Raw genomic sequence first — 144,179 nt, 5'->3', positions numbered from 1 at the left:
TATACCTGTTCAGGGAGTTCTGTTGGTCTTCATAGATGCCACAGGAAGGAGGGGGTGAGGCTGGGCTTCACTCTTCTCCCTTCCTATGGTTTTGTGAGAATTGGGATCAGGTCTGGGCTGCAATGCAATATGCACAGTTGCCCAGCCTCCAGCCCAGGTCCTTCCTCTGTGCACTGCCAGGCCCAAATCAGCCACTCAGTCTCATGGTGGACAGCATGAGTCAATCTCAGGTACACTGTTCCAGTCACCCACTCAGCCTCTGGGTGCTCAGTGTGAGATAAGCTAGGTGCATGGTTCCACATAGGGTGAACACAGCTCAAATCACCCTCAGGTGAGCCAGCCTCTGTTCGAGAATTCCTTGCAAAGCAGCTTCCCACTGTTCTTAACAAGCACACAGGTTTTCACACAGCCCAACTTTCCAATTCTCCAGGGACTATGATCTGACATGGCCCAACTCCTCCCTTCTCCAGATGTTTCCTGGCACCTCAGTTTCTCTGGTGCTGATGTCCAGAGTCCCAGTGGAAGTATATCACCACTGTGTGTCTCCTACTTTCTCTCTATTCCTCCCAGTGACTTCCATCATCCAGGTCCCTTCTGGTGTCTGGCCGCCCTCCCTGCTCTGGTAGAGGAGAGAGCTGGTGATCTGCCTCTCCTCCCTGTATCCTGCAGCAGGTGCTGGGCAGGGGGCCACAGCAGCCTAGGTCCCTGAGCAGATCCCAGGGACCTTACAGTCCCTTAGCAATCTCCTCACCATCTGTTTTTCAATGTCCTGTACAATTCTGGCCTCCAAACTTCTTATAAGCTGGGATTTCATTGGCTGTTCATTCTGTTCCTCAGAAGATTGGCTAGGTGTTCCAGCTAGGCACAGGGAGAATCGGGCTCACCTATCTCGCTGCCATCTTCTCGCTCATTTCCTATTTTACTTATTAAGTGGAGGAAGATGTGAATCACATGTGGCTGTGTAAACTTAAAAGATAGCATTATCAAGCATAATGCCAAGGGCAGCAATGAGGGGTATGTGTAAATGTCACTCCCCTCAGCCTTCTCCTGAAGCACTGTGTACATATTCCTGTGAGTTTTAGGCAACTATTCTTTCACTTTGGGCAATTACTTATTTGTTCACCTGTCTCCCATAAATGACTGACTTTCCAGAAGGCTTAAATGATGTCCTGGTATTTTTTTTTTCTGCACCCGATGGAGTCCTAGGCAAGTAACAGGTACTCAATCAGTATTTGTAGAAAGATCATGAGAATGATATTCATAAACATAAATGGCTGGCATTTACTAAGTGCTATTGAGTCAGTGTGTAACATAAACCATCTCTTATATGCCTCACAACACTGCTATAAGGCAGTGTTCTTATTTCCCTCATCTTACAGATGAGCTCTCTGATTAACTCTCAGAGAATTTAAATAATTTGCCCAAAGGCACAGAACTCTGATGAGATAGAGCTGGGGTTTCAAGGCAGTCAGTGCACTGAATATGCTTCAAGCTATAGACCACACCTCTGACTGGATTTTTCTTATTTCAATGGGTTTTGGTCAATCCTGATGTTATTTCCATGGTTCCTCACTCTACATACAAAACAATCCTGCTGGACAGGCCCAAACATCTGGCCAATGGGACCTAGACAGAGCTCCATCTGGAAGACATCAGCAGCTCTCATGGGTCAGCTGCAAGGGATTTCATTTCAAATGATCCAATACATTTCCTCTGCTTCCCTCTCACAGACGAATTTGTTGGCTGCACTATTCTGATAGCTGAGAGGTGAAGTGTCCATTTTGAGGACAACTTAATCTCAGAACAGTGGGTACCCAAGTGCTGTTTGCTATTATTGAAGTATAGGTTCCCATTTCCAACCAAATCTATGTCAGAAACATTTGAATTGCTTCTATGGGTTCTGCGTATCTGTGCAAGCTCAGAGTGGTCCTAATTCTGAAAACATTCTTTTTTTTCTATTCATTTAAACAATCTTGAGGTACATTGTTTCATTTCAAAACAATTTTCTGATTTCAAGGCTGATAATTATAGGGTACATATTCCCTCTGTGTCCTACAATCTGACCATGAGCCTAAAAATTGGAGAATCAGATTGCCACAAATCCCTTAGGCAACATCAGCCACATCCTCATACTTTGCAGAGAGGCAAAATTAGAGTGGTGGGACAATTAGAACCATAACAAGGTTTTTCATTCCTGTTCCATTGTCATAACTTGTAGTTATCAATCCTGACAGAAAATCTCAATTGATTTCTTAATAAAATATATTCAGGTTCTTTTCCCTCAAGATTCAGGGACTTGAAAATCATCAAAGTGCACATCTTTCTTTCCCCACTCTTAATAGTAATACTTGTCTTGAATTTTATGTTTTAACATTCAGGAAACAAAACAGCATAAAAATTTTCTAAGCAGCCAGGGAAGCATCTCCAGAAGTTCTCCAAAACTTGCTTATATAATTAGGAAGAAGAACTGTGTTAAGAACCAAGTGCTCTGCTCTACCTATGTAATAGCATGTTGTTACATTTTTAAATTCACATGATTTTTTTGTTACTATAATTATGCAATTTCTAAAGTAATATAATTAAAGAAATGATGTGACTTCAGTTTTCATAGTAAAATTCTAGGTGTTTCATAAAAATTAAAATTGTTGTATACCATGTATATAAATGTAACTTATATTTTTCATGTGATAATATGATGAGTGTTTCCATGTCAATCAATATCTTTTTAGAGCATCAGTCACAGATGTTACAGACATTCAATTAGAGAGGTGAATTAGTATTTATTTTGTTAATCTGTTGTTGGAATTAGAGTTTATTTCTAATTTCCCCTTTTTAAAAATAATAAAGCAAGAAAAATCTTTGTGTAAATACATATTATACACACATGCACACACACACACCTCTTAGTTTATTTTCTAAAAACAAATTCTGGAAGTGTATTTGTCAGATCAAAATGTATGCTATAAATACAGAGTCTGGCACAAATAATGCCCTCTCTTTTGTTATGAAGGCTTTTATTACAAAATCATAAGCATGTAATTCTGTAACATAACAATATCACACTCAAACACACTATAGGACATTTTAGGTGAAGTATTCAAATTAAAACTATAAATTGTTATACCTATATTATCACCTTACCAACCACACTCAAGCAGGTGTAACTTCTGCTGGACCCTATGTATGTATGTATGTGTGTGTATACATGTATACACCATCTAAAATATTGTACCAATCTATGCAAACAACATCAAGTCAACTCCAATTTTTAAAATGAGAGGAATAGTTGCATAGATAAATTATTTTATACAAAATTTATTTAAAATAAAATTTAACAACTGGCTATCACATAAGTGCACCTGCAACAAAAAAGGCAATAGTATCTAGTTTTCTTAGTTTATCATATGGCTATCATGTAAATGCACCTGCAACAGAAAAGGCAATAGTATCTAGTTTTCTTAGTTTACTACTTTAGAACTTAATGACATAGGGTAGTCTGTATTCTTTTGTGTCCTAGAAGTAAGCACATGTGAAGTGGGGTCAGTGTTTATATGTGCAGGTGTGGGTTGGGACTGAGGTCTTTATTCTCAGTGAGTTGCACTCTTTAGTACTGATAGTGTCTTTACCATCCTGATTTTCTAATGCAGGATACTTAGTGATTCTTGGTTAACGTGCCTCAAAATTATTAAGCAAGTTTAACTTGAAAATGTCATTATTGGGAAAGTTCAGGCTAAAAACATTCAGATGTGTATTTAATAAATTAAATGTCTTGTTATAAAAACTCCTTAGGCTTAGAAAAGTTTTGACTCATCCTATTTATTCATGCATGCATTTAGGAGGTATTAATTCAGTGCCTACTGGGTAGCCAGTGGTGAAATAAATAGATATTATGCCTGCCCTTATAGTCACTATAGTAACTATAGTATCAGAAATTTAACAACTCCTAGGAAGTACTGTGAACTTCTCTGACTAAGTGTGTTTTGAAAGATGAGTAATTAACAGGATCAAAAAATAGAAGCTCTGGAAGCCCCTCCAAAATTTAAGCAAAGAGTTATTAATCATATGACACAATTCCACTCCTAGGTATATGAGGTCTGTCTGTATAAAACCCAGCCATAGTTAATGTAGTGAGAACAGTTTTTGTGACATTGATGTAAGCTGACAACCAAGGAGAGTAGACTGGAATGGCCGTGCGTGAACAATGAGTTTCACTGTACCAGTCAGTGGGGGCAGTAGATGCCATTGAGTGAGCATGTGTACTGTGTGGTCATCACATTAAAAATGACTGAGTGATTAGAGCAACAAATCACATCAAATTTTGCATTAAGCTTGAACATTCCTCTGCAGAAATTATTCAGATGATTCAAAAGGCTTTTGAGGATGATGCAATGAATGCAGTGCAAATAAAAGTGTGGCACAGATGCTTCAAATATGGTTGAAAATCTGTTGAAAGTGATCCATGTTCTAGAATGCTTGTAGTGAGTAGAACACCTGAGAATGTTGAATGTGTACAGGCTGCAATCAACAAAGACTGGTGACTGACAGTGTGAGAACTAGAAACTTATCTGGGGATTCCCAAAACTACTGTGTCTGAGATTTTGACTCAGGATCTTGGTATGAAATGTGTCATGACAAAATTTGTTCTGTGGCTTCTGCTATCAGAGAAGAAGGAACATTGTGCTGCAGTTGGGTGAACTGTGTGAGGTCCCAAGGTGCTTAATTTGAAGGGAACTGAGACATCATTGTCCTATGTACAATGTTTCTTGTATCTTCTTTAATAAATGTCTCTATTTTTCATATTGTATGGCCAGATACTTCCTGGACAGACCTAGTATACCCAAGAGAAAGAAAAGTGTATGTCCACAAAAAATCTTATATGCAAATGTTCATAGCAAAATTGTTTGTAATAGTTCAAAGGTAGAAACAACTAAAATTTCCATCAACTGATGAAAGGATAAATAAAATTTATTATGTCCATACAATGGAATATTATTCATCCATAAAAACAAAATGAAATATTGACACATGCTGCAACACAGGTGACTCTTGAAAGCAATATGCTAAGTGAAAGAAGCCAGACACAACAAGGCTTGCATTTTATAATTCCTTTTATAGTAAATGTCCAGAATAGGCAAATCTATACACACAGAAAGTAAATTAGTTGATTATCTGGACTTGGAAAATGCAAATGAAGAGTGACTTCTTACAAATATAAAGTTTGTTTAGGAGGTGATGAAAATGTCACCAAAATAATCGTGGTGATAGTTTGCACAACTCTGTGAATATACTAAAAAGTATTGCATTGTCCATTTTTCAGGAGTGAATTGCATGTTATGTGAATCATATCTCAATAAAACTGTTATATTTTAAAAAATAGAAACTCTGGGAGATTCATTAATTAAACTCAAATTCATTAGTTAAGTAAGGCCTGTGGAAAAAGCAGAAGTTGGTTTTCTCTGCCTTGGGCTCCCTAAAAACTCATTTTCCTGTGGAAAAATGAAAATAAAAGTAACCAAACTTTATTTAGTTAAGTCACTTTATTACGTGTGAAAAAACAAGTCAGCCTAATATATTATTGATCAGTTCACCTTATTTCTTACACATTTTTCCTCATTTTATGCTTATATTATATCATAACACAGAGAAGGTTAAGGTGCAGTCACATAACTTTAAAATGTATAAAGGCTTGTACAATGTACAATAATCCACATTATGCTTCCAGAAGATGTTCAGGAGACTTAGGCTGTTAGTGAAGCTTCTAACATAAGATAGCAACCTCACTTTTCCTTTGAATTTGTGTTGCTAGTGACTGCCATATAAGTACTGACCAATAAGCAACAGTGACTGCGTCTACATTTTAATTAAATACTGAATCATGATTCTTCTAAAGTAGAAAAAGTTTCCCAAACCACTGTTTAGATTTTTAAGGTAGAGTTTATTAAATAACTAATTATAATGCTGGAAGGTGCAATTGTACTACAAATTAGGTTCTGAGAGAGGAGATCAACTCCAAAACAAAAAGCACGGACTATTGATATAAAATCAGTATGGTGTAAGAACCTTGGGATGAATTAGAAGGTCCTCCTAATACTAAACCAACTTTTTGGGTTCTTTTAAACTTATTGTGTACTGTTATAGGACATAGATATTAAATGACTTTTTCAAGTTGAGGAGCTAGAGGTCATCCTTGCCAAGACCTCAACTGGATATGGTTCTGTATTTGAGGTTGAAGTGACATTCCTTTTGCACTGTTCTAGGATTTTTTTCTCTATGCTTTTCTTTTAAGATGAAAAATGTAAATTGATTTTTCTCATGACAGAAAAATTCATACAAATAAACAGGAAGAAAATGTACTATAATATAGTGAAATAGTGGTCATCTACAGTTTAAAATAACACATTTTCCAAATTTTCTGCAATGAAATTTGATTATATATGAGTCAGACAATAAAAATATGTGTTCTTAAATTCATCTAGGAAAGTCAATTTATTATTACCTTCCCATTTCAAGATAGCATCTGTAACTCTAGTTTTTCTAATGCCCTGAATCATTTCTCATTTCTTACATCATAGAGCATGGATTTTGGAATCAAACAAACTAATGTTTAAATCTCTACTTTGGCTTCCAAGAAAAGAATTAATGTAAGATCCTGGCTCTTGATGTCAAAACCATCTCTGTAGGTGAAGCACAAACAGGTCAGGAGTTGATTGCTCTGAGATGTTAAAAACTGTGAAAAACTCATGGAGAGAAAAATATGGAAGGGAAAAGAAGCAAGCAGGAGCAAAAGAGGACCAAGTACCTGACTGGAGAAAAATGAACAGGACTTCTGAGGAAAGCAAAACATTAACTCTGGCTCTGGGATGAGCAGAAAACATTGATGTCAGTCTCTGTATACCTGTATAGGTTTCCTGCTTGAACTATACCCCACAGTGAGATAGTCTATATAGTGCTACAATGGTAGTACTATGCTTGTCAAAAGATACAGAATGTACAATACCAAGAATGAAATCTAATGAAAACTATGGACTTTGGGTGATAATGATGTGTCTGTATACCCTCATTGATTGTAACAAATGTACCAGTATGGTGGAGGATGTCTATGATTAGGAAAGTTGTGGGTGTATAGAGATGGAGGTACATAGGGACTCTGTACTTTCCACTCAGTTTTGCTAGGAACCTAAACTATTAGAAAATAAAGTTTATTAATTAAAGAAGAAAGGTTTATCACAATTATCTGAAATAGTTTAGTACCAGAAAAATCTATCAATTTAATTCATCCTACTGAAGAAAGAAAAATGGGCCAATGGAAGAAAGATCATTGTATTATCTCAATAATTATAGAAAATATTACTAACTTTCAATGCCTAATTATGATAAAATTCTCAAAAAGGGATGGAAGGATATTTTTATCTGATAAAATCTATTTCAGACAGGTATAATAAACATCAATTTTAATTAATAAATATTAGATATATTATTTTTTTAAAGATTATTTTATTGTTCAGGTACAGTTGTCTATATTTACCCCCAACCTCAGACATCCCTCCCTTCCTCCCCTGCTTCCACCCGCCATTGGTTTTGTCCATGTGTCTTTTATCATTGTTCCTGAAAACCCTTCTTCCCTTCCCCCCATTATCCTCTCCCACCTCCCCTCTGGTTACTGTTAGATTGTTCTTAATTTCACTATCATGGTTATATTTTCTTTGTTTGTTTGTTTTTGTGATTGGGTTCCACTTAAAGGTAAGATCACATGGTATGTGTCCCTCACTGCCTGGCTTATTTCACTGAGCATAATTCTCTCCAGTTCCATTTATGCCGTGTAAAGCGTTGGAGCTCCTTCTTTCTTTCTGCTGTGTGCAATTCCATTGTGTAAATGTACCATAGTTTTTTAACCCATTAATCTACTGATGAGCGCTTACCTTGCCTACAGCTGGTGCAGCTACTGTGGGAAACAGTATGGAATTTCCTCAAAAAACTGAAAATGGAACTGCCTTTTGACCTGGCAATTCCACTACTGGGATTATATCCTAGATATATTCTTTTAAGGTAGGGAACCACTTCCTAAAGGTTCTGGCCAAAACAATAAGACATGAAAAAAAAGTAAGAGGCTTAAGAATTGAGAAGAAAGTAACAGAAATATTTATTATAATATAATTATTTAAATAGAAACCCCAGCAGAATTAAAACATTTATTATCTATTGTGAGTGTAAATCAAATTGACAAATATAAGGTCAACTTTTAAAAATTAATGACCCCTTTTAATACTAATAATAACTCAATTAAAAACTTAATAGAAGGTTTGCTTCACAAAAATAACAGCAACTACAAAACACCTAGGAATTAATTCATCAAGAAAGTGTGGATTTTTAAAAATTAAGTAAATATAAAGCCGTATTAAAAGACCTAAAAAACACCTGAATAGATAGATAACTACAGACCACGTCCATGGATAGGAAAATTTCACATGATTCAATATCAAATCTCAAATTAACCTGTGCATTCAATGAAATTCTAGGCAAAAACTCAAGCAGAATTTGTTTAATAAACTTGGAAAAGGGATTTCAAAGTTGATGTAAAACTAAATGTGCTGATTACATTATCCATATTTTGAAAAAAAAAGCAAAATGGTAAAATGGTCCCAGGGTTTGGAGATGGTGTAGGCAGAATACTTGTTCTATAAGTTACTAAGAAATACTAAAAAAATGATTAAAAATGATGTGTTATTGGCATAGGAACAAACAGAACACATACAATAAAATAGAGGATGTACTATACATGGGAACTGTTATAAAAGTAATACTACAAGTCAAATGATAAAATATGAATTGTTTAGTGAAAATTCTTTTTGATTAAATATTTATTGTTTTTTTTCCCATTTCCATTTAGTTCCCTTATACCCACCTCCACCCAGCAATCATCACACTGTTATCCATGTCTGTGAGTACTTTTTCCTTTTTGCTCAGTCCCTCCATTTCCTCATCTCCCCCTACTGCTACTTGTCATCCTTCTTTCCATCTATGAATCTCTCCCCATTTTCCTTGTTAGTTCAGTTTGTTCATTAGGTTCCACATGTGAGTGAAATCATATGGCATTTGTCTTTATCTGACTGGCTTAAATCACTTAGTGTAATTTTATACTGTGGAAAGCAATATGGAGAGATACCTCAAAAAATTAAAAATGTATCTGCCTTTTGACCCAGTTATCCAACTTCTGGGTACATATCCAAAGGAACCCAAACACTAATTTGAATGAACATAATCACCCTTATGTTTGTTGCAGCATTATTTCCAGTTGCCAAGATATGGAAGTCAAGTGTCCATCAATAGATGAGTGGATGAAACAACTATGGGACATTTACACAGTGGAATACTACTAAGCTGCTCAGTGAAAATTCTTAGGAATACTGACTTACTGTATGAAGAAAAAGAGAACTCATTACACAGTGATATCTTGGTGAATTAAATGTGGAAGGCAAAATACAAAACTTGGTAGAAGAAAATGAAGAAGACTATTTTTATGTCTTTTGGATGAAAGTTTATAACTTGGTAGAAGAAAATGAAGAAGACTATTTTTATGTCTTTTGGATGAAAGTTTATAACCCAGATCCAAAAGTCATAAATTTTTCATAATAAAAAATTGATGAATTTTAGTATACTTAGTAAAGATTATTTTTAAGGAGGGAATCTTAGACAAAAATAGCAAATGGATAACAGCCTAGGAAAACGTGTAATGCATAAAACTTAATTTTGCAATATAAAAGTAACACTTGAAAATCAACACTAAAAAATAGAAAACTTCACAGAGAAATAGATACAATTTAAATACAGGCAATGCAAACAAGGAGAAATCCAAATGGCTAGCAAGTGAATGGAGATATGCTTAATGCCTATAATAATTAGTAAAGCATAAATTAAGACCATAATTAAATAAAACCTTACATCCATCACAGTGGCAAAAATTAGAAAGTTTATCATACCAATGAGGAGAAATGAGGAAAACGTTAATCCCTGTGCTTCATTGGTGAGAGTCCATATTTTCATAGCCACTGTGGAAAAGAATATTTTGTCTTGTGATTCAGAAATATTTTCCTGAAAACAGGTCTTCAAAAAACTGGTTATAATATGTTATATACAGGGTTGTTTGGGAAGTAAAAGTAGTGATTTGGAGAAATCTAAGGATATCTGGTAAAGAGCAGTTGACAAACATGCTATGCAGCAATCAGAAGCAATAAACTATAACTTTCTGATCACAAAACCATGTAGGATTAAAGAAGTAAAAAGAACAATTTTTTATATATCACAGCAATATTTAGATAATTTAAAAATATACATTAAAAACTATTTTTGAGGAAACATATATATCCAAGGAGCTACATAAAATATTAAAATGGTGGCAGCAGAGAATAGAAAAATATTAAGAAAATAATGAATAAAGCACAAGAGGAATCTTGTTAAACTGATAATTAATTGTTGTGTATCATGAACTGAACAACAATATGAACTCAAATCTCAGTACTTAAGGACAAAAAAAAAATCCAAGTTATTGCTCCACACTTTGTGGCTATGTTCTTCAAGGCTAACTCACTTAACCCTTCACAGCTTTAATTTCCTGATAAGAAAAAACTGATTAAAAATAACTACTTCATTCTTTAAATTAGTATTAAATGAGATAAAGTGTAATGATCTCTTAGCACAGTGCTGGGACATGGTAAATGTCAGTGCGTGCCAGCCATTGGGAGGCTGCCCATGTGACTTACTGACAGCACAGAGTCCTTTGTGCTAGGTAGGCCTGTTGTTTTCAGGCCTGGAGTCACTGCCAGATAGCTGTGAATTTGCTCAAGTTATTTATACTCTGTAAGCCACAGGTCTATTCTCTGTACAATGGGCATAGAATAAAAGTTGTGAGAACCACGAACAGTGCATTCAGCCTCCTGTAACAAAAATTTCACAGGCTTAAATGGCAGAAATTTATTTTTCACAGTAGTAGAGACTAGGAATTCTAAGATCAAGGTGTCACCAAATTTGGTGTCTGGTGAAAACCTGCTTCCTGGTTCATAGATGGCTGCAGTCTTCTCATTTTGTCCTCATGTGAAGAAAAGGGGTGAGGGAACTCTTGGGGGTCCATTTTATAAGAACATTAGTCCCATTCATGAGTGCTCTAGTCTTCTGTCCTAATCATCTCCCAAAGGCTCCACATCCTAATGCCATTAGATGTTAAGATTTAACATATGAATTTAAGGGGAGGGCAAAACAAATATTCAGTCTATAGTAATCATTCACCATAAATTTAAACAAAAATTTTGTTAAGAGCTAGCACAAAGTAAGTGCCCAGTGAAAATTTATTTTTATTATTTGTTATTAAAAGTTTAAGACTTGAAAATTATATGTAACCTATCCATGTGGTAATGGTGAATGTAGCCCAGCCCCTGATTCGGAAAACCAGAGAAGAGTACATTGGCACACAGGAAATGAGCCCATGGTTAGGTTTTCCTGTGGGGAATCAGGCCTGCATTGTACCTAGGCTGCTTTTAAGCTTGCTTTTTCCTAAATCTCCCTCACCCTGAATTAAGGCCACAAATGTTTACCGTATATCTTTAAAGTAACTTCCTAAAATCTATGCTAAACCTCCCAAGTATGGAGTGTAACCAGTTCAACCACCTTTCCCCTTGCATTTTCAAATATACTTTTCTTTGAAGTAATTAGCAACATCCTTTCCTTTGTTATCTGTAAAAGGTAACCATCTAAAGCGAACCTGTGCATAGTAAATGAGGACCATCCTCAATCTAATGTACCCAGAAAAGCAATAAACATCTGTCCAGGCAGGGGTCAGGGCCCTCTCTCACTGAGACAGCAGCTGTGCTGTTCCTTTTTCTCCACAGAGCTTCTGTAGTCTATGTGAATTTGTTCATTGCAGCCATAACACATGGACCCCACTGGCTGGAGTCCACATCAGAAAATTAGGTTCAGCTAAACATTTTATTCAGGTGATAACAAATAAAAATGACAGCAAATCAAGCTGTTTAATTTTTTATTTATCCAATCCAAAAGTTCTCAAGTTTTTAGTCTCCTTTACAGTCCTAAAAATTGTCAAGGACACCAAAGAATTTCTGTTTATGTGGATAATATTTATCAGTATGTACTAAATTAGTGATTTAAAATAAAATGTTTAAAATATTTATTTATTAATTCAGCTAATATAACGAGAAACCCATCCTGTGCTAACAAAAATAGTACATTTTTGTATATTCTTATAGTATAGTATATTTTGTATATTAAAAATATACAAAAATATACAAATATAAAATGTAATATAAAATATACAAAATAGTATATTTTGTATATTTTTGTGTTTTTGTATATAATAGTATGTTCTCACAAAAAAAATAGTGAGAAGAGAGGTATCATATTATGTTTTTCCAGACCTCTTGTATCTGGCTTAATAGAAAACAGCTGGGATCTTATATATGCTTCCCTTTTCAGTCTGTTGTGATACGTTGTTTCAGTTGATGTGTGTAAAGAGAATCCACACACACACAGATATGTAGTTGGAAATTAGGAATATTTTAATAGCCTTCATATAATTGTGCTTATTCTTCTATGATGTTATACAAAAATGTTATTATATGGTAGTTTCTTAAAAGATAGATGCAGAATCTGCAACTAATGTAGAATCTGAAATTATATTAATAAAATTTTATTTTCTGTTAGATTGGAACTCATTGATCTAATTGATAATTTAAATCAACATTTCACCATTTGTGATTCTGTAGCATCATGCATTGGTCATTTGGGAAATATGAATTTACTGAGTTAATGTTGACATATTTCATTAAATAGTATCAAAAATTATTTGTTATTACCTTCATATCTCATCTGAAAACTCTTTAAGTGTTGGGAAACTGTCTAGCTCATTGTAGCAAATACACATTTTATAAATTTCTAATTTTTTTGTTGAAAGCTCAAATTTTGTCCTTAACAAGTATTGCAGTTGTTTTCCTTGAACTGAAAAGTTTATTTTTGAGAACATGTCTACCACATACCTAAACGAATAACCAGTGTTTCTCTTCCAGGTGTTCTTTTAAATAAAAGGTTTTTTTTATGAAAAAAAGTAACAGCTTCAGTTAGCAACTCATTCACACAAGTTCTTTTTTTCTGAGACAACCATTGTATGTCAGTATGTGCCAAAAGGCTTTATGAATACCTCCCATTTCATCACACAGAATATTTTTTAAAAGTATTCAAATATTAAGAGATATAAATCAATAATTTATAGCATCATCAAGGACATTTTGAATTGGTATTTTTTTAATTGCGTGTGGTACTGAAGAGTATGATTTGGTGCCAGTACCTTAATTCATGCTACAGGGCCAACAGCCCCTTTTAAAATATTTTTTAAAGATTTTATTTGGTCCTGGTTGGTGTGGCTCAGTGTACTGAGCATGGGCCTATGAACCAAATCATTGCCAGTTCAATTCTCAGTCAGGGCACATGTCTGCATTGCAGGACAGGTCCCCAGTAGGAGGCGCATGAAAGGCAACCACACGTTGATGTATCGCTCTCTTTCTCCCTCCCTTCCCCCAAAGGAAGGAATATATAATTTTATTTTTTTTTATTTTATGTATTTATTTTTAGAGAGAGGGAAAAGTAGACTTCTGTTTATCTTTTTTTAAATAGTTGTTCTCTTAGAGTTGTTCCACTGTTCCCACATTGCTCTCCCCTGCCCTATGCAACCCCTGCTCCCACAATCAATCCCCACCCTGTTGTCCATGTCCATGAGTCATTTATACTTTTCCTTTAATCAGTCCCTTCCTCTTCTTCCCTCCCTTATTCCTTTTTGCTTCCCTTTTGGTCCTTGTCAGTTTGTTCCTTGTTTCCATGCCTCTGCTTTTATTTTTCTCATTTGTTTGATTTGTTCATTAGGTTCCTGTTATAGGTGAGATCATATGTTATTTATAGATCATATGTTATTTATCTTTCACCACCGGGCTTATTTCACTGAACATAATGCTCTCTAGCTCCATCCATGCTGTCATGAAAGGCAGGAGTTCCTTCTTTCTTTCTGCTGCATAGTATTCCCTGGTGTAAATGTACCATAGTTATTTGATAACTCATTTACTGATGGGTACTTACGCTGTTTCCATCACTTGACTAATGTAAATTGTTCTGCTATGAACATTGGGGTGCATAGCTGCTTTTGAATTGGTGTTTTAGGATTCTTAGGGTATATTCCCAGCAGTGGAACTGCCAGGTCAAATAGCAGTTCCATATTTAGTTTTTTGAGGAAATTCCATACTGTTTTCCACAGTGGCTGCACCATCTGCATTCCCACCAAAAGTGCACTAGAGTTCCCTGTTCTTCATACCATACCAGCATTTGTTGTTTGTTGATTTGTTAATGATGGCCATTCTGATTGGTGTGAGGTGGTATTTCACTATGGTTTTAATTTTCATCTCTTTGATGGTTAGCGATGTTGAGCATCCTTTGTCTCTGGGCCTTCGTATGTCTCTGGGCCTTCTGTATCCCTTCCTTGGAGAGGTGTCTGTTCAGGTCATTTGCCCATTTGTTTTAATTGGTTTGTTTGTCTTCCTGGAATTGAGTTGTATGAATTCTTTCTATATTTTAGAGATCAAACCTTTGTCCAAGTTATCATTGGAAAATATGTTTTCCCATAAAATTAGTTCCCTTTTCATTTTGATGATGCTTTCTTTACCCATGAAGAATCTTTATAATTTGATGTAGTCCCATTTGTTTATACTTTCCTTTGTTTACCTTACTCTGGCAGGGGTGTCCAACCTGTGCCCTGTAGGCTGCATGCAGCCCAGGATGGCTATAAATGGAGCTCAACACAAAATTATAAATTTACTTAAAACCTTTTTTTTTTGCTCATCAGTTTTTGTTAGTGTTTGTGTATTTAATGTATGGCCCAAGGCAATTCTTCTTTTTCCAGTGTGGCCCAGAGATGCCAAAAGGCTGGATACCCCTAAGAAATGTATCAGTGCAAATATTGCTATATGGGATATCTGAAGTTTTACAGCCTATATTTTCCTCTAGGACTTTTATGGTGTCATAGCTTATGTTTAAGACTTTTATCTGTTTTGATTTATTCTGGTTATAGTGTAATTTGGTTATCTAGTTTCATTTTTCTGGAAGTACTCTTTCAGATCTAATGAGCACCACTTTTGAAGAGGCTATTTTTACTCCATCTTATGCTTCTGCCCCTTTGTCAAATATTAACTGACCCTAGAGACATGGGTTTATTTCTGAAATTTCTATTCTATTCCATTCATCTATGTGTCTTTTCTTATGCCACTATCAGACTGTTTTGATTACTGTGGCCTTGTAATATAGTTTGATGTCGGGTATTGTGATCCCTTCTACTTTGTTCTTCTTTCTCAAAATTGCTGCAACTATTTGGGGTTGTTTTCATTCCATATAAGTTTTTGAAATATTTGTTCTAAATCTGTGAAATATGTCATTGGTATTTTAATAGGGATTGCAGTGAATCTATATATTGCTTTGGGTAGTATGGACATTTTAATGATGTTGATTGTTCCAATCCAAGAACATGGTATATGCTTCCATTTGTTTGTATCTTCCTTAATTTCTTTCATCAGTGTTGTGTAGTTTTCTGAGTACAGGTCTTTTTCCTTCCTGGTTAAGTTTATTCTTAGGTACTTTATTTTTCTTGTTGTTGTAGTAAATGGGATTTTCATCTTTACTTTTTGTTTCTGATATTTCATTGTTGGCATACAAAATGGCTTTGATTTCTGAATATTGACTTGTATCTCACTATTTTGCCAAATTCATATATTAGCTGGAGTCTATTCACTTATTAGCTTTTTGATGAAGTCTATAGGATTTTCTATATACACTATCATGTCATCTGTAAACAATGACAGTATTACTTCCTCCTTTCCAATTTGGATGCCTTTTATTTAATTTTCTTGTATTATCACTGTGGCTAGAATGTCCTGTGCTATGTTGAATAGAAGTGGTGAAAGCAGGGACCCTTGATTTCTTCCTGATCTTGAAGTGTTAGCTTTTAGTTTTTGCCTATAGAGTATGATGTTGGTTGTAGGTTTCTCAAACATGGCCTTTAATATGTTGAGATATGCTCCCTCTATTCCCACTTTGCTGAGCATTTTCATCATAAATGGATACTGTAATTTATCAAATTCTTTTTCAGCATGTATTGATATGATCATGTAATTTTTGTCTTTCATTTATTTATGTGGTATATTATGTTTATTATGTGCAAGTGTTATACCATCCTTGCATCCCTGTAATGAATCCCACTAGATCATCCTGTATGATCTTTTTAATGTACATTGAATCTGGTTTGTCGGTACTTTGTTGAGGGTTTTAGCAATTATGCTCTTTGGTGAAGTAGGCCTGTACTTTGCTTTCTTTGTTGTGTCTTTATCTGGTCTTGGGATCAGGATGATGCCGGCCTCACAAAAAAGAGTTTGGGAGTCCTCCCTTTTCCTGAATTTTTTGAACTAGTTTTAGAAGGATAGGCGTGAGCTCTTCCCCAACTGTTTGGTAAAATTTACTGTTTAAGCAGTCCTGCCAAAGGGTTTTATGTGCCAGGCATTTTTTGATTAATGCTTCCATTTCATTGTTATTGGTCTATTCAGGCTCTATGCTTATTCTTGACTCAATTTTGGAAGATTATATATTTCCAGAAATGTATTCATTTATCAGATATCTTAACATAAATATAATTGTTCATAGTAATTCCTATGATTATTTGTATTTCTGTGGTGTCAGTTTTAATTTCTCCTGTTTCATTTCTGATTTTGCTTATTTGGGTCCTCTTTTTTTTTTCCTTGATGAGTCTGGCTAAGGCATGTCGATTCTGTTTATCTTTTCAAAGAAACAGCTCCTGGATTTATTGATCTTTTGAATTTTTTTGCCTCTATGTCATTTAATTCTGCTCTTATCTTGATGTTTCCCTTCCTTCTACTCACTTTGCCTTTTTTGTTGTTGTTCCTCTAGTTCTTATAGATAAGGTTATACTGTTTACTTGAGATTTTTCTACCTTTTCTAGTTAGGCCTGTATTGCTATGAACTTCCCTTTTAGGACTACCTTCATTGTGTACCATAGGTTTGGGGCTGTTGTGTGTTGACTTGTATTTACTTCCAGTAACTTTTTTTTAAAGATTTCATTTATTTATTTTTAGAGAGGGGAGGGAGGGAGATAGAAAGAGAGAGAAACATCAATGTGCGGTTGCTGGGGGTTATGGCCTGCAACCCAGGCATGTACCCTGGTTGGGGATTGAACCTGCGACACTTTGGTTTGCAGCCCGTGCTCAATCCACTGAGCTATGTCATCCAGGGGTTACTTCTAGTAACTTTTTTATTTCTTCCTTTATTTTGTTAACCCATTAATTATTTAATAGCATGTTATTAAATCTCCATTAGTTTGAATGTTTTTGAGTTTTTTCTTTGTGGTTCATTTCTACTTCTAGCCATTGTGATCTGAGAAGATGACTGATATGATTTCAATTTTCTGGAGTTTGTTGTGGCTTATTTTGTGACCTACCATGTGGTCTATTTTTGAAAATGTTCCATGTGCATTTGAAAAGGATGTACATTTTGCTTCTTTGGGGTGAAATTCTCTGTATGTATCAATTAAATTCATTTGATCAGCAGTGTTGTTGTTTTTTTCAATGTCACAGTATCCTTGTTGATTCTGTACTTGGAAAAATCTACCATGATTGGCAATGGGGCGTTACAATTCCCTAGTATAACTGTGTTGATGTCGATATCTTTCTTGAAGTCCTCCAAGATTTACCTTATATACTTTGGTGCTCCTATATTGGGTACATATATGTTTACAAAGGTTATAGCTTCTTGATGGATTGTTCCCTTAAGTATTTTTTAAGAATATTTATTTATTTATTTTAGAAAGAGGGAAAAGGAGGGAGAAAGAGAGGGAGAGAAAGAGCAGTGTGAGGTTCTCTCTTGCATTCCTCCTATTGGGGACCTGGCCTGCAACCCAGGCATGTGCCTTGACTGAGAATCGAACTGGCAACCTTTTGGTTCTCAGGCCAGCACTCAATCCACTGAGCCACATCAGCCAAGGCTCCCTTAAATATTATATAATGTCTTCCTTTGTCTCTTTTTATGATCTTTGTTTTGAAATCTATTTTGTGTGATATGAATATTGCTACACCAGCTTTTTTTTCCATATCATTTGCTTGGAATGTTTTTCTATCCCTTCACTTTGAGTCTATGTAGATCTTTTGTTCTGAGATGGGTTCTTGTAGGTAGCATATATGTGGGTATGTTCTCTTATCCATTCAGTTACCCTATGTCTTTTGATTGGAGCATTTAATCCATTTACATTTAGGTTATTATTGACAGGTACTTATTCATTGTCATTTCCCCCCTTTGTAACTGTGTGTGCCTCTCTCTCTCTCATCTCTATCTATCTCTATCTCTATCATCTCTATCTCTATCTATCTCTATCTCTATCTCTATCATCTCGCTCTCTATCATCTCTCTCTTTTTCTTCATCTTCTTAAAGCAATCCCTTTAGCATCTCTTGCAATGCTGGTTTGGTGGAGAGGTGTTCTTTTAGCCTTTTTTTTTTTCTCTAGGGAACTCCTTATTTCACCTTCCATTTTAGATAAGAGTCTAAATTAGTCTTGATTGAAGGCTTTTGCTTTTCATTACTTGGAATATTTCTTGCCATTCCTTTCTGGCCTATAGTGTTTCTGTTGAGTAATCAGCTTCTAGTCTTGTCAGAGCTCCCTTTTATGTTACTAGCTGTTTCTCTTTTGTTGCTTTTAATATTCCCTCTTTGTTTTAAATTTTGTCATTTTTATTATGATATGTCTTACAGTGGGCCCCTTTGGATTCATCTTGATTGGGACCCTCTGTGCTTCCTGGACATGTGTGACTTTTTCTCTCATTAAATTAGGAAAGTTTTCTGTCATTACTTTTTAAAACAGGTTTTCTATTTCTCCTTCTCCTTCTCCTTCTCCTTCTCCTTCTCCTTCTCCTTCTCCTTCTCCTTCTTCTTCTTCTTCTTCTTCTTGTTCTTCTTCTTCTCATTCTTCTTCTTCTCCTATGCTATAGATATTATTATGTTTGATGTTGTCCTACAGATCCCTTAAACCCCCTTCAATCTTTTTGAGTCCTTGTTCATTTTGTTGCTCTGTCTGGGAATGATTTTTGACCTTATCCACCAGCTTGCTAATTTGATTCTCTGTGTCATCTAGCCTGGTTTTAATTCCTTCTACTGTGTTCCTCAACTCAGAAATTGTATTCTTCATTTCCTCCTGGCTCTTACTGAAGTTTCTATGTCCCTTTTCATGGTGATATAGTTTACAGTAAGTTCTTTGTAGTTTCCTTGTAGTGTTTTGTAGTTTTCACTGAGCTCATTGAGCTTCCTTATAACCATTATTTTGAACTCAGTGTCTGATAGTTTACGTGCCTGAATTTCATGTAGCTCTCTTTCTGAGGATTCCTCCTTTTCTTTCAATTGTGTGTTGTTTCTTTGCCTATCCATTTTAGGTACTCTTCCTGTTTGTTTCTGCTTCTTAAGTTGATGTTTTTTGACACCCTGCATTGTGTGACCTTCTTTGCTAAGAGACCTGTGTGATTCAGTGGTGCAGTGTTCTTGATTTCCTGAACTTGATGCTCTTGGGATGCCCTTTATGCCATTTATATTAGCTCTTTAGTGTAATTGGGATTTGATTATTTTTAAGTCATTTTTTTGTGGGGCCTTCCCTATAGCTGGTTGACTAAGAGTTGTTTCACACATCACATCCTGTGTGCTGTTGTTCAAGTACTGCCAGAGCAAAACCACACAGCCCAGGAAACAAATCTACACCCACAATCACAATATCAACAATGAACTAGTATTGATAAGAGTGTAAAGAGATTACAACTATTACAAGAAATAAGAAATGAATATAAGATGACTCACTGAAAGGAAAATAATTTTGAGAAAGTAGAAGGAGGAGTTTTAAGAGTAGGGAATTGGGGCAAGGTGAAGAGAGAAATTAGGTAAAATTTACATCATCAATAAAAATGGAATAAAGGAAGCAGAATGGAGCAAGAGAAGGGAAGCATATAGTATTAGGTTTAAATGGACATTAAAAACATATAGTGAGAGAGAGAAAGAAAAAGGAAAAAATAAGTAAATAAATTAAAAATAAGAACAAAATTGTAGAAAAAGATCTGCTACTGCACTACCAATAACAAATGAGATAAGATTAATATAGGTGGGAATAAGAGGGAAAAAAGACAGAAAGAAAAGCTAAAGAGATGTCTAGAGGAATGGGTAGTGATTTTGTGATGATAGAGGGAGAAGGAATACTATTAGTGAGGTATGAAAACCAGGCTAAGATCAGGAAAAATTAAAATTTGAGGTCAAAAAAGAAAGGGCAGGAGGAAGGCAGAATACAATAGGAGAAGGCAATGGTAATTTGATATTTGAAATATCGAAACAGTGGAGATTTAGACCTAAAATGGAAGAAATGCAACGACCACTGTATCCACAACCTATGAGAAAAGACTGATAAAGGTAGAGAGAGAACAAAGTTATTTTTAAGAGCATGTAGAAAAATGTGAGATGACCAATGACAAGAAAAACTGTTTTGAGAGGACAGGGGATGGGAAATATGAATGTGGAATTAAAACACGTTCTTGCAAGAGAGAAAACAAAATTTAAAACAAAAACTAAAAGAGGAAAGAAGAAGGTAAAATGGGGTGACAGGAGGAGAAAGATAAGAGATTTCAAATAAACTATAATGTAAAGCTAGCAACTCACTATGCACAAACTTGAAGGACAAGAAAGGACTGTTAGAAAGCTATACCAGAGATAAATATCATAAATCATGAAGAAGACTGTGGTGGAAATCATCTTGGTAGCATTTAGTATTTACCACTGTTTTTTCTTTCTTGATCCACCTCTGGTGATATCAGATGGTGTCCCAATCTGGCCATAGGCAGCCCATTCAAGACTATGAGGGATCTACAGTCTATGGCTGACTCCTTCAGGTCTAGTCACTCTGTAATCAGCAGTCAGGCTTAAGCACCTCAGAGTGGGGCAGAGTAATTCCTGTGGGTGGGATACTGTTTCCCCTCAAGCTGATGTCCCTCAGTAGGGAGTAGTCTGCCTGAGCAAGATGGCCCCTGCAGTATAGGGGATGACTTAACACCAGGATTCTAGTGGCTGCTCTCTCAGTTCTCTCCCCAAAGCCATGGGCATTGGCCCTTTAAAAGGTTATTTGTGACTCCAACAGTCTGTACCTGGCAGAGAGAAGCCCTGCCACTTTTCACAGCTGGATGTTATCTGGGTTATTTTTGGGCTATGGTACTGTAGGCTGGGGTGCTCAGGTTGGGGTTTAGAGCCCTCACTTCTCAGGGGGAACCCCCTGGCCACTGAAATATTCCTCTGGCACTTCAGCTACCAGCTGTGGGAGCTCAGCCATCCTTCTTGCATCTCTGCACTCTGTACCAATCACGTTGTGGTGAAAATGTTTCTTCTCTCTGTCTGTGGTTATAAGACTTCTCTCCTGCTATTGTTCAATTGTTTATTCTGGGTGATTTCCCTGCAATTTAGTTGTAATTCCAGATTGGCCCTGGGAGGAGGTTTGTGTAATTTCTCCTTACTCTTCCACCGTCTTGGATCTCTCCTAGAATTTTCTTTAATGAAGATTTATTATTTATAAGCTCAGTTTTTGTTTATCTTAAAATGTTTTCATTTCATCCTTGTGATGGACAGACTGCAAGGTGATCCCCAATCATTCCATCCTTCTAGTATCCAAGCCTTTATTTGTAATCCCTTCCCCTTTCATGGGTGCAGGAGCTGTAACTTACTTCTGCACAGTGTGTTCCCCTCCAAGACAATCCTGGGAGGACTCACAGAGTCCCATACTTCTGTTTTTCTAAAAGAAGGTACCTCTGACTGGCATATTCTGAACCTGGCCTGAACTGGCAAAGGGAGGCAGGACTGTGTGTCTGTGGTTGTTTTACAAGGAGTGTGACTTAATGGCAGAATTCCACCATTATTCTAAATCTGTATAACTTTTAAAAAAACAATTCCTTTTCTTTTCACCCAACTCTGGCACTGGGAGTCACACTTCTTGGCTGCAGGCAATCAGACCCCCACAGCTATTCCAGAACAGCATAAGCTGGGGATTCTGTATCAAGTGCACAATCCTATCATATATCATCTGTGTATATTGTGTTGTGCGTTCATCACCCAAAATTATATCTCCTGTCACTATACATCTGACCCCTTTCCCTTTACTACTTTTTAAATGTTCTCTTGATACTTTTCTTAAATTGAGCTGCCATTTAGGAAATTCTGATTGCCACAACTATCTTCACTAATTACCTTTGTTATTAATAGGTGCCCACTTTCAAGTTTAACATTCCACATCCCAGCATTTCATGGATATGTATGTCAGACCTCACATTTATTTTGTTTTTACCCTTCCCTTACCACTATCCATCCCAGTCTCCCCATTTTACCTTATCATTATAATCTACTTTGGTAATAATGTTACAAATCACTTTTCATGACTTCATCATATTTCTACAGTTACCATACCACATTAATGTTACATTATGCAGCCTGAAGGGAGGGGAGTATGACCTACATGTACAGTTTCCAACAGATTTATTACACAACCAGGCTGCTGGGTTACCTATTTATCTTCCAGCACCATGAGCTTAATATGTCCTGTTATCTCAAACCAGCAGTACATCAGGAAAATGTCAGTGTAGAAAACCCAATGGTGAAGAATCAGTTGAAATGTCTGATTTTTTAACAAAGGAGATAATGTATCCAGACTGTTGTTTAATCCAAGGCAATTAAAATTAACCCTGTCCTTAACCCCACAACCCCAGTTCTCTGCATGTACACAATAAGAAAATGCTGAGAGCAGCATCGTTTTATCTGCTTTTCTTATCTATGATTCATGATTTGAGATTTTTGTTTCATTTTTAAATTTGACTTTAATGTGCATCATGGAGACAAATTGGTGGTGCTGAAGTAGCTGTTGGGAAGACAGGTGTCTGGAGAATGACTCAGGAATATTCACACTATAAATGTGGAGAGCTGGAGTTTTAGCTAAGATGGTATTCACCACAGAGGATGTTTGGAAATGTAGATCTCACAGCATGTAGAAAAAAGATGAACTTGTTGCTAGATCTAAGATCCATTCAAAAAAGGCAACTTTGTTCTAAAATAGAGGAAACTCGGGCAAGATAATATAGTATTTTAACTTCTAAACTTCATGTACATGGCCCAATGAGTGAGCTTCTGCACCCTTTAGTCCACAGGATAATCAAGAAGGGGTTAGATAACTGATAGAAAGTGTGAGAGTGTTTGGGTCTCCTTCTTAACTTTCCCCATATTGTACTTTGGGAAATGGCAGTCAACCCTGTGGCTGTTGGTCTTCATTGTAAGAGAAGGGATTAGACTACATATTCAATCTGGTCTGGCACCTGAGTTAGGTAACTTGGGTGAAGCCACTCACAAAGTCACTCTAGAGCTGATATGAGAATGGTAGTCTTGTTCCCAGTTTGCTGCCTTTTCTGTGATACATCAGGGGCAGACAAACATCACTGTGGTAAAAGGAATGATCTCTAAAAGCACATGGCCTAGCTTCTCTCTGTGTTTGAGAGCTAATCATAAGAGTGAGCTACTCATTTAACCTCCTTGTATATGACAATGGATGAACCCTCTGAGCATAACTCAAAAGTCTTGTAATGTATCACACATAAACACTCATAAACATTTTTAGAATTCTAATATAAAACCATCTCCATTAGCTTTGTTGAAGTCAATGATTTCTCAAGGTTCTCTTGTTTTCATAAATTCTTCTATTGTCATTAAATAAAATTATTAATTAAATTTAAAATGTGTCTTCCTTATGTTAGAAGCCATAATTTTAAAATAAGAAAGTTTTAAAAATGTGTAAAAGTCCACATAGAGTTTTTTGAAGGCACAGAGAGGGGAGTGAGGACTGAGAGACAATCACACAGGGGCTGCGAGCACCCATGCATAGCCCTGGGAAAAGTGAGTGCCCCAGCTTGCATGACCAAAGGTGGCCTGGCATGTGCCTGTGCCCTCAACCCTGTGAGAGTGTGGTTTTGTGGAAGACCCAGATCCCACAGCCCTGAATAAGGAACGGGCATGGGAGCTTGTGGGATTCTGGAGCCTGTGGTGGTGAACTCGGGGAAGTACATGCCCCTTCAGGATTCTTGGATCTCACATGGTGAACCCGGAAAAGATATGGGCGCTCTGCCAGACACCGGAGCCCGGGAGACTGCCATGGTGAGCTCTGGAGAGCATGCTTGGACGCACCCACACCCTCACCCAGGGCCCTGCTGAGAGGCATCAATCAGACTGGCTCTGGGGAGAGCGTGAGGCTAGCCCTGGGGACAGTACACAGGAGAATGACTGAGCTCTCACTGGGAAGAGTGAAAAGCATTCCAATCACCTCTCAGCCTCCTGAAGCCAGCAAGACCAAAAAAACTGGTTTGGCCAGTTAGAAACAAACAAGAGGTTTTTATTTTTTAAAATTTTTTTATTGTTGTTGTTTGATTGTTTGGTTTTATCTTTTTAAGTAACTTTTTATTTTTAAATTCCTATTATTTTTATATTTCTCAATTACTTATGTTTCTCTTCCTTTCACCCTAGTGTTATTCCTTCCATTCCAAATTTATCTCTCCTGCATTCCATCTTCTGCTTTTTTCTTTTTTTTTTTTTGAACCTGCAAGTTACGGCAAATTTGTATTATGTTTTTCTCATTATTCTTAGATTTTTTCTTTTAATAGTATTTTGGTATTCCTCTTCTTTCTGTATAGTCTTCTTTGCTTTGCTGGCTATACAATATCATTTGATAGGTTTCCCCTGTTATCTCATTCATAGTGTGTTGCTAATTTACTGTCCTTCATTTGTGTTCCATTAGTACACTACTCAAGGTTCTATACTCCCTACTCTTGTTATCTAGATCTCATAGAATCTGCCATATGACTGTTGCTCAATATTATTGTAAATAAGACCTATTTCATACAATTGTAAATACTACACAACACCCCTCCCAGATCTCAGCCCACTTCAAGATTTCCTGAAGTCCATTATTATAGTGGTTAACTCTATTCTCTTAGACACTACTCCTATTTACTATTCTTTACTTCCACACTGCCTCAGAATCTGACTTCCCACAGCCCCACTGATTTATAAATCCAACTCACAATCTTTTCCTCCCCAATAATAGTCTTATCTACTTTCCATTCTTTCTAAAACGTGGTTAGTGGGGTGGAAGATCATAGTTAACACTATATGTAGCCAAAGGACCTCCTATCTCTTCCCAACTGGCTGCTACTGTAAATATCATAGAATGTCTTAGATGTCTTAAAACATTTTGCCTTAATCCTCCAACTAATCACAAAAAAGAGTAGGGGGAAGCTGTGAACACCAGAATACACAAAGGAGACCGCACCACTGAATCTCACAGGTACTCTATGACAGAAGTTCACACCATAAACCCAGGGAGCCAGAACACATCAATTTAAGAAACAGAGGTTAACAAGAAGAGTCTCACGAACAATGAGAAGACAAAGAAACAATCCCCAAATGAAGGAAAAGGAGAGAGCCTCAGAAAGAATGCTAAATGAAATAGAGGCAACTCAACTATCAGATATTGAGTTCAAAGAAATGATTATCAGGAAGTTCAATGAGCTCACAATGAGCTACCAGAAACTACAGGGAAGCTACAATGAACTCACTGAAAACTACATCAACATGAAAAAGGAAATAGAAACTATCAACAAGGGCCAAGAGGAAATGAAGAATACAATTTCTGAACTGAAGAACACAGTAGAAGGAATGAAAAGCAGGATCAATGAAGTAGAAGATCGAATCAGCGAATTGGATAAGAAAGTAGAAAAAAACACCTAGAAAGAACAAGAAAAGGAAAAGAGGCTCAGAAAGAATGAAGAAGGATTAAGAGAAATGCAAGACAATATGAAACATAATAATATCCATACAATGGGGATACCAGAAGGAGAAGAAGAAGAGCAAGGGATAGAAAACCTATTTGAAAAAGGAATGATGGAAAACTTCCCTAATTTGATGAGAGAAAAAGTCACACAAATCCAGGAAACACAGAGAGTCCCAATCAAGAAGAACCCAAAGAGGCCTACCTTGAGACATATCATAATTAAAATGGCAAAATTTCAAGACAAAGAGAGAATCTTAAAGGAAGCAAGAGAGAAACAGGAAGTAACATATAAGGGAGCCCCAATAAGGCTAGAAACTGACTTCTCAATGGAAACACTCCAAGCCAGAAGAGAATGGCAAGAAATATTCCAAGTAATGAGAACCAGAGGTCTACAACCAAGGCTACTTTACCCAGCAAGGCTCTCAATCAAGGCAGAAGGCCAAATGAGAAGCTTCCCAGACAAAAGAAGTCTAAAAGAACACACCTCCACCAAACCAGCTCTGCAAGAGATGCCAAAGGGACTGCTTTAAGGAAAGGAAGGAAGGGGGGGGGGAACACAGGTAAGTAAATGGCAATGAATAAGTACCTATCAATAATAACCTTAAACATAAATGGGTTAAATGCTCCAATAAAAAGACATAGAGTAGCTGAATGGATAAGAAACATGACCCACACATATGCTGCCTACAAGTGACCCACCTCAGGATAAAAGACCTTCACAGGCTGAAAGTGAAGGTCTGGAAACAAATTTTCCAAGCAAACAGACAGGAAAAAAAAAGCCAGGGTAGCAATCTTCATATCAGACAAAATAGACTTCAAAAAAAGGGCCATAAAGAGAGACCCAGAAGGTCATTCCATAATACTCAAAGGAAGAATCCACCAAGAAGACATAAATATTATAAATATATATGCATCCAACATAGGAGCATCCAAATATATAAAGAAAATCTTAGAAGACTTAAAGAAAGATATTGACAGCAACACAATTATAGTGGGGGATTTTAACACCCCACTGTCAAAAATAGACAGATCTTCCAAACAAAATACAACAAAGATATTGAGGCATTGAACAATGCCCTAGATGAAATGGACTTAACTGACATATACTCAGCCCTCCATTCAAAAGAAGCTAAATACACATTCTTTTCAAATGTACATGGAACATTTTCAAAGATAGACCACATGATAAGACACAAAACAAGCCTCAACAATTTCAAAAAAATTGAAATCATACAAAGCATTTTCTCGGATCACAAGGGACTGAAACTAGAAACCAATCCCAAGGGAAAAAAAAACCCAAACACTCAAAATCATGGAGATTAAATAACATGCTATTAAACAATGAATGGGTCAAGAATGAAATTAAGGAATTAATCAAAAGGTTTCTGGAAACAAATAAAAATGAACTTACCACAACCCAAAACTTATGGGACACAGCTAAGGCAGTGCTGAGATGGAAGTTCATAGCGATAGAGGCATACCTAAAAAAAGATAGAGAGATTTCAAATAAACAACCTAACCCTGTCTACAAGAACTCGAGGAACAATAATGAAGACAGCCCAGAGCAAGTAGAAGGAAGGAAATAACCAAGATCAGAGCAGAATTAAATGACATAGAGACTAAAAGCACAATTCTAAGGATCAATGAATCCAGGAGCTTGTTCTTTGAAAAGATAAACAAAATCAACAAGCCTTAAGTAGACTCATCAAGAAAAAAAGAGAGAAAACCCAAATAAACACAATCAGAAATGAAAGAAGAAATATTACAACAGATACCACAGAAATACAAAGGATTGTAAGAAATTACTATGAAGAACAGTATGCCAAGGAATTTGAAAACCTAGGTGAAATGGACAAATTTCTAGAAAATTGTAATCTTCCAAAACTCAATGAAGGAGAATCAGAAATCTGGAAGAGACACATAACAGCAGATGAAATTGAAGAAGTAATAAAAAAAACTCCTGACACAGGAAACCCCTGGACTGGATGGTTTCACAGGAGCATTCTACAAAGCATTTAAGGAAGAGCTCACACCTATCCTTCACAGACTATTCCAAAAAATCCAAAAAGGTGGAAGACTCCCAAACTCTTTTTATGAGGCCAACATCATCCTAATCCCCAAACCAGATAAAGGCACAACAAACAAAGAAAACTTCAGGCCAATATCGCTGATGCACATAGATGCTAAAATCCTCAACAAAATGTTGGCAAACCGCATCCAACAATACATTAAAAAGATCATATGCCATGACCAAGTGGGAATCATTCCAGGGATGCAAGGATAGTACAGTATTTGCAAATCAATAAATGTCATAAATGACATAAACAAAAGCAAAGAGAAAAATCACATGATCATATCAATCACATGATCATATCAAATGCAGAAAAAGCATTTGATAAACTACAGCACCCATTTATGATAAAAACATTCAGCAAAATGGGAATAGAGGGAGCATTCCTCAACATAATAAAGGCCATATATGAGAGACCTACAGCCAACATTATACTTAATGGGTGAAAATTTAAATCTTTTCCACTAAGATCAGGAATAAGACAAAGCTGTCTACTTTCACCATTTCTATTCAATATAGTACTGGAAGTTTTAGCCACAGTGATCAGACAAGAAAAAGAAATAAAAGGCATACAAATTGGAAAGGAGGAAACAAAACTGTCACTGTCTGCAGATGACATGATAGTGTACGTAGAAAATCCTATAGACTTGGGCAAAAAACTGCTTGACCTAATAAATGAATTTGGCAAAACAGCAGGATACAAAGTCAATATCCAGAAATCAAAGACATTTCTGTACACCAGCAATGAAATAGCAGAAGCAGAAATCAAGAAAAAAAATCATATTTGAAATAGCAAAAAGAAAAATAAAATACCTAAGGCTAAAACTAACCAAAGAAGTAAAAGACCTGTATTCATAAAACTACATAACACTGAGGAAAGAAATCAAGGCAGACACAAACAAATGGAAACATATACTGTGTTCACGGATCAGAAGAATTAACATCCTCAAAATGTCTATACTACCCAAAGCAATTTACACATTCAATGCAATTCCTATTAAAGTACCAATGGCATATTTCACGGACATAGAACACACATTTCAAAAATTTATATGGAACCATAAACAACCCTGAATAACTGCTGAAATTTTGAGAAAGAAAAGTAGGAGGGATCATAATACCTGATACTAAACTATAGAACAAGGCCACTGTAATCAAAACAGCCTGGTACTGGCATAAAAACAGGCACATGGACCAATGGAACAGAACAGAGAGCTCAGAAATAAACCCAAGTCTCTATGGTCAATTAATATTTGACTAAGGGGGCAGCAACATAAAATGAAATAAAAATAGCCTCTTCAACAAATGGTGTTGGGAGATATGGGCAGTTACATGCAAAAAAATGAAACTCGAACACCAACTTACACCTTACACACAAAAAAATTCAAGGTGAATAATAGACTTAAATATAAACCGTGACACCATTAAAGTCCTAGAGGAGAACGCAGGTAGGAAAATCTCAGATATTTCATGCAGAAACATTTTTACTGACATGTTCCCTAGAGCAAGGGACATAATGGAAAGAATAAACAAATGGGATCTTATCAAAATAAAAAGTTTCTGCACGGCTAAAGAAAACAGTATCAAAATAAAAAGAACCAACTGTATGGGAAAACATATTTGCCAATGATATCTCAGACAAGGGTTTGATCTCCAAAATATAGAAAGAACTTACAAGACTACACTCTAAGAAGACAAGCAACCCAATTAAAAAATGGGCAAAGGACTTGAATAGATTCCTCTCCAAGGAGGACATACAGAAAATCCAAAGAAACATGAAACGATGTTCAATATTGCTAGCTATGAGAGAGATGCAAATTAAAACCACAGTGAGATACCACTTCACACCAGTCAGAATGGCCATCATAAACAAAGCAACAAACAACAAGTGTTGGAGAGGTTGTGGAGGAAAGGGAACCCTAGTGCACTGTTGGTGAGAATGCAGACTGATACAACCACTATAGAAAACAGTATGGAACTTCCTCAGAAAACTGAAAATGGACCTGCCATTCGACTCAGCAATTCCACTGCTGAGACTATATCCTAAGAACCCTGAAACACCAATCCAAAAGAACCTAGGCACCCCAATGTTCATAGCAGCACAATTTATAATAGACAAGTGTTGGAAGCAATGTAGATGCCCATCCGTAAATGAATGGATCAAAAAACTATGGTACATTTACACAATAGAATTCTACGCAGCAGAAAGAAAGAAGAAAGAACTCCTACCCTTTGCAACAGCATGGATGCAACTGGAAAGCATTATGCTAAGCGCAATAAGCCAGACAGTGAAAGACAAATACCGTATGATCTCACCTTATTAATAGGAACCTAAACAACAAAACAAAGAAACATGCAAAGTATAGTCAAAGACACTGAAATAGAGGACATGCTGACAGTGACCAGAGGGGAGAGAAGAGGGAAACTGAGGGGAGAATGGGAAGGGTTTATAGGAACAGATATAAAGGACACATGGACAAAAACTAGGGGGTGATGGGTGGGTTAGCTGGAACGTGAGTAAAAGGCAGAAAACTGTACTTGAACAATGATTTAAAAAAAAAAGAGGGTACATAGGAGAGAAAAAAAAGAAAGTCCACATAGAAAACTAGAAAAAGTAAGAGCAAATTAAACCTCAATAAGCAGAAAAAATTTCTATTTATTTTTAAATTTTATTTCTTAATTTTATTTATTCAGTCTGTTCAGACATTTGAATTATGATAATTTTCCTCTGTGCTTTTATATAATGAAAAACTTTGTTCATTTTCATACTCTTTATTCTTTTAGTCATCATCCAACTATATTTTGTTTTTAAATTTGTTTTGTGTTTATTTTATTAAATTGATTTGGGAATTGTGTTTTTCATCACAAATTGTGTTTATTGTCACAAAAGTGTCAATAATATTTTGTTATTTTTCCAACTAATAATCTTATTAATGTCACTGTTCACACAGGATCTAGCTTAAAAAGAATGGAGAAAAGTCTACTGATCTTTTCAAAATATGCACTGGTTGAATTTAGTTGGATGTAAATGACTATTCCAGTTTTGTAGCTTCTTATCTCTGAGCATTTCATTTAGTGTGACAATGTTTTATATTTTATTTCTATCCCACATATTTAGCCCCCTGGGCTAGTTTGTGAAGGAAGCAGGATAAATTCTTCTGTACTCTTATAAGACATCAGTTTCAACCATGGAAAAGTGACATTTTGGGGGTCAAAATGGTCAAATGTTAGTAATTTTGATTTGATCTCAATAGAATTATGAAACATAGCACAATAAAAATATTCAAAAGATCAATCTGCAACCATCTCTTATTTCTAAAGACTCTTTCACTTCCCTCATTTGATGGAGATTATTGGACCTTATAGAAGGATTTAAAAGATTTGAGGTAAAAAAATTACAAATGCAAGAATTATGTTCATAGTTAATTAAAATATTCTAATTAATGTGATTTGTATCTATTTGCATACAGGTTCTCATGTTTCTAATATTTAAAAAAAACTTTCCTGAGTAATTTTAAACTAAAACTAGTTTTTGTTTATTGTTTAAGGGTGTATTTGGGATTGTATGAAGGGAGAAGGAAAAAGACCAGAAATGGTACAAAGTTTGTCCTGAAAAGTTAGCTGTTTTTTTTAGAGTATATGAAATTTTTTCCCACTCTTGAATTTATATGAAAAAATTGGAAAGGACCAATGTTCTAAATAACTTTCTTTAAGGGCTCTTCTATTTATGTGGAAGGATTTCAGCATAAGGAACAGTAATATTAATTATGACTTTTAGGCAATGGTACATTAAATTTAATGTGTTAAACTTTATGGAATACTGTAAGCTAGTTGTTATTCACATATTATTAAAATGAAATTACATAAACTCAGAATTAAATGCATTATATTACAGACAAAGGTAATAAATATTCAAAGTGTATCAGTAACTTTTATTATATTTTGATGTTATTTATTTTATCTGTAGGATGAGAATGTATGTAATATGATCTAATGGTGTTCTATAGTGTGTCTCTTCCTAACTCCGCATTTATTGACATCATGTTGGCAGCTTATAACCATCCACGGTGGAAATATTTACTTGCTACTAATTTAAAGTCCTTACACATGATGTATTGAAAACAAAATTCAAAATAAAATTAGCTGGACAAGTTACTTCACCCCTCAGAATGGATATTCAAAAGATTTAATGATGACAGTGAAGTGACCAAATTTACCTTTTAGGAAGAACTTTCTGGTGTCTAGATGGAGTTTGGGAGCCAGGAGCAGCATGGAAATAGTACTGATTAGAATATTATGACTTCTCACTGTAATGAGAAACTGAAGGCTGATGCAGTGGGCAAGTTGGGTGGGACCAGTTAATTAATTTCAGTGTCTTTGACTCAAGGCAAACTGTCAAGAACATAGTAGGTACTCAGTAATTACCAGGTTGATAACAGAAGGGATGATTCAACCATGTTATTTTCTATACTCTATAGTCCTCAGATTTAGTACTAGGTTTTGCTTCACAGCAGTAGAATAGGCTAAATTACATATGTATGACCTTCTAGTATATATGTCAATTTGGATTATGTTTTTTCACTACAAAGTGCATTCAAACATACATTAAGAGAAATTTTCACATAATAAGTGAAGAAAGTGAGCTGTCATAATATAGAGCAGTAGCTTTTCATCTTTCAACCCAGATCCAACATAAGAAATACATTTTTCAGCATAACTCATATGTACATAAAAATGTGTGTACATAACTAAAAATGAAACATTTGCATAAAATATTATGCATTATTGCATAAAATAATACATAAAATGTCTGTAATGCTCACGGACATTTTTAATTTTTTTTCATTATAAAGTGCTATTCAAGGCTCTCTAAAATGATTTATTGATCCACCAATAAGTCAAAACTCACCAATATGAAGATACTTTCTGTTCAAATGAGGAAATGCCATTTATGCCTTTTGCTCAGAAATACCACATTAGTATGAACAATAAACATACAGTTCATAGGATAAATGAATTAAGTTTATAAAAGCATTTATGAAATGAACAAAGGAGAACACTAACAATGTTCATTCTAGCCATACAAATGTTAGCCTGCCACCAAAAACTATGCAATTGTTCCTCTTTGTCAATATAGTAATTTTTGATGATAAGTCTCTGTCCTGCTCAGGTATGCCCCAAACCTGGCAGTTTTAGTCAGTGGAGTTGTTAGGGCTCTGTCTCATGATAAGTGTGTAATCAATCTGCTTTTACAGTAAGAACCAGCAGTGATTCTTCATCTAGGGAACTCCTCAGGATGGCTATCAACTGTTCCCATCATGTTTTTTGTTGGGAACCGCCCTGACTGGTATCAGAGGCTGAAACCCCCGCCTAGCTAAGGCTAAGGGAACGCCCTTGGAACTGTAAGCCAGCAAGGAGACAAAAGCTTATCTTCCTGGCAGGAATGCTGCTTCTGCTGCTTTATTCATGACTGAACTCCAAAAAGCTTGGTCGGTTAGCCAAAGACGGGTAAGATTCCCCACGGGGGAACGACCTAAGCCAGGCACGATCACTTTTGGGAGGCCCCCCAAAAGAAGGACTTGGGGGGGCTGCAGCAAAAGGGGGTGATGGACCCTCGCTCCTCGGCTCTGACATAGCCTGAGTTCTCAGCATCTGGGAGAAAATCTCCTTATCTCTTGGTTACCTAGTTCCCTTGCTCCACCTAAGCCTGAAACAATGACAGGGTGGTGCAGCTCGGTACTGAGAAGTGCGGATTCCCTGGGTGATCAGGCCTAAGAAAGAATATGTAAATTACTGTGAAACCTCCTTTGTTTAGAATGCTCTCAGTTGAATGAGAAGGGTCTTAGGAGGAAGTTATTTTGTTCCTCAGTCTTACAGCTCTTTGACCCCCAACTCAATAGACCGTCAGAGTTCTTTGTTTTCTATAGTTCCTTACTTTCCCCTAATGAGTACTGTACTTTACCTGAATTATTATGCAAAATGAGCCTAATAAAAACGGTAAATCAGCGCGCTCCCCACTAGGAGGGGTGGCCATTCCGTCCCTACTTCCCCAAAGAAACTAGTCTGTCTCTGTGCATGTGTTGTTTTTTCTCGCGTATTGTCGAGCCATCCACAGCGTTCCGTGGTCACTGCTGGCCGGTGACCCACGCGCAACAGTTTTTACCTACAAGTAAACTTAAACCAAAACCAAAACCACTTCTGGAACTCTAAAGTAAGAACACAGGAATACAACAGCAACCTGTGCTCTCAATACATAGCACCAGTGTTTTGTTGGCCAACCTGCAGCACTCCTGAATTGCACTGCCTTTGTAAAAGATGGCAGAATTTAGGGCACATTTTACACTTATGGAAATATACTAAATAAAAGAGAAAATTGATTCATTTTATCATTGGCTTGGGTCACATAAGTATACAGTAATGATATTATTTTCAATGCTAGATATAAACCTAAGGGCAAGGATTATTTATTTTGATCATATACTTGATCAAACCATTTTTATAAATTGATTGTTCAAATGCTACACCTTTAACTCCCTGTGTCATCTTCTTCCCAGGTAGTATAATGCTCCCTGTGGATTTCTTGTCCTGGTTAGATAAACCTATGATTCATGGAAAAAGATGTTATAAATTCTAGCCCTGGCTGGCGTAGCTCAGTGGATTGAGCGTAGGCTGCGAAACAAAGGTTGCAGGTTCGATTCCCAGCCAGGGTACAAGCCTGGGTTGCAGGCCATAACCCCCAGCAACCTCACATTGATGTTTCTCTCTCTCTCTCTCTATCTCTCCCCCCTCCCTTCCCTCTCTAAAAATAAATAAATACAATCTTTAAAATAAAAGATGTTATAAGTTCTTTCCCATGGTTGGTGATCATTGTGTAGAACTGCAGATTCTTTTGTAAAAGGGAATCAGGATGATTCTATCAGTAGCCACTTCTCTTTGGTGTCAATACAACTCCAAAAAGTCCTCCTCACTGAGATAGCCAATGATGGCAAAAATTATTGCTCCTAAGGCATTGCCATTAAAGAGTTTATTGAATGATTGCTGTGCTGGATGCTTTGGGGTTCCAGTTCCCAATGAGACAAAAATTCTTTGATTGATTATATTATATTATGTCAGTAGGAACTTGGGAAATTCTTCAGGTGGCTAGAAAGCAGGCCTGGAACTTTAAGGAACAAATGTTTGGATGGATTCAAGCATTCCGAGTTTTCTTGTGTTTAATATGTTACATTGCTATGTTGATGTGTAATGTCACAGATGGTAATATTAGTCATAAAAGAACAAAGAAGCCAAGTTCATAGCCAAATGAAAGTTAAAAGGAGGGTACAAAAAGTGAACCTACACCACAGACAGGTTTTTCTTATTGAAAACATCTTAAACACCATCAAACACCTTCCCAAACCCATGTGTTGGCACAAGCAGATGGGGAAGACTGTAAATCTCCCAACTGGCTTAGCTCCCATTCAAGAACTAAAGCAGGGAGTGTGGTGAAATCAAATTCAGCAATAAATGGATGATCCTAATTTAACAATGGGCAACCTGCCCACAAATTCTCATGCAAACCAGTGGTGGCTTCCTCTTTTTTTAATTAACTACATAGCCTTTCCAACCAGAAGATTTAAATGTTTACTTCTGTTTGCTTTGTGTCATTTGCATTTCTTTTGATTCTAAAAGGAAAGGAACCCCTTAGGCCTAGGATGCTATTCTTTTAAAGAAACAGGCAAAATTGGAAAAAAGTTAGAAAATTAAACTCACCATTCACTGAACATATTCTTGTCCAGCTAAATAAGATGGCAGGTATTTTGAAAGATAATGATAGTGTAGTAATTTATATGCAATAGCACCAATGTTCCTCAGAAAGCCAGTTAGGATGTAGACAGAAAAATTTGTATTTAAATAATGCTGTTATTACAAAAAAAGAAAAGAAAGAAAGAAAGAAAGAAAGAAAGAAAGAAAGAAAGGAAAGAAGGAAGGAAGGAAGGAAAGAAGGAAGGAAGGAAGGAAGGAAGGAAGGAAGGAAGAGAAAAGAAAGAAAGAAAATCTTTAAATTTCTAAGAAGAAAGCAGATTAGATTTGAATCTTGTAGAAAAACATGAAAGGTAAATTCCTTTTCCACTTGAGAAATTACACAGAATTCTTCTCCCTCTTATCTTTTAGATAGAATGTAAGCGATAAAGAGGAAAGAAGAGCATTTCACTACTCAGTATGTCTATTGTTGATTCATTTTGATAGATGCTTTTCCTCAACTTGGGCACCTGGGCTGTGACTGAGAGAGGGCAGGATAGCTGACTCTGGCTATATTTGGAAGCTGTAGCAACTAAGGAGGAGAAGGGTTGGCTGGCTTGGGTACTCTAAATGGTTGTAGTACAGGATAATTAGATGAAATTGTACACGGAAAAAATTTGTTAGAGTTACCAAAAATAATTCCTAACGAGAAGCCTGTTGTGCTCTGAAGTAGTCAAAGGGATGAGATGAATATTTCATCTCTTGAAACATTTAACAGAGAAAGGGATGCAGGAATAGAAAGTATATTTTAGAGCTATTTTCTGTTGGATTAGAATGGAGATTATCCGTCTTCTTGGACTTTATTTCTGCCTCAACTAACAGGGTAGAGAGAGGGACTTCACAGACACTGTAAACCACATCATCATAACAGATCAGACCTTCAGATGTGAACTATAGAGATAAATCTTATTTCTGTGCCTTATGTAGTGGGAAAACAAATGCTCTTGCCTTTTTCTTCTGCTTAAGTTTCCTTTATCAGATCATTCTGCTTCAAATGCTAAAGGTATTTCTACTACTAGAAAAACAAGCAGTACATTTTGAGTTTATTGATATTGAGTGCAGATAGTTTATGGAGCATAGAGGAATAGCACTAATGAAGTGTTGAGGATAAAAGTTGTTTAAGGGTATTTGGTCGTAAGAAAAAGGATACCTAAAGACAAGGTACCATTTCAGAGGAAAAAAGAGAGCATAGACTTTGTGATCTGGTTCTGTTGAACCCCCAAACTGTCAATTAGTTAAATCAGGCTTTATATGCTATGGTTTATTTGACTAAATGTTTTTTTTACCTTTGTCTGGTTGCTTGGCTTTTTCTTTAACTCTTGCTGATGTGACTATTTAAGAGATTAGCTCGTCTCTCTCTCTGTGTATTACAGAACATTTTCAAATTTGAATGTGCATAAGATCACCTGTAGAAATTTTGCTAACTTGAGATTTTAATTCAGTAGGTCTAGGGATGTAGTCTGAGATTATGAATTTCTAACAAGCTTCCATGTTATAAAGATACAGCTGGTCTGTGGACCACAGTTTTAGTAGTAAGGTATTGCATCACTGCCTGCTCTTAATCCCACATTCTTCTGTGGATACCAACTAGTAAGGTATTTCTCTGTTTAATATATGAAGAATAAATTAAATGTTATGTTCCATTATTTTTCATTATGTTTTACAGTTCTTTTATATTTCCTAGAGCTATATCAAAACTCAGTTGTCATATAAAATCACTTAAATCCAGTTGTCCCTAACCCTACCTGCACATTAGAATTACCTGGAGACATTTTGAAAAATACAAATGCTGAGCCCCTACCCAAAATCAATTCAGAATTTCTGAAGCTGGGCCAAGACACCATTTTTCTCCCTGTCTTTTTACTGGAAACCTTTTTGAATTTATAGAGAAGTTGAAAGAATAGTCTACTAATTACCCATATACCCATTTACTTAGAACCAATGATTGTTAACATTTTACCATAATTATTTAACTATATGTTTTTGCTTATGTCTGTGGTTTTCAACCAGGGGCAATTTTTCCCTCTAGGGAACATTTAGATACTCTTGGCTGTCACAAATTTGGGAGAGAACAATATGTGATACTGATAACTGGAAGGTGGAGGCTAGGGAGGTTATTGAACATACTATAATGCACAGGACAATTCCCCACTGCAAAGAATTATCCAGACCAAAATATCAATTGTGGCTAAGTTGAGAAATGTTTATCTAAATATGATTCATATTGAACCATTTTGGAAGTGCCTTGAGCACATCTTCACTTTTCACTCCTGAATACTTCAGCATCTCCAAAAATGATGTTCTCCCACATAACTACGTTATCTATATTATGCTGAAGAGCAGGAACAATGATTTCTAAATATCCCCTAATAATGAATCCATATTCAACTTTTCTCAGTTGTACCCTAAATGATTTTTATGGTTTTTTGAATAACAATTCAATTCAAATTTGTGTGTTGCATTGGTTTTATTTTTTATGCTTAATATTTAGGTCAGTCTTCCAAACTTATTTTTTTAAGAGATCAATGCAACTACCCCACATTATGGGTATAATTGAATTGTTTCCTTTTGTTTTATTAGTTAACTTGCTTTTGCTATTCCTTGTATTTCCTGTGAAGATGTTAGATATGTATAAAGGCTTCATTAGATTCAAATCAAATATATTAATAAGAATATTTAGGATGACACAATGTACCTAATATTGTATCATAGCAGGAGCTACACAATTCTTGGTTTTCTCTCTAGTAGAATTGCTATAATTGATTATTGGGTTCAGTCAGTGACCTCTCTTATTTTAAGGTCCATTTTCTCACTTGTGATTAGCAAATATGTTTTGGGATAATTCTTTGGCACTTGTGAATATCCTAGCCCCAACAATTTTTACCTAATAGTTTTGGCACTCACTGACGTTTCTTGCCTGAATCACTGGAGATTACAGATAACTCATTTTCTTCATTTATTAATCTATTTAGCTCAGATAATTCATGAAATTATCAATTTTTAGATGGTAAATGAATTAAAAGTCACAAAGTTGAAATCTATCCCTTCACTTATTATAAAGAAAATTATTTTTAAAGTTCATAATCTCCATTTGTTAGCTAGAATTCTCTTATGATAAGAGAGCCTTCTTTTATCAAATAAAAATCAACTATAGTTTCTCCTAAAAAGGATAATTATTTATTTTTTTCCTTTAATTTTCAATTTTCAGAATACATTTCAGAAGAGCTGATATTGATATTATAGTTACTTCTTGATTAGTTATTCATAATATTGACTTTTATGAATCCAAGGATATGGCCAAAAATAGTTGGAAAGAGCAGGCGGTATTACAAATCTTCTTCAATCAGAAAAAGAAGCTACAAGATTTTATTTTCTTTAAGATAAGCTTTGTAAAAAACATGTATATTAATATAAATTTTGATGCATTTAGATGTAAACCTCTTTTGAGTTTCAAAAAGGGAATATATCTTTAGTAAAGAATATTTATCGAATATTAACTATTAAATGGAAGATGGATTGAAAGTTACCAAATTAAAATTTGTGCCTTCATAATTTAGACTATGTTGAATAGCCTGTTTAGTCTCTCCTGAATCCATGGGTGGTAAGTGATGTGTGAAAGCCAAATTCTTTTCAGACAACAGTTGAACAAATATTCAGTCAGATTCTTGGATTAAAATATTGTTGCATTTGTAAATCATCATTTTCCATGAGAATAAAATAAACATATTATAGAAAGCAACTGAAACCAGTTTGGCCCTTTGTTTCAAAGTTTCAAAGTTCTTTATTTTTAAGACTTGAGTCTTATATTGATTGCTTTTCTTTGGGAATAACAATGTTTAGCCAAATTAATATAGCAACTTTTCATTCACTTTGGCATGCTACACCAGATTCTTAGATCAAACCCCAAAATTATACCTGGAGAAAATTATACCTTTAATTACAAAATTAGTTCCTTTAATTCATTGTCTTAGTCTGACCATAATGAAAAAATCTGCCTTCAGTTTATAACATTGTAAATTTGTTTTTATGATGAATAAATAGGGCACTTAGCACCAAAAACTTGCAGGCATCATCCAGATGTCACTAAAGTTGAATGAGCACATGGAACTGGTCACGTGGATGCTTCTGTCAACTGAATGCACAATCTGGAAAGAAGACACATGTTTTTCAAGGTCTGGAAATTCTAATGGCATATGGCAGCTACTTCATATTCAAGATAATCCTGTCACTGTTTTTGGTTATAGGCAGGGGTGAGGGTGGGGTACCAAAGACAATAGTTTGGTGGCTTGCTGAAATTGGGTGGAGATGTTGTCACGTTGGCACATGAAGCGTCAGCACAAATAAGCTTTAGAGAAAGGAACCTGTGATTGGGTTACTTTCGGTCACTTAAGGACCTAAATGTTATGGGGTTGATGAAAGAGGGAGGGGGGAAAGAAAAAAGGGAATGAAGGAATGAGTTCTGTGGGTACAAAAGCAATTGGTTAATTCAGTCATACTTTCACTTTTGAATAATGATTTGGTTAGGTCCTTAATCCTTTAGCTAAATGACTCCCCTAGGATCTATTAACTCATTACTTTATCTTTTAAAGACATGTCATCAAGGCAACCATTTCTAAAGTTACAAACCTATCCTCTCATTCAGCCTTGACTTGATCTATAAGGTTTGATAAACTGACTAGTTTATTGTTATGACTCACCAGGGGTGTGTCCTGTCTCTTCCTGCCTCTTGCCAGTGGTGGCAGGGGGTAGACTGTCACCATATATTACTATTGTACGCACTTGTGTTGCAATCCTTCAAGGCCGGGTAGGTCCATGGTATTTGCACACATGGAATAATATTCACAGAGCTATTGAGATGTCTGGCATGCCTTTCTTTATTCACGGGTGGGTGAGCCATGCATGCTGCAAGCTGCGTGTCTATTTGGATGTTTTTGCGTTGTAGCCCTTGCTCTTCAGTGTGGCACCCATTTTGGCACCTGTCGTCTTGCATGTGTCTCATCATCTTCCCAAGCAGGGAGTCCCTACCTGTTTAAGTACTAGAGGGGAACAAAGCCAGAAAACCACCAGAACATTACATAACATAACATAATTTTGTGCATTCAAGCCCACTTCATGTTCTGGGAACAGTTTATCCAACTCAGTATCAAGGTTATGAGAACACTGGTTATCAGGTTCCTGCAAGGCTATGGGAACACTGCTTCTCTTGGTTACCCAGACAGCTGGGGAAGCCAGAATGCCTCCACTTACCCTACAGAGATTAAAAAACAAAACAAACAAACAAACAAAAAACACCGCTGAACAAATGACTTTTCAACTTTATTTTCTTTGAACTGAGATTCCCTTTCTTCTCCTTTACAGAACAGGCAGAAGCAGAAATAAATAGGTTACTTCCAGATATGTTTAACTCCATGACTATTTTGATCATGGTATCAGTCACCTTCAATGTTATTATATATTTTAACCATTTAAAACCAATTTATAACAGACATGAAAGTATTTTCTCTGTGGAAGAGTTGACATTTCCTAGCACTTCCTGGCTGAAACATTTCCAACATGCCCCATTCAGATGTAACCCTGTGTTGGTGCATCTTCCGAGATTTCCTTCCGTGGTTCACTTTTCAAGAAAACATTTCTAAGGGAACATAGGGAGCATAATTACAATCCACTTCCAAATGGAAAAAAACCTTTGGGCTCCCTGAAGTTCTCTCTGTGTTTTAGGAGGATAACATTTAAAAAAAATAGCAAAGGACTTGCTAGTTTAACCTAGACAATGGTCTGCTTCCATTTCAGAGTTGAACATCTTAAATTTATAATAGCTCCTCACTCCACAAGGCTGCAAGGGAGACAGAGATACTTTGAGATCTGATCAGATCACTGGGGAGGAGGAGGGAATATGTTGCCCAAGGTAAACAGTCTAGGTCAGGCTTAGCTGAGAAGTTGAATACCTCAAGAGCACATGGCATTATGGGCTAGGAGATTTAAAATAAAAGGAAGGCTGGTTCTCTGGCTCTCTTCCTTCAGGATGTCTGGATAATTGTGCTGCAGCAGCCTGTGTTTCCCAAAAGATGGTATTTTGGAAACTTCTAGTTCAGCCTAGGATCAGGCTGGCCTGGCAGAGGGTGGCAAGGTTATTCTTTGATTGTTCTAGAAGGGATAGGCTCTCAGGCTGAAGTCTGTCATTCTTCAGAAATTGTGAAACTTTTTAAAATTTTCAAATGTATTTGATTATTGTTTAAGCACAGTTGTCTGCCTTTACTCCCCACCACTCCTCCCCCCACCCCAGCATCCCTCCCTCCCTCCCCTGATTCCACTGCTGCAGGGTTTTATCCATGTGCCCTTTATAGTTGTTCTTGAAACCACCCTCCCCATTATCTCCTCCCACCTCCCCTTTGGTTATTGTCAGTTTGTTTCTAATTTCAATGTCTCTAATTAAATTTTGCTTGTTTGTTTGTTTTGTTGATTAGGTTCTACTTATAGCTGAGATCATATGGTATTTGTTTTTCACTGCCTGGCTTATTTCACTTAGCATAAGTCTCTCCAGTTCTTTCCATGCTGTCACAAAGGGTAGGAGTTCCTTCTTTCTTTCTGCTGCATAGAATTCCATTGTGTAAATGTACCATAGTTTTTTGATCCACTCATTTACTGATGGGCACTTAGGTTGCTTCCAGCACTTGGTTATTGTAAATTGGGCTGCTATGAACATTGGGGTGCATAGGTTCTTTTGGATTGGTGTTTCAGGGTTCTTAGGATTCAATCTCACCAGTGGAATTGCCGGGTCAAAAGGCAGGTCCATTTTTAGTTTTCTGAGGAAATTTCATACTGTTTTCCACAGTGGCGGCACCAGTCTGCATTCCCACCAACAATACACTAGGGTTTTTTTTTTTAATCTTATGTTGTTTTAGTTTGTGAACTAATCCTATAGAAATAAGATATTTAAAAACCAATGGGGAGGAATGATAGGGAAACTCAGGAGGTAAAGAGTTTAGCCTTAATTGATAGGCTTAAGTGATTAATGCATGTGGAAAGCTGTTATTCCAAAAATTGTATAGCCTTTGAATAGACTCCTTTCCTTTACTACTAAAACTTTGCCTCCAGAATTTTGCCTAGAGGGTGATTGTGGGGAGCAAGACTCCACTTGCCATTCAGTATCAATAGCAGTAAGGAGATCTGGGTTGTTTGCTCCTCTTGGACCTCCACTTTTCACTGGTCTCAGAATTCTGGAACATTTTCTTCTAGTGTTGCCAGTCCCTTTCCTCCTTCCTCCATCCCGCCTTCATCCTTCTTTCTTCTTTCCTTTTTTCTTTCTTCTTTCTTGTCTTTTTTATCTTTTCCATCCTCTTGTCCCCTTTATACCACATAAAACAGGGAACAATGCAGCTATTTTATATGAAAACTTAAAGAAGCAAACTGAGAACTACTTGCATGAACATAGATCACAACCTTCTCAAAGTTCTTCCAAATGCAATAAAATGATACATTTAAAGTCACAACCTTCAGATTATACTTATACTGCACATGTTACTTCAAGGTCATAAGCCCTCTCTGGTACTGATAGCTCAGCTCTATACACCTATTCCCAACTTTGCTCAATATGTATGGAAAAAAATTGACCACAAGAAAGTTATACTGGCCTCTCCAACTTCCCTTCTTTTTTTATAAATCATGAAAACTCAATTTTTCATTTTATCTTCTAACTGCCCTGAGGAGACTCACTATCTGAGAAAAAAAACATGATTCGCTGACCCTCTACCAGTTTAGGGTTCTTCTATGCTGTCCTCATGTTCCGTGGTGCACTTACTCTCTCCTTCTGTAGTGAGCATTGTGGTTGCCATACCAATGGGGATATTCCATTCCCTTGCTAGACATTGATGCAGAGATGAGTACACTCAGGGATGTTTGGGATAGACAGATATAAGGAGTGGCTTACCTAGGAAAAGAACTCTACTCTGCACCTCTCCTGCCACTGTGTGAACAGGAAATCATATTTCTCCATTCCTACTGGCAGCTATCTTGAGACCATAAATGAACCAGTGATAGGAAAGAGCTGATGATGCCCTACTGAGCAGAAGGAACCAGAATAAAATGGTACCTTGTCCAGGCACTGGTTCACCCCACTCTGAAACTGATCCCTACCTCTGGACTTCCTGTTATGCAAAATAATGTCTATTACATGAGGTCAGAAGCATCAAATTGATATACTTTCTAATTGTTTTAATAGCTTTTTATTTTCTTTCCTTGTTTACTTTTTTCCTTCCTCCCTTCCTTCCTTCCTCCTTCCTTCCACCCTTCCTAACATCCTTGCTTTCTCCCTTATTCATTTCCTTTCTTCTTTTTTTTTCCCTCTTTCATGTTGTTGGCTAGTGACAAGTACCTAGTGTGACTAACTCTTCTCATTTTCTTGAGACTAGGCATTTTTTGGGATGTGGACCATCAGCGTTAGAAACAATGGTCCAGTGCAAAACATGATGATTAGTCACCTTATAAGATTAAGAAATACTTTTCATATGCATACCAAAGTTCATATACTTCTGAAAATTCGATGCTATTTTTTGTGAAGGCAAGCTTTTGATCATACACTGCAATTTTTACACTGGCTGGGTAGCTCAGCTGGTTAGAGCATTGTCCCAATATGCCAAGGTTGCAAATTTGATCCCCAGTCAGTAACATATAAGAATTTACCAATGAATGAATAAACAAGTGGAACAACAATTTTTTTTATCTTTCTCTCTCTCCCTCCCCTTCCTCTCTCTCTAGGATCAATGATAAAATCTTCAATGTTTTTACTATTCAGGAATAATGAATAAAACAAACACAAAAACCAAATACTAGGATTCTCATTCCTGACATTCTTGACATTACCACTTCCCTCACCTGGTTAACTATGGGTGATCAGGAATGTTAGAGGTCCTGTGTTGTAAGTCCTTTGTACTGGAGGTAGGGAGGGAAAGAGAGAGAGAGTCGGAAGGGGTAGAAAAAAATGAGAGAGACTGAGAACATACTTACCAAAGATAACAGCACTACTAAATGGCAGAGCTGAGGCAAAAATCAATCTCTTACCTAACTTTAATTCTTTTCACATTTTCAGAGACATTCATCAGTTCTCACATTCTCTATAATGTTCCCATTTTGTTACAGAACAAACAAGGGGGGCCTGGGACGATATACTATTACTGGAAGAAGCCCCCAGGTCCGTTATGTCCGCTGCCAGAGGAAAGACGTCTCTCAATGCCAGAGATTCGTGAAAAGGAAAGGAAATGTTTATTTAATGCTATACAAACTTAAAGTAGTGACCTAATGTCTTCACCAAAATCCCAAAGTCCCTTAAAACACCCACAAACAGACACAATCCTTCCTTCCTTCCCCCTTTGCCCAGTCCAGAGTACCATATCTCAGGAAAGGAAATAGAAGTCCATGGCTCAGGTAGTCCTCTGGTTATTCCCAGTTAGTACTCGATCTCGACTGGGAGACCTCTCTGGGTTCCCGGCACCCTCCAGTGAGTCGCTGGGATCTCTGCTAAAACCAGGTGGTGGTTCCCCTTTCTAAAGCTGCGGGGGTCCCCATTCTGGCAAAGGCACGCGGTTCTCTCTCCCAGGGCCATGGGAGTCCCCACTCTGCCAGAGCCGCGTGGTTCTTCCTCTCAGTAGCTGTGATCTTCTCTGCACTTCCACAGCTACATGGTTCTCTCCCTCAGGGCCGCGGAGTCTTCACTCTGCTAAAGCTGTGTGGTTCTCTCTCCCCAAAGGCTGCTGCATCTCGGTTTAAATCCCCAGGCCAATCTTCTTCTGCAGCCCCATTTCCCACTCCTCCCATACTCGGCTTCACATGCCAGAACTCATACCCTTCCAGCTTTACTGGATTGCCATCATGAGTCTGGGCAGGTGTAACCCCATGTCCTGGAGCCAATCTTCTCCAAGCTCCCATGCAGGCACTGTAGCTCGGGGGGACCTGCCCCCAGTCACATCTTGGTGGGGAAGTTACTTCCATTCCCCTGGCTCAGAGCATGGCCACAGCTATTTAACATATCTAAGCAACCAGCCAAAGGCTATAGATATGTTAAATGACCACACCAGAGGTTAGCTGCAAGGCTGTTGCTATGTAAAACAGCTCTCAATGGCCCTGCTCCATTTGTCCCTTCTCCCAACCCACACCTGGGGAATGGGGGTGAAGACATCTTAAAATCTCCTGGACACCTTAAGTTCTGGACCCCATTTCAAATGTCTATTTGGGGTCCCCCCTCTTGGCTGCACCCTGTAACAATTTCTCTCATATACCTCTATTCTGAGGAGAAAATGGTGTAATGATTAGAAGATGTGGGAAGCCTTGTCACTCTGCACCCAGATGATTATGGGAATGTCTCTCAGTGTCCCCAGAAAAGAAAACAGGTTACTAATATCACTTTCACATCAAAAACTCATATTTTATTATCTGCTTTCTTGCTTTTCTCTGCTTGTGGATGTCTAAATAGGCACTTCAGAATTAACACATTCAAATATTTTGTTGGCCTAATCCAAGAAACATATACAAAATCCCCTACTTCTGCTTTTACTTTGATTCAGGACACAGCTCCTCTTGGCCGAATATTGCAATTGCTTCCTAATGCCTTCCAATGTTACACTTGCCTCTGGGTCCAGGAAATTCTTCACAGAGACAGAAGGACCTTGAAAGCCTAAGTCATCCCTCTTATATCTTCTCCATGAAGCCTTCCCTGCTCAGACCCCATTCTAACCTGCTTTTGTTGGGGTGGGGGAGGGCTCTGCCCACAGAGCCCCCTATCCACCATGGATGAGAATAACTCTATCAAGACATGATCTGCTTGGGGAGGAAAGGTGGCTGATCTCTCAAAGGAGAAGGACCAGGAACCTATTCCTCAATGGGTTTTTATTCTTGGGTTTAATTTGCATAGGATTACATGGTGTATTCATAAAGCTCATCAATCACTGTCAGGCAGAAATGATTAAACAATAGATAACATTCAAAAAACTCTGAGGACTTATTCTGAGTAAGGACCAGATAGTTAAAGGGCCATAAAACTTTGGGTCTCCTACCCTTTGCCACAGCATGGATGGAACTGGAAAGAATTATGCTAAGCGAAATAAGCCAGGTGGTGAAAGACAAATACCATATGATCTCACCTTTAACAGGAACTTAATCAACAAAGCAAATAAACAAGAAAATATAACCAAAGATACTGAAATAGAGAATAGGCTGACAGTGACCACAGGGGAGAGGGGAGGGAATTTCAGGGGAAAAGAGGAAGGGTTTACAGGAATAAGTATAAAGGACACCTGGACAAAAACAATGGGAGGGAGTGGAATTGGGAGGGAGGTGGGGAGGGTTGGGGGTGGGCTGGGATGGGAATAAAAGGCAGAAAACTGTACTTGAACAACAATTAAATAATAAATAAAAAAAACCTCATTTCATGCTTGGACCCTTATCATTTAAATTGAGGGCATTAGCAAAGCAGGTTTCTCAGGATAGTATGCATTCTTTCTTAGGCTTGATCCCCCCCTTCCCTTCAGGAGAATCCACCCTTTCCAGAACAGGGTGCCACCCACCTCTGGCATTGTTTCAGGCTTAAGGCATTGTTTCAGGCTTAAGTCAGGCAGGGGAAGTAAGGCAGCCAAGAGATTAGTAGGCTTCTCACAGACAGAATGAAGACTCGGGCTATGTCAAAGCTGAGGGGCAAGGGTCCATCACCCCCTTTCTCTATGGCCCTCCAAGTCCTTCCCTGAGGTCCCGTCTTAGGTTGCCTGTCTTAGGTTGTCCCTCCCTTGAGGAATCTTACCCTCCATTGGCTAATCAGTCATCTGACTGGTGCCAAACAGGGTGAAGTAAAAGGCAGCAGAGGTGGTGCCCCCTACAAGGTAGATAAGCTTTGTCTCCTAAATGGCTTATGGTCCCACGGTCTTTTTACTCAGCCTTAGACATGAGGGGTTACAGTTTCTGAAACTAGGTTGGGCGGTTCCCAACATGCTTTATTTTTTTCCATCTTACTTGTTATCATCCTGTAGCCTGTATACTTGACTTTTACATGCCTATACAGGTTTATACCTGTGAGTTCAGATCAGTATCTAGAAAAAAGTCATTGTTGGATTTGTTGAACAAATAAACATATTTTTTCTATCCAAGACCCTCCAAAAGCTTTCTACTTCATTCAAAATAAAAGTAAAGTCCTTTAATGTCCACCTGCATTTCTCTCCCCCTTGTTCATTCAACTCTGATGCTGAGCCCTTCACAAGTCTTGGGCATGCCAGGCAACTCCCACCTCAGACCTTGACCTTCTCTCCTTCTTGCTTCTGCTGCTAGGAAGCTCCTTTTGCAGACATCTCTCCAGCTGTCTCTTTCATGTTCTTCAAGTCTCTCTGCTCAAATGGAGGTGGTATCAGAGCCTTCCCTGACCACTTGGTACAAAATAATGTTGTCCCCACTTTGCACTTCCCTCCCTCATAGCCAGTGTTATCTTTCTCTATAGTACTACCAACATCTTACATGTTTTCTAATTGTTGATTGATTGCTTATGCCCTACTCCCAACCTGTCTGACTAGAATGTAAGCTTCATGTAGGGAACAATCTGGTTTATTTGCTACTGTATTCTAGTCAAGCATAGAGGAGTAGCTCAATACATTTTTTTTGAATAAATGACTAGATAGGTAAATGAATGAATTGATATTCATAGGTTTTTCATTTTTAGTAATTAATTTTTTACATTTATTGATGATTTTTTCCCAGTTTCATATTTGATTTATACTTTCATAGTATTTTATGTGGAGCAGTAATTAATTTTTCTGCAATTATTCTCACTTCCTTTGTAAACACACTTGCCTGAAAAGCCCTTCTTGATCCAAACATCTGTTAAGGACACACCTATGTTTTCCTCAAATATTATATGGTTTTATTTTTAATTTTTAATCTTTTACTATACCTGGAATTCATATATCATTGCTTATGTGACCATCTAAGTTTATTATTTTCTAAAAAATATGTATATTATGTATTAGTATTATTGATTAATTCATTCAGTACTGATTTTGTCTACCTCTGTCTTTCTATTCAGAGATGATTCCAAAGTGCTTAGAATACTGTTTTAATTATTACAATTTTAGGAGGTAAACCAAGTTTTGGGGAAAGCCCCAGCAGTCTAAATTCAGGATTGATTCTGAAGAGCTGAGATGTTGCCTTATTCAAATTCATAAGAGTTTTAATACGAGAACTTATATACCTGGGAAAAGCAGCTGCTTGCTCCCAGTGGTGCCTGGCCAGAAAAGCATCCACCCTCTCACAAGACAGCGTCTTTTTTTAATAGTGGGTTAATAGTAAAACTATATGGCAGGTAGTTAGGTAGACCACCAGAAAGAACAAGGATTTTTAAGTTAACAGATAATATCAGGCAGTTATCCACACTCTATATATTCATTAATCTCTTTCCTTGGGGCATAACATTTATCTTCAGGAAACATTCTGGGTTTCAAGGTAATTATCCAAGTCTGAGGCTACAGAGAGTTAAACAGTCATAGAAAGTTAAACAGAGAGTCCAACATTTCTCAGATGCTTTTTCTGCTGGAGCCATATTGCATCTCTCATTTTCCCTACACTCCACCCCACATATATGAGCCCTTCCATTCTATGTGCCAGTCTTTCACAAATTTCCTCAAACCCTTTGTACCCTAATAGTTTGGAGGTGGAGGGCAACAGTATACTCCACAGATTTACAATGTGATTAACAAACAATAATCATGCTTAATAGAGCCTTCTTCCAAAGTAGCAGTAAAGAATGAAGCAACACAGACAGAGGATCAATTCCTGACTACTGAGTGGTTGAGGTTTGGTTGGTCCATGGTAGTCTACTGGAAGCAGAAGAGGGCATTTCTCTGCAGACCCAGTAGTCACTCTCATTTCTGAGTGCCACCAACATGTGAGTCAAAGTGGCAAATAGGTTATATTGCATGCTATGGACAGAAAAATGAAGAAGTTACAGGCACAAGCAACAGTAAACCATAATCTTCAAGCAAAATACAGGGAACTTTGTCAACTGTATTGAGAACTGTACTAAGACTGGGAGTGGTTCCTGCCCAGATTTGCAATACCACACTGAATTCTAGCAGAGGATGGGTCAGTTGGAGGCACTAATGTAACAGGAAGAATGATAATACTCCAAATCAGCACAAAGGGCATTACCTTAGCCAGTGTTTGGTCTGATGGATTCTGCACCATCAGTCCATCAGCTTGACAAAGGGGTGTTGGAAGCAATCAATGAGTTATCTTCAAGTTAAGATTGTGTCCCCCCTGTAGGTTCCAATGAGCACCAACCATCTGAGGGGAACCTGCCATACCTAAGGTATCCATAGATGACTGGTCCCTGGCCCTAGGTCAACAATATGGCATATGCGGCCCCAAGTGCAGAGTCCATTCAGTAGTCAAGCTCTTCAGCTGAACCCTCATTGTTATCAGCTGTATGCTGGTTAAGAGGTGATATGCACCAGGATATGCTTGTCTGGTATAGCTATTGAATTCCATCTGAGATTCTGGCAACCTATATGTCTACCCCTTTAAAGAGTGGGTTTCTCTTCTCAGAGCCGACAATCTGCTTATCCTCTCAATCAATCCAGCAGTTTTAGGATTATAGGACAGATGGAAATGCCACATTATATTATTCTTTTTGGCCCATTTCTGAACCTGGTGACTAGTGAAATGAGTCCTTCATTCATTGTCATTGTCTGTGGGCCATCCATTGATAGCACATGGTTTCCTAAAGCCCTGTATGGTTTCCTCAAATCCCTTTGAGTTACTTTCTTACTAGGATATGCTTGCAATAGGCCAGTGGCAGTATCAACACACATCAATGTGTATCTGCAATTCTGAGACAGTGCAAGGGTCCAATGTAGTCTACTTGTCATCTCATGGCTGGTGTCCCTGCCCTTACTATCTGTACAAGATGCCATGGCAGTTGTCTCCTGTGTTTGAGAGAACAAGGAGTATACTCCTGGCATACTTTCTTAATAAGAGTATGGATGAGGTTCATGCCCTTCTGTTTGGCAATTTCCCAAAGAGTATGTATCCCCTTGTGACTACTCTTTTTATGCAGCTCATGGGCCACTTCTTTCCTCTGTGTATTGGACCTGGGCCAGCTAATTCATATCCTGATTCCTTGGAGGAAACTTAACACTGTGACATGGTACATGGTATGCTGTGACCTCCAAGCCTCTTGTCTTTCCCTATTTCTCACTCCACATTTTAGCTCCCCATAATGAGTGATGTTGAACTTCCCAGTTGTCCTTTTTCCTTTGTCCTATCCACAAAGTGAGGCCTTCGTAGATAACTGAACTGTCAGTCAGCAGAGCAATAAGATTTGGTTCATGCATTAGTGTAATACTATTGAAGCTGCTTACAACTCTGTCCATTGACAAATTTGCTGGCTTCATCCATCTAGGCATATAATGTCTGTACAGCCACTGCAGTTCAGTGGGGAAACTTTCACTGGACCTGCACTGGATTTAGCTGACCCATCAATGTACCAGACAGTCACAGGGATTGATGCCTAACCTTCTTTAACATGAAACTCTAATGGTGGGTATGTCCACAAACCCATGACTAGAGAGCCAAGATGTCATGCATCTCAACACTAAGTGGACTAGTTGATAGAGCTGCAGGTAGTCATACCTGTTGCTGTAAGTAGGCATGCCATTTGTGTGGGTTAGTGTACTGAGCTACCCTTGATTGGGTTTTGATAAATTCCCAGATCCATCCAACAATGGGGTATTGTGTCCTTAGTGTCACTGGCAAGGCTTTTGTAGTGCTCTCCACATCCTGTAAACTAGGGTAACTGCCAGCAGTTATTTCTCCATTGGACTATATCTCTATTCATCTCTCTTCCATAATTGAGATCAGAAACATACAGGCAGTTTCCTCCCATCCTGCCTTTGCCATAAGTCCTACCTAAAACCCTCTGGAGATAAAAAAATCTAATTCACAAGAGCTGATTGCATCCACTGTTGGGAACTGCCCTGCCTGGTTTCAGAAGCTGTAACACCTCATGGCTAAGGCTGATAAAGGACCTTGAGACCATAAACCACTAAAGAGACAAAGCTTATATTCTTGGTAGGGACACTGCCTCTGCTGCCTTTTACTTCACCCTGCTTGGCCCTGGGCAGATGACTGGTTAGCCAGAGATGGTTAAGATTCCTCAAGGGAGGGATGACCTAAGACAGGCATGGTCATGAAGGGGACGTCAGGGAAGGACTTGGAGGGCCATAGAGAAAGGGGGTGATGGACCCTTGCCCCTCAGCTTTGACATAGCCTGAGTCTTCATTCTGTCTGTGAGAAGCCTACTAATCTCTTGGCTGCCTTACTTCCCCTGCCTGACATAAGCCTGAAACTATGCCAGAGGTGGGTGTGGCCCTGTGCTAGAAAGGGAGGATTCCCTGGGGGCATCAGGCCTAAGAAAGACTGCATAAAATCCTGTGAAATCTGATTTGCTAAAAATACCCTCAATTTAAATAATAAGGGTCCAAGCATATAGTGAGTTTGTTTCTGAAAAGTTTTATGGTCCTTTATCTATCTGACCTTGACTCAGAATAAGCTCTCATAGTTCTTTGAATGTTATCTATTGTTTGATCATTACGGCCTGACAATGAATGATGAGCTTTACCAATATGCCCCGTATTCCTATGCAGCTTAAACACAGGAAAGGCGCATTGAGGAATAAGCTCTTGGTCCTTCTCCTTTGACAGACTGACCACCTTTCCTTCCCAAGAAGATCATGTCTTGGTAGACTTATTCTTATCTGGGGCAGATGGCAGGCTCTGCGTGCAAAGTTCCCCCACAATCCAATACCCTCAATTCCTGATCTTGTTTTACTGCCACCTTTGTACTGGTAAAGGCATCAGTGTACTCTTGTCTTCAATCCCAAAATTTTTTTTTTTTTAACTAGTATATGCTAAGGATATAATACCTGAGCTAAATGGGGAATAAAAGGCCTTCCCAAAATGTTTGCAGTTGTTTCACTGATTCTGGCATAAGATAATTTTGAATCTTGATCTGACATAGCAGCTGGAATGACTTTGTCTTACCAGACCAGACAACTCCCCAAAATTTGACAGTAGACCCTGGCCCTTGCACCTTGTTTGCCCCTTTAGTGCCTTATGTAAAATTGCAAGATCATCACCAGCTAGAATACTGTCATCAATATAATGATGTGATGCTACCCCTTCCCCATCTTTCCACATAGATATATCTTTTGCTACTAACCATCGCAGATGGTGGGGCAATACAGGTAGCCTTGTGGTAATATGGTAAATGCCCAGTATTTTCCATTCTAGCTGAAGGCAGCTTGGTTTTGGCTTTGTAGGTCTACAGGAATACTGAAGAAAATGTTAGCAAGATCTAATACAAAATATGTTCCCAGAGACTCACTGACTTCATTTAATAATTAGACGATATTAGGAACTACAGCATGGATTGGGGGAACTACTCTATTAAGCTCCCAGTGGTCCACAGTTATCTACCAGGACCTGTTTGGTTTACTGACTGGCCAGACAGGGCAGTTAAAGTGGTTATGAGTGGGATAAATTATGCCTACTTTATATAGTTCTTTAACCATATTGGTGATCTCTGCATGCCCCCAAGGTAAGCGATACTGTTTCATTGATATAACCCACCTCCATTTCACCTTTTCCCTGAGCATGGGCTTAATTGCTCACATTCCACAAACAGAACTGTCCTCTTGTTATGGATACTTGACTTAATTGAGCTAAGATGCCAATGCCCAATATAAATTGAAGTAGGGGTAAAATAAATGCCTGAGAGGACCTCAGGAGCAATCTGCATGCAGAGCAAGACTTGCTTCATCTTTACAGAACCCCATAGCTATCTACAGCAGTAACATAGCCTGTAAACTTAACTATTATCACCATAGATCAGTGTGAATTTGGCTTCAGTAGCTACTACAGCCAAGACTCATTATTTTGTAGTGTCCAATGGATGTATATCTTTATATGGGGTCTCCAGTCCCCCTGCACCATCCTTACTGAGGAATATGGGCCATTTCCCCAGTCTAGCTGCTCAGGCTCCTCATTAAGAAGGAGCAGACCATGATGCCTGGCTCTCATCTGCATGCAATCATTTAAGTGGTAGCTTCTGAAATTGCTGTTTAGGTTTTAGTTTTTGCTACAATTGTACCAAAGCAGAATTCTGATGGTTATTGATTCTCTGGAAAGGTGTGCCTGCTTTCATTAAATCAAATTGTAATTGTCCATGGGAGACCCCGATTGGGCCCTTCTCTCCAAACTTGTTATTACCCTTCTTGCTGGTTGCCTGAGTATTACAGTATTGCTTGATTTCTGGGTCTCTCAGTTTCTCCTAAATTTGCAATAGCTTGAGTCACTTGATTTACCAGCAATCTAACCATGGGGTTTAGGATTAACACCAGGGGTCCTTATTACTGGTTAGGGGCAGGCTGCAGAATTATGTCCTTCATCCCAGAAGTAAAGATTTCATTATCTGGCCCTCAAAAATATTGAGCATAAACAACATTTCACACCCCTAATTCCCTGATTAACTCCCCCCTCCTACTCCAATGAGGGGGAAGAAAGAGGTGAGTCTTCTGTTGTGTCCCAAGTCTTGGGATCACAATTTGCTCTGATATGACCACCCAGACCAGCAGCATGGTACTCTCTTTCCTTTCACTTTTGCTGCACTGCAGGCTAAGATTTCTACTTTCTCAACACTATTCTGCAAGCATTACAAAATCCCTTGGGTAGTAGCCACTAGTGCCAGGCAGGCTTCCTTCTGCAATTGGAGCTCCTTTTCCAAACGGCAATTCTTACTGGCCAAAGCTAGTGTCTGTTCCCAGCAAAACCTCCAAACACAAAGGAGTGTCCAGGCTACATGCCTGAACATTTTTCTTTTCTGTATCTTCTGCCTCTCCCATAACTCTGCAACTTCAGCAGGGATTTTCAGAACACCACCATACTTGTAACAGCGTTCAGCCAAGAGTAGGGCCCCAAATAGGGATTTGTAATGGGATTCAGAACTCAGCGTGTCCAGGACATATTTGAAAAAAATATAGAGAATGTCCTTACCCCCACAAGTCTGAGCTGGGGGATGGGACTCATGGAGCAGGGCCATTGAAAGTTGTTTTGTATAGCACCAGTTTTGCAGCTAACCTTTGGCATAGTCATTTAACATATCTCTAACCTTTAACTGGTTTCACAGATATGTTAAATAGCTGTGACCTTGCTTTGAGCCAGGGGATGGAAGTGACTTCAACCCAAGGTGTAACTGGGAGGCAATTCCCCCTGGTTATAACACCTCCATGAGAGCTTGGAGATGATTGGTTCCATGCCATGGGGCCACACCTGCCCAGTGTTACTATGGCCACCCAGTAAAGCTGGAAGAATACAGGAATGCTGGCAGTTGTAACTGATTGTGGGAGGGGTCAGAAACGGGGCTGCAGAGAAAGATTGGCTCTGGGATTTAAACCCAAGCATGTCACCATGCCAAATTGGGACCATGTGGCTGTGGGGTGCTCCCTTTTGCTAGGTGGCTTAGGAAGCAGGAGACACTTTGCCTGGAAGAAAAGGTGTGAAAGGACTCTTGCTGGTGGGCCATGAGAAGGTGTCACATGATTTTGGATTAACTGGAGATTGTGGCAGCAACACAGCTGATGGTGCCTGGACCCTGAATCACGGACTTCCACTTGTTTTCCTGAGATACAGTACCCCAGACTGGGCAGAGGGAGAAGTAAGAACTGTGTGCATCTGTGGGTACTCTAAAGGACTTTAGTATTTTAATGAAGACATTGTCATTACTCTTAAGTCTGTATAACTTTTAAATAAAGAATTCCTTTCCTTTTCACCAATCTCTGGCATTGAGAGACATCTCTTCCTGGCAGTGGGCAAGATAAACCTAGTAGGTCGGGGGGTAGGAGCGGTCCCCAGAAAAAAAAGGAGGGTCCTTTCGGTAATAGTATATCATTAACCCCAGCACCCTTGGTCTGTTCTTTAACATATTCACACACCAATCCCCAAACCTCTGATTCTTATGCCAACTGACCCAAATTATGAATACTTGACCATCCTGGGATTTCCCCCAGTGACTCTGGTTTTTCCCCCATTTTGACCCTGGTTTTGGTGGGTTCTCTGGAATCCTACTCAGAGTTCCAGTTGTTGGGGGAAGGCCCCCAAAATCTAAATTCAGGATCGATTCCAAAGAACATACACATAGCTTCATTCAAATTCATAAGAGCTTTAATAGGAAAAATTTACATACATGGGAAAAGCAGCTGCTTGTTCCCAGTAGTAACTGACTAGTAAAAAAATAAAAACCCACCCCCTCCCAATACAGGGTCTTTTTTCTCTTTTCTTTTTAAAATTCTCATCAGAGGATATGTTTTAGAGAGAAGGAGGGTGAAAAAGAGAGAAACATCAATCAGTTGCCTCCCATACATGCCCAGACCTGGGACTGAAATTGCAGTCTAGGTATGTTCCCTGACCAGGAATCAAACATACATAGCCACAGCCACAAACATACTGAGCCACCTGGCAAGGGTGACATGGTTTCTTTTTCATAGGGAGTTAATAGTAAAACCCTATGGTAGATAATCACATAGACCACCAGAAAAAAAAATACATTTCTAAGTCAGCAGATAATTTAAGGCAGTTATCCACACTCTATACATTCACTAACCTCCTTCCTGGGAGAATGACATTTACTTTTGGGTGGCATTCCAGCTTTCTGGGTAGTTGGCCAAACCTGAAGCTATTGACCTTTCCCCAAATGACAATATTTCAGAAGCTTTGAAGAAAATTGGTGCCCCAGCAAATGGCACTTCAATTCTAATTGTTTAAATTGGAAATGGAGAAAAGCAAATAAATTAAGAAGACCTAATATCACAGATAAAAAGTCATCACATTTTTCTGAACAACAAATCACAGGAAAAAAAGATATATAGATTATCCTCACAAGAAGAAAATATTGGAACATTATTGGATAATGCCATTTGTAGAATGTAAACAAAAGATGTTTTGTGAAATGAAAGAAGTATTTTAAAATTTCAGCATTTATAAAAACTATTCATTATAATTTTATGATGTGGTTTAATATTTCTCTTATATTTTATATTTAAACCTTATTTTCTTTTAATTTTAAGGTTAATTCTAGAATTATGTTAGCAAAGTTCTAAACTATGAAGACTTTGATTTAAAATGTGTTGAATATCATTATTAAGGAAAGAAATAGTGGAGCTAATTACAATATTCCATGTTTGCCATGCCTTCTTCCAACCATGTTTTTTGACAAGGTCTGAACATGGAAAGAGGGCATTCAAGGAATCCATCTTCCTGGAAGAGAGCGTGGCATACAAAGGGGGGCGGTAATTTTTCTGGGGATTGTTTTTAATAATTTCCTTGCTAATATTAATCATGGTCTTATTTTGTACCCTGATTCCCATAAGAACAGGCCATGAGAAGAAAGAGGCTCGAAAAGAGTCAATGATTGATTTTGAGGGAAATTCTGAAGGGATAACTAGTTCTCCCTAGACTATTGAATCATGCCCAGATTGTTTTAAATAAGGTGTTTATAAACCTGAGTAAGAAATTATCCCCGATTGTTCCCATAAAAGAATTCATAAATCAGTTACAATAGGTTAAATTATTGGCAGACTTTCCCATGCCTATTCCTTACCCATAGATACAAAAAGTCTTTTAAGAAAATGAGAAAAAACTATATAGATCCCTACCCACAGTCCAAAGATACCCCTGGATAGCATATTAGATTATTGGCAAATTATGGTATCCCCCAAAAGGAGCTAATGGTCTCCAGAGGGTTCCAGATCTCCCATTGCCTTATACAAAAGCATATAATGAGGGTGGCATTAGAATGGTCAATAAGGATGAAGTTCAAGTACCTCATAATAGTCTAAATTTCATGGAAAGGCTAGCTCGAAGCAGACCTCCCTGGTGTTTATTAACTAAGAAATAAAAAGAGTTTACTGTAGCTGAATTTCCTGTTTATCTCTCCTTACCTGTTTGTTTTGGAGATTAAAAGGTGTTGGGATTGTCAGATATCTATATCTCAGGTTTATTAATTCGCATAATTCCTATGAAGTTGTATAAAATAATTTCTTGACCAAAGAATAAAATCCCCTCTAATGAAATAGCCCCTGAGTGTCTAAAAGTTGTTGGAGTAACAGCCCCACCTTTACCTTGAATAGGAATATATATCAAGTAGAATTAGACAGGCAAAGAAATAAGAAAAGCTGGTTAACTATTATAAATTAAGCATGTAGAAACAGTTACCAGGGAGTTAGAGTCCATGGTACATAGAGAAATATTTTAGACAGAAAAGGTAAATAGGTAAGTCAGACATCACAAAGGCCTTATAATAAATTTCCTATAACCTCTATTCAATTAGCATATCCTTTTGCCCCATGACAAATTCTGAGAACTTTAATAAACAATAAGATATTCAAACTCTGTACATACAGCTATTTCTAATTGTGGCTATTTCTGATTTATGGGTCTCCTGGTTAAAATAATCTTTGTTTAATATAACTGAATCTATGGGAATTTTTGTGTTTTTCCTGGTTACCTTTGTATTAATTTTTTTCTGCTTTACCTAATCACAAATGTCAATCACTGCTAAAAATGAAAGTATAAAAACCTGCTTGTACTTGCAATAAACGGAACAGAGCATCACTGTCCTTTGAGGCGTGTTGTCGTCTGTCTCCCATCGCCGACACCTTACCCACCTTTCAGGAACCCCTGGACCTAGCTGCGGCTGGACCGCAGCACATGTTCTAATGCAAGATGGTCACTTGGTGAAGGTGTAGTCAGCCAGATTTCTCCACTGTTAGCTTGCAATTTCCCCCCTTGTAATTTTACCATCCATTGGTGGACCTTGCATGCATTAATCACTGTGGTACTGTAATGGAGATGTCCCTCATTTCTTCTACATTTACTGATTATAATTCTTCTCTAAGGAGGAATGTCTCTCCCCCATTTTTATACAATTACTTATTTATAACAGTAAGGGTTCATGAATATTTATTTTAGCCTATAGATTATAATCCAATACTATTGTTATTTATTTTGTTTTTCATATTGTTCCAGCTTTGGACATTGGAACAATAGGTTGGCTCTTTGGCCCTTTGTCATGCCTTTATCCTTTTAAGCACATCCTTACTCTCTGATACCACAAGGTGGTTTGGGTTCATCTTGTTTTTTTTTTGTTTTTGTTTTTTTTATTTTTTTATAATCTAGCCTTGGAATTGACCATTTATCTAAAGAAAAATATAGCTAATTATTAATTTTTAATTTGCTAAATAGTTCACAGATTATAAATGTTTTTTCTTCATTTGTAACAATATTTAGGCTAGAGGAATTTTGATTAACCTACTACAACAAAGATAAGTACTGCAGGAACCAGAGAGAAAACTAACTTTTATAATGTCTTCATATGCTCATTTTAAAAACTTGGTTTCTTTAATTGATAACTTTGGTGAAATCTAACACAATGCTTAGAAGTTATCTATAAACACAAATGATCTAAGTTGTCAATTTTTATAAACAATCAGACATCTGCTGTCTATACAACAGAATGAGCTGCAAGAGACCCTATCTTCTCTATCAGTCTCCCTTACGCACTCTGTTCCATCCTAACAGTGCCTGAGGCATTTCTATATATCTAAGAGTCTACATAACACTGTCACTGGAAAGTGAACCAGGCAAAACAGGTCTGCTTAGGGCCACCCAGTAGTGTACAGGTGGCAAACACAAGGCCCGAGGGCTGAATCTGGCCCTCCAGCTTGTTTTCTCTGGCCTGGCACCCTGTTTCTACCCAATGGCAGTGCCAAGCTCCTGGCCCCTAGTTAAAGAGTAGTTATATTTATACAGTCCTAAAAATATATTTGGCCCTTTGAAGGCAACTGCATGGCTGATGTGGCCCCCGGTGAAAATGAGTTTGACACCCCTGCAGTAGTGTGTAGGTTCTTGACTTGGTGCAGGAAAGATTTCACAACATGAGTCCAGGTAATTGTGAGAGTACATTTATTAAAGCTAGGGACAGTAAAACAAGAAAGGGTCTAGCATAGAAGAAGCGATAAGAGAGAGCCTAGGTGGGGCTGCTTTGTCTCACAGGAAAGTCAGAGAAAAAGGGGCCTTAGAGACAGGTTCAGGGGGTTAGCCTGGGAGGAGATGCCACTGCCCATTGCTCTTCTGGTTGCAAGTCTCATAGGGACCCTTCGAATTTAGGGAAGAAGAAGGGAAAGAAAAAGCACAAGTGTGCTCCTGGGAGGGAGAGCATGCACTGGGTCCCTAGCCTTGAGGGTTTTAAAGGCTGGGAGTTAAGGAGAGGTCTTAGGTCTTAGGGGAGGATCTCAAAAGAATATTCATTAGCTTTTCTAGGTGTATCTTTTCAGGGTTGTGGTCTCTACTGATTGGTCAGCATCAGGGCAGGTAGTCATTAGGCACTGCAGCTAGTCCTGGCTTCGCCTACCTGGTTTTCCTGTTTTTCTGGACCAGAAGCTGACATACAACTGAGCTCTAAATGTTATCTTTAGGTAAAAAAAGATCAGGAGGTCTAAACCTTATGACCAGTGATATACCAGGGGAGCAAAGGCCACCCTGGGGTCAAGGTTTTGCCTACTGCTAGGCAGTCGGGGATTTCTGCCCTGGTGACCTTCTGTACCTAGCTGTAAATTGCTCAGACAGGTTTTTAGCTCTCTATGTCAGTTTCCCCATCTTGACAAAGATTTTTTTCTAGCTACTTAGTATTGTGCCTCAATACTATTTGTAAACAATTGGCATGGAAGGAATCCAACCTACTTTTACAGATAACCACACTGGGGCTGAGAGTAAAATGAGTTCTCCAATATTATAGAGCTGATAGTGGCTCAATTAGGAGCCAACACTTGTGTTTAGAACCCACTTGAGTGTTCTTTCAGCTTCAATACAATGTTGAAGGAGGCAGTACTGTATTTTAAGTTCCGAAAGTCTTGATAGGGTGAGCCCCACAAATGTCAACTAAAACAGATAGAAACTAAATTAGACAACAAAGAAAACTCTGTTAATAATAAACTGCTTTGGGGAAAATTTTTAAAGTAGAAATTTAACAGAATAAAACTATAAGTAGTGAAAGAATTACAAGTACTATATGTTATACTGGGTAAGAATCTAAAGATAGGCTCTGTTGTCCTGATGTTTTATAATATGAGGTAGTGTTGTTAAAATCCCTACAGGGAAAAAGAAAAAACCCCAAACTGTAGGGACAATGAAGTCAGTCGGACTCCCTCACCCAGATGTCCTGGAAAACATAACTTATCAGTGTTTGTATAACCTTGAGTAGGGGCCCACATGCATAGAATGAAACTCTGTTGTATAACTACAAGGTCAGTTATATAACAAGGCACCCTTGCCAACTTGTGTGAACTTAGTATATAAGGCAGTTGGGACTTCCTGTGGTGCAACTGGTGACTTGCAGTATGCGTAAATAGCCCCACTCTGGAATAAAGTCCTGTCAGACATCCTGATGGCTCAGCAAATTTTCTTCCATCTGCCCAGATCCTGCCTGGGCAGGAACCTTCCTGGCAATGAATGGCTACAGGACAATTGGTGTAGGTGGTAGGATCCATCTCACTATGGTATGGAGGAGCCATCAGGACCCCCAGAGCAGGGATTAGAGGGGTGACCTGCCACCGGTATGTGTTATTCCATGCCAGGGATCCTAGCAGCTTGGGCTCCAACCTCAGGACTGGCCCAGTGTTAGTGGTGTCCCCAACACAGTACAGAAAGCACAATGGGTGGTATGGGAGACCCTGGAGAAGCCAAGTGCCCAGGCAGCTGCAGGGGCCATGGGCTGGGTGTTTCTTACAGCTTTGTGAGCTGTGATAGAGACTACACTTTACAATGCAGCTAAGTTACCAGAGCTTCTAGAGGGAGCAGAAGGTTTGGAGGCTAAGGTTTATGCCCTGGAGGAAAACCTCCAAACAGCAGAGCCATGGTGACCCCCTCCACAGTTATAGTGAACAATTCAGAGGAAGAGGAGGGGGTAAGGGAACTGAGTTCCCTGCAGCCCTCCCAGTAGTGATGCAGAAGATGAAATCCCAGAAGCTTATGGCGCCTGGGGGGGAATCCAGCTGGCCCTGCCTAGATAGTTGAGTACATGACATACTGCCCATATATGCAGGCCAAAGTAGTGGACCTGGTGGAGCAGTTTCAGCAGCAGCCCAGGGAACCCTTGGTGGTGTGGTTCCTCTACTTTTGGGATTTAAGGGTGGATAATATCATGTACACTGATAATGAGATGGAAAAGTTGGCTTCCATCAATACTCACCCCCTCCCCCCTACTCCCTTGGCTGCAAAATAGCTGGCAGAACAGGAAGGGGCAGGGATCTCATTTTTTGTTAGAATGGGTCATGGCTGTGATTCCTATGGTCTAGGCAGATGGAAGAGATGTGCCAGGCACTGTGAGCAAATGGCAGTCTTACGCAGACTTATAGATCACTGCAGCATGAGTGCAGATCCTATGGGAGTTGGGCATGCACCAGGCCATGTTTAATCTTAATACTCGTGGTCCTGATGATGAATGCTTTATGGCAGGAATGAGGGATCTAGTGCTACAGCATGCCCTCTTCACTTCTTTTGGATCCCTCAGGACCATTTCGGCTCCATATGTCAGGTGCTGTATTAATGACATCACTACAATGGTGGCAAGTCTGGGAGAGGTGGAGAGTCAGTGACGGCAAAAAGGAGTTCAGGTGATATCGCAAGCCTCTTTTGTTCTGCAGGCAAAGAGCACCCCAGTGCAGGAAACCAGGACCCAGATGTTGGTGGATCTTTTGAGGGTTAGAGTAGATTGAAATAAAAGTTATGGGAAGCCAAACACTTAACTTATTAGAACTTTGGAAACAGTTGTGAGCTGACCCATGTTTCCTGTGGCCCCTGAAGAAGGATGTGAAGGAAAAAACCTAGGATGCAACCTGAGAGGCCTGTTCTGTCTGACTGGAAGACTACTTGGCGATGCTAACCTCCCAAAAAGAGGGAGGAGATATCCTTTGGAAATTTTAATAGTGGGAGGGCCAAGGAACCTGTCTACAGGGGACGCAGGGGGACCAGAGGCCTCCTGTGGAATTGGCTATCGACTGGTCCCCTACAAATGTCCAGCGGGTCCTGGCTCTAGTAGACACAGGGGCAGAATGTACTGTCCTATATGGAAACCCTGATAGATTCCTGGGGCCCCTGGTCCCTATTGATGGTTCCAGGGGGCGCAGTATAAAGGTGAAAGCTGTGCACCTTTTCCTGAGTATTGGGTGATTGCCTCCCCATGAATATACTGTGTATGTTCCCTGCATTACTGAGTATATCCTGGGCATTGATGTGCTCCAAGGGTAGTGGCTGCAAACCATCAAGGGAGAGTTCTGCTTGAGAGTGAGAGTGGTAAAAGGTATTGTGTGGGGGCTTGCTGAGCATCCCCTGGTTCAGGTACCATCCCCACGATGGGTGACGGCGGCTAAGCAGTACCAGTTGCCTGTGGGCCACGAGGAGGTCACAGCAACCATAGGAGAGTTGGAAAAGGTGGGGATAATTAGGGCAGCCTGCAGTTCCTTCAGGTCTCCCATGTGGCCAATACAGAAATCAGATGGCACATGGAGAAGGACAGTAGATTACTGGGAGCTGAATAAGGTCATTCCCCCAATATGTGCAGTGGTCCCTTCTGTAATGGACTTGATGGAATGATTAACTATAAACTGGGAACTTACCACTTTCTGGCTGATCTAGCAAATACCTTTTTCTCTGCCAATGTTGCTCCAGAGAGTCAAGATCAGTTTGTCTTTACATGGGAAGGCCGACAATGGACCCTTACAGTGCCCCCTTAAGGATATGGGCATAGCCCTGCTATCTGTCACAGGCTTGTAGCAGATGACCTGGCTAAGTGTTCATGGTCCACAGCAGTGTGCCTCTTTCATTACATTGATATTTTGCTAACCAGTGATTCTTTTGCAGAATTAGAGAAGGCAGTCATGCAAGTATTGGCACAGCTGAAGTCACGAGACTGGACAGTTGATGAGGCCAAGGTGCAAGGGCCTGGATTACCTGTCAAATTCTTGGGGGTTGTCTGGTCAAGTAAGACAAAAGTAATCCCTGATGCAGTGACAGGTAAAATTCAGGCATATCCTACCCTTACCACAGTGAAGCAGCTCCAAATGTTTTGGGGCTTGCTGTGGTACTGGAAAGTGTTTGTGGATCACCTCACTCAAGCTGTTTGCCCCTTGTATGCTTTGGTGAAAAAATGAGCAAGCTGGGACTGGCCCCTGACCTTGGAACAAGTGTTCCAAGGAGCAAAGTGCATTATTAAATGTTCTCTGGCCTTGAATGCTCTGAATCCTGCCAGCCCTTGTGAGCTAGATGTGCATGTGATCCAGGAAGGCTTTGGGTGGGGCATTTGGCAGTGATTAGAATGGCTATGTCAACTCCTGGGATTCCAGTCCCACCTATGGAAGGGTGCAGAGGTGTGGTACTTCCTGACTGAAAAGCAGCTGGCTATAGTATATCCTGCCTTATTGACCATGGAGGTTATAACAGGAACTGCCCCCATGACAGTAAGGACAACTTACCCCATTGCAGGGTAGGACTGAGACTGGGTAGCCAAGCCACCCAGTGGGGCAGCCCAGATGTCCACATTAGCTAAGTGGGGGAGTGTATCTGCAACAAAGAGGTACTCTGCCAACTAGCCCCCTATAGGCCAAGTTGCAGGAGGTGTTGGCCCTCATACCTATGTAGATGAAAAATCTACTGCTCCTGCTACTACAGAAGAAATGAAAGCTAGCCCCTTCCATGAAGGGCAGGTATCTATTCCCTCAGATGCATGGTATACCAATGGGCTCAGCAAGTGCTAGGTCACCATGTAGATTGCTGTAGCAATTCGACCAGAAACAGATACAATCTGGTTTGACACAGGAGTAGTGAGTAGCCAGTGGGGAGAACTGCAGGCTTTGTGGCTTGTTGTGGCAAATGAAGCACCATCCCTGATTATTTGCACAGATACTTGGGCGGTATACTGGGGACTAATGTTATGGATCTCTACATGGCGTACAAATAAGTGGATGGTTATGTATAGGCCATTATGGGGGCAGGGCTTATGGCAAGACCTATGGGAATTAGACCACCAGAAACAAATCACTGTGTATCATGTGACTGGGCATGCACCCCTAGCCTCTCCCAGGTTAGGGAGTTGATATTCTAGCCAAAGTATGATGGATGGAAATGGTGCCTGCTGGCCTGTCAGGAAAAGAAGTAACCCAGTGGCTACACAGCCACTTCTTACATGCTGGACAGAGGACCATTTGGTCTATTATAAAAGCTCGGGATTTACCTGTCACCTTAGCAGAGGTACAGGAAGCTTGTGTGACCTGTGTTGTCTGCTTGAGAGACCATCTCTGGAAGCCTGTGGGAAGTAATGGGCAGGTGATGTGGAGATGAGTAGTGCTGACCAAGTGATCCGGTGGCAGGTTGACATGACCAGACCCCTACTTAGTTCAAAGGGGTATAAGTATGAAATCGTGTGTGTGGATACGGCCACCAGACTGTTGGCTGCATATCCTTGCATACCACCCCTAGAAAAAAGTGGTGATTGCAGTGCTGCAGTGCTTATAAGCTACCTATGGGTGATCTTTGATCATTGGAAGTGATTAGGGAATAAATTTTATATGGGCATTGGTGCAGCAATGGGCCTGAGACATGCAGATTGACTGGATGTTCCATGTGACCTATCACTCCCAAGCTGCTGGAATGATTGAACATTATAATGGTTTATTGGAGCAGGGCCTGTGAGCCACAGCTGCCACCCCTACATTGTGGGGCTGGATAAACACTTATGGATTGTCCTTTAAAGTCTAAATGACAGAAGTTGGAGGTAGGGCGCAGCTCTGGTGGAAGCATTACTCCACTGGACTGCAGCTCCAATTCATCTACAAGTACAAACTAGAAATGCTTTGCTAAAGCCAGCTATGGGGAAATAAGGAAACATACTCTTGCTTGCACCTGAGGGCCTATAGCATGGACAAATGGTCACTTGGATGTGGCCTTGGGAGATAAATGCCTCCAACATGCATTGGTTGGCTCTTGTTGGCCTTTGCAACATGCAAAGGTTGCCCCTTCAGGACAAGAGGTAGAGAAAAACTTGCAAATAGTGCCCTCGGTGACTGGGACATGGCCCCCAATTTTAAAGGTGGTATATCTAAGGCCAGAAGACCACAAAATGCTTCTCTGTGGGTCCTTTGTGGTATCCCTATGGCCCATTATGAGTTCTCCACTCTTGTCGCAAATAAATGCTGAACCCCTAGTAGAGGCATGAAAGTTATGATATTTGCACCCAGGGAGGGCTCCTTTGCCAGCCGCCGTCTTATCAACTGATCATAAACTTGCTTGTATCATGCCTGAGGGTCATAATTTGTCATTGTTTGTTCCAATAACTACTTTGTCTTTTGCCCCTTGGGTACGAACTACCACCCTAGTTGACTGGATACATACCTATGACTCAGTGGCTAACCAATCAGCATGTTGGATCTTCACTGAATCCCCTTAGCACAGCTGCCTGCCTCCCATGGCACATCTCTCTGTCTTCTGTCTCAGATTGGACTTGGTTACAACACCAGTGGAACAGTACCCTTTCCTTGTGGAACACAACCTGGACTGACATCTATGTTGGGGCAGAGCATTGGTATGACCGGCTCTGGCCAGTAGTGGGTTACATCATATGGGTGTCTCGGGGTAGCTCATGGCTGAAGCCATGGAACTGGATGGACCAGATCCCCTTTGTATTGAAAACCTCAAAGGACAAGTCCAAGTGGGCTGGACTGCAATAGGTCTGTGTCAGAAGCATACTCTTTACTGTGTCAGAAATATGCTCTTTTACTTTATTACTGGGAAGCACAGAATAACACGTGGGCTGCAGTTCCCACAGGAACCCTATGGATGTGTGACTCACATGGGTGGCCTTACTTGGCCATTGTATCTGGGGGTGGCCTTATCTGCCTGCCTGAGTTCAGAAAACTATTATGAACTAGCCAGTTAATTGGGGAGCATTTAAGATGCTACACTGGGCAAAGTGTACCCCCTGGTGGTACTACCCATTAGTCATTTTTTCTCTTCAAGCTCTTCTATTGTTACTGAGGCTGAGATAGCTGCCTTAGATTTGCACACTGCTCATGCATTGAATGCAACACATGATTTTCTGAGCCTCTTAAATTAGCAAGTGTATCAATTAAGAAAAGTTGCCCTACAAAATTGCATGGCCTTGGACATGCTCACTCCATCACAAGGAGTGATGTACCCTAGTATGTGCCCTAGTTGGGACCGAATGCTGTGTGTACATTCCAAATGTCCATCACAATGTTAGCCAAGCTCTACAGGCATTTCTGAGACCCATGCTGTTGAATTTCTAACAGATGATGCCTGGCAGGAATGGTGGGCATCCCTAACATATGAATGGTGGTGGGCCATTGTTATTCTGGGGGCAGTGTCTGTCTCCCACTCCCTTGTTGCTGTAGTCTATATTGCTGTTGTGGCATTTGGGTGTAGGGCTCTGCCCTCCTCACCAAGGGATCCTTGCAGAAGGCACTCTCACATAGATTGTACAGTGAGGCACCCTGAAGGGGTGGAATGTAGGGACAATGGAGTCAGTCGGGCTCCCTCACCTGGATGTCCGGGCAATCATAAGTTAGCAGTATTCATATAACTTTGAATACGAGCCCACATACATAGAATGAAGCTCTGTTATATGACCTGAAGGTCAGAATTGGCACCTTGCTGGCTTTGTGTTCAATGAAAATCAGTATTGGCACCCTGATGGCTTTGTGTGCATTTAGTGTTTAAGGGAGTCAGGACTTCCCTCCATTCAACTTGTGTTTTGCCGCATGCATGGATCACCCCACCCCACAATAAAGGTATGTCAGACATCCCAACAGCTCCATGCATTTTCATCCATCTGACTGAATCCTGTGTGAACTTGCCTGGCCTTGAGCGGCTACAGGACACAAACAAATAATGCCCCCCCCCCATCAAATTCTTCTTTGTTTCAAAGAGTTTCCCACAACAAAGATACATTTTCACATATATGTACACACAGATTAATATTGTAGAATAATTTTCCCATCATCTTTCTGAGGTTGATAAACCTAACTTAATTTTACTTAACATTCTCATCTTTATCCAAATCCAAACTGGACATTTCATCTCAGAAGCAATCAAAAGCCTGTTCATTTTTTTTTAATTTAACCTATGTTTCTGACACAGTTGACTTTTGGACTAGTGTTTTCTATTTGCTCTAATGACATTGTCATGGTCATTGCATTTTATTTTAAATATGCTAATTTCATTCAGATAGTAAACTGTAACAATCTGTTTTAAGTTGGTAAACATGAAAACTAGCAAAGGCTGGAGAATGGTAAAGGAGTATTTCTTTAGGGTAAGTAATACATTATTTGAGAAAATGTTTATCCTTAGGAATATTCACAAACCTAGAGTTAGAAGGTATTGGCCCAGTAAGGCACATTTCAGACTTTGACCTCCAGAAATATGATATTAAATTGATACTGTTTTAAATACTAAATTTATTATAATTTGATATAACAACAACAAAAAGAAACAAATACAACTTTAAATCAATCCTATCTACAATGGAAATAAAGCTATGTATAGACCATAACTATGAAAGGGTGTATCAGTTAGGGTTCTCCAAAAGAACAGAAGCAATAGGCTATATATACAGATATAGGCATATGTGAAATGAAATTTACTGTAGGAACTGGGTCACAGAGTTATGAAGCTGAGGAGCCCCACAATCTGCTATCTATAAGACAAAGAACCAGGAAGACTCGTAGTGTAACAGCTTGAATACTAAGGCTTGAGAATCAAAGAAGCTGATGATATAATTATGGGTCTGTATCTCAAAACCTGAAAACCAGGAGTGCTGATGTTCAGGTTAGAAGAAAATTGATGTGTCTGATCAAGCAAAGAGAGTGAAAGGGCCCATCCTCTGACTTGGATGATGACCACACACTTTGGTTAGTGTGACCTTCTTTAGTAATCAACTGATTCAAATTCTAATCTCTTCTGGACATACTCTCAGAGAGATGATATTTTACCAACCATCTGGATATCACTTAGCTGAGTCAGGATAGCACTGAAAATTACAGTTAAAAATTAATGAAATGAATGAGTTTTGAGAACCTGTCATATGAAAATGTGTGTTATTCAAAGAAGAGAAAAATAGACTCTGAAATTTAGAAAGTAGAGCTCTAGAAGTTCAGTGAAAAGTTTGTATTACTCTATAACATGAATTTTTGAAAGGAAATATAACTTTAGAAGGTTGGAAAGTTCTCAAAAGATGCAATTATGACTGTATAATTCTATAGATTGAATTGTATGAAGCTACAGAAGGCATGCTTATCAAATATGTAGATGACATGAAGCCTGGCAAAAGAATGAACACATTGTATGTCAGAACCAGAACTGAAAAACAAAAAAATCTTGTCAGTCTGTAGCAATGGGATGAATCTCAAAGATAGAAGTACAGGGATTAACATAAGATCCTAAACTTGGGTCCAAAAACCCAACTGCCCAAATGAAGTTTGAAGTAATATAGCATAACACCATGTGATAAAATGACTGTCAAATTTTAATAAACCAAAGAGTTAAACTGATATTATGGAATAATAGAAATAGTAAATATTTCAAAAAGTTTTTTTACCATTTTCTGCCAGTCAGGTTATATAAGGTAATTGTCTAGCTTTTGATATATTATAGGAAAGTGATCAGTAAAGAAAACATGCTTGACCCTTAGTAGTAAAACATAGTTGAAAATATGGGGTGGGGGTTACTTTGAAGAAGATATAACTCCAGATTAAGGGTGAAGAGGGAATAATACTTCTCTTCAATTATTTTAAAGACTTATGAGTCAAAGATGTTAGGTTTATTCTACTGGGGTTCAAAGAGTAGAACTAGAATCAGTAAGAAGAAGCCTCAGGAAGATAAATTCCAGCTCAATACAAAGAAGTTACAGTCAAAGTTGTCTAAAACTCAAATGGACTGCCCTGGCCAGGTAGCTCAGTTTGTTGAAGTGTCATCCTGTACACTAAAATGTTGCAGGATTGGTCCTTAGTCAGGGCACATATGAATATTTAGGTTGTAGGTTCAGTCTCCAGTTGGGGCACGTACAGGAGGCAACCAATCGATGTTTTCTCTTACATCAATGTTTCTCCCCCTATTCCTTCCTCTCTCTCAAAAAATCAATAAACATGTTCTTGGCTGAGGATTAAAAAAATTCAGATGAGCTGCTTGAAGAGTGGGTTCTCCACTAATGGAGACATTTAAACACAAATTAAACCACAATTTGGTAGATAATGTAAAATTCATTCAAACAGTGAAAGAAAATGTAGGTCAGATTACCTTAAAGTTTTTGAAGCTATGTCTAAAAACTATTGTGAGAAATAATTACTAAATCAGACTCCTTTCAACTCATTTATAGGGACAGCATTTATTTTCTGGGTAGTATGTCTATAACTTGCTAATAACAAATTATATTATATCAATATGAAAAACCTTCCTAGAAAAAAATTAAAAACATTAGGTTTCAGGGAATTTTGAAAGATTTACTGACCTCATTATAGCTCTTATTATTGGTTCTTGCTGTAAAAATGGAGCCATTGAATTCATTAGGAGCTAGCTCCTCAGAAAAGTTGATTAAAACCTTACTGTCCAATTATAGAGGAAAAGAATCTTACTAAATGGCAAATATTGTCTACTCACATAGTAATAGTAAATGATCCTCTCAGACATGCTATTCTCCTTTCAGAATCCCTAGCACTGCCTCTTTTATCAAAATAACAAAATTTCCCAGCTGTGAACTTTTCAGTTGCCAGTGCTCACTGAGGCACCCCAGGCTTCTGAAGCATTTTCTTCCTAGTACAGCCCAGGAAAGACTTTGTTGGCAATTTTAGATCTATAAATCTTTTTTTCACCTTTCAAATATCCTGTTAGTTCTCTGAGTTACCACTTTCATCTTTTTCTTTCTACTCATTTTATTCTATTGTTCTTCACTTGAACTGCTGACAATCTCATACATTCCAAGATGACACATAAAATTTTTTTTTTGTCTAAAATCAAAAGAAAAAATAAGAAAGGAAGAGGTTATAGAAATGGGGGGAAAGATGCTTGTAATTTTGATTCAGGGTCTTCCTGGAAAGGCTAAATTAAGCTCTCTTTGAGAATGCTGTTGAGATATTAGAGATTTGGTTTACAAACTGTATTTAGAAAAGTGAGACTTGAAAAACAACATAATTAGGTGAAAGGAAAGAAACAATTTAAGAGATTGAATTTTCAAGTTTGTAAGTTTTCTCTTAACCAATGTGATGGTTAATTTTATGTGCCAACCTGTAACTGAACCCAGCTTTGGCTGCCTCCTGCAACAAAAGCCAAACTTATGAGGCAGGTGCTGATGAGAAGGGTATAGTGGTTTATTCAAGTGTTGACCACATGAGAAGATGTGGACACTTGCCCCAAAGCTCATCACATCTCTGTGCACACGGAGGTTTTTATAAGGAGGGAGACAGAATGTAGAAGAAAGAGGTCAAAGGTAGGGGGGTTGAAAAATATTTGACATGCAGACTAGCAACATCCATTCTTATAAGGACCTCAAAACTGGTTAAGCGATGGTCTGGTGTTCATTATCCTGGTTTTGTCATCCTAGTTTTACATCGCCCTGGCTTTTGTCATCCTAGCCTTACATCATCCTACTTTTACAGTTGAAGGTCAACAAATCTCCCAGAGCTGGGATGATCTAAGGGTAGATAGAGTCTGTATCTTTTGAAGTTAGTTCCTAGAACTCATACGAATGTGCCGTTTATGTAAAAGCTACATATTAGTCAGAGTTAGCATTTATAGAAGCAATAGCAAAAGAATGGTCAGTGGGTTACAATTCCCCACTGTTACAAACTTAGCTAGGTCATGGTACATAGATTTTGGTCAAACACCAGTCTACATGTTTCTGTGAAGGTATTTTTAAAATCTGTTAGCATTTAAATCAGTAGAATTTGAGTGAAGCATACTACTGCTTATAATGTGAGTTGATCTCAACTAATAAGGTTATAAAAACCTGAAGAGGTCCTTCTAGGTAGAAGGGAGCTGCCTCAAAACTGCCTTCATGCTCAACACTGAAGCATTAATCCTTGCCTGGGTCTTCAGGCTGGTATGCTCTGTAGATTTCGGCCTCCAAAAACACATGAGCCAATTTTACAAAATAAAGCTTTTTCCTGATAGAGAGATAGACAGATGGAGATAAATATAGAAATATAAAGCTATAATTAAACATATAACTGTATAAATTATATGTAAATTTATATTTATCTATTTGTTGTTTCTCTGAGACCTCTGATTAATCAGCAATAAATTTCTTTAATCTCTTGTCCTTCTCATCACACTTTTTTGCTTCTATTTCTATTATTGACATTTACATTCTTCTGGGGTAAGATTTATTATTCTTCCCCCAAACTTTCTGTATCAAGCCACGTCTACCTCTCTTCTCACCTCAAAATGATATTTTGTGTAATGATATCAGAAAATCTGTATTCTAGTACATTTTGATAAACCATTAACTCATAGATATGTATATCTTTCTATTAAAATGGAAACTATGATAAATTTCAGAAGAACCTCACCCAGGATTTATTGTAAAGATCCTTTGAAACAATATATGTAAAACAGCTTTTCAGCCTACAATCTTATCACGTTTTTCTTTCTGCCTTTCTTCATTCTTTAACTCATATGTATGCCATTTACCTTATTAAACAACTGTTATAGAATACAGGATACAGGTCAATACAGTGAATTCTGATCTATATTCCCTGTGATAATTCTTGTATTGTAGAAGCTCACGAACTGTTAGAGAAGAGAGACATGTAAATGCTTACTTAAACCTAGGAGAGTTGGATCTGGAAAAGATACTTGAAGAGATTTATAAGCAATTGACATGCTTATGAGTATAAACTAAAATAATTTAATGATTTCTAGAGATAGTTGAATGGATCTTTGAAGGAGGTAGAACTGTTATACTTAATGGAGAATAAGTATTCAACAAACATGTTCAAGGAAAGGACATTCTAGGTAATAATAGTAACTAACATTAATTTATCCTTTATCATATTTGACTCTAGGATGCTTATACAGTGTGTGAGACATAGTATTAACACTTTACACACACCATCTCATTCAGTTGTTACAACTCTGTGAGAGATATACTATTAATATCCCAATGATATAAGTACAAAAACTGAGGCTTTGAAAGGTAAGTAAGTGGTCCAAAGTCACATACTTAGAGAGTGGCAGAACTAATACTTGAATTCAAAATATTTAATTCCAAAGGGCAAGTTCTTAAGAGTCATAAAACAATGCCTCTTATATCAAGAAGCATTAGAATCAACTCCTGGAAATGGGAAAATGTAGGATGTGTTTTCCATGTGACTGAGGCATAGCATGATTAGATTTTTACTTAAGGCAACAAGGCAGACAAGATATTCAGAAGTATATCTCCTGGTGCAATATACCTAAGATGCAAATATTAACTGAGGTGATAAAAATAATAAAGGAACTCTATTAAAAAGGATAGAAATCATTAATCTTGAAAGGCAATCAAATTGTAGTTTTATTGGTCTATACAAGTTGGGAACAGAAAACCAAGTCTTAGGCTGGAGAAGGGCAGAAAATAGATGAGAGACCTCTGTATGAAAGTAAAACACCTGAAGGATGATGGTCCTAGTAATTGAATAAGAACAATAAACTGGCTGAAAAAGTGGATATGCACTCTTCCTAGCCTTTGTTTTGGATGAAATGGGAAATTAAACAAAAAAAAAAGCAAAAGTCTTTCTTGAGAATTCTTAACCAAAAGCATATACTGATAGTTTAAAGCCATCTTTCTAAGGTCTAAGAAAGCTAGAAAACGCAAAGAGATGGTGGATAAAACAGTGGCTCTGAGGCTGAGAAACTCAGCAAAGCTTTAAGCAGTTTTAGGAGGCTTACAATAAGATGAAAACCCCAGAAAACATCTCAGATTTTGAATTAAGAAACCTAACCTGGCTTCTGGTCATGATGGCAAAGTGGCTAATCACTGTATTTGCTTCCTCCCATGACCACATCAAAATTACAGTTCAACCACAGAAAGCTATCACTAAGAACTGCCTGAAGTCTAGCTGAACAAAAGTTCTATAATGACAGATATGCTGAAGAAGCTATGATGAAACTGGTAGGAGGGGTGGGGATGTGCAATGGGCTGGTCCCACATACACATATGGTTATTAATAATCAGGAGAGATATCTTGGCTGTGGAGTTCCCTCTGAAGAGTGAGGTGTCCCAGATATACACCAGAATCCCCAGCCCAGGGTTCTACTTCTCAGAAGAGGAACTCTCCACCCAGTATCTGCCTATAAAAACAGTGGGCATTGCATTGAGACAAAGGGCTGCTGTGGTCATAGAAATGCCTGTTAAAAGGTGTGAGCCTGGACTTACTCACTGATGAACTCACAGGCTCTGAGCTCTAGCACTTGGGCAGCAGCTCAAAAGGCACCAGAGACACATGGGAAGTAACTGAATTGTTTGGCTTCAGGGTGAAGGCTGGAAGGGCAACTTTTTCTTAGACAGAGTTCTGGCTAAAATTATTGTTTCTTTAATGAGTATCCTCCTGCAGACATAGGCAAGCAACACACTTGAGTCTTTGTCAACCTGGCTAATACTGTTCATCCTGCCTGGTAACTTCCTAAGACCCTGTCCAACCCAACTTGCAGGCCCACCTAAGCCTTTCTAGTGGCCTTTCCATATAAAAAGTCTGTGTCAGCTCATTTAGTGGACTTTTGAAGAATCTCTTAAAAGTTCACAAATCCCAAATAAGCAGCATCTTGTCTCTTCTGGCCTAGTACCTCTTGCTAAGAGGTCCAAAGTTCAACTAGTGACAGATAGCCTCAGTTGATAGCTTTACTTCTCTCAGGAACTCCCAAGCCCTGAACAAGTGGCAGCAATCTTCAGATAACTTTGTAGCTCATACTGAGTGGCCCAGGCATGACACAAGCCAGCACCTCCCCAAAGATCCCAGAATTAATGCACCTAATGGCCACCTTCAAACAATACCTAAGCACCACCCAACCACCTCCACAAATGCAACACTCAAAAGGCAGATTCTATAGGAACCATGATCCACTAAAGCAAATCCTGCTCTGTAGAGTAAGCCCATGCACAATAGCTCTTCCTCTAAAGTCATAGCCAGTTCTCACAACCAATCAGCCTAAGGGTCAATTCCTCCCATTGACATATCAACTATAATCAAGGCTCAACTACACCAAGAGGGCATACACAACCCACACAAGGGACACCTGAAGCACCTGCCTAAGGTAACCAGGAAGACTATGTCACTAAGCCCCACAGGACACCTATTAGATAAGACTACTTTACCAAGACAGGAAGACATAGGAGCTCTACCTAGTATATAGAAACAAACATAGAAGGCAGAAAAAAGGAAGAGACAAAGAAACATGTCCCGAATAAAAGCACAAAATAAAATTCCAGAAAAAGAACCAAACATGGAGACAGGCAATCTACCAGGTGCAGAGTTGAAAACATTGTTTATAAAGATGCCCAATGATCTCAGGGATAACTTCAGTAAAGAGATAGGAAACATAAAAATGGACATAGAAAACATAAAAAAGAAACAGTCAGAAATGAAGAATACAAAAACTGAAATAAAGAATACATTATAGGAAATCAACAGTGGAGTAAATGAAATAGAGGATCAAATCAGTGATTTGGAAGATAAAAAAAGCAAAAACATTCAATCAGAACAGAAAAATAGAAAAAATAATTTAAAAATTGAAGATAGTTTAAGGATTTTCTGGGACAACTTCAAGAGTACCAATATTCTCATAATGGTGATGCAGGATGAAGAAGGGGAGAACAAAAAATTGAAAATTTATTTGAACAAATAATGTGAAAAAGCCTTCTTGACCTGGGGAGGAAAATAGACATATGAGTCCCAGAAACATGAAGCATCCCAAACAAGATAAACCCAAAGAGGCACACAACAAATCAAATCATAATTAAAATAGCAAAGTTTAAAGACAAGGAAAGAACCTTAAAAGTAGCAAGGGAAGCTCCCATAACACTGTCAGTGATTTCTCAACAGACACTGCAGGCCTGATGGAATTGGCATGATATTTAAAGTGATAAAAAACAAGGACCTGCAACTAAGATTACTTTACCCAGCAAGCTTTCATGTAGGATCAAAGGATAGGTAAGGAGCTTCACAAACAAGAAAAAGCAAAAAAAAAAATCATCAAGAAATGTTAAAGGGACTCATTTAAGAAGAAAAGAGACAAAATACATAAATAACAAAACACCAATACATATCGATTAACAATTACTTTAAATGTAAATTGATTAAGTGCTTTAATCAAAGACATAGATAGTGTGGCTGAAAGGATAAGAAAACAAGACCCCTACATTGTCTACAAGAGAATCACTTCAGAGTGAAAGACACACACAGACTGAAAGTAAAGGGATGAAGAAATATTTTTTGAAAATTGAAACATTAAAAAATACTGGGGTGTAACACTTGTACCAGACAAAATATACTTTAAAACAAAATCTATAACAAGAGACAAAGAACCACCCAGCAATTCTACTTCTAGGTATTTAGCCAAAGAAGCCAAAAACACTAAATCAAAAAGATATAAACATCCATATATTCATGGCAGAATTATTTGCAATAGCCAACATATGGAAGCAAAAATCGTCCATCAGTAGGTGAATGGATAAAGAAGTGGTACATATAACTAATCGAATATGACTTGGCCATAAAAAAGAATGAAATCTTGCCACCTGCAACAACATGGATGGATCTAAAGGGTATTGTGCTGAGTAAAAGAAATCAGACAGAGAAAGACAAATGCTATATGATTTCATTTATATGCAGAATCTAAAAAAGAAACATAAACAAACAGGACAGAAACAGACTCATAGATACAGAAAACATTTTGACAGTTGCTAGATAGGAGGGGGATTTTGGGGACTGTGTGAAAAAAGGGGAAAGAATTAAAAAGTACAAAGTGGTAGTTACAGAATAATGATGGAGATGTAAACTACATCACAGAAAATATAGTGAAAAATATTTTAACAACTATATATGGTGTCAAATGGGTACTATATTTATTGGAGTGGTCACTTTTTAAATTATATAAATGTCTAATCCATGGGTTGTACACCACAAACAATATAACATTTTACATCAACTATAATTGAAAAATAAAAACTTTATTTTAAAAAAGACATATGGTAGCTGAATGGAAAAGAAAATAAGTCCCTTACATATGCTGTTTACCAGAGACTCACTTCAGATTGAAAGACTCACATAGACTGACAGTAAGAGGATGAAAAAAGATATTTTATGGAAATGTCAATGAAAAAAAAAAACCTGGGGTAGCAATACTTACACCAGGAAGAATAGACTTAAAAACAAAGGCTGTAACAAGAGACAAAGAAGGACCCAGCAGTTCCACTTTTGGATATTTATTCTTGGACACCCAGAACACTAGTTTGAAGGGACATGTGCTCCATATGTTAATTGTAGCATTATTTTCAGTAGCCAGGATATGAAGGCAGTCTGGGTATCAGTGGATGAATTGATGCATAGGAGGTGGTCATGTACGCAATGGGCTACAACTCAGCCATGGAAGGGAATGGGATCTTGCTGTCTGCTGTTCTGTGAGTGGACCTGGAGGGTCTTATGCTGGGTGAAGTGAGTCAGGCAGAGAGATATAGGTGCTGTGTAATTTCACTTATGCATGGAATCTGGAAGGCAGGATAAATGAACAAACAGTGCAGACAGAGACTCATGGAGGTGGAGAACATTTTTATGGTTGCCAGATAAGAGGAAGGCTGGGGGAATGGGTGAATAAGAAGAAGAGATTAAGAAGTACAAATTGGCAGTTACAAAATTGTCATGGTGATGTAAAGTACAGCATAGGGAATGTAGTCAATTATTTTGTAATAACTAGGTATAGTGTCAGGTGGATACTAGATTTATCAGGGTTATCACTGCATAAGTTAGATAAATGTTGAATCATTATGTTGCAGCCTGAGACTAAGATAATATTATATGTCTACTATAATGGAAAAATATAATATTGTTTGTTTACAAAAGAAACCTAAAACTAATAAAAATAAAACCTTCCTAAGTAGCTCAATATCACACTATGTGAAATGATCTGCTTTTATTCTGATACAAGCAATAACCAAAATATATCCTCTTATGAGGAAAATTACCATATCTAGAACTTTCATTTATCTCTTTAATTTTTTAATATGTTAATTTTAGACAGAGAAAGGAATAGAAACAGAGAGAAACATCAACATTCTGCCCTATTCATTCATGCAATCATTGATTCTTTTATATACCCCAACTGGGGATTGAACCCACAACCTTGGCACATTGGACAACACTCCAAATGAGTGAGTTACCCAGCCAGAGATCTTTAACTTTTTACCACAATGTTTAATTTACCTTTATTTAAATTTTTTAAAAAACCCATACATTCTATGAAACAAAATAATTGGATGAAAACTAAGAAAAAAATAGATGAGAATCATATTCAAAATGAACTGACATATTAGAATAAATAGATACAGACTTTAATATGATAATTACTGTATGTTCAAGAACATCAATGGATTCTAATAAATAGCTAAAGTCTAAAAAAAGTTATTAAAATGGTCCTGACTGGTGTGGCTCAGAGGTTGGAGCACCAGCCTGCAAACCAGAAGATCACCAGTTGATTCCCAGTCAGGCCACATGTCTGGGGTGCAGACCAGGTCCCAGTTGGGGATGTGTGAGAAGCAACCAATGATTCTCTTGGATATCAATGCTTCTTTTCTTCTCTTTCTCCCTCCTTTTCTCTCTCTCTATAAGAAATACTATACTTCTAAGAAATAATTAAAATACCTGTCTTTTTTATTTTAATCATTGTTCAAGTACAGTTTTCTCCCTTTTACTCCCATTCCAGCCCACCCACCCATCCCCACTTCCCTCCCATTACCACCTTCCCCCTAGTTTTTGTCCATGTGCCCTTAAATTTGTTCCTGTAAACTCTTCCCATTCTCCCCTGAAAAGAAAGTTACTGTAAAAGTGGCATGTCAGAGCAACATTACTACAGAAGCGTTAAAACAGTATGTATTACTAGAGATGCCAGACATTTCAACTTCTACTGAAAGAAATACATAGAGTAATGTTATAAACTCTGTGCAACATGTTTAATTAAACCTGTTTTATTCAAGGGAAAAATAATTAAAATAGAAATTCTAGAAAAGAAAAATATAACTACTACAAGTAAAGACTCAGTAGACAAAGTGAAAACAGAACAGTATCAGCTAAATAGAAGATTAATGAACTGGGAAATAGGATAGTAGAAAATATACACACTGAAGAGCAGAGAAACAAATGTAAAAGAAGAGCATAAAAAACAAAAACAGGCAAACAAAAAGATACAAAACTTACCTCAAAAAGCATGTGGGACATGGTAAAAATCCCTCTTGCAAGTGTATTGGAATCTCAGGGACAGAATAGTTGCTATTTTTGAAGTAATACTGACAAAGAATATTCTAAAATTTATGAAAAACATCAACTTTCAGGAAAATATAAAATATTATAAAACCCCAAAATAATAATTAAAGAAGCAACAAAAAAGGAAACCAATCAAATGTACTGAGGTATATCACTGTTAACCTTTTGTAAATCAAAGCCAATGAGAAAAACTTAAAAGCAGCCAGAGAAGGGGAAAGATATATTACATTCAATAATAAAATATTTTTGTCATTTATTTTAAGTCCATCAAAATAAAATGTATTCCTTAATAGAAATGATGGAAACCAAGGGACAGTTAAATTGCATCTTCAAAGTGCTGACTAAAAAAGAACTGACAACTTAGAATTTTAAGCTAAGCACAGTATTCTTCAAAGATAACCTATAAATATATATCAGCAAGTGTTTGTATTTTATTTAATTTTTAATTAAGTTTTTAAATTTTATTATTTATGCTATTTTAGTTGTCCCACTTTTTTCCTCCTCCACCCACCCTGCACTTCCACAATCAATCCCCTCACCATTGTCCATGTCCATGGGTTCTTCATATATGTTCTTTGACTAACCCCTTTACCTTCTTTCAGTCAGTCCCCACCTCCCTCCTCCTCACTTACAGCTGTCAATCTGTTCCATCATTCTATACCTCTGGTTCTATCTTACTCATTAGTTTACTTAGTTCATTAGATTTGTCGTATAAGTGAGATCACATGGTATTTGTCTTTCACTGACTGGCTTATTTCACTTAGTTTAATAGTTACCAGTTCCATCCATCCTGTTGCAAAAGTTAGGAATTCCTGCTTTCTTTCTGCTGTGTAGTATTCCACTGTGCAGATGTACCACAGTTTTTCAATCCACTCATCTAGTGATGGGCACTTAGACTGTTTCCAAATCTGGTCTATTGTAAATACTGCTGCTATGAACATGGGGATGGACAAATTCTTTTGAACTGATGTTTTGGGATTCTTTGTGTATATTCCTAACAGTGGAATGACTGGATCAATAGGCAGTTCCATTTTTAGTTTTTTGAGGAAATTCCATACTGTTTCCACAGTGGCTGCACCAGTCTGCATTCTCACCAACATCTTCTCTAGCACTTGCTGATTGTTGATTTATTATAATAGTCATTTGAACAGGACATGAGGTGATATCTCATAGTGGTTTTAACTTGCATCTCTCTGATAGCTAGTGATGTTGGGCATTTTTTTCATATGTCTATGGGCCATCTGTATGTCCTCCTTGGACAAGTATCTATTCAGGTCCATTGCCCATTTTTTAATTGGACTGTTTGTCTTTTTAGTGTTGAGTCATATGAGTTTTTTTTTAATTTATTTTGGAGATTAAACCCTTGTCTGGTATATCACTGACAAATATGTTCTCCTATACAATCAGTTCCCTTTTTATTTTTATGATGATTTCTTTAGCTGTGCAGAATTTTTGAATTTGACATCATGCAAGTTGTTTATTTTTTTCTATTATTTTCCTTGCTATAAGGTGTATTATCAGCAATAATATTCTATGAGAGGTATATGAAATTTTACTGCCTATGTTTTCCTCTAGGATTTTAAGGTATCATGACTTATATTTAAGCCTTTTATCCATTTTGAGTTTATTCTAGTGTACTGTGTAAGATGGTGGTCTTGTTTCAATTTTTTTTTGCATGTACCAGTCCAGTTCTCCCAATGCCATTTATAAAAGAGATTGTCTTTAGTCCATTTTATGCTCTTACCTCTTTTGTCAAATATTAATTGACCAAAAAGACATGGCTTTATTTCTGGGCTCTATTCCTTTCCATTGATCTATGTGTCTGCTCTTATGCCAGTACCAGACTGTTTTGATTACAGTGGCTTTGTAGTATTGTTTGATATCAGTATTGTGATCCCTCCAACTTTGTTCTTTTTTCTCAAGATTGTTGAGGCTATTCAGGGTCATTTTCAGATCCATATAAATTTTTGGAATATTTGTTCTAGATTTGTGAAATATGTCATTTGTGTCTTAGTTAGAATTGTGTTGAATTTATACATTGCTTTGGGCAGTATGGAAATTTTAATGATGTTAAGTCTTCCAGTATATGAACATAGTATATGCTTCCATTTATTCTTATCTTCTTCAGTTCCTTCCTTCAATTTCCTATAGTTTTCCAAGTACAGGCCTTTTACTTCCTTACTTAAATTTATTCCTTGGTACAGTATTATAATTGTTTGTTACAATAATAAATTAGATTTTTTAGTTTCTTTTTCTATTAGTTCATTATTTGTACCTAAAAAGGCATTGATCTGAATATTGACTTTGTATCCCTCTACTTTGTCACATTCATTTATTAGGCTGAGTGGGTTTTTTTCAGTGAAGTTTATAGGTCTGTCTTTCTCTTTTTCTTTCTTTTTCTTTCTTCCTTTCTTTCTTTTTCTATCCTCTTTGTAGTTTTCTTAATTGTTGTTCAAATACAGATGTCTCCATTTTTCCCCCACCACAGTCCCCACACCACCCATCCCAAACTCCTACTCTCAAGATCCTATACCCCTTTGGCTTTGTTCATGTGTCTTTTGTACACTTCTTCCTTGATTATCCTTCCCTTTTTCTCCCCTGTTTTCCCCCTTCCCCATCCCCTCTGGTTACTGTCAGTTTGTTCTTAATTTCAATGTCTCTGGTTATATTTTGCTTGCTTGCTTGTTTTGTTGATTATGTTCCACTTATAGGTGAGATCATATGGTATCTGTCTTTCACTGCTTAGCTTATTTCACTTAGCATAATGCTCTCCAGGTCCATCCAAGCTGTTGCAAAGGTTAGGAGTTCCTTCTTTCTTTCTTCTGCATAGTATTCCATTGTGTAAATGTAGCACAGTTGTTTTTGAGGCATGCATTTACTCATGGGCACTTAGGTTGCTTCCAGCACTTAGCTATTGTAAATTGTGCTGCTATGAAAATTGGGGTGCACAGGTTCTGTTGAATTGGTGTTTCAGGGTTCTTAGAGTACAATCCCAGTAGTGAAATTGCTGGGTCAAAAGGCAGTTCCATTTTTAGTTTCCTGAAGAAATTCCATACTGTTTTCCACAGTGGCTGCACCAGTCTGCATTCCCACCCACAGTACACTAACTAGGGTTCCCTTTTCTCCACACTTTCCAGAACTTGTTGTTTGTTGATTTGTTTTTGATAGTCATTCTGACAAATGTGAAGTGGTAACTCATTGTGGTTTTAATTTGCATCTGTCTGATTAGTGATGCTAATCTTTTCATATGTCTCTGGGCCCTCTGTATGTCCTCCTTTAAGCAGTGTTTGTTCAGGTCCTTTACTCATTTTTTAAATTGGGTATTTTTTATTTTCCTGAAGTGGAGTTGTATGATTTTTTTGTATATTTTGGAGACAAAATTCTTCTCTAAGGTATCATTTGCAAATGTGTTTTCACTTATGGTTGTTTCCCTTTTTATTTTGCTGATGTTTTCATTAGCCAAACAGAATTTTTTTTGTCTTGATGAAGTCCCATTTGTTTACTCTTTCATCCATGTCCCTTTCTTTAGGGTACATACTGGTGAAAATATTGCTGTGTGGAATATCTGAGATTTTCCTGCCTATATTCTCCTCTCAGGATTTTATGATGTAACAGTTTATACTCAAGTTTTTTACCCATTTTGAGTTTATTCTGGTGTATGGTGTAAGTTGGTAATCAAGTTTCCTTTTTTTGCATGTGGCTGTCCAGATCTCCCATCACCATTTATTGAAGAGGCTATTTTTATTCCATTTTATGTTCCTGACCCTTTGTCCAATATTAATTGACCATAGAGACATGGGCTTATTTCTGAGCTCTCTATTCTGATCCATTGATCTATGTGTATCTTTATGCCAATTCCAGATTGTTTTGGTTACTGTGACCTTTGAGTATAGTTTGATATCAGGTATTGTGATCCCTTCTACTTTGTTCTCTTTCTCAAAATTGCTGTAGCTATTCAGGGTCATTTGTGGTTCATATAAAGTTTTGAAATGTTTGTTCTATATTTTTTAAATATGTCATTGGTATTTTAATAGATATTGCATTGAATATGTAAATTGCTTTGGGTAGTATGGACATTTTGATGATGTCAATTCTTCTAATACATAAACATGGGGTATGCTACCATTTATTTGTGTCTTCATTAATTGCTCTCTTCAGTGTTGTGCAGTTTTCTGAGTACAGGTCTTTTACATCCTTGGTTAGGTTTATTTCTAGGTATTTTATTTTTCTTTTTGCTATAGCAAATGTGATTTTTCTCTGGATTTCTGTTTCTGAATTTTGTTTCTGGATTTTGTTATTGGTGTACAACAATGCCTTCAATTTCTGAATGTTGACTTTGTAAACTGCTGATTTGCCATGTTCACTTATTAGGTCGAGTAGGTTTTTTATTGTGTGTGTGTGTGTGTGTAGTCTATAAGGTTTTCTATGTACACATCTGCAAACAATGAATGTTTTGCTTCTCCTTCTCCAATTTGGATGACTTTTATTTCTTCTTCTTGTCGATTGCTGTGGCTAGGACTTCCAATATTATGTTGAATAGGAGTGGTGAAGGCAGATATCCTTGTCTTGTTTCTCATCTTACTGGGAATGCTTTTAGTTTTAAGCCATTGAGTATGATGTATGCTATAGGTTTCTTGTATATAGCCTCTATTATGTTGAGTTATGCTCCCTGTATTCCCACTTTGCTAAGTGTTTTTATCATAAATGGGTGCTATTTTTCTCAAATGCTTTTTCCACATCTATTAATAAGACCATTTAATTTTTGTATTTCCTTTCATTTATGTGATGTATTACTTGTATTGATTTGTGAATATTGAACAATCCTTGCATCTCTGGGATGAATCCCACTTAATTATGGTGTGTTGGGAACCGCCCTGACTGGTATCAGAAGCTGAATCCCCTGCCTAGGCTAAGGCTAAGGGAACGCCCTTGGAACCCTAAGCCAGCAAGGAGACAAAAGCTTATCTTCCTGGCAGGAATGCTGCTTCTGCTGCTTTATTCATGACTGAACCCCAAAAAGCTTGGTCGGTTAGCCAAAGATGGGTAAGATTCCCCACGGGGGAACGACCTAAGACAGGCACGATCACTTTGGGAGGCCCCCCAAAAGAAGGACTTGGGGGGCTGCAGCAAAAGGGGGTGATGGACCCTCACTCCTCAGCTTTGACATAGCCTGAGTTCTCAGCGTCTGGGAGAAAACCTCCTCGTCTCCCAGTTGCCTTAGTTCCCTTGCTCCACCTAAGCCTGAAACAATGACAGGGTAGTGCAGCTCTGTACTGAGAAGTGCGGATTCCTCGGGGTGATCAGGCCTAAGAAAGAACATGTAAATTACTGTGAAACCTTCTTTGTTTAGAATGCTCTCAGTTGAATGAGAAGGGTCTTAGGAGGAAGTTATTTTGTTCCTCAGTCTTACAGCTCTTTGACCCCCAACTCAATAGACCGGCAGAGTTCTTTGTTTTCTATGATTCCTTACTTCCCCCTAGTGAGTACTGTACTTTACCTGAATTATTATGCAGAATGAGCCCAATAAAAGCAGGTATGGATGGTAAATCGGGGCGCTCCCCACTAGGGGGGGTGGCCATTTCGTCCCTACTTCCCCACAGAAACTAGTCTGTCTCTGTGCATGTGTTGTTTTTTCTCGTGTGTTTATCATCGAGCCATCCACAGCGTTCTGTGGTCACTGCTGGCTGGTGACCCACGCACAACAATGGTGTACAATGTTTTTATCATATTGCTAGACCCAGTTTCCAATATTTTGTTGAGAATTTTAGTGTCTATGTTCATCAGTCATACTGGTTTTCAGTGATACAGTTTTTTTTTCTTTGTTGTGTCTTTGTCTGGTCTTGGGATTAAGATGGTGCTGGTTTCATAAGAAGAGTTTGGTAGTCTTCCATCTTCTGGTGTTTTTTGGAATATCTGTGAAGGAGAGGGGTTAGCTCTTTCTTAAATGTTTTGTAAAATTCTCGTGTGAAACCATGTGCTCCAGAGCTATTGTGTGCTTGGAGTTTTTTTATTACTGCTTCAATTTCACCAGCTGTTACTGGTCTGTTCGGGCTTTCTGCTTTTTCATTTGGTTTTGGAAGTTTATATTTTCCTAGACATTTGTGCATTTCATGTAGGTTTTCAAATTTCCTGGCATATAGTTGTTCACAGTAATTTCTTACAATCCTTTGTGTTTCTTTAGTATCAGTTGTAGTCTCTCCTCTGTCATTTCTGATTTTCTATACTTGGGTCCTCTCTTATTTTTCCTGTTCAGTTTGCTTAAAGGCTTGTTGACTTTGTTTATCTTTCATAGAACCAGCTCCTTGATTTATTCATCCTTTGAATTGTTCTTTTAAGTCTCTACATCATTTAATTTTGCTCTGATCTTGCTTATTTCCTTCCTTATACTTGCTCTGGACTGTCTTTGTTGTTGTTCCTCGAGTTCTTGTAGGTGTAGGGTTAGGTTGATAATTTGAAATGTCTCTATTTTTTTCTTAGGTAGGCATGTATTGGTATCAACTTCCCTCTCAGGAGTGCCTTTGCTGTGTCCCATAAATTTTGGGCTGTTTTCATTTGTTTCCAGAAACTTTTTAATTGCTTCCTTAATCTCATTCTTGATCCTTTCATTGTTTAATAGCATGCTATTCAATCTCCATGAGTTTGAGTGTTTTTGATTTTTTTCCTTGTGGTTGGTTTCTAGTTTTAGTCCCTTGTGGTCAGAGAAAAATATTTGATACTATTTCAGTTTTTTTTTAAATTTATTGAGCCTTGTTTTGTGTCCTATCATGTGTTCTATCTTTGAAAATGTTCATGTGCATTTGAAAAGTATATGTATTTTGCCTTTTTGGGATAAATATATATAACATTTCATCCCAAAGAAGCAAAATACAGTTTTATATATGTGTATACACATATGCGTATACATACACATGCACACACATTCACACACATACCCACACAGTTATTCAGCTACGTCTATTTGATCTAGAGCATTGTTTAGTGACACAATATCCTTTCTGATATTTTCTTGGAAGGTGTATCCATTTTCAACAGTGAGGTGTTAAAATTCTCTAATATAAGTGTTTTCCTGCCTATATCTTTCTTGAAGTTCTCCAAGATTTTCCTTATGTAATTTGGGTGCTCCTATGTTGGGTCTATGTATGTTTACAATGTTTATTTCTTTTCTTTTATTTTTTTTAAATATTTTATTTATTTATTTTTAGAGAGGGGAGGGAGGGAGATAGAGAGAGAGAGAGAAACATCAATGTGCGGTTGCTGGGGGTTATGGCCTGCAACCCAGGAATGTACCCTGGCTGGGAATCGAACCTGGGACACTTTGGTTCCCAGCCCGCGCTCAATCCACTGAGCTACGCCAGCCAGGGCTTGCAATGTTTATTTCTTATTGATAGATTCTTCCCTTGAGTATTATAAAGTATTCTTCTGTGTCTCTTTTAATGGCCTTTGTTTTGAGATCTATTTTGTATGAAATAACTATTGGTACTCAGGGTTTTTTTCCCCTAACCATTTATGTGGAATATTTTCTTTTTCCAATCCTTTCACTTTCACTCTGTGTAGGCCTTTTGGTTTGAGCTGTGTCTCTTATTATAGGCAGTGTATGTGCAGGCCATTCATTTTAATCAATTCAGCTACACTATGTCTATTGATTGGAGCATTTAATCCATTAGCATTTAAGGTTGTCATTGATAAGTACTTATTCATTGCCATTTTACCCACTTCGTACCTGTGTTCCTCTGTCTCTCACTCTTTTTCTTTTTATTCTTAACGCAGTCCATTTAGCATATTTGTGGTACTGGTTTGGTGGAGGTGTATTCCTCCAGACTTCTTTTGTCTGGGAAACTCCTTATTTTGCCTTCCTTTTTAACTGAGAGCCTCTCTAGGTAGAGTATTCTTGGTTGCAGGCCTTTGCTTTTTATTACTTGAAATATTTCTTGCCATTCCCTTCTGGCTTTAGTATTTCTATTGAAAAGTCAGCTGCTAACCTTATTGGACCTTCCTTGATATGTTACTTCCTGTTTCTCCTTTGGTGCCTTTAAGATTGAATCTATAGTGTTTTCTACATACATTATCTTGTTCTGTGAGAATGAGTTTTGCTTCCTTTTCTAATTTGGAACCTTTCTTCTTGCCTGATTGCTGTCTCTAAGTCTTCTACCCAGTACTGTGCTGAGTAAGTGTGGTGAAAACAGATGCTCCTGTCATGTTCCCGATCTTAAGGGAAATGTTTTTGGTTTTTGTCCCATTGAGTATGATGTTGGTGGTAGGTTCCTCATATATGGCCTTTATTATATTGAAGTATGCTCCCTGTATTCCTACTTTGCTGATCATTTTAATCATAAATGCATGCTGGATATTAACAAATGTTTTTTTCTGCATCTATTGATATGATTGTATAATTTTTGTCTTTCATTATGTTTATGTGATGTATCACATTTATTCATTTGCATATATTGTACTATCTTTGAATACCTGGAATAAATCTCTCTTGATCTTGGTATATGATCTTTTTAACGTATTGCTGGATCTGTTTTGCTAATAAAAATATTAGCAAAGAATTTAGTATATATGTTTATCAGAGATATTGGCTTGTAATTTTCTTTCATTTTTGTGTCTTTAGCTGGCTTTAGAATTATATAATACTGGCCTCATATAAAGAGTTTGGAAGTCTTCCTTCTTTTCCAGTTTTTTGGGGAATAGTTTAAGGATAGGTGTTAGTTCTTTTTTGAATGTTTGGTAAAATTTGCCTGTGAAGCCATCTGGTCCTGGGCTTTTGTGTGTTGAGAATTTTTTGATTAGTGCTTGGATTTCACTAGTTGTTGTTGGTCTATTCAGGTTGTCTGCTTGTTCTTGATTCAGTTTCAGAAGATCATATGTTTCTAGAAATTTATTCATTTTTCCAAGGTTGTCTAATTTTTTGGCATATAGTTGTTTATAGTAATTTCTTACATTCCTTTTTATTTCTATGCTACTATTATTTCTCCTTCTTTTTGGATTTTCTTCATTTAGGTCCTCTCTCTTTTTCTCTTGATGAGTCTGCCTAATGGTTTCCAATTTTGTTTATCTTTTCAAAGAGGCACTTCCTAGACTAATTGTTCTTTTGAGTTGTTTTTCAGTCTTCATGTCACTTAATTTTGGTCTGATATTATTTTCTTCCTTCTACTCACTCTGGTCTTTGTTGTTTTTCTAGTTCTTTTAAGCGTGAGGTTAGGTTGTTTATTTGAGATTTTTCTGTCTTCTTTAGCTGGCCTGTAATGTTATGAACTTCTCTCTCAGAACTGCTTTTGCTGTGACTTTTAGGTTTTGGGTTGCTGTATGTTCATTTTCATTTGTTTCCAGGTACTTTTTGATTGCTTCCTCATTCTCATTGTTAACTCATTCATTGTTTAACAACATTTTTTTAGCACTCATGTATTTGAATATTTTTAAATTTTTTCTTCAGGTCGATTACTAGTTTAAAGTCATTGTGATATGAGAAAATGCTTCATATGTGTTCAGTTTTTTAAAACTTGTTGAGTCTTATTTCATGCCCTACCATTTGGTCTATCTTTGAGAAAGTTCCATGTTCATTTGAGGAAAATGTATATTCTGGTCCTTTGGGGTGAAACGTTCTTTAAATATCAATGAAAATACTTGGTCTAGTGTGTCTTTTAATGCCATTATATGCTTTTTGATTTTTTATCTTGAAGATATGTCCATTGTTGGCAGTGGTATATTACAATTCTCTATAATGATCATATTGTTGTTGGTATCTTAAAGTCCTGCAAAATTTTATTTATATATTTATGTGCTCCTATGTTGAGTGCATATATGTTTCCTAGGGTTATATTTTCATGTTGGACTACTCCCTTAAGTATTCTGTAGTAAGTTTCTTTGTTTGTTGTTATGGCCTTTGTTTTGAAGTCTATTTTGTCAGAAGTATTATTACCTTAACTTTCCTTTTACCTGCATTTGCATGGGATAGTCTTTTCAATCTCTTAACTTTCAGCCTACGAAAATCTTTTGTCTGATGTCAATCTCTTGTATATAGCATGTACGCAGGTCATGTTAAAAGTGTTGTTTTTTTTTAATGAGGGCAAATGAAGACATTTAAGGCAAAAATAGGACTTCTGGCCAAGATTAAGGCATAGGTAGATACACTTTTCTCTTTGTACAACCAAAATAAGGACAACAAAAAAATTAAAAACAAAAATTAGCCAAAACTGCAAGAAAATTGAACTGTATGGTAGTCCAACAACCAAGGAGTTAAAGAAGAAATATTCATCCAGACCAGTAGGAGGGGTGGAGACAGGCAGCCAGGGAGGAGAGGACATGTGGCAGGGTCACGGCTGGAGGACCAGGGCAGGCAAGGTGGTGGCTGGCAGAGTGGTTGGTCCCACACATGCATGTGGATAAACCAGGAGTAACAACTAGGAAGGAAGACAGTCCATGCAACCCAGGGTTCCAATGTGGGGAAATAAAGCCTTAAAACCTCTGAGTGAAAAAAACCTGTGGGGTTGAGGTATCAGGAGAAACTCCCAGCCTCCCAGGAGAGGTCTTTGAAGAGACCTACAGGGTTTGAGAATGTACACAAACCCACCCACAAGGGAATCATCACCAGAAGGGCCAAATTTGCTTGTGGATAGCAGAGGAAGTAATTGAAAGCCAGCCAAGAGCTGAGCAAGCAGCATTGTTTCCTCTTGGACCCCTTCCCCACATACAGTACCACAGTGCAGCCCTGCCCTGGTGAATACCTAAGGCTCTGTTACTTACTGCATAACAGAAGCACCAAAAGCAAAATAATATGGCCCAAATGAAAGAACGGATCAAATTTCCCCCCAAAATTAGAACTAAATGATGAAAAGAGAGCCAACTTACCTGATGCAGAGTGCAAAACACTGGTAATCAGGATACTCACAGAAATAGTTGACTATAGTCACAAAAGAAGAAAAAGTGAAGGCAATGAAAAATGAAATAAAGGAAAATGTACATGGAACCAACACTGATGGAAAGGAGACTGGACTCAAATCAATAGTTTGGAGGAGAAGGAAGACATAAACATTCAACTAGAAAAGAGTGAAGAAACAAGAATTCCAAAAAAATGAAGAGAGGTTGAGGAACCTCCAGGACAGCTTTAAATGTTCCAACATCTGAATCATAGAAGTGCCAGAAGGAGAAGAGGATGAACAAGAAATTGAAAACTCATTTGAAAACATAATGAAACAGAACTTCCCTAAACTCACAAAGGAAACAGACTTCCAGGAAGTCCAGGAAGCTCAGAGAGTCCCAAAGAAGTTGAACTCACCTGATGTAGTTTAGGTGGATTGAGCATGTGCCTGCTAACCAAAGAGTCTCTGGTATGATTCCCAGTCTGGGCACATACCTAGGTTGTTGGCTAGGTCCCCAGTAGGGGGCACATCAGAAACAACCACACATTGATGTTTCTCTCCCTCATATTCTCCTTCCTTTTCTCTCTCTCTAAAAATAAATAAGTAAAATCTTAAAAACAAAAAAGAAGTTGGACCCAAGGAAGCACACATCAAAGAACAACATAATTACATTACCCAAGATTAAAAATAAGGAGAGAATCTTAAAAGCAGCAAGAGAAAAGAAAACGGTTACCTATGAAGGAGTTCCCATAAGACTATGAGCTGATTTCTCTAAAGAAAACTTGCAGGCAAGAAGGGGCTGGAAAGAAGTATTCCAAGTCATGAAAGGCAAGGACCTACATCCAAGATTGCTCTCTCCAGCAAAGCTTTCATTTAGAATGGAAGGGCAGATAAAATACTTCCCAGACAAGGTCAAGTTGAAGGAGTTCATCATCACCAAGCCCTTATGATATGAAATGTTGAAGTGAGTGTTCTAATAAAAAGAAGGAAATAAAAAGCATGAACAGTAAAATGACAACAAATTCACAACTATCAACAATTGAACCTAAAAAAAAAACAAAAACAAAATGAACTAAGCAAACAACTAAGCAAGACAGGAACAGATTCAGAGAAATAGAGATCACATGGAGAACTATCAGTGGGGAGGGCAAGTGGGGAGAATGAGGGAAAAGGTACAGGAAATAAGAAGCATAAATGGTAGGTACCAAATAGACAGGGAAAGATTAAGAATAGTATGGGAAATGGAGAAGCCGAAGAACTTACATGTACAGCCCATGGACATGAACTAAGGTCAGGGAATGATAGTGGGAGAGGGAGTGCAGGGTACAGGGGAACAAAGGGAAAAAAAATGGAACAGCTACAGCATAATTGTAGCATAGTAATAGCATAATCAATAAAATATATTATAAAAGATATGCATTTAAGGCAAACATAAATATTATCAGCAGAGACACACTGAAGAATAAGAGACACAAATCCCAAAGAAAGTTCTTTAGGCAGAAGAAAATGATCCCATATGGAAGATGGAGTGATAAAGGAGAATTAAAGAGCAAAGACAAGAAATATGTATACCAATGTAAATGATTATTGAGTACAATGATGACAATTATATCATGTAGGAGCTTAAATATAAATGGAATTAAAACATACAACAATAATACTGCCAAAAGTCAAATGAGGATATGTGTTTTAATGCCTTTGCATTGTACCAAGAATGGCAAAAGCAGTTATTTAAATTATACTCTAGTAAGTCAAAGATATACCTAATTTCTAGGTTAACTATCAAAGTGAAAAGTAAAAAAAAATGTATAACTAAGAAGCTAATCAAAGGTGGAATTGGGTAATTTTAAAAATTACTCAATACAAAATAAGGAAACAGAGGAGAAATATCTCATAGGATAGGTGGGATTATTAAAAATGAAGCTATAAAATGGTACATGAAAACCCAAATATATCAGTAATTTAAAAAATGTAAATAGACTAAATATTATTGCAGTGATTAAAACAAGACTGCTAGTAAATGAAAAAGGAAAACCAAATTATATGCTAAATATAATTAAATAATAAAAAATAATTTTGTGTTTTTAATGTGTTAAATAATTAAAAAATAATATGCAAAGATTTTCCATGTGTTCACTGACAAAAATACTCCCCAAATAACAAAACAACACCCTACTTCAAATAATAACATTAGACAAGGTATATTCATTGCAAAAAGCTTAATTAGAAATAAAGCTATTTATAAAGGTATAGAGTTCAATCTATCATAAAAATAAAATAATTTTAAGTGTATGTGAACCTAAAAATATAACTTCAATATATTTAAGAAAAATTGATAATACTAAATGGAAATTAACATTGGCTTCATAAAACAGCAAAGAAATGTGCTGCTAGTGGAATTAAATTAAGTAATTAAAATTTAATGTTATAGCATTCTCACATTCTTGTGTGGTCTTGAAGGAAAAGTAAATATTGATAAATATTACACTTCTAGAGTCACTAAAGAAGTTAAAATTTCCATCCCTGGCTGGTGTGCCTCAGTGGACTGAGCACCAGCCTATGAACTGAAAGGTCACCAGTTCAAATCCCAGTCAGGGCATATGTCTGGGTTGTAGGCTAGGTCCCCATTTGGGGGCATGTGAGAAGTAACTGATAAACGTGTCTCATACAATGATGTTTCTCTCCATCTCTTTCTCCTCCCTTCATCTCTCTCTAAAAGTAAATTAAGTAGATCTTTAAATAAATTCTAGAATAATTTCTGGAAGAATAGATTGAATTGAATAGAACTTCCAAATCAAGAGAGTAATAAAATAGAAAGGAGGAGAAGACCTCAATCAACCTGAAAATTTAAAAAAATGAAAGAATAATAAAACAGTATAAAGGGGGAACCTCACATACATTAGTACAGCTACTATAAAAAAGCAAAAAATAAATATTGGCAAGGATGTGGAAAAACTGGAACCCTTGTGCACTGTTGGTGGAATTGTAAAATGGTGCAACTTACATAGTATGTCAGTCCCCTCAAAATTGAAAATAGAACTACTATATGATTTAGCAATCCTTCTTCTGGATATATATCCAAAAGAATTGAAAAAAAAAGATTCTTGAAGATATTTGCATACTCATATTTATAGCAGCACTATTCTCAATAGCCAAGAGATGGAATTTACCCAAATTTCTATTGTTAGATGAGTGGATAAACAAAATGTGGTATATACACATGATGAAATATTATTCAGCCTTAAAAGGTAAGGAAATCCTGCCCTGTCTGGGTGGATCAGTTAATTGGAATGTCATTCCATACCCCAACATGTTACAGTTTCATTCCCTGGTCAAGGCACATATTTAGGTTGTGGGTTCAGTCCATGGTTGGGTTTGTATGGGATGAAACTGATTGATGTTTCTTTCTCACATCATTGTTTCTCTCTCTGTCTCTGTCTCTCTCTCCCTCTTCCACTATCTCTAAAATCAATAAATATATCCATGGGTGAGGATTTTTTTTTTAAAAAAGCAAAGAAATATTGGTATATGCTACAACATGGATCTTGAGGAAATAATGCTGAATGAAATTTAAGTTAGTCAGAAAAAGTCAAATTATTTGATTCTGCTCATATAAAGTATCTAAAATGGTCAAATTCATAGAAAAATAAAGTAGAATCGTGGTTACCAGTGGCTGGAGGGAGGAAAAAAAGAGGAATTGTTGATTAATGGGTGTAGAAGTTCAGTTTCCAAGATGGAAAACTTCTGGAGAACTGTTTCACAACAATGTGAATATATTTAACACTGATTTACTATATACTTAAAAATGATTAAGATGGTAAGTTTTATGTAATATATGTTTTACCACAATGAAGTGGGATAAGTATAAAGTAAGTTGAAAGAAATTCATTAAAATATGCTGATTATCATTATCAGTGCAAATCAATTTTTCCAGTTCAAAGTAAAAGTTTAACTACATTAATATTTAACTTTGATAAAAGCAAAAAATCAGGAACATACTCTTTAAAAAGAAATATAACTGAAATATAAAGATACTCAAAGATTAAAAATACAGAAATGAAAAAAAATTATATGTCAGATAAGTACTAACCATTATCAAAGTAGTACAGATTTATTCATAGCAGAAAAAATAGATTTTTGGGCAAATAGCATTACAGAGGATAAAGAGAATCATTACATAGTGATAAAATGTTACATTCTTAAGTTTTATAATTGCAAAACTATATGCATATAACAGCACAGCTTCAGGCATAAACTAAGTGTTAACAGAATAAAAAAATTGATAAACCAACTATTATAGGGAGCAATTTTAATATATATTTTTCCATAATTAATAGATCAAGCTTGCAAATATATCATTATAGTATAGAAGATTTAAATAGCACAATTAACAAATAATCTAATTGGCATACACTGAACACTGTATCTCCCAAAATATTTATATTTTTCAAGTATAGATATTAATGTATACCAAATTAATCAGGTACTTGGCAATAAAGCAAGTTTCAATAAATATCAAAGAATCACTATCACAAGAATCTTTTCAAAAATTATGATCATAATGAAGTTCCTTTAGAAATCAATAATGTAACTTAGAAAATCCCATAATTTAAAATTTTTCAAATACTTTCCAAATATCTATAGAGTAATGAAAGAAGTATAAAAAAATTAAAAGTGCTTAATTCTGAACAATAATAAAGATATATACTAAAACTGTGAGATTCAAGCCCTGGCTTGTGTGACTTAGTCAATAGAGTGCCAGCCTGAGAATCTAAGGGTAGCTGGTTCATTTACCCATCAGGGCACCTGTCTGGGTTGCAGACCAGGTCTCCAGTAGGGAGCACATGAGAGGCAACTACACATTGATATTTCTCTCCCTCTCTTTCTCCTTTCCTTCCTCTCTCTCTAAAAATAAATAAATAAAATCTTTTTAAAAGGTTTAAAAAACTGTGAAACTCAGGTTAAATAAAATTTAGAGAAAAATATATAGTCAAAAATACAATAAAATAATGGACTATTGATGAATAACAAATTACCCCAAAACTTAGTGGCTAAAAACAACAATCATTTATTATTTAACAGTTTCTGTTGATCAGGTGTATGGAGTGAGTTGGCTTTATACATCTTTCTCTGAATCCCTCAAAAGATTTCAGTTAAGATATTGGTCAGGCATACAGTCTTCTGAAGGCTTGATTAGGGTTGAACAATTTGCATCCAAGATGTTTCACTCATCTGGCCATTGCTCAGTTTCTTTTCATGTGAGCCTAGTCTATGGTGATGATCCATCCTAGTTTCCCAGGAATGAAATTTTAATAGGTATACAAAATTTTCAATGCTAAAACTGTCTGAAAAACTCCAAGACAAATCAGAACAACTAGTCACCCTAAACTTCATATAGGGCTGCTTGACTTACTACAGAGGAAGTAATCCAGGAGATAGACAAGAAGTAGGCCACAGTGTGTTTTATGACCTAGTCTCAGAAGTCACTGTGTTGCCACCCTTCAAGGCCAGGTAAGTTCATGGTATTTGTGCAGACAGAAAAATATTCACGAAGCTGTTGGGATGTCTGGCATATCTTTATTGGCAGGTGGGCAAGCCACATGTGCTGTAAGCTGTGTGTCTATCTGCATGTCTCATGTCATGGCCCTTGCTCCACAGCATGGCGCTCATTGTGGCACCTGTCACCTTGTGTGTCTTTCATCATCATCGCCCCCAGCAAGGGGGTGACTCACCCTACCTGTTTAAGTATTAGAGGGGAACAAAACTGGCAAGATGCCAGAATATTACATAACATAACATAATTCTGCACATGCAAGCCTACTTCATTTTATGAGAACAGTTTATTGGACCCAGTCTCAAGGCTATGAGAACACTAGTTCTCAGGCCCCTCCAAGGCTTTGGGAACACTGCTTTCCTTAGCTACCCAGACATCTTGGTGAGGAAGCCAGCCTGCCTCCACTTACCTTACAGTCACACACTATCATTCCTGTCATAATTTATTATTAGAAGTGAATCAATGAGTGTGGTCCACAATCAAACAGAGAACTCCATCTTTAGGAGGGAAAAGTGTCAAAGAATTTGGATGTATTGAAAAACTGTCATACTATGTTACCAGGATTCCCCGCCATGATGGAGGTGTAGGTAGATACATCTTGCCTCCTCGCATAACCAAAAGGGCAACAACAACTTTTAAAAAACAAAAATAACCGGAATTGCCAGAAAATTGAATTATATGGAAGTCCAACAACCATGGAGTTAAAGAAGAAGCATTCATTCAGATTGGTAAGAGGGGTGGAGATAGGCAGCCAGGGTGGAGAGGGCACAGGGCAAGGTGGCGGCTGGAGGACCAGGTGGGTGAGGTGGCTGGCAGACTGGGAACCTCCATATTTCCATGCAGGTAACCAGGAAGAACAACTGGAGATCAAGACAAACTGTACAACCCAGGATTCCAGTGTGGGGAAATAAAGCATCAAATCCTCTGCTAGTAAAGGCCTCTGGGGGTTGTGGCAGCAGGAAAAACTCCCAGCTTCATGGGAGAGATCACTGGAGAGACCCACAGTATCCTACAAAATACACAAACCCACTCACCAGGGAATTAGTACCAGAAGGACCCAATTTGCTTGTAGGTAGTAGGTGTGGGGGGAAGTGACTGAAAGGTGTCTGAGAGTCTAGTAAGTGGGGTTGTTCCCTCTCTGACCCCTTTCTCACATACAGCACCACAACACAGTGACATGGGTTGCCCCACCTTGGCAAATACCTAAGGCTCTACCCTTTACTATGTAACGGCTGCACAGAGACAATGTGGTCCAAATGAAAGAACAGATCATAGCTCCAAAACTAGAACTACGTGATGAAGAGATAGCCAACCTATCAGATGAAGAGTTCAAAACACTGGTAATCAGGATGCTTACAGAATGACTGAGTATGTTTGCGAAATAGAGGAAGAAGGGAAGGTCATGACAAGTGAAATTAGAAGAAATGTACAAGGAACCAACTGTGACAGGAAGGACACTGGGACTCAAATCAATGATGTGGAACTGAAGGAAGAAATAAGAATTTAAAAAAAAAATAAGGAGAGGCTTAGGAACTTCTGGGACAAATTTAAACATCCCAACATGCTAATTGTAGGGGTGCTGGAAGGAGAAAAGAATGAGCAAGAAATGGAAAACTCATTTGAAAAAATAATGAAGGAGAACTTCCCCATTCTGGCAAAGAAAATAAAGTTCCAGGAAGTCCAGGAAGCTCAGAGAGTCCCAAGGAAGTTGGACCCAAGGAAGCACACATCAAAGCACATCATAATTACATTACCCAAGATTAAAGATAAGGAGAGAATCTTAAAAGCAGTAAGTGAGAGAGAAAAAAAAACAGTTACCTACAAAGGAATGCCCATAAGACTATCAGCTGAAGGGGCTGGAAAGAAATATTCCAAGTCATGAAAGGAAAGGACCTATATCCAAGATTAATCTATCCAGCAAAGCTATCATTTAGAATGGAAGGGCAGATAAAGTGCTTCCCAGACAGTCAAGCTAAAGGAGTTCATCATCACCAAGCCCTTATTATATGAAATGTTAAAGGGACTTATCTAAGAAAAAGAAGATCAAAACCACGAAAAGTAAAATGACAATGAACTCACAACTATCAACAAACAACAACAACAACAACAAAACCCCCAAACAATAACAAAAATAAATTAAGCAAACAACTCTAACTGGAACAGAATCATACAAATGGAGATCACATGGAAGGTTATTAGTGGGGAGGTGGTGAGGGGAGAATGAATGAATATGTACAGTGAATAAGAAGCATAAGTGGTAGATACAAAATAGACAGGGGGAAGATTAAGAATAGTATAGGAAATGGAGAAGCCAAAGAACTTATATGTATGACACATGGACATGAACTAAGTGGCGTGGAATGCAGGAGGGAGGCAGGGTGCTGAGCAGAGGGGAGTAAACAGGGAAATGGGGCAACTTTAATAGTATAATGAATAAAATATGTTTAATAAATTAAAAATAAAAGCTGTCATACTATGTTTCCAATTGAAGTTAAAAAGCATGCCACAATGCAAATACATAGGAGGTACAATAAAGAAGTTAATAAAGATGGGTAGAAATTAATAAGACAAAGAGCAAAGCTATTATTGCCTAGATCATAAGAAAGGCAGAAGAAAAGACTTCTGGCTAAGATGGAGGCTTAGGCAGACACACTGTGTCTCCTCGCACAACCAAAATAAGAACAACAACAATTTAGAAACAAAAAACAACCAATATTGACAGAAAATTGAGCTGTATGGAAATCCGACAACCAAGGAGTTAAAGTAGACACATTCATCCAGACCGGTAGGAAGAGCAGAGTTGGGTGGCCAGGCAGAGAGGACTCATGGCAAGGCGGCAGTGAGCAGACCCAGAGAGGCAGCAGATTGTGGAGGGGTCTAGCGTGCAAGGCGGCTAGTGGATCAGGCAGTCCCACATTCACGTGCAGATAAACCAGGTGAAACTGGGAAGTGAGACAGACCACACAACCCAGTGTCCTAGCATGGTGAAATAAAGCATCAAAACAGCAATTGAAAACACCTGTGGGGGTTGAGGTGCTGGGAGAAACTCCCAGCCTCACAGGATAGTTCATTGGAGAGACCCACAGGCTCCTAGAACATACACAAACCTACCCACACAGAAATCAGCACCAGAAGGAGGAAGCAGGGGAAGTGACTGAAATACGGGAGAGAGCGAGCAAGCGCCATTGTTTCCTCTCAGACCCCTGCCCCACATACAGTGTCACAAACCAGCAATGTGGTTTCCCTGCCCTGGTGAACACCTAAGGCTCTGCCCCTCACTAAGTAACAGGTGTGTCAAGACAAAAAAATGGCCCAAATCAAAGAACAGATCAAAGCTTCAGAAAAAATACAACTAAGCAACAGATAGCCAACCTATCAAATGCACAGTTCAAAGCACTGGTAATCAGGATGGTCACAGAATTGACTGAGTTTGGCCACAAATTAGATGAAAAAATGAAGGCTACACTAAGTGAAATAAAGGAAAATGTACAGGCAACCAATAGTGATGGGAAGGAAACTGGGACTCATATCAATGGAGTGGACCAGAAGGAAGAAAGGAATAACCAATCAGAAAGAAGGAAGAAACAAGCATACAAAAAAAAATGAGGAAAGGCTTAAGAACCTCCAGGACATCTTTAAACATGCCAACATTCGAATTATAGGGGTACCAGAAGGAGAAAAGGAAGAGCAACAAGTGGAAAACTTATTTGAACAAATAATAAAGGAGAACTTCCCCAATCTGGCAAAGGATATAGACTTCCAGGAAGTCCAGGAAGCTCAGAGAGTTCCAAAGAGGTTGGACTCAAGGAGGAACACACCAAGGCACATCATAATTTACATTACCCAAGATTAAAATTAAGCAGAGAATCCTAGAAGCATCAAGAGAAAAGGAGTTACCTACAAAGGAGTGCCTATAAGACCATCAGCTGATTTCTCAAAAGAGACCTTACAGGCAAGAAGGGGCTGGAAAGAAGTATTCCAAGTCATGAAAGGCAAGGACCTACATGCAAGATTGCTCTCTCCAGCAAAGCTTTCATTTAGAATGGAAGGGCAGATAAAGTGCTTCTCAGATGAGGTCAAGTTAAAGGAGTTTATCATCCCTAAGCTCTTATTATATGAAATGTTAAAGGAATTCATCTAAGAAAAAGAAGATAAAAATATGAACAGTAAACTGACAGAAAACTCACAATTATTAACAACCACACCTAAAACAAAAACAAACACAAACTAAGCAAACAACTAAAACAGTAACAGAACCACAAAAATGGAGATCACAAGGAGGTTAGTAACAGGGGAGTGAAAAGAGCAGAGAGGGGGAAAAGGTACAGAGAATAAGTAGCATAGATGGTAGGCAGAAAATAGACAGGGGGAGGGTAAGTATAGTATGGGAAAAAATAGAAGCTAAAGAAGTTATATGTATGACATGTGGACATGAACTAAAGGGGGGATGTGGGTGGGAGGAGGTGTGCAGGGTGGAGGGGAGTGAAGGGTGGGAGTGAAGGGGGAAAAATGGGACAACTGTAATAACATAATCAATAAAATATATTAAAAAATAAATAAAATAAAATAGAACGCAGAAGCAGACATGAAATTCCAGTGTTTATTAAGCCAGACATTAGAGATTTGCAAAAGTGTAAATTAATGCCATTCTTTTAATTTTTGGTTTTAGAACATTTTATTTTTCATTTAAAAAGTGCTGTTTACTGTTTTGTTTAAATGTGTGTTTAATAACTATTTTGAGTGTTTAAAAAAGAAAGCAAGGAGAAAGAAATCAGATGACTTAAATAGATTAAGTGAGATGTGTTCATTGCTTGGAAATTTCAATATAATAAAGATGTCAATTCTCAGATTAACATAATTCTAACCAAAATTTCAGCAGAAAATTTTATAGCTATATGCAGTTATTCTAAAATATATGTGGAAAAGCAAAGGAAGTAGAATAATAGCCGAAACAGTTTTGTAAAAGAATAATGAAAGGGAAGACACATTAGCCAATTTTAATTCAGAAGGTATCCAACTAATCATGGTTAAACTTATGGATTTTTAGCTCTACAAAAGCAATATACATTTAGTACAAGCCATACTTCAAATTTTGAATTTTGATCTTTTTTAAGACTAGCAATATGCGATATGATATTCTCTCATAGGCAGCAGCAGTGAGATGATTTTTGCCCAAACGTAAGCTGATCTGTGTTTCAAACACATTTAAGGTAGGCTAGGCTAAGCTATGATATTCAGTAGGTTAGATGTGTTAAATGCATTTTGACTTACAATATTTTAAACTTATAATAGGTTTATCAATATGTAATCCCATTGTAAATTGAGGAGCCTCTGCACTTTCTATAAAGTTACAGTAATCAGGACAGAATGGTATTAATAAAGGATAGGCACATTGATCAGTGGAATGAACAGAATCCAGAAATATATCCACACAAATACAGCCAACAGGTCAAAGACACAGAGGCAATACAAAAGAGAAAAAAAAGGCTTTTGAAAATGGTGTTGGAATAATTGGATATCCCTTTTAAAAATAGAAGCCTTGGCTTTGTTTTAAAAAATCAACTCAAAATGAATCATAGGTATAAAATAAAATTATACAACTTTTAAGAGAACAGGAAAAAATGTTCATCATCTGGGGATAAGCAAATAATTTTTAGACATGATCCCAAACACAGAATCCATTAAAAATGTGGTACATTATTAGATTTCACCAATGTAAAAACAGGTTTGTTTTCTGAAAGACATTATTAAGAGGCCCAAAGGTAAGCTACAGAGTTGGAGAAGATGTTTAAATATCACATATCCAACAAAGACTCATATTCAAACTATATAAAGAACACTCAAGCCTCAAGAGTCAGAGTGGGCAGAATATTTCAATAGAGACTTCATCAAGAGGGTGAGATTATTAACAAGTATATCAGCCATTAGGGAAATTCAAATTAAAATTATTATGAGATGCCACTATGTGCCTATTACAGTGGCTACAATTAAAAACTGACTATGCCAAGTGCTATTGAATGTGGAGCAATTGGAACTCTTGATTGCTAAGTGGGAATGCAAAATGGTAGAGACATTCTAGAAAAGAGTTCAGGAATTTCTTATAAAGTTAAAAATACATCACATGATGTGTCAGTTCCACTTCTGAGCATTTACTCTAGAGGAACAAATACTTATATTCTCATAAAAATCTATGCATAAATGTTTATACCAACTCTATTCACAATTTTTGAATAATGAAAACAATTCAAATCATCTGTAATGGGTGAATGGTTAAGCAAACTGTAGTATGCCCATACTGTTAAACACTACTTAATAGTAAAAAGGAAAAAAATCCTGATACACACAATAATGTGATGAAACTGAAAGGCATTTGCTGAGTGAAAGAAAACTAGTTTCAAAAAATTACATAGTGCAAGATTCCCTTTGTATAACATTCTTGCAAAGGTAAAACTATACTAGTATAGAAGAACAGATAAGTGGTTGCTAAAGGCATGGTGGTGGGGGGAGTACAAAAGAATAGTATTTGGAGATATGAAACTCTTTTGTATCTTAATTATATTTCTGGCTACACAAATCTATTAATGTCTCAAGATGCATAGAACTTTACACTAGAAAAAAGTAAATTTTACTATATGTTAATTTTACAGTAATATTTAAAACAGACCAATGCAAAAGTTCTTTTACAAGACAAATGAAACAAATTGACCAAGAGATAAAGAAAACAAGTACAAAACCCCAACAAAATTAATGATGAAAATCAAAGATATTGAAGAGGTTTAAATTCCAAAAGGATATTGTGAACATTTTTCCCTCATTGTATTTGAAAACCTCAATGAAACACAGACTTTAAAGAAAAATATGTACAACCAAACTGACTAAAATTGTTTGAGAAAAAATACAAGAAAAGTGAATCTGTAGTTAAAATTAATCCTCTCAAAAGCATCAAGCCCAAAGTTATAGGTGAATTTCCTAATGTCCAGAAAACAAATAATTGTAATTTTATTGACATTACTTCAGCAATAATAAAAGGGATAGTACTTCCCAAGTTATTTTGTATGTTTACTGTACCAAAACTCAAAAGGACATGTGAAAAAGGAAAATTAAAAATCAATATCACTTGTGTACATAAATGTGATTTAAATGAATCACATGAATTATAATAAAGATGAGTTCATTTTAAAACTGCAAAATTGTGTCAATATTTTAAAATTTATTATTATAATGTATCACATTAACAAATTAATGCAGGCAATTATAAGCCCATTAAACAAGTAAAAATTGATAAGTTAAACATCTATTCAATAGAAAATCAATATATTTTAAGGAAAATCAATAGTCAATAGATTAACCAGGAGATAGAAATAAATAGTAAGATAAAAAAATGTAGAAAAATAACTAGAATAAACATCATATCAATAAGGAAATATCAAAAGCATTTTTAAAAATTATTTTATTGGATTTCAAGTACAGTTGTCTGCATTTACCCCCCACACACCCCTCCAACCCCAACCATCTCCTCCTCCCTTCCCTGCTTCCACCCACCCTTGGTTTTGTCCATGTGTCCTTTATAGTTGTTCCTGAAAACCCTTCCCCCCTCCCCCATCATTATCTTCTTCCCTCTCCTCTTTGGTTACTGTCTGTTTGTTCTTAATTTTAATGTCTCTGGTTATATTTTGCTTGCTTGCTTGTTTGTATTGTTGATTAGGTTCCAGTTAGAGGTGAGATCATATAGTATTTCCCCCACACCACCGACTTATTTCACTTAGCATAATGCCCTCCAGTTCCATCCATGCTGTCACAAAGGGTAAGAGCTCCTTCTTTCTTTCTGCTGCATAGAATTCCATTGTGTAAAAGTACCATAGTTTTTTGATGCATGCATTTACTCATGGGCACTTAGGTTGCTTCCAGCACTTGGCTATTGTAAATTGTACTGCTATGAACATTGGGGTGTGTAGGTTCTTTTGGATTGGTGTTTCAGGTTTCTTAGGATATAATCCTAGAAGTGGAATTGGTGGGTCAAAAGGCATTTTCATTTTTAGTTTTTTGAGGAAATTCCCTACTGTTTTCCATAGTGGTTGCACCTGTCTGCAACCTTTTCCTTTATTTACCTTGCCCTAGGAGATATATTGGCAAAAATACTACTACATGAGATATCTGAAATTTTCCTGCCTATGTTTTCCTCTAGGACTTTTGTGGTGTCACAACTTATATTTAAGTCTTTTATCCATTTTGTGTTTATTTTGGTATATGGTGTATGTTGGTGGTTTAGTTTCTTTTTCTTTTCTTTTTTTTTCATGTGCCAGTCCAGTTCTCCCATCACCATTTATTGAAGAGGTTATCTTTACTCCATTGTATGCTCATGCCCCATTTGTCAAACATTAATTGACCATAGAGACTTGGGTATAAATGGTTCTTTTTATGACCTAAAGGTTCTTTCCTTTATTCTAGGGAAATCTATTTAGTGAGATAGATTTAGAAGCATTTTTGTAATAAATACTCTAAGGTCTTTCTCTCCCCCTTCATTTAGTGCCAGGCCCAGCCCAGGCTCTGAGATGAATGTGGATTCATAGCAAGAGGGACTTTGCAGTTTTACTGCATCAACCTTGGTAACAGCAGTACCTGCCCACTCCTAACACGAACCTACTACCCACCATTTGAAATTAAATTACTTATGTTCTTAATTGGTGATCATTGCATTTTTGTTTTGTTTTAATTCGATATTTGTCTCCCTTTTGCAAAGCCCCATCAAAAAGAGAGAACCTAGTTTCTGATTTGGGGACTCTGAAGGTAGAATTTTTCAATAGTCTTAGGTGATGTGGCTGCTACTGTACCTTTGGCTTGTGTGCTGTCACCTCAATGTGGACATCTTAGTCTCAGCTCCATCTGTATTCAAATGAAATTTTTTTTGGTTTTAGTCTTTGACCTTTCTTTTTCATTTCTTCTATCTTATTATAGTCAGTGGGACCAGGAGTAGAAAGGCATTTGTCTTCAATACCCACCTTTGCAAGTTCTCTGTCTCTCTCTCTCTGTCTTTCCCTGTCTCTCTCTGTCTTTCTGTCTCTGTGTGTCTCTTTCTCACACACATACAGCCTGAATTTCCTGTTTTAGTAAATTCATTCAGATCAGAAGTTGGGGCAGTAACCTTGACAACTCCTTCTTCCTCAAACTCCAATACCTAGTCAATCATGTCCAAATGATTTTCTCACCTGAATATCTCTTCAGTCCTTCTACTTCTCTCTTTGTTGCCATCACCCTATCTCAGGCCTCCAAGAACTCCTGAATCACTCCAGAAGCATCCCAACTTTTTTTTTTCTTCCAACTTTTCCTTCAAGTTGTCTCCAGAGTGAGAGACTCATTCCATAGGAAAAAGGCTAGATTGCCCATTAGGTGTGGGGAAAAATATTAGAATTTTAACTTATATTCTAAAATTTCATGCTTTAAATATTTATGTGTTTTTATATTTATATAGAAAAGTATATTGCTAAGTATATACTTATAAATAAGTAAATAAATAATGGAGGCAAACTCTCAAAAATATTTTGCTGATGTGTTCACAACTAAAAAATGTTTGGAGATCACTGTTCTACACAGGTATAAACTTTTAGAAACACATCCTGATAATAACACTACTACATTAAATACTGCCATATCAAATTGGACTGAGGGGTAAGTTTATATTTCTTCTCTTTAAAAAATATATTATTAGCATACCATGAACTTATATATTTAATGGGACCTTATTTTTTAGTATATTTGCAGATATAGGCAATTATAATATGATACAATCAATTTTACAATTATTTTATCACCTCAAGAAAATTCTGTATCCATTATCTCTTACCTCCCTATTTTCCCATTTCCTCCTTTGAGCCCTAAACAACCACTAATTTACTTTCTGTTATATATATTTACCCATTTTTGGCATTTCATATGAATGGAATCACATAAAATGTGGATTTTTCTGACTGACTTTTTTCATTCAGCTTAATGATTTTAAAGTTCATTCAAATTGTAGCAGGTATCAACTGATATTTCATTTCTTTTTATGGCCAAATAATAGTATTCCATTGCATAGATATACTACATTTTGTGTACTATTCTGTTGATAGGCTTTGTTTTTTTCTACCTTTTGATGATTAAAAATAATTCTGTAATAAACACTCATGTACAAGTTTTTATGTGGATATATTTTAATTTTTCTTGGTTATATATCTAGGGGTGGAATTGCTAGGTCATCCAGCAACTCTATGTGTAATTAAGGAGCTGTTTTCTAAAGTCATGCACCATTTTATATTCTCATCAGAAATGTATGAAGGTTCCAGTTTTTCTACTTCCTAGCTAACAGTTATTACCTCACTTTTGATTCTAGCCAATCTAGTAGATATGAAGTGGCATCTCATTGTGGTTTTGACTTCCATTTTCCTGATAGCTAATTATGCTCAGCATCTTTCCTTGTATTCATTGACCATTTGTAGATCTTCCTTGGAAAAATATCTGCACAGATCTATTACTCATTGTTAAATGGGTTGTCTTTTTATTATTAAGTTCTAAGATCTTTTTTATGTATTCCAGGCACAAAATCTTTTTCAGGTGTATTATTCACAAATATATTATTTTATGCTGTGGATCACCTTTTCATTTTCTTGACAATATCTTTTAAAATACCCAAAACTTTTTAATTGTGAAGATGTCCAATTTACCTATTATTTTTGTTGTTGTTCAGGCTTTTTCAGTTATATCTAAGAATCCTTTGCCAAATCTAAGGTAATAAAGATTTGCCACTCATGTTTATTTCTAGGCATTTTATAGATTTGACACTTGTATTTACACTTTAGTTCCATACAAGTGAATTTTTTTTAAGATTTTATTTATTTATTTTTTAGAGAGGGAAGTGTGGGAGAGAGAGAGAGAGAGAAGCATCAATGTGAGGTTGCTTGGGGCCGTGGCCTGCAACCCAGGCATGTGGCCTGACTGGGAAGTGAACCTGCGACACTTTGGTTCGCAGCCCGCACTCAATCCACTGAGCTATGCCAGCCAGGGCTACAAGTGAATTTTTACATGGTGTGAGGTAAAGATCCAATGTCATTCTTTTACAGACAGCTATTCAGTTGTAATAGCATCATTTACTGGAAAGATATGCAGCCTCCATTGAATGATCTTGGCAACCTTGGTAAAAATTAGTTGACTATAGATGTATGAGTTTATTTCTGGAAGCTCAGTTATATTACAAAGGTCCATATACCTATCCTTGTGCTAGTACTGTACTATTTTCATTACTGTTGCTATGCAGTAAAATTTTAAATCAGGAGGTGTAAATTCTACTTTGATTTTTTTTTTCAGCATTATTTTGGCTATTCTGGGTCCCAGGCAATTCTATATAAATTTTGGAGTCAGCTTCTGAATTTTTGCAAAAAAGTCAGTTGAAATACTGATAGAGATTATATTGAGTCTACAGATCAGTTTAAGAAGGATTGTCATTTTAACAACGTTAAATCTTCCAATCCAGAAAGAGAAGATACTTTTCCTTTTATTTCAATTTTTTAAAATTTCTATCAAGAGAGTAAATTTTTCACTTCTTTTGTTAAATTTATTCTTTTTCTAAAATTTATTTTTCAATTACAATTGACATACAATAATATTATTTTAGTTTTAGGTGTACAACATAGTGATTAAATATCCATATACCTTATGACGTCATATCGGTAAGCCTAGAACACATCTGGCACAATATATAGTTATTGACTATATTATCTATGCTGTACTCTACATTCCTGTGACTATTTTTATAATTGTCAATTTGTACTATTAATCCCTTTTACCTTTTTACAACTATCCCCCAACACTCCTCCCACCTGGCAAGTATCAGTTAGTACAGTATCTGAGTTTATTTCAGTTTTGTTTGTTCATTTATTTCATTTTTTTGAGATTCCCATATATATGAAGTCATATGGTATTTGTCTTTCTCTGTATGATTTATTTCAGTTAGCTTAATACCATCTAGGTTCATCCACACTGTTACAAATGGTGACATATTATTCTTTTTTAAGGTAGAATAGTATTCCATAGGGTGCACACATCTTTTTAACATAATGCTTTGGATTTCTTTAAATAATTACCTAGAAGTAAAATTTTGGGGTCATATGATATTTCTAATTTTAATTCTTTTAGAACATTTATGCTGTTTACCATTGTGGCTGCACAAATTTACAGTCCCATCAACAGTACATGAAGGTTTCTTTTTCTCCACATTCTCACCAACACTTGTTGATTTATTGATAATAGCCACTCTAACAGGTGTAAATTGATACCTCATTCAGACTTTAATTTGCATTTCTATGACAATTAGCATGTTGAACACTTTTTCATATGCCTACTGGTCATCTCTATGTGATCTTTGGAGAAATATCTATTCAAGTGCTGTGGCCATTTTTAATAAAAATTTTCCTGGTGTTAAATTTTATAAGTTCTTTATATATTTTAGATATTAACCCCTTATTGGATATATTTTTGACAAATGTCTTTTTCCTTTAACAGGCTGTCTTTTCATTTTCTTGATGGCCTCCATCATTGTGCAAAACTAGTTTTATGTAGTCCAATTTGTTTATTTTTTCTCTTGTTTCCCTTGCCTGAAAAACATATACAAATAAATATTGCTAAGAACAATGTCAGAGCTTACTGCATATATTTTCTTTAAGGAGTTTTATGGTTTGGGGTCTTACATTTAAGTCTTTAATCTACTTTTAGTTTATTCTTGTATATGGTATATGAAAATACTCTAGTTTCACCTTTTTTTATGTATTTGCCCAATTTTCCTAACACCATTTATTGAATAGACTGTCTTTACTCCCTTGTATATTCTTGCTTCTTTTGTCATCAATTAATTGACCTTATAGGCATGGGCTTAATTGTGGGCTCTCTAGTCTGTTCCATTGGTTTATGTATCTGTTTTGTACCAGTATGATGCTGTTTTGATCACTATAGCCTTGTAGTATAGTTTGATATCAGGTAGCATACTATCTCTAAATTAGTACTTTTCTATCAAGATTAGTTGTGGGTCTTTGGGGTCTTTTGTGGGGTCTTTAATTTTTAGGATTATTTATTTTCATTCTGTGAAAAATGCCATTGGTATTTCAAAAGGGATTGCACTGAATCTGTAGACATCTTTGGTTACTATGGACATTTCAGTGAGGATATTTCTCCATATCCATGAGCATGATATTGGCTTTCATTTATTTATATCTTCAATTTCTTCCTTCAATATAGTTTTCAAGCACAGGTCTTTTACCTTTTTTGATAAATTTATTACTAGGTATTTGATTCTTTTTGGCAATTATAAATGGGATGGTTTTCTTAATTTCTCTGTTTGATTGTTTATAATTGGAGAATAAAAATGCAGCTAATTTATTTTTTAAAGATTTTATTTATTTATTTTTAGAGAGATGGGGAGGGATAAAGAGAGGGAGAGAAACATCAATGTGTGCTTGCCTCTCACAAGTCTGTTGCTGGGGACCTGGGCAGTAACATAGGCATGTGTCCTCACTGGGGATCGAACATGTGATCCTTTGGCTCCCAGGATGGTGCTCATACCACTGAACCACACCAGCCAGGGCCAATTTCTCTTTTCTAAAAATTTCATTATTTATTTGTTTGTTTGTTTATGTTTTACATTCAATTTCATAAGGTGATTTAGTTTTCTTAATTAACACATCTTTGAAATCTTTACACTATGGTGTGTGCAGATTGACCTCTTTTTAAAAAATTATTTTATTGTTGTTCAATTACAGTTGTCTGCATTTACCCCAAACCATTTCCCCCCTACAGCAGCCAAACCCCTTCTCTCCATTGCTTCCACCTATCCCTTGGTTTTGTCCATGAGTTCCTGAAAAGCCTTCCCCGCATTATCCCCTCCCCTCTTCCCTCTGGTTATTGTAAGATTGTTCTTACTTCCATTGTCTCTGGTTACATTTTGATTGCTTTTCTTTTTTGTTGATCATGTTCCAATTAATGGTCAGATCATATAGCATTCATCCTTCACCACCTGGCTTACTTCACTTAGCATAATGCTTTCAATTCCATCCAAGCTGTTGCAAAGGATAGGAGCTCCTTCTTTCTCTCTGCTGCATAGTATACCATTGTGTCAATGCACAATAGTATTTTGATCCACTCATTTCCTGGTGGGCACTTAGGTTGCTTTCCACACTTGGCTATTATAAATTGTGGTGCTATGAACATTGGGGTGTATAGGTTTTTTTGGATTGGTGTTTCAGGGCTCTTAGGGTATAATGCAAGCAGTGGAATTGCTGGGTCAAACGGCAGTCCCATTTTTGGTTTTGTGAGGAAATTCCATACTGTTTTCCACAGTGGCTGCACCAGTCTGCATTCCCACCAACAGTGCACTAGGGTTCCCTTTTTTCCACATCCTCTCCAACACTTGTTTGTTGATTTGTTTATGATGGCCATTCTGACTGGTGTGAAGTGGTATCTCATTGTAGTTTTAATTTTCATCTTTGTGATGGCTAGTAATGCTAAGCATCTTTTCATGTGTCTCTGGGCCCTCTCTATGTCCTCCTTGGATAAGTGTCTGTTCAAGTCTTTTGCCCATTTCTTAATTGTTTTTTGTTTTTTTTTTTTTTGTCTTCCTGGAGTGGAGTCATGTGAGTTCTTTATAAGTTTTGGAGATCAAACTGTTGTCCGAGGTATCATTAGCAAATATGTTTTCCCATACAGTTGGCTTTCTTTTCCTTTTAATGCTGTTTTCTTCAGCCATGCAGAAGTTTTTTTAATTTGATGAGGTCTCATTTGTTTACTCTTTCCTTTATGTTCCTTGCTCTAGGGGATATATCATTGAAGATGTTGCTTCATGTAATTTCTGACATTTTCCTGCTGATGTTTTCCTCTAGGACTTTTACGGTGTCACAACTTATATTTAAATCCTTTATCTGCCTTGAATTTATATTTGTGTATGGTGTAAGTTGGTAACTGAGTTTCATTTTTTTTGACATAGCTGTCTAGATCTTCCAAAACCATTTATTGAAGAGGTTATTATTGCTCCATTTTATACTTCTTCCCCCTTTGTCAAATATTAATTGTCCATAGAGACTTGGGTGTATTTCTGGGATCTCTATTATGTTCCATGGTCTATGTGTCTGTTCTTATGCCAGTACCAGGCTGTTTTGATTACAGTGGCCTTTTAATACAGTCTGATATCAGGTATTTTGATCCCTCCTACTTTGTTCTTTTTTGTTAAAATTGCTGAGGTGATTCAGGGTCATTTATGGTTCCATAAAAATATTTGAAGTATTTGTTCTATGTCTGTGAAATATGTCATTGGTACTTTAATAGGGATTGAATTGAATCTATGACTTGCTTTGGGTAATATGGACATTTTGATGATATTAATTCTTCTAACCCATGAGCAAGGTGCATGCTTTCATTTGTTTTTGTCTTCCTTAATTTCTTTCTTCAGTGTTGTGTAGTTTTCTGAGTACAGGTCTTTTGCCTCCTTGGTTAGGTTTATTCCTAGGTACTTTATTTTTCTTGTTGCTATATCAAATAGGATTTTTTTTGATGATTTCTGTTTCTGATATTGCATTGCTGGTATACAAAAATGACTTTGATTTATGAATATTGACTTTGTATCCTGCTGTATTGCCACATTCACTTATTAGATGGAGTAGTTTTTGGAAGGAGGTACAGGATTTTCTATGTACACTATCATGTCACCTGGAAACAATGACATTTTTGTTTCCTCTTTCCAATTTAGATACCTTTTATTTCTTTTTTTTGTAGTGGCCAGGACATTCAATACTATGTTGAATAGGAGCTGTGAAAGCGGCATCCTTGTCTTGTTTATGATCTTAGTGGGAAAGCTCTAAGTTTTTGCCTATTGAGTATGATGTTAGCTTCAGGTCTCTCATATATGGCCTTTATTATGTTGAGGAATGCTACCGCCATTTCCACTTTGCTGAGTGTTTTTTATCATAAATGGGTGCTGTATCTTATCAAATACATTTCCTGCATCTATTGATGTGATCATGTGATTTTTGTCTTTCTCTTTGTTTATGTGATGTATTGTTTACTGATTTGAGATTATTGTACCATCCTTGCATCACTGGGATGAATCCGACTTGATCATGGTGTATCATGTTTTTAACCTATTGTTGGATGTGGTTTTCCAATATTTTCTTGAGGATTTTATTGTCTAAGTTCATCAGCGATATTGGCCTGAAGTTTTTTTTCTTTGCTGTGTCTTTATGTGGTTTTGGAATTAGGATAATGCTGGCTTCATAAAAAGAGCTTGGGAGTCTTCCATATTTTTGAATTTTTTGGAATAACCTGAGAAGCATAGGGGTTAGCTCTTCAGTAAATGCTTTGTAAAATTCTCCTGTGCAACTGTATGCTTCAGGGCTTTTCTGTGTTGGAAGCTTTTTTGATTACTTTTATTTATTATTTCTTACTTCAATTTCATCAGCTGTTATTTGTCTGTTCAGGCTTTCTGCTTCTTCACTGAGTTTTGGAAGATCATATTTTTCTAGAAATTTATCTTTTTTCTCTAGTTTTTTAAATTTCTTGGAATATAGTTCTTCATAATAATTTATTACAATCCTTTGTGTTTTTGTGGTATCAGTTTGAAACTTTCCTCTCTCATTTCTGATTGTGTTTATTTGGGACCCCTACCTTTTTTTCTTGATGAGCCTGCTTAAAGGCTTGTCAATTTTGTTTATGTTTTCAAAGAACCAACTCCTGGATTCACTGATCCTTAGAATTGTGCTTTTGGTCTCTATGTCACTTAATTATGCTCTGATCTTGATTATTTTCTTTCTTCTACTTGCTCTGGGCAGTCTTTTTTGTTGTTCTTCAAGTTCTTGTAGATGTCAGGTTAGGTTGTTTCTTTGAAATGTTTCTCCCTCTTTAAGGTAGGCCTATATCATTACAAACTTCCCTCTCAGGGCTGCCTTTGATGTGTCCCTTAGGTTTTGGATAGTTGTGAGTTCATTTTCATTTGTTTCCAGAAAGTTTTTTATTTCTTCCTTTATCTCATTCTTGACCCATTCATTGTTTCATAGCATGTTATTCAATCTCCATGATTTTGAGTGTTTTGGTTTTTTTCCCTTCAGGTTGGTGTCTAGTTTCACTCCCTTGTGGTCAGAGAAAATGGTTGATATGATTTCAATTTTCTTGAATTTGTTGAGGCTTGTTTTGTGTCCTATCATGTGGTCTTTCTTTGAAAATGTTCCATGTGCATTTGAAAAGAATGTGTATTTTGCTTCTTTGGGATGAAAGGCTCTATGTATATATCAGTTAAGTCCATTTGATCTAGGGCATTGTTCAATACCACAATATCATGATATTTTGTTTGCACAATCTACCCATGTTTGACAGTGGGATGTTAAAATTCCCCTATTATAATATTGTTGCTGTCAATATCTTTCTTGAAATCCTCCAAGATTTTATTTATGTATTTGGATGCTTCTGTCTTGGGTGCATTTATGTTAATAATGTTTTTGTTTTCTTGATGGGTTCTTCCCTTAACTATTATGAAGTGACCTTCTGTGTCTCTTTTTGTGGCTTTTTTTGAAGTACATTTTGTTTTATATGAGTGTTTCTACCCTGGATTTTTTTCCTGTCCATTTGCTTTGAATATTTGTTTCCAGCCCTTCACTTTCAGTCTGTGTAGTGCTTTTGTTCTCATGTGGATCTCTTGTAGGCAGCATATGTGTGGGTCATGTTTTCTTATCCATTCAGGTATTCTGTGTCTTTTGATTTGGGCATTTAATCCATTTATGTTTAACATTATTGATAGGTACTTACTCCTTGCCATTTTTTTGTACCTGTGTTACTCTCTCTCACTGTCTTTCTTCTTGTTCTTAAAGGAGACCCTTTAGTATCTCTTTCAGAGCTGGTTTGGAGTAGGCTATTTCATAGAGGCTTCTTTTGTCTGGGAGCTCCTTATTTGGCCTTCCATTTTAGTTGAGTGCCTTGCTTGGTAGAGTAGTCTTGGTTGCAGGCCCTTGGTTTTTATTACATGGAATATTTCTTGCCATTACCTTCTGGCTTAGAGCATTTCCATTGAGAAGTAAGCTGCTAGTCTTATCAGGGCTCCTTGTATGTTACTTCCTGTTTTTATCTTGCTGCCTTTAAGATTCTTTCTTTGTCTTGGAATTTTGCCTTTTCAGTGATGATGTGTCTTGAAGTGGGCCTCTTTGTGTTCCTTTTGATTGGGACTGTGTGGGTCTCCTGGATTTGTGTGACTTTTTCTCTCATCAAATTAGGGAAGCTTTCCATCATGACTTTTTCAAATAGGTTTTCTATCCCTTGCTCTTCTTCTTCTACTTTTGGTATCCCTATTATAAGGATATTATTACATTTCATGTTTCCTGCAGTTCCCTTAACACCTCTTCACTCTGTGTGAGTCTCTTTTCCCTTTTCTTACTCTTTCTGAGTGTTTCTTTGTACATTGTCTTCCAACTTGCTGATCTGATTCTCTCCTTCATCTAGCCTGGTTTTGATTCATTCTACTGTGTTCTTTAATTCAGAAATTGTATTGTTCATTTCTTCTTGGCCTTTGTTGATATTTTCTGTTTCCTTTTTCATGTTGGTATAGTTTGCAGTGAGTTAATTCAGTTTCCCTGTAGTTTCTGGTAATTTTCTGTGAGCTCATTGAGCTTACTGATAACCATGGCTTTGAACTCAATATCTGATAGTTGACTTGCCTCTATTTCTTTAAACATTATTTCTGAGGCTTCCTCCTTTCCTTTCATTTGGGGATTATTTCTTTGTCTTCCCATTGTTTGTGAAACTCTTCTTTTTAGCCTCTGCTTCTTAAATTGATCTTTTCTGGCTCCCTGGGTTTATGGTGTGAACTTATATCATAGGATAGTTGTGCACTTCAGTGTTGCAGTCTCCTTGATCTCCTGAGTTTGCTGGTGTTGGGCTGTCATTTATGTTGGCTCTCTGTATGTCTTTGGGTTTTGATTGTTGTTGGGTCTTACTTTGGTGGGTCCTTCCCTCCAGCTGGTTAACTGAGGGTCACTCCATTCACCACATCTTGTATTATGTTTTGCAGGTGTGGACAGGTTGTGTTGAAGGTGGTTCTTGTGTCTGTATGAGGCTTTGAGGCTTCTCTCTTGCTCTTGTTCAGTTATTTGGGTAATTTCTCTACCATTTAATTGTATTTTCAGATTAGTTCTGGGTTGAGTTAGTGTGGCTTTCACTGCCTCTTTCACCTTCTTCTGTTGTTGTCTGTTGGTGGTTCCTTTTTTGTTGTGTTTCTCCTTGCAGCAGGTATGCTGGTGTTCACAGCATCCACCTACTGTTGTTTGTAATCCTTTGGATGGGGAAGGCAAAATGGTTTAAGACAGCGGGAGTGTATTCTATGGTATTTTAAGTACTGACCCACAGAGAAGAGATAGGAGATCCTTTGGATATGGATAGTGTTAACCATGATATTTTACCAAAGTGGCCATTCTTAAGAAAGGGTGGAAAACAGATAGGACTCTTGTTGGTGGGGGGAGGATTGTGAGTTGGATCTAGAAAGCTTGTGGGAGGTCAGATTATGAGGTAAGGTGAGAGTAAAGGATAGAATATATGTGTAGTGTTCATGAGAATAGAGTTAACTACAATAGTAATAAAGTTCAGGAAACAGTGAAGTTAGCTAAGATCTGAGAGGGGTTTCGTGGAGTATTTACAATTTTATGGAACAGCAATTATTTACAATAGCAATGGAGCAACAATCATATGACAGAATCTATGTGATCTGTATAACTAGAATAGGAAGTACAGGACCTAGAGTAATATACTATTGGAAAACAAGTGAAGGGAAAGACAGAAAATTAAAAATACACTATGCAAGAGAGAACAAGAAAACCAGTCAAACAATGCAATTTAACAAACTAAGTGTAAACAGAAAGAAGAGAACTAAAAAATAATAATAGGCCCTGGCTGGCATAGCTCAGTGGATTGAGCACGGGCTGGGAACCAAAATGTCCCAGGTTCGATTCCCAGCCAGGGTACATTCCTGGGTTGCAGGCCAGAACCCCCAGCAACCGCACATTGATGTTTCTCTCTCTCTCTCTCTCTCTCTCTCCCTTCCCTCTCTAAAAATAAATAAATAAAATCTTTAAAAAAATAATAATAATAAAATAAAAGATGCAAAATAATGAAAAATAACTGTAATACAAATATACAATAACTTGTAAGTTCTCTGGAATAACAAAGTGAAATTTTCTCACTGTCTCAGTTGTTGCAGTGACCTCTGTTTGAGTCTAATTCTGGTCCTTCCAGAGCTCCAGATTTTATCACTTGTGGGAATAGAAAAAAAAAAGGAAGGAAGGAAGGAAGAATAAAAAAGGAAAGAAAGAAAGAAAGAAAGAAAGAAAGAAAGAAAGAAAGAAAGAAAGAAAGAAAGAAAGAAAGAAAGAAAGAAAGAAGAAATGAAAAAAAAAATTAGAGGCTTCCTACTAGCTTTAAACAAGCCAAGCCAGTTCTGCTGGTTTTCCTTGTTGTGGCAGGCTGAGGGGGGGATTGGTTTCACTTTTGTCCCTTTTTGTGGTTTTGTGAGAATGGGGGCAGGTCTGAGCAGCACTCTTCGCAGTTGCCCAGCCTCCAGCCCAGTTCCTTAGTTCACTGCCAGATCCCCAGTGCCCTTCTGTAACCAACCTATGCCTTCAGTCCCTCAGTTGTGCTGTCCTTGAGGTGCACCAGTTAGGGGAAACTTACACACCACCTCCTCACTCTTTGCTGTCCTAGATGCTAGAGACTCTCAGAGTCTCTTTAGGGTAGTTCAACCCCTCCACTGAGTTAAGTCTTCTTGGGGATTGCTGACTCCCTGGTCCCTGCTGCTCTCCTCTGAGAGAATGTCTCCATTTTCCTCTTAAAGAGCCAGTCTGCCCTGCAGGGCAGGGACACTGCTGTGGCTGCCGAGGCAATTGCAGGTGTGAGCTTCCTCTGCTGCTGCATTTGGTGGGGTGGAGTTGGTAACAAGGTGCCTCTGGGCTCTATGGCATCAGATGTGCTCTGTCCCCAGGGCTGCGGGCATGAGTGCTGGGCTTCTGCTGCTGGAGCAGGATGGGCAGCCACTGGGCTGTGGGTTTGTGTGCCCTGGGGCTTCTGTTGTGAGTGAGTTCCTCCCACTTCTGCTGCTGCTTCTGCTTCTGCTTCTGCTGTGGCAGTGGTGGTGGTGGGGTCAGGTACTTTCTGCCCCCAGGGCTGCAAGCATGAGTGCTTGGCCGCTGCTGCTGCAGCAGCATGAGCTGCTGTGAGCTGCGGCAGGGTGGGTGGCTGAGTTGGTATGGGAGACCACTCTGTGTGGCGTGGGCCCAGCTCCCACTGGGAGATGCACAGGACCCACACCCATGGATAGGTTTTCCCGTGGGGAATCAGGCCTGCAATGTACCTAGGCTGTTATGAGTTTTGCTTTTTGCTAAAACTCCTTCACCCTGAATTGAGGACATTTAGTGCAAAGCAACTCCCTAAATTCCATGCTAAACCTTCCAAAGATGAGTGTAATCAGTTCAACTACTTTTGCCTTTTCATTTGCAAATATCCCTCCTCTGTGCTGTGATTACCAGCATCCTCTCCTTTGTTTTCTGTACAAGGTAACCACCTAAAGCCAGCCTGTGCATAGTTAATGAGGATCTTCTTGTAATGTGCCCAGTAAGACAATAGAAGTTCATTGGAGCGAGGGCCAAGGGTTTTGCTCCCCTTAAGAGAAAAGCCATGTGGTCCCTTTTCCTCCACAGGACTCAGTAGTCCATGTGAATTTGTCCCATATTTCATCCATAATGATGCGGACTTCATGAGCTGGGGTCTGCATCAAGTTGGTGGTGTGCCACTGGGATCACAGGCATGTTTGGGTGCCTTCTGCCACTGCAGCCCACAGTAGGGGTGCAGCTGAAGCCATGGCAGCAGAGGTGGGCCTACAGCTGAGGCTGCATAGGGTGCACACACTCAGCTGGAAAAGACAGGGCTGGCTTTGGTGGGAAAGTTTCCTAAACAGCCACTGAGTGCTGTTTTTTCTTTTTGGAAAATTCCACCTGTTCCAGACTGCTGCTCCAAAAAAGCTCCTGACCTCTCACACAGTGCAACTCTCCAACCAGACTGGCGACTATCCAGGTCAGGGTCCTTCACAGCCCAACTCTTCCCAGCCGGCATCCATAGTCTCAGTGGGTGCACACAACCTCTATGTGTTTGACACTTATTCCCCCCAGAAACTTCAAGCATCCAGGTCCATCCTGGTGCTGCTCAAACCTTGTTTGGCAGGGGAGGGAGCCATTGACTTAGGTGTCTCCCAAGAATCCTGTGGCAGACCCAGTGGGCATTGGGCCTGGGGCTGTAGCCATGCTGGTCCCAGGGACCTTATTGTCCTGAAATACTCTCCTTTCCATCTGATTTTTCAATGATCTCTATAGTTTTGACCTCCAATCTTCATATATGCTGGGATACTGTTGGCTGTTCACTCTGTTCCTTACAATATTGGCTAGGTGTTCCACCTGGGCACAGGGGGAAGAGGACTCTACTCTCACCTATCTTGCCACCATCTTCCCAAAATTCCTGAATATTACTTTTGTATTCTGCTACTTTACTGAATTTGTTAATCAGTTCTAATAATTGTTTTCAGTAGATTCTTTGGAGTTCTTTATGTATAGTATCATGTCATCTGCAAATAATGACAGTATTACTTCTCCTTTCTAATTTGGTTTGGGTTTTATTTCTTTTTTCTTGTCTGATTGTTGTGGTTAGGGCTTCTAATACAATGTTGAATAAAAGTAATGAGAGTGCACATTTTTGTCTTTTTCCTCATCTTTAAGAAAAAGCTTTCAGCTTTTCACTGTTACGTATCATGTTAACTGTGGGTTTTTCACATGTGGTCTTTACTATGTTGAGGTACATTTTATCTCTCCTCTTTTTGCTGAGAGTTTTTATCATAACTGAATGTTGGATTTTGTCAAACGTTTTCCCTGAATCTATGATACAATCATATAATTTTTAATTCTTCATTTTATTTATAAGCTATATCATATTAATCCATTTGCAGATATAATACTAATCTTGCATCCCAAGAATAAATCCCATGTGATCATGGTATCTAGTCTTTTAAATATTTTTCTGAGTTAGGTTTGCTAATATTTTGTTGAGGAGTTTGCCAGGGATGTTGGCTTATACTTTTCTCTCCTTTTTTTAAAGATTTTACTTATTCATTTTTAGACAGAGGGGAGGAAAAGGAGAAAGAGAGGAAGAGAAATATTAGTGTGTGATTGCCTCTCGAGAGCCCTATATTGAGGACCTGACCCAAAACCCAGGCAAGTAGCCTGGATGGGAATTGAACTGGTGACCTTGTGGTTTGTGGCCCACACTCAATATGCTGAGCTACACCAGTAAGGGCATAATTTTCTTTTTTGTAGTTTTTTGTCTTGTTTTGGTATAATGGCAATGCTGGCCTCATAAAAAGATTTTGGGATCCCTTCCTTCTCTTCAAATTCTTGAACTTGTTTAACATTGTATGTATTAATTCTTTTTTGAATAATTGATATAATTTGCCTGTGAAACCATCTGGTTCAGGAATTTTGTTTTGGGGGAGTTTTTGATTATTGATTCCGTTTTGTCAGTAGTCATTGCTCTGTTTGATTTTCTGTTTTTTTTTTTTAAATTATTCTTGAAAAACTATGTCTCTAGGAATTTATCTATAACTTCAGGTCATCCAATTTGTTGCCATATAACTGTAGTATTTTTAAATAATACTTTGTGTATCTGTGTTGTCAGTTGTTGCTTCTCTTTGATTTCTGATTTTACTTGGGCTCTCTTATTTTGTCTGATAAGTCTGGCTAAAGGTATATCAATTTGTTTATCTTTTCAAAGAATTAGAGCCTGGTTTTGTTGATATTTTGCATTATTTCTTAAGACTTTATTTCACTTATTTTCACCGACCTCTTATTTCCTGTCTTCTACTCATATTGAGATTTGTTTTCTTCTTACTACCAGTTATTTTTGGTGTAATATTTGGTATTTATTTAAAATTTTTCTTGTTTCTTGAGATAGGTCTGTATTGCTATGAATTTTCCAACTAAGATTGCTTTATCTATGTCCCATAGATTTTGTGTTGTCTATGTTTAATTTTCATTTGTCTCAGGGTACTTTAGAATTCTTTCTTGATCTCATTGTTAACCCATTCATTGTTTAGTAGCATGTTATTTAGCCTACTAGTGTTTGTGTGTTTTTCAGTGTTCTTCTTGTAACTAATTTCCAGTTTTATGTCATTGTAATTGGGAAAGATGCTTGATAGATTTTAATCTTTTAAAGTTTATTGAGACTTGTTTTGTGGCCTAATATGTAGTGTATCCTGGATAATGTTCCATGTGAACTTGAAAAAAATCATAGTCTGCTGCTTTGGGGTTAAATATTCTAAAATTATCTATTAGTTCATCTGATCTAATGTATCATTTAAGACCACTCATTAATTTTCTGTCTAGATGATCTATCCATCTATATCAATGGGGTAATAAAGTCTCCTACTATGAATGTATTAATGTTGATTCCCTCTGTTATGTCTGTCAACATTTTCTTGATATATTTAACTCTTATGTTGAGTGCATGAATGTTTACAAGAGTTCTCTCTTCTTGTTGATCCATTTATCATTGTGAAATGTCCTACAGCTTTTGTTTTAAAGTTTATTTGTCTGATACGTTTATTTGTGGGGTATTGCTATACAACTTATTGTTTGTTTGTTTCTATTTGAATGAAATACCATTTTCTATCCCTTTACTTTCAATCTCTGTGCACTTCCCAACATGAAGTGGGTCTCTTGTAGGCAGCATATGTATGGGTCTTGTTTTGTTTTTAGTATTCAGCCATATTAGGTCTTTTGATTGGAGTTTTTAGTCTATTTGCATTTAAAGTAATTATTCATAGTGATGTAGTTATTATCATTTTATTAATTGTTTTCTGATCTATTTTTATTTCTCTTCTGTTTCTTTCTTTTCTCTTGATCTCTTCTTTTGTATGTTGATGTCTTTCTATAGCATCATATTTGGATTCCTTTCTCTTTATTTCTTATAAATTTTTGGATTGTGGTTAATGTATGCTTCACATACACTAAGCTATATCCATAGCAGTCTATTTCAAAATGATCTTAGCTTAATTTTGAACATATTCTAAAATTTGTATAATTTTTACTTGTGCCCTTCACATTTATGTTTTTTTTCATTGTTTTTCTTTCTTTACTGTGTGCCTGTGTATCTTTAATTTAGTGTTGTAATTTTACAAGACATTCTTACTTTAGTATTTTAATTTTGTACTATGTTTATAGTTAGTCCACTGCTTTTACTGTTTGCCTTTGTCAGTGAGAATTTTTTCTTTTCTATATTTTCATATTCATATTTTTTATCTTTTCTACTTAAAGTCTCTTCAACAATTCTTTTAATACTGGTTTAATGGAGGTAAACTCTTTTAGGTTTTTCTTGTCTGTGAAAATGTCTCTTGCTGTATTCTACATGATTACCTTGCTGGGTAAAGCAATCTTGGTTATAGGTCCTTGCCTTATATAACTTTTAATATTTCATGTAAATCTCACACATCTGAAAACTTTCCATTGAGAAATCAGCTGATAATCTTATGGGACCATACTTATATATAACTAACTGCTTTTCTTTTGTAACTTTTTAAGATTCCTTTTTTACTTTAACCTTTGGCATTTTAATTATGATGTGTTTTGGTGGACCTCTTTCGGTTCATTTTGTTTTGGACTCTCTTCACTTTCTGGACTTGCATGTCTATTTCCTTCAGCAGTTTAGGAGAGTTTTCAGTCATTATTTTTTCAAATACATTTTTAATCTCTTGCGCTATCTCTTCTCCTCTGGCACCCCTATGATACAAGTGTTTGCACACTTATTGTTCTCCCAGAGGTCCTTTAAACCACCCTCATTTGTTTAAATTCTCTTTCTCCTTGCAGTTTAAATTGCACGTTTTCTACTACCTCATTTTCCACATCACCGACTTAGTCCAGTCCTTTACCTCCTCTGCTACCTTCTAAAGTAATTTTCTAATTTTAATCATTGTATTCTTTGTGTTTGAATTTTAAAAATGTTTTCTATCTTATTTTTTATGTTTTCTATCTCTTTTTTGAAATTCTCACTGAGTTTATCTGTTTTGCCACTAAATTCATTAAGCAACCATATAACCATTGTTTTGAATTCTGTATCCCGTAGATTGCTTGTTTTGATTTAATTTAGATCTCTTTCTGAAATTTTGTTATGTTCTTTTGTTGTGGAAAATCACTTACACGCGGAGAGATGATGAAGCACAAACTTTATTACCCGGGGGACTCAGAAGGGAATCCCAAATTCTGAGCCCCAAAAGGCTGGGTTGGGAGTCCTTTTTATATACCAGTTACACAGGCAGAAAGGGAGGGGGAACCAGCTGCTGAAAGCAAGCATTCAGAAGCAGGAGCAAGGTCAGTGGCCTTGAGATAACCAGCCATTGCCTTGGTGATGGCTCCTTACCTAATTGCAAGTGTTACAGAGAGCAGGTCTTCTTTTCCTGCCACATTCCCCCCTTTGATGCTATAAGGTGTTTTATCCCATTTAGCATCACTAATACCTGGCTATAAGGCTGAGGTCCTTGGGAGGGTTACAACTGTTGATACTGGTGTTGGTACCACTGGAGGGCTAGCACTGTGGCGGCTGCCCTACAAGTCACTGTAGCCCTAGGTGTTGGACCAAGGTTCGGAGGATGCAGGGTCCCATATGCCTGACACCTCCGGGTCTGGTACTTTATGGTCCTGTGTGTTACTTCAGTCCGGTATACCTTCCCTCCCCAAATGCAGAGGGATTGCTGTAGCTGAACGCAACCCGATGGCATGTCAGTGGAGGAGCTGAAAGCTGACCCTGTAAGATAGTAAGAGACCACTTTACCATTGAGCACAACTCTATGCCCAGGGGTATTACATTTGCAGGCTGGGGCTGAGACAGGGGCCACATTTGTTAAGCAAAGCATACAATAAATTCAAATACAGAGATTAAACAGAGACAAACTATTTTAGGGTGACCCACTTTGCAGGGATTCCATTTCTTAAGGACCACAGTTACTAGTCCAATTGCCGATGCTCCTGCAAAGGTGCCAATTAAAGTTAGGTACCCTGCAGAACAATGGTCTATTCCTTGGTGTCCTTTTTACTGGTTGGCGTCCTCCGGTGTCTTAGCGTGGGTTTTTTTAAGCACAGGCCTAGTCCTTGGGTCTTCGGGATCTGCTGCTGTCTTGGCCCAGCTATAGTAGATCCAAGGGGTGACTCCTGCAGCAGTAAGTTTGTCCAGGGCAGTCCAGTTTTCTGGTCTGCTTACTTGGCGACTTTCCTGCCCTCAACCATATAGCTGCTTCCATCCATGTAGTGGGTGACATCAACATCAGGTTGGACCAGGGGCTGGTCCTGGAGGTCCGGCCGGCTGGCGTGGACCTCTTCGGTTACTCTAAGACAGTCATGGTCCAGCTCTTCAAGTTCTGTCAGTAAGTAGGTGGCTGGATTGATTTATTTCATGGTCTTTTATTTTTAAATATTGATATTTTTTTTTCTTTTTTTTTTAAAGATTTTATTTTTATTTATTTTTAGAGAGGGAGAGGTGGGAGATAGAGAGAAAGAGAAAGAAACATCAATGTGCGGTTGCTGGGGGTCATGGCCTGCAACCCAGGCATGTGCCCTGACTGGGAATCGAACCTGCCACACTTTGGTTTGCAGCCCACACTCAATCCACTGAGCTATGCCAGCCAGGGCTTGTTTCATGGTCTTAACATGCGCTCTTGGGTTTCCTTGGAAGATGCCCTGGTATTGAGTCAGTCTGGGGTTTGACAGCCACTTATGCCCCTTGCAAGAGGGTTATGGCAGCAGCGACTGCCCTCAGACGAGGTGGCCAGCCGGTGGCGTCATGGTCCGACAGGCTGGGTCAGGACCCAAGGGCTACCTTGTCTCTTGTGGGTATACAGATTAAAAGGCCTCCCGGGCTTTGACAGTCCAAAGGCAGGAACATTACTGAGGCACCCCTTAATATTTTAGAAGGCTTTCTCTTAATGTCCAGACCCTTCAAAGCCTGGTAGTAGGGCCGAGTTCCACAGCCGCAGGGTGCAGGCTGGCTTTTTCTCAGGAGAACGAGCATTTTTCTCAGAAATTAGACAAGGTTCTGAAGGGCGTTGGCAACTCTGCCATTTTCTGTCCATGCCCCGATCACAATGTGAGTACTTCTGGCAAGCCTGGTTGCTGAGCTCTGCACCTGGCGACAATGCCAGAGCCCCAAGGGAGGTTGCAGGCCACCGGGGCAGGCGAACCCAATGGAGCAACGTGAAGGGCCGTGACAGAGGCCTGCGCAGACGGCTGTAGGAGCGCTTCAGATACACAGCACGTGCCCTCTGCAACTGGACGTGAAGAGCAGGAGTGTGTTCGGGGATGTGCTTCTGGTGTTCTTTCCTTAATTCAGCCAAGCACTTCAGCAGCATGTGCTTCCCTCCTGGCACCGTTCCTGGGATGGGCTACCAGGAGGAAGTTGTCCATGTACTGCAGAATTGTCAGGTCCATCCCCCCTTAGCGAGGGGTCTCCTGCTAGGGCTTCCCCAAATAGGGTTGGGGAGTTCTTAAACCCCTGGGGCAGTCTAGTCAAGGTTAACTGAGTCTTGACCACTGTGTGTGGATCTTTCCATTCAAAGGCAAAAATGGGTTGGCTGGAAGCAGGAGAAGGCATCCTTCAGATTAAGGCAGGTAAACCACATTGCTGTTGGGGGAAGCTGGCTCGGAAGGGTGTATGAGTCCAGGACCACCGGGTGGCAGCTGTCGGCTGCTTTGTAGACAGCCCACAGATCCTGGACAGGCCAGTACCTGCTCCTGTCTGGCTGCTATCATGGGTCTGGGCAGGTGTGGCCCCATGTTATGGAGCCAGTCTTCTTCAAGCTCCCACTCGGGGGACCTGCCTCCCAGTCACATCCTGGGCAGGGGAGTCTTTCTTTATCTCCCTGGCCCAGAGCATGCCCACAGCCATTTAGCATATCCAAATGACCAGCTGAAGGCTGTAGGTATGTTAAATGACTACGCCATGGGTCAACTGTAAACTGGTGCTGTACAAAACAGCCCCACATAGTTTGCTCTGTGTGTCCCTCCCCAACTTACACCTGTGGGGAAGGGGTGAAGACATCTTAAAATTTCCTGGACACCTTGAGTTCTGGACCCCATTTTAAATGCCTATTTGGGGTCCCCCCTTTTGGCTGCACCTCGTAAGAATTTTTCATTTTAGATATATACCCACTTTAAATTCTTTTAAAGGACAATGGACAAAGGTCTCATCTTCTTGTAACTGCTTCCGGCTGGAAATGGACGTTGTTCTACCTACCCGTGGGTTTGGGCTGCCCTGAAAGGGGGTGCAGCACAGAGGGAGTCCTTCCTGTAAAGGGAAGGACCTTACAGAATCCTGGTCAGTTGGCTGTTACCAGGAAGTCGCAAACTTGGTGTCCAAAGGCTGGCATTACTGGACCATTGGCATCCTGGTTATATTCTGGAGGTGACAGATTTGGAAAGAGTTGGAAGGCACAATTAAATCATAACCATTAAACGACAAAGGCAGGGGCTTAGGTATGGGTTATCTGGAGGAAGGTGTACAAGGCATGCTACACCTATCCAAAACTCTTGTGGCCCATTATACTTTACTCAGGCTGAAGGGAATATATTATGATTTCCCTCCTTTCAGATATTTAAACCTTTCCTGTTCAAGTCATTAAGACAGAAAAGGGAAAATCAGTTTTAAAGTGAAGCCCACTTAGTTCAGCCAAACCACTGAGTTCCAGAGGGCGATGATGAAAAATGGGCTCCTTAAGTGAGGCCTATATTGCAACCAACCACACAGGTAATGAAGTTATAGGCATAAGTCCTATGAAAACAGAAGAACACACAGGTTAATTCACACAATAGTCCCCAAACAAGTCTCTGTGCCTGTGAGACTGTCTTTTGGGAAGGTATTCAGTTTCGAGGTCTTTCCTGCAATGACATTTAGCAATGGCAATTTGACAGGTCCTATATACCTGTTAATTGTACATTTTTGATGATATTACAAAACCAGTTTTAACCTTCAAATGAAAACAACCTTTCAAGACAGTTAGCTGCGTTATTCTGATGTTTAATACTGAGCACAGTGATTTTCCTTGAACCATAATTTTTCTCCTTAAGATCACCCTCACTGTTATTAACTACTTTGAGTTCTGTTTTTTATTTTGGCTGTTCGTTTGCATAAACACACAAAGAATAGCCTGGATTACTTATGATCCTTGATTCTGCTTTGCTGGAACTCACACAGGGAACTTTCAGATTGACTTCTCAGTCTGCTTCTCAGGGCACAGAAGCAGAGCCACACACACCATCTGGCTTTGCCTGTACCAGTTGTTTCACTCAGATCCTTGAGGTTTTCATTGTGTCCACAGGTTCCTTTTTAGCCATCTTTCATGACAGCAACCTTCGTTCCTTCCCTGGAAAGACTGCCATGAACTGCACAACCAACCAAAGTACCAGGCTTTTCTCATGGGCTTACACTAGCTTCACAAGTCAATCCCATTTCCTCAGGGCTTTCTGGTGACGACCAGAACCCATACATGCCTCCATCAGACGTGACATTCCAGTCAAAGTCTTGGTTAACAAAACCACTATTAACAACTGGTCTTAATCGTTTTATGCAAAGAAACCTTATGTTTTCGCTTACTCCTTCAGAATGCCAAATTCTGGAGAGATCAGGTAGAGAGAAAAATACAAAGCCTGAAGGAAAATCTTTTCCCTTCTGACATCCATCGGGCCTTTTAAAACCTTAACTTCTACAGACTTTTTGCAACATTTACAACCCTTTTATTTTTTTATACATTTTTTGATATCCAACAAGAGTGTATTTCCATGCCTTATACCTTTTATTATTAACTAACACCACATAATTCCTTTCTAAAACTTTTCCTTTTCCATTTATCTTTACAGTTTCCCACAGACCTTCTTTATAAATTATTTACTTTTCTACAGAATGTGAAGTTTTAACCTCCCCTGGAATCCTTAATTTCATTTTCAGAGCAGTTACAGAGCAAAATCCAAAACACAGAGTTTCCAGAACAGTGCACAGGTAGGGGCATTCTGTTGCACAGAGACATGCTCCTTCAGGCCCAGTCTTTTGGCAGAGACATGCTGCTTTGCCTCTGGCTGAAGCACTCATCAGCCCCCAATGACCCTTCCTGGGTCCCGAGTGGCAAAGGCATCCTCCCCAACCAGTTATAGGCAACCTTAAACAGATTTTAAGTACAGAGGGTTTTTGATCAGAAACAACACTGCTCTTTTCCCACAAAACCATAAAACAAATAGTTGAGGTTTCCTTTACTCCAGGTTTAAAACTTTACATTCTTTATACATAATTTTACTTATTCAGATTTAACCATTATTCTTTTTAATCCTGGTTCCTCTCCCACTCTGGGAAGGACAGCCGAAAGTCCCTGGCACTGCAGGTACCTTCCCCTAAAATTCCCTAGATTTGCAGGGACATTCTGCAGTTTTCTGAAGCTCAGACCCTGCAAACACCCTACAGGTTAGATGTTTACCCTTAAACCTCAGTACATGTCCCTCAGAGCCATTCTTATCAGAACCAGTTACACAGAGAACCAGACTGATGCAGTCTGGAGAGAGAGCCCTTAGTGTGGCACCTTGCCCAGTTCCAAGATGGAGGGGCTCTCATGTGACCCATCATCCAAGATGACGACACCATGCACCTCCACCCTAGGGGGGGCACTCACGTGGCTCGTCCTTCATTTTACCCAAAATGGCGGCGCACCCTATATGCAATATAGTACTGTGGCAGAAACCCCTCCCCAACCCATGATGAATTCTCCCAATTGACACAGACAAGCAAAGGAAAAAGGGATCTTTCACATGCCTGCTGCAAGCAAGGGCCCAATCAGAAACTCCGTAAGCCTGGCCAGCCTGGGGAGTTACGGATACATTCACACACAGTCACACAGTTCTCCCCCGAGTAGGAGTCCGATGGTCTGGGTCTTGGCCCAGACTCCTGAATTTTCCGGTTGGGGGGTGATCAGCCCCCACTCCGGTACTCGGGTAAGGTCCCCAGGGCACTCACCATTTCCTGATTGGCGCCCCCGACAGTCTGACAGTCCGTGGTTCATCTCTCCCCTCCGCCCGGGTGTTAGAGCGGTCAGGGACGTGGCACAGGGAGTCTCTACCCCGGGAAGCCTGGAATCACCAGGGCACATGCTCCTCCCCTGCAGCAGGCCTCCCTCACAGACTTCCCTGGTCGCTTTCACTGGATGCATAATGCCTGCTTGAGTGAGTGGTTCCCGGCCAGGGAACCAAAATGTTGTGGAAAATCACTTACACGCAGAGAGATGGCAAAGCACAAACTTTATTACCCAGGGGCCTCAGAAGGGAATCCCAAATTCTGAGCCCCAAAAGGCTGGATTAGGAGTCCTTTTTATATACCAGTTACACAGGCCGAAAGGGAGGGGGAACCAGCTGCTGAAAGCAAGCATTCAGAAGCAGGAGCAAGGTCAGTGGCCTTGAGATAACCAGCCATTGCCTTGGTGATGGCTCCTTACCTAATTGCAAGTGTTACAGAGAGCAGGTCTTCTTTTCCTGCCACACTTTCATTTGGGACATGTCTCTTTGTCTCCTCGTTTTGTCTATAGTTCTATTCATTTCTATATATTAGGTAGATATGCCGCATCTCCTGGTCTTGACAGAGTGTCCATATGTAGTTATTGTCCTGTGGTACTGAGTGTCACAGTATCCCTGATCACCTGAGATAAGTGCTCCAGTAATGTCCCCTGTTTGGGCTGTATGTGCTTTTCTATTGTGGTTGAGACTGGATTATTGTTAACATGTCAGTGGGTAGAATTGATCCTCTGGTTGTCTGGTTGTGAGGGCTGTTCATGACTATAGCAGATGATCCATTATCTTGGGGCTGACTTCACTGAGTAGGAATGGCATTAGCTGGGCTTCGGTGCCGACTGAGTCTGCCCTGCTGGTATATCATTTATGAAGCAAGTTGGGTGTTGCTCTTGTGTGGTCTAGAGCCAGCCATCAGTTGTGTTGTGTCTGGTGCCTCTAGGGAGGGGCTGCAGTACAAGCCAATGTGAGCTACTGTTGACCTTGTGCTGGGCTAGAGGCTTCTTGGTAGGAGCTACAAAGTGATCTGCATTTGGTTGCCACTTGTGCTTGGCATGGAAGCATTTGGGAGAGGTTATGCTGCATATTGATGCTGGCTGCCACTTGCAACCCTTTGGTTGTACATTAAGCCTGTGCCAGGCTTGCAACCCTTTGGTGTTCATTATGATGTGGGCTGAGGCCAGTTGCTTCTTGTGTCAGAGTTGTCATTGCTTAGGTAAAGCTATATTGCAGTTTGGGACTGGCCACCACCTATGCCAATATTTGGGCAACCTAAAGGGAGTTACAATGCAAATTGAGACTGGCTGTCAGTTGTGTTGGGCTTGGGGCTGCTTAGCATAAGCTAGAAGGCATGCTGAGGCCCACTGCTATTTGTTTGGGGTTTCTGAACCTTTGAGAGTTCTAGGGAAGCTTTGTAGCATGATCCAAGGCAGGTGGCTTGTGCAAGAAAATCACAAAGAGGCTTGGACTGGGGAGGCAGATTGCTAGAGCAAGGTCTTGGGGAACCACTAGGGTAGGGTAAACCACGGTAGCCAAGTTAGTGGAGAACACAGACTTGGCTTCTTCCTATGTCAGACTGCCTGGGTTGAGGAAGAGTTCAACAAAGGAACAACGGTGACTACTAGTGCTTTTGTTCCCATTGAGAATTTCTCTGACCCCCTATGCCTTAAGCTCTTGCTCTGGTTAGTCAATATAGTTCCTCCACTTATATCCCTGATGTTTTTAAGCTGCTTTTCCCTCACTGGAATTTAGGGATATAAGATTTTCACAGTTAGAAGTTATGGAGATTTCTTATCCAGTCACTGATGACTCTTGATGAAGAGCCTGGTAGAGGTCTGATACCTTATGCTGCTCTGGACCTCCACAGCCAAGCTATCCCTCCCAATTCATTACTGCTATACCATGGGCATGAGACTTTCTTGTTCCTCATGCCTCCCCTTTTCCCAGTCTCAACTTGGCTTCTTCTTTGTACCCTTAGCTATAAGAATTATTTGCAGCTAGTCTTCAGGTGTTTTTCAGTAACTGATATTTAAAAATAATTCATTTTTAATGTTGGTGTGATTGTGGAAGAGGCAAGCATAGAGCCTGCCTCATCATCTTATTTGGAAGTCTCTCTGTTAAATATATTCTTAAGTATTTTATGATTCTTGATGCTACTATGAATAAATTTGTTCACTTAATTTTATTTTATAATTGTTTTTTTGTAAGTGTATAAATATACAACTGATTTGTGCACATCGATACTGAGTCTTGCAACCTCTCTGAATGTTTTTTTCTTTTAGTAGTTTTTTGATGGATTCTTTTGGAATTTCTATTCTAACATTGTGTCATCTGTGAGTAGAGATAGGTAACTTTATTACTTTTTTCCCCAATCTGGGCATCTTTTATTGCTTTTCCTTGAATAATTGTTATAGCTGAGGCCTTTAGTACTTTGCTAAATAGAGTTGTAAAGAGCAAATATCTGGTTTTTTTAATCTTACAAAATTCATTCAATATTTCTCCATTAATTATAATATGATGATAGCTGTTGGGTGTTTGTAGATGCCCTTTATCAGGTTGAGGAAGTTGCCTTCTATTCTTAATTTGTTCATTTTTTAATCAAGAAATGTGTTGGATTTTGTCAAATGTTTTTTTGTTTGTTTTTGTCTACTAAAATGATCATGCAACTTAGGTTTCTTATCTTATGGATGTAATGTATTATATTAATTGATGTTTTGGTGTTGAACAACCTTTTATTACTGGGGTAAATCCCACTTGGTCATGATGTTTAATTATTTTTTATGTTGTTAAATTTAGTTTGGTAGAATTTTTCATTAAAACGTAAGAAATATTGGTTCATTCTTTGAAAAGATAAATAAAATCGATAAGCCTTTAAGTAGACTCATCAAGAAAAAAGAAAGAGGACCCAAATAAACACAATCAGAAATGAAAAAGGTGACATTACAACTGGCACCACAGAAATAAAAAAGGATTGTAAGAAATTACTATGATGAACTATATGCCAAGAAATTGGAAAACCTAGGTGAAATGGACAAGATCCTAAAAAAACATAAACTTCTGAAACTGGATGAAGAAGAAGCAGAAAGCCTAAACAGACTGGTAACAGCTGGCAAAATTGAAGCAGCAGTCAAAAAAACTCCTAGCACACAAAAGCCTGAACCAGACAGTTTCATGGGAGAATTTTACAAACATTTAAGGAAGAGCTAAGCCCTGTACTTCTCAGATTATTAAAAAAAATCCAAGAATATGGAAGACTCCTAAGTTCATTTTATGAAGCCAGCCTCATTCTAATGCCAAAACCAGACAAAGAGACAACAAAGAAAGAAAACTACAGGCCAATATTGTTGAAGAACACAGATGTTAAAATCCTCAACAAGGTACTGGCAAGCTGCATCCAGTAATGCATGGAAAAGATCATACATTATGATCAAATGGGATTCAACCCTGGGATACAAGGATGGTACAATATTCATAAATCAATAAACATAATATATTACATAAACAAAAGACAAAAATCAGATGATCATGTCAATAGTTGTGGAAAAAGCACTTGATAAAGTGCAGCCCCATTTATGATAAAAACACTCAGCAAAGTGGGAATAGAGGGAGCATATCTCAACATAATAGAGGCCATATACAAGAAACAGATAGCATACGTCATACTCAATGGGTAAAACTAAAAGCTTTCCCACTAAGATCAGGAACAAGACAAGGATGTTCACTTTCATCACTTCTGTTTGACATAGTATTGGAAGTCCTAGCCACAGCCAAGATGAAGACAAGAAGAAGAAATAACAGGAGTATAAATCAGAAAGGATGAAGTAAAACTGTCATTGTTTGGAGATGACATGATAGTGTACATAGAAAACCCTAGAGACTCTACTGAAAAACTACTCCATCTAATAAGTGAATTTGGCAAAACAGAGGGATACAAAGTCAACATTCAGAAATCAAAGGTATCCTTATCAAAAACAGAAATCAGGGAAAAACCCCTTTTGATATAACAGCAAAAATAAAACAAAGTACCTAGGAATAGACCTAACCAAGGATGTAAAAGACCTATACTTAGGAAACTACACAACACTAAAGAAGAAATTAAGGAAGACACAAATAAATGGAAGCATATACCATGTTCATGGATTGGAAGAATTAACATAATCAAAATGTCCATAGTACTCAAAGCAATTTTTAGATTCAAAGCAATTCTCATAAAAATACCAATGACACATCTCACAGATATAGAACAAACACTTTAAAACTTTTTATGGAACCATAAATGACCCCAAATCACCTCAGCAATTTTGAGAAAGAAGAACAAAATAGGTGAGATCACCATACCTCACTTCAAACTATATTACAAGGCCACAGTAATCAAAACAGTCTGGTAATGGCATAAAAACAGACACATAGATCAATGGAACAGAATAGAGAGCCCAGAAATAAACTCATGTCTCTATAGTCAATTAATATCTGACAAAGGGAGCAGGAGCATAATGTGGAGTAAAAATAGCCTCTTCAACAAATGGTGTTGGGAGATCTGGACAGCTACATGCAAAAAAAAAAAAAAAAGAAAGAAAGAAGGAAAGAAACTTGACCACCAATTTATACCATACAGACAAATAAACTCAAGATGGATAAAAGACTTAAGTATAAGCCATCATATCATAAAAGTCCTAGAGGGTAATATAGGTAGGAAAATCTCAGATATACCACACAGCAATATTTTCACTAATATGTCTCCTAGAGCAAGGGACATAAAGGAAAGAATAAACAAATGGGACTTCATCAAAATAAAAAGCTTCTGCACTGCTAAAGAAAATATTAGCAAAATGCAAAGGGAACCAACTAATGGGAAAATATATTTGCCAATGATACCTCAGACAAGGATTTGATCTGAAAAATAATATATAAAGAACTCACACCTATATATATGATGTCACCTATAAGTGGAACTTAATCAACAAAACAAACAAACAAGCAAAATATAAGCAGATAAATTGAAATTAAGAACAAACTGACAGTAAGCAGACAGGAGGAGGTAAGGAAAAGAACCTGGGTAAGAAAGGAAAGAGTCGTAAATGAACATGTATAAAGGAGCCATGGATGAAGCCAAAGGTGGGTAGGATTGAGGGTGGGAGGTCGGACTGGGTAGGGTGGGGGAAGTGTTAGTGGTAAAATGGAAACAACTGTATTGGAACATTAATAATAAAAATTAAAAAAATAAAATTACTGTTTTGTTTATTAAAAAAGAAATATTGGTCTGTAGTTTTCTTTCCTTGTAATATGTTTAGCTGGTTTTGGTATCAGAATAAGCTATCATAAGAGTAGCTGGGAAATACTTATTCCTCTGCTTTTTTTTTTTATTGTTTGGCTTGAATATTCTTGATTGATCTATATTGAAGTTCTATAATTCTTTATTCTGCCAATTCAAATCTACTGTTGTGAATGAAAAAGAAATTAGTTCTTAAGTACAGAATTTCCACTCTATTCTTAATAATTTCTATATTTTTTTATCTATCTATTTATTTATTTCTGGGGAAAAGGGAAGGGAGGGTGAAAGAAAGGGAGAGAAACATCAATGTGTGGTTGCCTCTTGCATTCTCCCTACTAGGGACCTGGCCAGCAACACAGTCATGTGCTTTGACTGGATAATCAAATCTGCAATCCTTTGATTAGCAGGCTGACACTTGGACCACTGAGCCACACCAGCCAGGGGTAAATTCTATATCCTTTTTGATAATCTTCTCAATGTAAGAATGTCCATACTAATAGGAAATTTTCATAGAAATTTATTTGAGCATTTCAGTTCCATTTTCAACTTTCTTGAAATAATAAAGCATAATATGCCAAAAAAACATTCACTTGAGCTAAACAGAAGATGTGTCTGGAAGAAGGTCTCAACAGATTGAGATAAATGCCTCAAAGAATAGCAGTTTATACCTTCTTTTATGCATTTGGAATTAAGAAGAGAACATAAGGAAGATTACAGGAAGATGGGAGAAGGCAGAAGGGGATTAAATTACAGTATAGTTAACAAGATTATGTGTTCTTTCAGAGGGTTGTTACTTCTAGAAGAGAGGCAGTTCAGTTTCAGTTTACTGAGTTGGAGGGGGGAGATGGAAGGAAAGGGTCACTCTTGGTTTAAATAAAATAGACTCTTGCTTTTCTTATAAAAATGTATATATTTTCTCTAAAAGATGTTTCTTTATTTGTTGTTTGCCATTAAGACCATGCCTAGAGGCTTTAAATGGTTAGGTTTCCATATAATTTTCACCAGTTCACCACTGGGAAGTGGGGCCAGAAGAACTCTTCATACTGTTTTACTGGAGGCCAATCTCCTCTCATACTTCTTAATGTATTTTCAAAGACTCTTATTATCCAACCCCTACTCCCATTTAAGACTTATTCCTCATCTTAAACTCTATGCCCCAGCCATAGGAAACTGCCTTTCATTTCTTAAACAAGCCATACTCCCTTTTATCCTCACATGATTTATTTATTGTTCTTCAACCTAGGTATTACTTTCCTTTCCTCACATGACTAACTTCTATGCCTACATGGGAAGATTTTGCCATATCTTCAACTCTCAGGTGCCCCTCTATAACAAAGCATCCTGATCTACCTCCACACCCCCCATCCACTGCATACCATTTATCACACAATAATTATCTATTTATGTATACATAATTGTTTATTTATGTATACGTATTTCCCTGTGGACACTAAGTTCTCTCAAAACAGTATATTAGTTAGAGATTGAGTTTGGCCATAGGTAACAAAATATAAATGACAGTGCCTAAAATAGAAGAGAAGTTTGTTTTTCTTGAGTAATGAAAAAAACAGGGTTGTGTGAGTTTTGGCATTGGTTTAGTACCTCAAGAATACCAAGTCTGAGAATCCTGCAATCTTCTTGAACTTTTCCTTCTGCGTGCACCATGGTATTCCAGTTTTAGCCATTATGTCTACATTCCAGGTATGCAGAAGTGAACAAAAGAAAGAAGACACAATAATCATTTGTTAAACAATAGTCAAAAACAGTAGACTTCTGCTTATGTCTTATTTTTCTGAATAAGTTATAAAACCAACTTTTCCAGCTACAAGGAACCTAGAGTTCTGTTGGTAAAGAAGAAGTCATGGACATCGAGTAGGCAAAAATAATCTCTGAAATAAGCAAAGAAGTATATATTATTTATCACTGTATCTCCAGTGTGAAGTATAGAACCTAATATAAAATAAGCAATTAATAAATAATAATTAAATTATAAGACACATGGTGTGATGTGCAATAATTCATCTTTACATAACATGGAATTGTGTACATAGTGGGTCAGATTGAAAAAAGACCTTATTCAGCCTACTTATGATTGTTAACCTGGGTTGAAGTATGCCTAGGATGAAAATTGCATACTAGAATCTTGGGAAAGAAGAACTAAAAGTGTGTTCATTGCCTCTACATGTGCTGAAATACTCCCACACTGGGAGTCACTGATCTGGTACAAACTCCTTGTGCTCCAGTAGGGAAACTGATGGAGTTAAATGACTTGCCCAACATCATAATATTATTGTTTCCTAATGCATATTGAATGTAATAAACAAGAAAAGAGCTTAAAACAGAATATACTTTAAAACTAGCAGAATAAAAAGTTAATGTATAAGTTAAAAACTATCAAAGATCTCCTAGAAGTAGTGAAAATTTGCTTTGCAAAGGTATTTCCTGAAATTTCACTTATGAAATATGAAAAAATCACAGTCTGTTTTCTTTCTTTATGTTTTTCTATTCATGTTTGGATACAGTTGTCTCCATTTTCCTACCACCACTTTTCCCCACCCCACTCATCCCTACTTCCCAATCCCCCCTTGGCATTTTTTCATTTACAATATAGAAATTATAGATAAACATGTACAATAAGCCCTATCAAAACATTTTGGTGGAAGGATATCTGAACAGCAGAGAATAATTTAGCATATGTCTTAATGGGGAAATGGCCTTTTCAATTAATGTTATCAAATGTTATTTGAATTAATATTTTTGTGTAAAGTTCAAAAATAAATTTTAAGTTTGAGAAGTCCTTCTGAAAATGAAATCAACAACAGTTATCCCCAATTTCTACCCACCACTCTCTCCCAACTGACTCATGCTCTCCTCCCACACTCAATCCTACCCCCCTAATTGGTTTTGTTCATGGATCCTTTAGACTTATTCTTTGAGGACCCTTCTCTTTCTTCCCCCATCTGCTTACTTGTGTGCCCCACCCCCACTGGTTACTGTCAGTTTGTTATTTATTTTAATGTCTTTGGTTATATATATTTGCTTTTTTCTTTTGTTGATTATGTTCCACTTAAAGGTGAGATAATATAGTATTTGTCCCCCACTGCCTGGCTTATTAAACTTAGCATAATACTCTCCAGTTCCATCCATGCTGTCACAAAGGGTAGGAGTTCCTTCTTTCTTTCTGCTGCATAGAATTCCATTGTGTAAATGTACCACAGTATTTTGATCATTTACTGATGGGCACTTAGGTTGCTTTCAGCACTTGGCTATTGTAAATTGTACTGCTATGAACATTGGGGTGCATAGGTTCTTTTAAATTGATGTTTCAGGGTTCTTAGGGTATACTCCTAGTAGTGGAATTGCTGGATCAAAAGGCAGTTTCATTTTTAGTTTTGTAAGGAAACTCCATACTGTTTTCCACAATGGCGGCACCAGTCTGCATTCCCGCCAACAGTGTACTAGGGTTCCCTTTTCTCCACAACCTCATCAGCATTTGTTGTTTGTTGATTTGTTTATGATGGCCATTCTGACTGGTGTGAAGTGGTATATCATTGAGGTTTTAATTCACAACTTTCCAGTGGCTAGTGATGCTGAGCACCCTTTCATATGCCTCTGGGCCCTCTCTATGTCCTCCTTGGAGAAGTGTCTGTTCAGGTGGAGTCATGTGAGTTCTTATTATACTTTGGAGATCAAACCCTCATCTGAGGTATCATTGCAAATATATTTTCCCATAAGTTTGGATCCTCTTTCATTTTACTGATGTTTTCTTTAACCATGCAGAAGCTTTTTAATTTGATGTCTCCTTTATTTATTCTTTCCTTTATGTCCCTTGCTATAGGGGACCTATTAGTGAAAATATTGCTGCATGCAATATCTGAGATTTTCCCACCTATGTTAACTTCTAGGACTTTTATATTGTCACAACTTATAGTTAAATTTTTATCTATGTTGAGCTTATTTTTATGTATGGTGTAAGTTGGTCATCAAGTTTCATTTTTTTGTATGTAGCTGTCCAGATCTCCCAACATCATTTGTTGAAGAGGCTATTTTTACTCCATGTTATGCTCCTGCTCCCTTTGTCAGATATTAATTGACTATAGAGACATGGGCTTATTTCTGGGCTCTCTATTCTGTTCCATTGATCTATGTGTCTGTTTTTATGCCATTACCAGACTGTTTTGATTACTGTGGCCTTGTAATAAAGTTTTATATCAGGTACTGTGATGCCTCTTACTTTATTCTTCTTTCTAAAATTTGATGTGGCTATTCAGGATTGTTTATGGTTCTATATAAATTTTTAAAATGTTTGTTCTGTATCTGTGAGATATGTCATTATTATTTAAATAGGGATTACATCGAATCTAAAAATTCCTTTGAGTACTATGGACATTTTGATGATGTTAACTCTTCCAATCCATGAACAGGTTACATGCTTCCATTTGTATGTGTCTACCTTAATTTCTTTCTTTAGTGTTGTATAGTTTCTGAGTACAGGTCTTTTACCTCCTTGATTAGGTTTATTGCTAGGTACTTTATTTTTCTTGTTGCCCTATCAAATGAGATTTTTTTTTCTGATTTCTGTCTCTGACATTTCATTGTTGGTATACAAAAAATTCTTTCATTTTCTGAATATTCACTTTGTATCCGAAGTTTGTATCTTTTTAGTCCCTTCACCCATTGTGCCTCACTGTAATTGTACTTCTGGTTTGTCTGTTTGTTTGTTTTAAGATTTCACAAACAAGTCTGTGTTTGTATGTACCTGCTCCTTTTTATGGGATTTATTGTGGTGACATTGGTTAATAAAATTATATGTTTCAGGTGTACAATTTGTCTGAACCTACTCTTATAAGTCAATAACAGAACAATATGGCAAAGGCTGCTTGCTTTCTCTCAATATATTTTATTCTCTTCTTTCATAGTAATATTAACAGAATGTGTTTTTCAGCTTTCTTGATTACTGGCCATGGCTGTATACTAAATTTTGGCCAATAGGATTAAAAAAATCTTGTGAGACTGCCTTGATACCCCTTCATAAGAGATAGTGCTCCTCAGTGTTCCACCCCACAGAAGAGTCTCTGTGAGGACCAGCAGGCATGTAGTGCTGATGGTGGAATACTCTCAGTTACCAGGAGGTCCCTACATATGGGTCCTTCCTCTTTTTGAACATCATGAGCCCAGTGTGGAAAAAAGGGGAAGGACTAGTAGTTGAATAGTCCTGTTTCATCTTTGGGAAAACTATTTCAGCCAAAACAGTGTCTCAGTAAAGAAGTCTCACCTGAGGTCCTGATAAAGAGAACTTTGAGTGGAAGCACCTGGGGCTATGAACATGGTCTGCCTAGTCCATGGGTGGTTGGCAGAGGGCAGATGAGCCCAGAGAAGTATGATGCACTGGCTGTACACTCAATTGGTGTGAGGAGGGCAGCTTTCCAATGAGGACTGGCAGTTGCCTGTGGTCGGGCCTCAAAAAGCATGCACAGAATTGTGGCCTAGAGCTGGAGTCCCCAATGACAATGTTTATTGTTCTTTTCCTTAATTCTGGTGCTAGGAATGTACCTCTAGCTGCCATCTCAGATGATGAGGATGAAAACTCTATGCTAAATGGTATACCAGAAGGATCCTGGGTCTCTGAGGTCTTTGTGGGGCAGAATCACCATGTCAGCCCTAGACTACTTACTGCCTTAGGTTTCTCCTTCTATATGACCAAAATACACAAAGTTCTAATGTGCTTAAACAACATTTTTTTTTCTAATCATTGTTGAACATGGCTCTAATGAGGACAATATATTTGAATGCATGACCTTTGAAAAGTGGGAATATTAACTCTGAACTAATAATTCAACAAATGGCTCTGGGCTTTGTGGCTGGGGATGACAGCCATCTGTGCAGCAAACATCTTATGTACCTGGAAGGAATCATTTGCTTTTATGCCTTTTTTTTGTTAACCCAGTCAGTGTACAGAAGAGCATGCTCACTATTAGGTGTCTCTGATTTAACACTTTCTTTAACTCAGTTTCATATTAATCTTCTGATGGAAAAGGTGTTCTTTCCCTGCTTGTCCCAATTTTGCATTACAGGTTTCTGAAAATTACCTATGTTTACATAATATTTTCTGTAACAATTTTCATTCTCCCTGCACATATTTTGAATTCACCAAAATCTTTTCCAACTTTCACCAGCTTCCTATCATTCAAAGCTGAAGGAACATTTTTTCTTCTATTTACAGCTGTTTCTGTTTAAGAAAATTCATCCTGGAAGTGAATTCATCCTCTGTGCTATAAGCCTTTTGGCAGGACATGTGCCAATTGTGTCTCAAATTCTTCCAACAAATTATCTTTTCTGACAGTGTTTCTTCTTTTCCTACAGTAAGGTAAAGGCTGCCAGCTCCCAGTTTATATCACAATGCATGTTTATAAGAGACAGCTAAATGTCTCACATGCACTTCTTCTAAGGGACTATAATTGATACCCAGACAGAACCTGTTGCCTTAATGACTCTTATTCAAGATATCTGTAGAAACAGGTCTGGTTTGGTGGGAGGTGTTAGGGACAGGCCAAATTAGCTGCAATTTAACTTTCCACACTTAGTATTTTGCCCCATTTTGTTTATTTAATAACCTGGGATCAGTTGATTGGTATTATTTTCCTTTCTTAGGAGAAATTAGATCTGATTCTTTCCCTGTTGTAAAGAAATATCTCCTGTATGATTCAAATCTCAGTTTAACTACCCCCTTCAATAGATGAGTTTCTAGTGCAGGACTTTCATTGAGGGAAACTTTTTGTAGACAAACAACAACCACTAAAGAAAAAAGTTAAAGTAATACTCATAATATTAGTAAGAAGGGCTTTGTTGTAGCAATTTTTTTGAGACATTGTTGCTATTTATATCTTAGAAATTTGTTAACAGACAACAAATATTTTATGTAGAAATTCCTATGAAATTAGTATGAGTGAGGCACTGTACAAAATTCTGTCTGGGAATATTATAGCTAACTACAAGTTCAAGGTCCCCCAGTGGAGTCAGAGAAGAAATAAGTCAGTAAAATGCAATAAGCTCTAAAAGACTAGTACAAGGTTGCTGGGAGTGGGAAGTGAAGATCAGACATGACTTTACAAAGGAGATTGTTCCTGTAACTTTTTAACTGAAGATCTTAATGTAAAAGCTATTTTCTCAAGTCTTCCTTTTATAAATTAATGACAATAAATATTTTCATATGCAACAAATTTAACTGTTTCTACTATATGTCAGGGTCATCGCAGGCATTTTAAATTTATTTGATAATTAAAATATAATTCAATGAAACAAAGATTATAGGTTTGGGGAGAGGAAAGAATTGTTAGATATTTAATTTTAGTTAGGTGTTCTATTTGTAGAATAACCTAAATGAAATTTTTAACTGATAAGGACAAAACTTTGTATTATTAATACTTTATAGGTGCTAGGCTGAGGATTTGGGTTATAGGTAACATTACTATACAATTTAATGCTCAGGCCAGAACTCTTTGAAAAGTAAAAGGGGTCACTATTAAAAATAATTATGCTGGGGTAACATGTGTGAAACAGATCTATCCTGGGCAGAAATCCTTTTGGCCATGCTTGTATTTCCTAGAGTCGTCTTCACCCACTTCAAGTGTGCATGGAGCTTCTATATATTTATTCATGTCACAACCAAAAGATTATGAGGGAGAACATTAGACAAAGAGACAAGAAATATATTTTCTTCTGTTGGCATGATCTTTATTAGAAAAGAATTATCAGCTCATGTGGGAGAGCTTTCTACTTTAACGTTACTCTCCATTCTAACTTTAGAAGCATAGAAATGTATACCTTCCAGGGTAAGACCTTGTAATTACATGTTCCAGTGCCCGGAAGTGTCATTACCTTTTTGGTGTTTATCTCCTGACATGCACTGACAGCTTATTGAAGGCAATACAAGTCTGATACCTATTTAATTCAGTATCAGCTGTACCTACTAGGACGTGGCATATAGTGTGTGCACAATGATGGCTGAGTTCAGAAAGTAATTAACATGGTCCCATGGGAATGAGTTTAAAAGGGTAGTGATGTTTCTGGAGTCTTTTGCACTTAAACATGTCTTGCTTCCAAACTGGTAAAAGCTGTCATACGTCTTGCTCTGTCTATATGACCAGTTCGTCCACATTCAAACCTTAGAACAGGAGTCAGAAAACTTTTTCTCTAAAGAGCTGGGAACTAAATATGGTTTGTAGACCATATGTCTCTATTGAAACTATTTGACTTTTCTGTTGTAGTGCAAAAAAAGGCATAGACAATATGAGCATGTCTTTGTTCCAACAAACTTAATTTATAAAACTTTTCACTGGGCTGAATTTGGTCCATGGGCTATTGTTTGCTAACCTCTGATCCAGAACTAAAAGGGATAAGGGGAAGTAACAGCAGCCTGGTGATCATTCTGCCCATCTTCCCTGAGTCTTACCTTCATGAGGGTTGCCTTGAGGACAAACTTTGGGCAGAATGCCAAAGTAAGTAAATAGAGGTTTAAGTGTCTCTGCTCCAAATAAAATGTGAATTCCTCTATAAACTAAAACTGAGGGTGGCTATATATTTCTATCACTTTATATTTCTGAGATTAAAAATATTTATTTATTTTTAAAGAGTGGAAGGTAGGGAGAAAGAGAGAGAGAAAAATATCAATATGTTGCTGCCTCTCACATGCCCCATAGTGGGGACCTGATCTGTAACCCAGGCATGTGCCCTGACTGGGAATTGAACCAGTGACCCTTTGGTTCTCAGCCTGGTGCTCAATCCACTGAGCCATACCAGCCAGGGTATCTTACTGAGATTTTTGAGTTATTGTTCTGTCTTAAGAATTTTGCATCATTAGGATTTCACTATGATTTTGATAGAAGGATTTTGATAGAAGGATTTTGATAGGAGATAAGAACTTTCATTCCAGGAGTTTCAAGATGGCAGCAGAACAGATGGATTTTGAATACACCTCTTCCCAGGATCAAACTTGAAATACAACTAAACTGAGGGACAATAACCCTGAAAAAACAACTAAAGACTAGCTGGAAAGAAATCTTATAACAAAGGATTTGCAGAAGATGACACAAAGATGGTAGGAATGGTGATGATGAAAAAATGGCCAGCCCTGCTACCACAGCAGGGCAATGGCTGAGGTAACAGAGAGGTAGACATCTTAGCTGCAGGAGGTTCCCCCTTAGAAGCATGGAGCACAGACTGGACTCCCCAGCCCGAAGCACCAGAGCTAGAAACAGGTGTGCACATAGCAGTCGGTGGGGTTTCTGTTCACTAAGGAAAGGGAGGGTCTGCTGGAGACACAGGCACTCCCTTAAAGGGCCAACATGTAAAATTTCATTTGTAGCCACTCATATGGGGCTCTAGCAGAGAAAGGGAGGTAAAGGTTGGAGTTGCTTGGAGTTGCTTAAGGAGAGTCGGGGTTTGTGGCTCCAGGGACTGATGTTGGGGGGACAGTTCCCAGGATCCTGGTGTTGAGTTATTCTTGGATACCACAGTAGCCATTTCCTCTGAACAGACCAATCCCCTACAAGGAGCATCAGCCTGGAAAAATCTTTATTTCCCCACCAGCAGATCTTAAGCACAGATGAAGAGTCATTAGCATAGGCCAGGGCATAGTAGTTTGGGCAAGCTTAGATGGTGTCTATCACTCAAAGTATGGAAAGCAATGAAGTCATTGGTGAAAATGAAAAATTTGTATTTTATTTTACAGAACACACTAAACAAAGATTTTGGCCAACCCAATGTATAAGACCTTTCCATAAAGACTGATTTATCTAACACATAGAAATAAATACAAAAGGACAGTCAAAATGGGAAGACAAAAAATAGGCCCCTAATAAGAGAAAAGAAGAAATCTCCAGAAAAAAAAGCTAAATGAAATAGAGTCAAACAACCTATCAGTTATAGAATTGAAGGTAATGGCTATAAGGATGCTCAAGGAACTTAGTGACATATACAATAGCATGAAAAACAACATAGAAACAAAAAAAAAATTGGGAATAAAGAATACCATATCTGACATCAAGAATACACTAGAAGAAATAAAAAGTAAGTTAGATGAAGCAAAGAATTAAGTCAGCAATTTGGAAAGGAGAAAAAACACCCAATCAGAGGAGCAAAAATAAAAAAAAAGATTACATTTTAAATTATTTTTTATTTAAAAATTTATTTGTTTATTTTTAAATATATTTTATTGATTATGTTATTACAGTTGTCTCATTTCCCCCCTTCACTCCCCTCACCCTGCAACCTCCTCCCACCCACATTCCCCCTTTAGTTCATGTCCACATGTCATACATATAAGTTTTTTAACTTCTATTTTTCCCATACTATTCTTACCCCCCTGTCTATTTTCTACCTACCATCTATGCTACTTATTCTCTGTACCTTTTTCACCTCTCTGCTCCTCCCACTACCCTGTTGCTAACCCTGCTTGTGATCTTCATTTCTGTGGTTCTGTTCCTGTTCTAGTTGCTTAGTTTATTTTTGTTTTTGTTTTAGGTGTGGTTGTTAATTATTGTGAGTTTGCTGTCATTTTACTGTCCATATTTTTATCTTCTTTTTCTTAGATGAATTCCTTTAACATTTTATATAATAAGGGTTTGGTGATGATGAACTCCTTTAACTTGACCTCATCTGAGAAGCACTTTATCTGCCCTTCCATTCTAAATGAAAGCTTTGCTGGATAGAGCAATCTGGGATGTAGGTCCTTGCCTTTCATGACTTGGAATACTTCTTTCCAGCCCCTTATTGCCTGTAAGGTCTCGTTTGAGAAATCAGCTGACAGTCTTATGGGCACTCCTTTGTAGGTAACTGTCTCCTTTTCTCTTGCTGCTTC

This window comes from Phyllostomus hastatus, unplaced genomic scaffold, assembly GCF_019186645.2.
Source record: "Phyllostomus hastatus isolate PE091 unplaced genomic scaffold, TTU_PhHast_1.1 phas_scaffold_78, whole genome shotgun sequence".
Taxonomy (NCBI): domain Eukaryota; kingdom Metazoa; phylum Chordata; class Mammalia; order Chiroptera; family Phyllostomidae; genus Phyllostomus; species Phyllostomus hastatus.
This window is presented reverse-complemented; position numbering follows the sequence as displayed.